At 41.3% G+C, this 144179-nt stretch overlaps 1 protein-coding gene and 1 pseudogene across 4 annotated transcripts; both read right to left on the reverse strand.

Moving 5' to 3' along the window:
• Positions 1-13445: 13445 nt before the first annotated feature.
• On the reverse strand, positions 13446-104278 carry ELAVL4 (ELAV like RNA binding protein 4). Of its 4 annotated transcripts, none has more exons than XM_029947514.1 (7): positions 104256-104278; positions 62841-63081; positions 36481-36584; positions 21264-21417; positions 19135-19360; positions 17455-17493; positions 13446-14239 (listed from the first exon to the last, which is right to left on the reverse strand). In XM_029947514.1, the coding sequence occupies exons 2-7, from the start codon at positions 63067-63069 to the stop codon at positions 13870-13872; spliced, it is 1122 nt and encodes a 373-aa protein (XP_029803374.1). In that variant the 5' UTR covers positions 63070-63081; positions 104256-104278; the 3' UTR covers positions 13446-13869. The 4 variants fall into 4 exon arrangements, with proteins under 4 accessions (XP_029803374.1, XP_029803373.1, XP_029803375.1 ...); XM_029947513.1 differs by lacking the exon at positions 104256-104278 and adding an exon at positions 100970-101224; XM_029947515.1 differs by lacking the exon at positions 104256-104278 and adding an exon at positions 100179-100316 and having other exon boundaries at positions 13446-14197.
• On the reverse strand, positions 45159-45537 carry LOC115300119 (annotated as a pseudogene).
• Positions 104279-144179: the final 39901 nt, after the last annotated feature.

Consider the following 144179-nt stretch of genomic DNA (forward strand, 5'->3'; position numbering starts at 1 on the left):
ATATTGAAATCATTAAGGCTTATGATGGACTAGTTTTGGAGTCTTAGTGTGGTTTGGGGGAGTGTAGGAGATGAGATATGTGCCCAGCACACAGTGGGTTCTCAATCAATGTCATTTGGTCTTTTATTTGCTTAGTATTTGTTCAGGATGCTGAGGCTTCTCCCTCAGCTGCTTTCAAAGCAGAACTTCATGGAGGGTTGTGGCATTGCTTGGTGGGTGGGGTGGGGGTTGGGAGACACCCTCGGGGCTCGAGCTGACCCTAGGGAATGCACAGGTTCCCATGCTGAGGCTGCCCCACAGTCCAGGGTCCAGGCCTTCTGCTGGCTGCAGGCTGGACGCCCACCAGAGCCGCATGCCTTCAGCTCCGCGGCAGCAGCAGCAGATGGTGAGAAGTGGGTGGGCTGGGGGTATCTGCAACTGATCCCACAGTTGCTGGATTAATGAGGCCTCGTGCCCGCCTTCTTTTCTGCAGTGTGCCAGCCGACAGTAGCTTCCTTTGCTGGGGTGGGTTTGTTTGTGGGAAATTTTTTGGCAGTGAAAGCTCAGCACCTGATGAAAACTTCCTCTCCCCCTCAATTCTCCCCCTTCCCTTGCTCCTAGACTTGTTCTATGTATTCTGGGGCCTTGAGCCTTCCCCTGGGGTTCCTTCTAGGATCAGCACAGTGGAGCTGAGCTCACATAGACCTGCTTTTGCATTTACAGATAGGGACACTGAGGCCTAGAGAATTTAATCATTCATTTGGTAGCAGAAGAATCAGGACTCTACATATATTCCATGGCCTTGCAGTGTCTAGCTACATCCCCAAGTTGACATAGACTTCATCAATGAGAACTTGGATGGTTCTTATTTAAGGCTCAGACATATAGAAGCATAACTGATGGGCACTGAGGTCATGGGGATAGGGGCATTGGCAGCCATACTACAATAGGGACAACAGGGTCCCAAGAGAAGACATCACTGTAAGTGAGAAGGGAATCTGGCACAGAGGTCCCGGCTAGCAAACAGGCTTGAAGTGAAAGGGACTAGAGTAAAGGCACTTCTTAGCCCCCTCTGACCTACCTCCACCCCGACATATCCAAAAAACAATGTTACTAAGTCACTAGAGGCCTAAGCAACTCAATGGTAGGACTGTTCCTTCCCTAGTGAAGTCAGAAAAGAGAAAGGGAGGGTGCATCCCTAATGATCAGTGAGAAAATGAGAGAGAGAGAGAGAGAGAGAGAGAGAGAGAGAGAGAGAAATGAGCCCTGCAGATCTGGAGATGAGCAAAGACACTGAGATCTTCCAGTCAGTGGGGTGGCAGGAGTCGAGTCCCCAAGGAGCATCAGAGGTCAGAAGTAGGTCAGTGCTGCTGGATGGGGAGCCCTTAGATGCATGGCATCCTGATATAGGCCACAATAAAGCAATGATGATATGGGGCCCGGTGGGGATGGAACTCCTAGAAGTGGGGATAGCAGACATTTGCAGTGGCATTGGACATCTGGGGCGGGTCTGAAGACCAATATGGTCTCTTTAACGTGGTCAGACTGGGAGACACTGGCAATGGCCAAGTGGGACAGGGTAATAAACTTAAATCAGTGAGGCTAAGTTGTTTAACCTTTTTCACATAGTGTCATACATTCAATAATATTTGTTTGTCCCAATAGGGTAGAGGGACAAGCTGTTTGGGGCCTGAGATAAATGGCTTGGAGGCTCTAACAGCCCAGGCTTCACTCAGCTGCTCAGAATGTCTAGCAAATAGGATGAGAATATCAATAAGAATGCATTCACTGGATGGGAAACTCTGTAGTAAGGAATGTACTTTTTTTTCTCATGTAATGAGAAGCTCAGGGAAGACAACCCAGGGCTGCTGTAGTAGCTAAGAGATGCTACTGAGGACCGTGGTGCCTCATGTGTTTCAATTCTGTCATCCATGGTTATTGGCTCTTGCCTTCATATCTGCAATATTGCACCTGCATCTCCAGACATCACATCAGCCTTCCAGGAGAGAAGAAAGAAGAGGTGAGGAGGACAATGGCAAAGGGAAAATAGAATGTCAGCTGAGTATGCTCACTTTTAAAGAGCTTTCCTGGAAGCCTCACCAGGGACTTGTTACATCTTATTGACCAGAGTTGTGTGATATGGCCACCTCTAACTATAAGGAAAACTGAAAAATGTTTTGAAGCTAGGCATTTTGTTGCCCTAATAAAATCAAGGTTCTGTTAGAAGGGAGAAAGAGAATTAATAGAGGCAGTTTTGCATAGCTGGACCATAAACCCCAAGACAGGAAGAGGGGGATAGGCTAGTTAAGCAGTCAGAGCCTGGATGTGCAGGGCCTTGAAGTCATGCTGTCTGACTCCTCTCAGGGGGTTTAGGCGGGGAAGGCATTTGGTCAGATGGATATTTTATACGGCTCATTCTGACTGAGGGGATGGGAGGGGTACAGATGTTGAGGAAGAGAGATCTCCTGTGAGGTTAGTGCCAGAATCCATGTACTTAGAAGATGTCCAGTTGTCTCTGATGAGCAGGTGAGATTTAAACTAGGATAGCAGCCATGAGGAGAGGGAGGAAGGGATGGATTTGAGAAATTTTCAGGAAGTAAGATTCACAGGATTTGGTAATTGATTGGATGGTTGGGGGAAAGGAGTAGAGTTTAAGAATATTCCTCGGTTTCCCACCATTGATTGGGATGTGGAACACCGGAGAAAGAGCTTATCTGGAATATATAATTTGTTCAAAATCACAAAGAAATTGATGGTAGGACTGGGAATTGAACCAGGCATCCTGAGCCAGTGTTTCTTCCATTATTGCACTTGATACTCTAGCTTCTATCCTCTGGAGCCCGGAAAAACAGTCCATTCATGTCTTTGGTCACACTGATTTTTCTCCCCCTTCCTCTATCTACCAAGTCATGAGAGACCAGGGATGAAGTTAAAATGGTGGTGGCATCTGCTTCTGGAAGGCCCAGTTTGGTAAGGGTATGCCGACAGGTTGGGCAGAGGGGCACCGTAAACACCACCCCAGCTCTCACTGAGGTAATGGGGTCAGGGAGTGCCTGGTCTGGGCATTCGCCTCTCCCGCAGTTATTCTTTCTCTAACCCCTGCTTCGTGTTTGGCCAGCCCATCAATTTTCTGTTGCTGCTGTAGTAATTTACCACAAATTTAAATGACCTTAAAACAACCCCAATTTATTCTCTAACAGTTCTGGAGGTCCTTACCTTTTTGAGCTTGTAGAAACCACCTGCAATCCTTGGCTCATGGGCCCAACCTTTCCCTTCTGTCATCACATCTCCTTCTGCTGACTGATCTCCCTGCTGCTTCCTTGCTGCGCTTGTGGTTGTATTGGGCCCACCTAGATAATTCAGGATAATCTTCCCATCTCAGGATCCTTAACTTTTGCACACATTTGCAAAGTCACATTTATCACATAAGGCAACATATTCTCAGGGTCCAAAGATTAGGGCGTGAACATGTTGAGGAGTGTTCTTCAGCCTACCACAGTTGAGCACCTTCACTGACACTCTTTTTGTGCCCAATCTTGTGCTGACAAATAGGTCACAGTCCTTCCCCTTGATGAGCTTACAGTTTAGGGGTGAAGGCAGAGATGTAAACAGCGAATTACTCTGCAGGCAGAGAGAGGGAAGCCCAGGGACTCTGAGAGCCCAGGGGAGTGGTACATCATCTGATCTGGGAGGTCAGGGAAGGAGCCCCAGAAGAGATGGGGTCCATGCTGAATGTGTGAGAATTAGCCAGATGAATAACGATGAGATGATGATGATGATGATGATGATAGCAGCAAACATTTTTATTGTTATTACTATTTACCAGGTTTAAGCACTTAACACTTATTGATTCATTTGATTCTTCCAATACCATATAAAGTGGGTTCTTTATCATCCATATTTTATATGTGGGTAAACTGAGGCTGAGAGAAGATTCATCGACTGGAATGCAGGTCTTTCCCACGACTCCTACGGTAAAGACCGAAGTCCTCTCTGTGGCTTGCAGGGGTTATCAGGTTGCTGCTACCACTCCCCGCCCAGCCCCAGCCCTACCTCCACTGCTGAGTCACTGTGCTCCTTCCAGCTGAGCCTCCTCTCCACCTCTGGCTCTTTGTCCAGGATGGGGCAGGGCCACCTTGTCCTTCAGACCTCAGCTCAAATGCCACAGTAGCAGGGCATTTCTTGTCCTCTGGCGGGCAGCTCTCCTTGTTACCCTCAGAGCAGCCCGTACCTGACTTTAACATTAGCACTCATCCCCAGCTGTGAACGAGCATCTCTTCTGTCCCCTCATAGTGTCCTCAGTGCCATACAGTAAGTGGTTAACAAATATTTGCTGAATCAATGAAAATCATAAAGGAAAATGAAAATCTGGCAGAAAGCAGGTGCAAGACCATCAGAGGCCATTTAGTTCAACACCTTCGCTTAACTTCTGGGAAACTGAGGTCCAGTGAGGTCCAGTGACTTGCCTGATATCACACAGTAAGTCGGAGGAGGGCTGAGGATTCTGAGCCCTGGTCCTGGGCCACTTCCATGGTTCCCAGTGTGATGCCCTTGACCTTGTCCCAGTGCCTGACTGTCCAAGTCTGATTCATCCTTTAAGTAAAGCTGATTCCTACACAAGTGTAGGATGCCTTTCTTATTACACCTCAGTCTCACCCTTCTCTGCCAAAGTTACATTTGATTGTTTTTTTTTCCCCTGTGTTCCCCAAACAACCTCTAGCTTTGTTCTTGTTCTTCAATGCTCTGCATTTGAGCTCTTCCAAGGCAGGCACTGCATCTGATTCCTCCGTCCCCAAGGAGGCAGGCACACAGCAGGACAAAGGTGGTGTGTCAAGTGTGCTGGGAGACAGAAAAGGAGAGGGAAATGGGATTGTCCAGGAATCCCTAACTCAGCCTGAGGGGCAGGAAAAGCTTTCCGCTGAGAGGCACTGAATTATGAGCTGAACATGTAGGGTTATTCATGTGGATGACATGTGTTTGTGTGTGTGTGTTGAGTGAAATGGGGCCTGGTCCAGGGTGGGGCAGTGGTTCAGAAAGGGCATTCTAAGGCGAGAAATCCTAATGTTTGTAGGGTGAGATAAGGAGCTAGTCACCTAGGGTGGGATTGGGCCACCCAAAGCCCCCTTTTCTCCCAAGGATTCAAATGAGGCGATTGAACTGGCTTCCAAGGGCTTCCCATAGCTAACTAAGCAGGCAATGACGAGGCTGACTGTATGACAAGTGGGGGAGGGCTGCCCTTCACCAATAGTCTAATTGGATCTGTTTGTCATCTTGAGACAGAACATATGAGTCTTTCTTGTGCCTACAGCAGAGACAAGTAGGGCTTGGGGATACCAGTATTCCTCTGCTACCCTCCCACTGCTGCCTACCTGTGCTCCTCAGCGCCTGTCCCCAGCCCCTCGCCAATCCCAGGAAGGCCTGTCTCAGCTCCACCTTGCCCCGCCACTTCCCACTGGACTGCACAGGCTGTCCCAGCTGCCTGTCCTGCCCCAAGCCCCTGCTCAGGGCAACCCCCTCAAGCCATTCTTCGCTAGCGGGCCATGTTGTGGAGCACGTGACTTCAGCCCTGGCTTCAGCAGCAGGTTGGTATATGAGAAGGAGAATTAATGGTACCAGTAGCCTGTGAATGCCAACTAACCAAGGCATTCAGGCCCCTCTCTCGGGAGTTCGAACTATTTACGGAGAATGGGACCGCTGATAAAGGGAGCATCACTGAAGAGTCCCAGGGAAGAGGTGGAATGGCAGAGTCACTGTAGCGGTCAGACACCAGAGGAAGGACCAACAGGGTCTGTGGTTGCTGAGGGGCACTTAGAGCCCCTGATAGCACGTGGCTGGAGTTATTGTTGTATTTCAAAAGCAGCACAAATTCCACAAGGCTGAGTGAGGTTTCCAGGTGCTTATTCTCATATGCCCTCTGCTATTTCCTCTCTCCTTGAAGCTTTTTCTCTGTATTTTACATCCACAGGCACCCAGCAAACCCCCTTCCCCTGCCAAAGGGTCTGGCCCAAGCTCCTTTTCTCTGGGGATCTTTCTGGCTACTGTTTAATTCCTACTACTGTTGACCCTTGAACAACACAAGTTTGAACTGTGAGAATCCACTTATATATGGATTTATTTTTTACAGTACTATAGATGTATTTTCTCTTCCTTATAATTTTCTTAATGATATTTTCTTTTCTTGGGGCACCTGGGTGGCTCTGTCAGTTAAGCTGCTGACTTTGGCTCAGGCCATGATCTCATGGTTAGTGAGTTTGAGCCCCCATGTTGGGCTCTGTGCTGACAGCTCAGAGCCTGGAGCCTTCTTCAATTCTGTGTCTCCCTCTCTCTTTGCCCCTCCCCCACTCACACTCTGTCACTCTCAAAAATAAATTTAAAAAATTTTTAAATATTTTCTTAAGCTTATTTTATTGTATGAATAGTGTATATAACACATTTAATATACAAAATATGTGTTAACTCTGTGTTATCATTAAAGCTTCTGGTCAACAGCAGGCTATTAGTTAAAACTTTTAAGTTTTGGGGGAGTCAAAAGTTATATGGATTTTTGACTATGTGGGGGTCAGTGCTCCTAGGCCCGTTGTTGTTTAACAGTCGACTGTACTTTTCATCGATTCCCAGGAACTTGACACGTTTTATCTTTAATCTGTCCTTCTCTGTTCAGGACTCTCGGACATATTAAACAATTTGCCCAGGGATCCAAACCTAGAATGTTCTTTCAATAATGCTGTTGTTTCTAAGGCCATACTCTCTTTCCTCTCTGGGTTCCAAAATACTGTTTCACTCCCTACAGATTTTCAAAATTTCTTGTAATTCCCCTTCCAGCACAGAAGCTACCTGGCATGGCTAAATAATTGTTTCATATGTCTTTTCTTTATAACAAAAGTCTAAATTTCCTTTCTTTTCTTGTTTCCTGTCATAACTCATGGCACAGTGTGATGCACAAAACAGGTGGAAGAAGAAGAATGCTGAATATGATTGTTTATTGCTGTGTGCCCGACCTCAGTGCCTGGCATGTGGCAGATGTCCAGAGAAGGGGCTCTAATGTAGACACGGCTTAGGCTGATTCTCCTACCCCCAGCCTGCCACACATCACAGGCAGGTTGGGGTGCAGCAAGTGTGGTATCACACTGAAGGGCCCTCAGTGTGGGTTCGTGGAAAGATGTTGCTTTGGAGCCAGACAACGTGGGTGTAAATTCCAAATCTGCAGCATGCCATAAAACCTTGGGCAAGATGCATAACATCTCTGAGCCTGTTTGTCAGGTGTAAAGTAAGGATTATACTCTGTGCCTGCTATGAATGTTCTAAGCGTTCGGAGGCAATGCAGATAGCAAAAGGAGCCCTCATCATGGTGAATATTGTTCACATGATGCCTTCCTCTCTGAGGGAGACTTGGAGGGCCAGCTCCAAGGGCGGCTGAGTTGGCTTGTAAACATTTTTTACCCTATGGTCCTATCTGCAGCCCCTTTCCACTCCGTTGACTTTTGGTGGTTTAAATAGACTTGTCAAGGAAATTTTCATTTTTAAAAAAAATTTTTTTAAATGTTTTTATTTATTTTTGATACAGAGAGAGACAGAGCATGAGGGGGGGGGGCAGAGAGAGAAGGAGACACAGAACCAGAAGCAGGCTCCAGGCTCCGAGCTAGCTGGCAGCACAGAGCCTGACACGGGGCTCGAACCCACGAATGTGAGATGTGACCTGAGCCGAAGTCGGAGTCTTAACCAACTGAGCCACCCAGGCACCCCGGAAATTTTCATTTTTAAACACTGTTGCTCATCAGGATTTAAAAACTCTCAGTTTTAGTTTTTCCTTGTCAATTTGCTTGTAAATCAACGTTATTGGATCTGTTTTTTCATTAAAGAGTTGGGGATTAGCCCCAGGCACAACACATTAATGTTAATTCCCTTGTTCCTTACGTAACAGGGCTCATCACCACCTTTAATTGAAGTAAGGACCATTTGATAATTGTTTTGGCTCTGATTATGATAGAATTGGCTCATAGCCAGGGTGGTATAACTGAGGTCTTTGGGGTCAGGCAGGCCAGGGTGGTACAACTGGGGACTTTGAGGTCCGGAGGAGATAACAAATCTCTTCTGAATCTCTTTTTGCTCTGTGTAAAAGGAGGATGCTACCCCTCACTGAGGGGGCAGAAGAACCAAATGCTAAATGTATAGTGCCTGGCATATTGGAAACATAATAAACACTAGAGCTCTTTCTAGAAATAATCTCTTAAACCTCAAGCATCTTGGTGGAAACTGTTTAAAATAATTACATGATATCCTGGAGGGGCATGTGAGTCTACTTTGCATTTGAACCTCAAGTAGATTAAAGTGGACTTGCATAGAGAAACCTTCCTGTAATTAACCTGGGGTTGGGTGATTTTAAGCCAGTTTTCATTCTGCTGCAGAAACAAAAGAAAAAAAAGAAAAAGAGGAGACTGAAGAAATGCTATTCCTTTAATTGAAGGAACACTTTTATGTTCTCAGGTCTATTTTAATCTTAAGTGCCGATTACGCATCATTCTCTACTGTTAACAGACACTTCTGTAAGTGATCTGCACAGAAAGAAATATGATTCTTACATAAATACTGTACCATGAGAAATTATCTTATTACTTAATATGCCAAAAAGCTAATAAGATAAAGGAATGGTACGAGTCATTTTTGGACAATATTAAAACTTGATTTTAGCTCATGGAAATAAAATGTAATTTCCTTTTATTATTCTCTTTTCCAGGTAGAACAAAGGCAGTGAGGGGTGCAGGGATATTACACCGCTGTGCTCCATGAGCGCCTCTTAAGCGTGTGGAATGGATCCAGGCAGGATGGCCTCAAATTAAGATTTTAATGACTCTTCCACTTAGAAAACACACTCTTGCCGTTGATGCTGCCTTGTCAGGTATGATTTTTGAATTTGCAAGTGAAACTAAAACAACACATTTCCTGCTCAGTTGTACAAACGCTTGCCTCTGTGTATTTGCATGTATAAGTCTGTTAAAGAACAAATGCATAGTGCCTGCAGAAAGTAAGGGCAAAGCAATTGGAACAACCGAGAGTTTCCTGAATTACCTATGGTGAAAGGCAATGAGGTGCCAAATTTTGACAAGGTTAAGGTAGCCAGACATCAATACTGACTGCACAGGGGCCCTCTGAGACCTTGTGAGTTTTAAATGTACTTTTAAATGTTATTCTTTGGGATTTAAATGTTTCATTTATAAGTGAGCAAATAATGAATGATCTTAAAAGAAATTTAAACAGGACCCAAGTTGATAAACTCTTCCAGCTGTCACTAATGTTTGGTCACTCTGTGATCTTTGCGGTCGATGGAACTAGTTCTGATGCTGGTGGTGATGACGTAGGATGGTTACAGACACAAGCACATGGTTTTCTGCACTCTTCCTATCAGTCTGACAGAAATAACACGAAGTAAATGCCTTCAGCCTTCTCGGGCAAGCAGTTTTTCATCCAAGTAAAACAGAACGTACCTGGGACCTAAAAGAAATGTAATACTTTCTTGTGATTTGCTACAACTTTCCCACAAACACCTATAAGAAACTATGTAATGTTTGTCTGGAGATTTACGGTAACAGGCTTACACTCACAGCAAGATGAATTTTTTTTTATTAGATATTAGGCAGACATGTTAGCTGAGGCTGGGAAGTGTTACCAAGAGAGTGTATATAGAATGGCCTTCTATGGATATTTTAAAGACCTATTTAAACACCTACAGCTATTTGTGAAACTGTCAGGATAGGTCTGTTGGAGGCTGGGGAGTGAACTACACATGAACTGGTAAGATTCCACCACCTTCTAATCTTCCAAAATAATGTATCCATTTGTTTAAAGTGCACTAAAATGACACTTTTAAGAATCAGGGGTGTTGATGATTGGTAATAACTATCTTAGGTTTAGCAGTAACAGTTTTAGACCCTATACACACGTTTGTGAAGCTCTGTTACTCCTGGGGGCAGCTATTAGTTTGTCCATGTTTCTTCAGAAAAGAAACGTAGGGGCTTGTCTTTAAATAAAACTAAAATAAGAACCCTCAAGTTCAACTATGTGAAGTTCAGGCTGACTTTGTTTTAATATTTAGCTTGGTTAATTAAATCCCATTCTTTGCCCTGAATTTAATTATCCCAACTACTGTGGTAATTTAATATAATAATAAAAAAAGGGGGGGAGGGTAATGAGAAATGGAAGAGAACCTGACTATTTCTTCATCTGGCTCACTGGAGGCATTTCTTCTGCAAGTGTCAGTTTATGGATGGTGATGTTTTATGAGGTATTATGAATTTTCAATTAGTGAGAAAATGAAAATGGAAGACAGTAGATCACCAATGAGTGACTGTATTGGGAAATCACTAAAAGCTTATCTGTAAATTTAAGGGCATGTTTTAAAATGACTTCATGATACCTTACGCATTTTGTCCCCCCTTTAGGCTGAGCTTAAAATCCATGTTTTTTATACACTGTATAAGTAAGTCCTTGTTTAGGATTTCTATTCAAAGTAAGAAAGTCAAATATGTGCTGTGAAGCAAAAGTGAATGCTAAAATAAAAAGATAACCTTTCTCGTTTCGCTACCACTTCCTTAAGCCCGCTCCAGCTCTGCAGCCTCAAGGCTGAGCTGCTCTGCAGTAGAATCGGACTCCATTCCCAGCGGGAGACTTGCCAGCTGTCTCAAGTTACCTGATCTCATTAAGCCTCAGTCTTACCATCTGTGAAATGAGGACAGCGCTATCCATTTCTCTCAGATTGCTGGAGGACAAGGTGAGAAAACGTAGAGGACACCACACAGCCTTACAATAGATGCTCTGGAAACAGACTTCCTTTCTTCTGAACAAGTCACAAATACACGTATAAATGAGTAACAGACACTAATGTCTCATAATGCCAAACATAATGCCAAATGTGCCAGCTTGTTATCAATCAGTCAAGGGCAGTGTTCCTCACTTAAAGTACCAGTGATTCACCTGGGGATCTGGTTAAATATAGATTTGCATTCAGCCCGAGAGTCTGCATTTTAACAAGCCCCCAGATGATGCAGAGACTGCCAGCGAGAGCCCACACTTAGTCACACAGAACTCGGGCAGTGACTTCTGAATACCCCATTGACTTTGAGAGACTGGCCTAAATTGCAAAACACAATTTTACTCTACCATTTTTCTTTTTGCATTTGTTTAATGATAAAATTATTGGGGAAATCTGAAGATGCTACAAAAAAAAAGTTTGAACACATTTAAAAATCTGGGAAGCTCAAATCCATTCTACACACTTTCATTTATTGTCTGGACAGATAAAGTACAAATAATTCAAACACAACAAGAGTATGAAAAAAAAACATTTACAATACTTTCCCTCAGAAATCCTCTAAACTAGCAAGATTAACATGAAGTCATTCATTATAACTAAAGTATACAACTGCCTGGTCCTAAGATTTTTTTTCCTTTTTTTTTTCCCCCGAAAGTGAACACATTATAGAGAAGAGATTTTGGCACGCCTTTCCCACTAATGCTTAGCAAATGCATCAAACCTTTGCCAGCAAACTGCGTTCATTCATAGCAGGTGATGTGAAAAGTTTTCCCTGAATGTTGAACGAGTGTTCTCTGAACTGAAATCTGGTGGGTTTTTTTTTTTAACCAAAAAGAGGAAAAAAAAAACAGAAAAAAAATTTAAAGGAGGAGTCTATGATGCAGCCTTGGTTTTCGTTACCTGTCTACCACGACGACCACTACTACAAAGTTTGCCTCTTCAGTGTGAAAACAACAGTTCTGTCTACATGCACTTAGTGGGCTCAGCATGGGAAAAAACGCACAAAATAAGCACAAGTTATAAATAACCATAACGTTTTATTACCATTAAGACTAAACTTGTATTGAAAAGATTTTATATAACAAGACAAGAAAAGCAATAGCAAATTTAACTATCAACTAGATTATGCATAGCGAGTAACTGTTTCTATTACCCAGGGAAGAGCATGAACCCTTGTATTTTTTTGTTTTGTTTTTGTTTTAAATATATAACCGTACAAAGCACAAACATACTAAAATGACCAGTGCACTGGACGTGGGAGAATGCTCCCTCAGCCGTTCTGTTCCCTTAGCTCTGTTTTTCCCCAATCTGAATTACATTAAATAAAGACCCAGTTGTTTTTATTTTTCTACTGTGCAGTAAGGAAAAATATTCACAACAAACATGACAATATATCAAACAATAGTTCTACACAAGTTACCTTGATACCTCTTTAACTGCCACTTAAATATCATAAGAAAACATTTTGAGACATATACAAACAAAACTAGCCAAGTGTTACAACTTATAATAAATTAACCCAAAGAAAAAATAACTTTATATATATATATTTATATTGTATATACACATACACACACAACAGAATGACACAATAATATGCTTCTTCCCATAGTTTAAGTAAACAAATAAGTAGTCTAGCCAATCTAGCTATATTTGATCTCGGCCATAGGCATCATCACATCGGCGATTAAATAAATAAGTGTTTCAAGCAACATAAACAGTGTTTCAAATGTACCAACACAGCCCAGTTCTACCAGCATGGGCTACAAAGTGAATTTGAAAATTCCTTAATGAATTTAAAGCAAATGTATCTTTTGTTTTCCTCTCCTAAACACATTACATTTAACTATGATACTAAGATATGTAAATAATTTTGTAGCACCTACTGCTCAAACTAAGGAAGTTTTAGATCAAAGGAAAATTAATCTTTTTAATTTTTGTTCTGCTGACATCCCGTACTGATGACTTAAAGAAAAACTGTCTTTCAACTCATCTCCTTGCTTTTGGGTTTTGACTGTGGGGAACTGTGGTACCCTGGGTAGAACGAACACTCCTTTCCCCTAGTAATTAATAATTGTTATTTTTATTATTATTACATGCTATGAAAAGATATGAAGATCATCTGTTTATAGCCCATCCTTCAAAAAACAGTCTACGAATCCAGTTTAAAACACACATCTTGATCTCTAAAAAGTTACCAGTGCAGTATGAACGCGACAAAGTTGTCAATTTCCCCTAAATTAGCCAGTCAAAATATTTTTTTCTCAAATCCAGATTCTCTTGTAAAAATTCTTTATATTTTATAAAAATAGATTTTTCTTGAAACCCATTTTCAGCAAAGAGACCACCTCTTTGGCAACAATGTTAATGTTATTAAATTGTTAATGTCATCAGGTATCCCCCTCGCCCCCATCCCCTAACAGAAGACTGTTTTTAGTTCACATGATATAAAAGAAAAAAGGAAAAATAAAAAAATTTGCAAAAGTTTGTTTATTTTTGCAATTTTTATTATTCCTCTTTAATTTGTGTGGGGTTTTTTTTTTTTTTTTTTTACCAATCTGATTGGATCAACTTTTTGACAAAAAAGAAAAATCTTTTTTTTCTTTCTTTGAATACCATTACTTTGTAAAAATTGTTTTGTTTTTATTATTTTTTTTTGTTTTTTGTTTTTCTTCTTCAAATGAGCGAATGGTCATCTTAAAAAGATCCACCTTCAAGGAAGGTAGTAAAGTTAGCTGGCTGGGTTAAAATCCCTGCACATCGCTATCTATGTATATTATATTCAACAACGACAGCTATGAAAGAACATTCAATGCATCAAAGGTATTTTTTTTTTGTTTTTTTTTTCTTTTTTTCTAAGCATTATAAAATCCTTTCCTGGTACACCTCAGGATAATCCAATGTTTTAATACTTAGGCAACACTGGCTTATAAAGTCCATGGTTGAATATAAGCCTCAAAAAGTTTGTTTCTCTCTCTTTTGTGTGTGTGCGTGTGTGTATGTGTGTGTGTGTGTGTGTGCGCGCACATGTGTTTTGTTCGTATATATTTATATATATATTTTAATAAGTAAGGATGGTAAATTCAGGACTTGTGAGCTTTGTTGGTTTTAAAGGAAACTTGCAACACTCGGTCTCCTAGGCGGTACCCGTTGAGGCTGGCAATGGCCATGGCTGCCTCGTCATAGTTGGTCATGGTGACAAAGCCGAATCCCTTGCACTTGTTGGTGTTGAAGTCGCGGATGACCTTGACGTTGTTCACTGCGCCAAAGGGGCCGAAGAGCTGCCAGAGGACACTCTCGTCGGAATCAGGGGACAGATTGTAGACAAAGATGCACCAGCCTGTTCCTGTGTGACCAGGGATGTTCATTCCCACAAGGCTTGTCATCCCATCAATGGTAATTGGGGAGAACCTGGGGGGACAGGCAGAAGGGGGGACTGGTCCAGACATCAGTCTGACCACGGATAACACACAGATGCACAGACACAGACATGGGGCAGAGGGCTGAGTGAGTGTTTGCAGGAGAGTCTTCAAGGTTTAAAAACCAAAATGCAACAACTAATGTCTGAGGCATTTCTTCTGAACGGAATGGCTAAACTGGCTGAGGGATATAAATGCCAAGAGAAAGGCAAGGTCAATTCCTCATAAGCATAAGAAACTCCTAGAGCAAGGCTCTCCCGTAGTTCTACCACAGTACATGGTCCTAGGGGGTCCCACCCTGACCCTTCTCCTCCCTCCCACAATAGAGAGCTCTTGGGACAGGGGCACTATTTTATTCATCCTGTCGCTCTACTTATTTGTTCAGTGAGGCACATGTGGGACTATCATAGACATAGTGACACATGGACAACAATAAATACTTATTGCATAAGTGAATCACACTGGTGGAATCAATGTTGGGGAATTTTGTTTTTAATGCAGATTAGGGGATGGCCTGAGGAGCTCCAAGTCTACCTTGTTTGTAGTCTCCTGACTTATGGCTGTCTAAGAGCTCTTGATATTTTGGGAACAGAGATATGTAAGAAATGACAGACATGCCTTATTATAAATCACATGGGTGGCTCATGTTTCATTTAGCATTTATTTAAAAGAGCTCCCCCCTGCAAAAAATCCCAAGCAATAGTATTAAAGACGGATCACACCTTGATGCTGTATTATCTGGAATTAATTTCTAAGCATCACAGGAGCAAGATTTCAAGTGGTTTGTAAGTTTATATAACTTGAATTAGAAAAGCAGAAAACTGTTACTTGCCCTATAATAACTTCTTTTGTATTAGCCTTTGAAGTCTCAATTTTCATGTTTTCATGAAAAGAAAAACAACCCTTCAGATTTTATTCACTGTCTGATAAAATATATCCTGTGTGATTCATAGTGGATGCATCAGATTATGTGATCAGTGCCTCTAGCAAAAAAAAAATTTGTTAACTTTTTGTTTTATACCAAACATATATAGGAATTTTGTCCATATCCATTGACTAGTGTCTTGGTTCTCATGTGGTTGGGGTTTGTTTTTGTTTTTGTTCTTGTTTTCTAAAAAGGGAGATAGGAGGAGAGGAAGCAAAACCTGGGGACGAGAATGGGGTGAAGTGTTACCTACGATGTTTTAAAAATAAGATTTGAAAGTCCTATGGAAGAACAGTTCTGCATCTAACTAGAATTTAGATAATCAAATGGCTGTTGCAGACATGCTAACCATAACAATTCAATACGTATTAATTTTGGCATTATTCACTAAGTCAATCTTCCCTCTTGCTTAAAAACAAATAATAAGGGGCACCTGGGTGGCTCAGTCAGTTAAGCCTCCAACTCTTGATTTTGGCTCAGGTCATGATCTCACAGTTTGTGAGTTCGAGCCCTACATCAGGCTCTGTGCTGGCAGCATGGAGTCTGCTTGGGATTCTCTGTCTCCTCCTCTCTCTTCCCCTCCCCTGTGTTCTCTCTCTCTCTCTCTCTCTCTCTCTCTCTCTCTCTCTCTCTCTCTCTCAAAATAAACAAATAGACATTAGAACAACACAAATAACAAGACGAAACCAAAAAACATCATGGTAAGGATCCTTAGAAGGGCAAATGCCTGTCTATTATTTATTATTTCTGGAGACTGTCTTCTCAACCTTCTCTCCTCCAACTGAGTGAACTGACTGCTCTCAGTTTAAAGGTAGAGAAAAGCTATAAGTAATTATTTTAAGGGCAAAATCAGGAGCCAGTAAAGAGGTTTCAAGAGGAGTCTCGACTCTAGCTGGGAAATGGCTACCTGGAGCACTTTGGTAGGAAGGAGCCTGAATCCAAATCTGGGCTTTACTGGAAAGGAGAATGCTCTTATCCACTAGTGATGTGTGCTCTGAGTGCGGAAGCTGAGGAGGTGGTGGCATACATCCTGCAACTGGGTGCCTTCCCTGGCCTCGTCCGTGCATGAGCATTACTCTCTCCATAACCGCTGCCGCCTCACTCACGTTAGAGGGGAGCAAAGGGCAGAGTGGGGAAAAATGCAGAAGTGGGAGTGGGAACAGGCAAGCAGTGTGCCAGACACGTGGCAGTAATTCACAGGTATCCTCACTGGTGCCAGGGCTGAGATTCGAGAGACTGGTGCTCTCAAAGTGAAATCTGCAGTCAAGTTATTCCCTTTACTGTGTGCAGTTTCCAGAGTCAGGGTACTTACCACGCATGGCCAAGTGGTGAAAGAGCTGCCTCATACAGGGGATGTGACTGGGACTACTAAAGACCACATCTCTTTCCCTGACTGTAGGAAGGGGAATTAAAGTGTGCAGCTCTACTGAGCAGGATGATGAAGATGCTATGTCCCCAGCAGCTCAGTGGAGCTTATCAAAAGCACATATGGGAATCTCTTGGACACAGTGACATAACACACTCAACTTCCCAAGACTCATCTTTCAGACTAGGTCTGGATCACTCTTGTGACTGCATTCAGACAGCCCTCGCAAACCTTGATTCCTTTTGAGCCCCCAACCCCACAGAAAGGCTTTAAATGAAAGAAACTGCAAGTATAAAACATACATACACGTATAATCAAGGGAGGATTTATAGTAACTGTTAAAACCTGTAACAAAAGAAACCCCTGGTTGAGGTGCACACAGATACGCTTCATTCTCAGGCTGTGCCCTGAAATGTACACTGAACTGGAGGTGGAAGTCAGCAGGTCATCCACACGTTTATTCATGCTTTGGCCAGGACCGGTAGTCCAAAATCTGATTTTTCCACTGACAATCATAAGATTGTCAACTGTGATTAGCAAAATGTTCTAATTTTGATTTGCTGAAATCTGCCCTCTTAACTGAATCTTGGCATTGCTAATGCAAAACAGTTGCTCTGCAAGTTTGCAAAGTCAGCTGGCAAAGAGGAGGCGCCTTCTCCCTTAGGGGAGCCGTCCCGAGAACCGGATTACCAAGGGCTTGGTAGCTGTGGCACCTGAACCATAGGAGAAGCCCACCTGCAAATAAAAGAAAAAGTGAAACACACAAACACGCTTTGTGTGCCCTAAAAGAAATAAAACCAACTGAGGTCTGAAATTAAAATTAAGAATTTGACATGCTGGTGGAGGAAAAAGGAAGAATTAAAAAAAAAAAAAGTAAAGTTAGTGAATTAAAAAAAAAAATTTCTAGCCCCAGTCTGTGCCAACACGGACATCTGGCAATCTGTGGAGTTTTAATTACCTCTTTACGCCATAGGCCATATTAAGCAAATTGTCCAGCCTGCAAAGAGAAGGAGGGTCTCTGGGTTAATGCCTCACAGATGGCAAGATCGCTCAATGGAACTATTAATAAGAATGCTCCATTTTCAAAGAAGAAAAGCTCGACAACTTTCCCCAGTGCTTAGAAGCCTACCCACTGGCCGTTTCCCCCTTTTCTGCCTCCAACTATGAGTAATCCGTGTTCAGGTCAATGCTGGAGTTTAAAGCAAGTGTCTAATGAAGCTCCCTTTCTTTCAAGGTCTGAATTAATCCCCCTCCCCCTCCTCTCAGAACATTTGTATGGATTTCATTTTATATTGTGTGTGAGACCGTTAAAAGGGGGCAGCTTCTTAAGGTGTTCACCTTTTATTACAATTCACCTTTTATTGCAATTAAACTTGTGAATAAAAGGAACACACGTGCATGCACAATGCGTTATCAGAACGGATCTTTTCTCTTAGTCTAGCTACATTAACTAAATCTTCTTACCACACACATTTTTTGTGGGGGAAGGAGGAGTTTGGGGGTTAAGACTTTTTACAATGAGCTTACTATTTACAACCTGAAAGCTCCTCCCAACAAACCGCCATTATGTTCTAATCTCCCTCATGGTCAGTATTTGACTTGGGGACAAGCTATTCACACCATGGGGCAGGGGTAACCATAGTTTCCACCATTAGGAGCCTGCTGGAAAGGCTTTTTACATAAATACTGCATGTGCTCTCACACAAAATAAAAATTAGATGACTTGGACTCCTCATGAAATCATTAACCATTTCGAATTCCCAGAGAATGGGAGGAGACTACTAAGGCTGATTTTCCTCCTCCTCATGACCAGATGGGAGGCCTACTACCTTCCCATGTGATGTGTGAGAAGGAGAAAAACCCTTTCATTAAAGGGAAGTTGGGGACATGGGTGGAATAAAATCATTATTTAGAATTCTTACGGGTAGATCAAGAACATTCTTAACTCTTGTACAATAAAGGCAGTTGAGGTCAGACTTCCTTCACAGAGTGAAACCCGCCTTTCAGAAATGTCCCTGGAGAAGGGGAGTGGCCCACTGCACTGAAAGGGTCTGATACCTGAAGGAAACACTAATATGGCTCACACAAAATCATCCTTGTTGTCCCAGAATCACTGACTTAACAGTTAGAGTGAAGTTAACACAAAACGGAGTACCTGTCCCTTCCTTAACCCAACAGAGTCACCTGCAGAAGAAAAACGGGACTGGCCGCCCCCCCCCCCCCCCCCCCCCCCCCCCGCAAGGATCTGTCTCCTGGCCTACACTTTGCTTTGATTTTGTTAAAAGCCACTTCCTCAGCCTTCAGTCTAAGCTGCTGCATTTAGTCACTTTTTTCTGATTTAACGCTTGTTGAAACAGAACCTTCTTGTTTGGTGAAATGTAGACGTTTTGTTTTAATCCAAGAATCTGAAGTTTAACCACAGCCATGGTGGTAAATTGAAAGGGGGCTTGGAAGAGCATCTGGTTGGACTATCCCATTTAACAGTAGTGAAGCCTGAGGTTCAGTAGGGAGTTTCACACAGTGGCTCCTGGGGGCAGAGGGTCTTAGACTTGCCCCATCTTTCCTGGATATGGGTTTCCCTGGCCCCTCCCCAGTCTGTACTCGTGAAGCAGGGCTCTTTCCCCCATGGTGTGCCTACCTGAACCTCTGGGCCTGGTGGTGAAGCGGGCCAGGGTAGCGCCGGTTGGGGGACTGGTAGAGCTGGGAGAGCAGGGCCTGGCTGGACTTCTGGCTGGGGTTGTTGGCAAACTTCACAGTAATCGGTTCCGTAGCACCGCTGGGCTTCTGGCCATTCAGCCCTTTGATGGCTTCTTCTGCCTCGATTCTCTTATCAAACCGAATGAATCCCACCCCTCTGGACACTCCTGGGGAAAGAAAAAGAGGCTTCATAAAGAGTGAACAAAGCACACTGGTCAATCTCTCTGGGAAGAGATGGGCCGGACACCATGGACCTTCTATGGGGAGTCGGCCCACTTGTGGGGCCAGGGCTGAGAATCCTAGAATCTCTCTCACCCATCAAAATGCATCTGCCTGCATTTCTGAAATCATGGTTCTGGACAGGTGCCTCCCACCCACGGAACACAGGCACCTCTCACAGCTGTCCATTCCAGCCTCTACCACTGGACGGCTCAGTTCTCCTCTCCTTCTAGTGGCTGTAACCCATCACCCACTGTCCAGTTTCTAGTCCTGCAATGTGCCCTCTGCAGCTAGCAACCATGTAATCTGTCTGACAAGCAAACTCTGACCATAATACCCCTTTAAAAGTATCTTTTAGGGGCGCCTGGGTGGCTCAGTTGATTGAGCATCCAGCATTGGCTCAGGTCATGATCGCATGGTTTGTGGGTTCGAGTCTCGTGTCAGGCTTGGTGCTGATAGCTAGCACAGAGCCTGGAGCCTGTATTCAGATTCTGTGTGTCTCCCACTCTCTCTGACCCTCCCCTGCTCACATTCTCTCTCTCTCTCTCTCTCTCTCTCTCAAAAATAAACATTAAAAAATTAAAAAAATAAAAATAAAAGTATCTTTTATACATTTTTTGGTAACTTTTCAAGATTTTACCTCGTGCCTGGTACCTGCTTCTCATTGCCTCCCACTCCACATACAGAATAACAAACAAAACCCACAAAAAATCCTCCCATGGCTCCATGTTGCATACAGATGAAGTTAGACTTTCTTAGCATGGCACTTAGTGCCCCTGATGATGTGGTCCCAAATCTCCTGTTGAGCCTCATGCCAGCCATACTGAACCACCACATATTTCTTGACTCCATGCCCTATGATGTGTCCTATCCACCTATTCTATAGGATACATCATACTCACCTAGAATTCTCTATCCCTCTTTGTGCCAGATAACTTCAAGTCATCCTCCCAAACCCTGCTCAAACATCACCTCCTTGTTTGATGGTCCCTTCCCAGCAATCCCCCCCAGGCATAGCACATCTTCTCCTGAGCTCCCATGGTACACTGGGCAGCCGCTAGCACATGCTCATCATAATGGAGTCCTGCAAGAGCAGGACTGCGCCTCCTTTATCCCAGGTCCCCAGTGTCCCTCCGCACCGTGTCTGGGGGCAGAGCTGGCTTCCGTAAGGGTCTATCGCATGAGTCAAATGATAAACACATGCTGACCTGCTCTCAGGGGGTGTTTTAAAATGGGATCAAATAGAGTAGGTGAAAACATTTTGTCATTAAAAATGCAACCCAGGGTACCTTACATTTCTTACTGAGAGGTGGCAGATGCCTTTATTATGGACAAAGTACCACAGTACCAGGCCCTGGGTTCATGTCCTTGCACTGCCACTAACTAGCTGGGCAGAAGTCAGATCTCCCACTTAGGACCTCTCTTTTTTCACATGTGAAATGAGGCAGCATGAGGTTCCCTCTAGCTCTATAATGCTATCATTGGAGCCGGAGCTCTAACACAGGTTCTTTTCACACACAAAAGTAATGTTACTTGGTTAAGGGTTGAAAGAGACTTTGAAGGTCATTCAGTCCCACTCACAACCTGATGCCCGCATCCTCTGTACAGCCCTGCAAGTAGTTTAGCTGCTGCTGGAACAGTTCCCATGATGGGAGATCTACCTCCTAAGATGGCCCATTTTAAATATGGGCATTTGACTGATAAGAAGTCTTTCTCTTATGTCAAAAATCTGTCTGTGCATGACCCATATCCTTTACCCTAAGTAACCATTATCTCTCTGCTCCTATGGGTCACAGGGCGCTGGCTGTGGCACTGAGACACAAGGAAAGAAATGACAAAGAAACACTTAACCTGTGACTTGATCAACCAGGATTCGAGAGGTGATGATACGGCCATATTGCGAGAAAAGCTGCTCCAGTTCCTTCTGGGTCATGGTTTTGGGAAGGCCGCTAACGTAGAGGTTAGCATCCCTGATTGAGGCAGAGCTTGGACGGGCATATGAGACCTAGGAAAAGGCAAGAGGAGCTAAATCCATTATAGGCAACACCCTCCGAGTGGAGATGGAGTCAACACCTGAGATGACGCCCCCTCGTCTATCACTGGAACTCATGGTGTCAGTTTAAATAGCTCAGTAGTTCAGATTCTTCGCTACTCTTGTAATCGTAATATGAATCGGGAGAACTGCAACAGAGGGACAAAAGGAGAGTTGACGATAACTTAAAACAAATGCACAGATAAGGGTCTCTAAGTGCAGAACAAAATAGCTACTGTATGGCAGCTGTTAAATGCAGAACGACCCACGCACGGAACTCTGAAGATTTACCTCCTGGATGTGGGTGTATAGATGATTTACTGTATCCAACACGTAATAATCTTTGAATAAACCAAAAAAAAAAAGCTCCATGAAATTCTGCTCTGCAGATTTTTCTCCTTGCCATCCTCCCCACCCTCAAGTCCTCTGTCTTCAACATATTAAAGTGATCAGGTTCTCTGCAAGATTTTTTATGTCCCATCCTTTGTGTGTGTTGTTCCCAGAAGGTCTGCTCTCGCTGAATGACAAAGCGCTGTGAAATGGGGCTTCATGAACATCTGCTTGTGAAACTGGATACGTGACCTTGTCATAACATCTGCAAGAGCTGGGTGCCTTCTAATGCTGAGGGGGAGCAGATAAAACCACAATCAAGGAAAGGGGGGCAGAGGGGAAAGGAGGGAGGGAGAGGGCAGTGGAAGAAGGAAGCGAGCCTCGCGGATGGTTATAATAAGTTTGACTTTGTAAATTTGTCCTCCCAGATCTCTCAACTGTTTTTTTTTCCCCAAAAAGCTAACACAGAAGTGTAAACAGATCTGAAATTCCATCTGCAAGAAGCCAAATCTGTAGCAGTACACATAAGCAAAGCAAACCCCAGCAGTCATTAATTTTAGACTTTCATTTACTTATTTATTTATTTTTTAAGAAAACAACATCAGACATTTGAAATATAATTTACAGCTAGTCTAACAAAAGCACTTTCCTGCTAAAGCTATTTCTGGGGCGGTTATGGCTCAGAATAGATGATGAAAACAGTCATTTCAGAGCACATCTGACAATGTTGGACAGGAAGGGACCTATATGCCTTAGCATTTTTCAGCTGGGAGTCTTATTTAATCCATATAACCAATTTGCAGGATCTACTAAGACTCTGGGGGTGAGTGTGCATGTGCATGCATGTGTGTGTGTGTGTGTGTGTGTGTGTGTGCACGTGCAGTGCAAACACAAAAGCATGTGTACAAAAGAAATTGTACATGTTAAACTGGACCCTTGGCATCAAGAACTAAACCTCCAGCAGTGAGGGAGACCTTGCATCTGAGAAAGGGTCTGGCAGTGGACTGGGAGAAGAGGAATGAAGGATAAGCAGACCCCCTCACCCTTGGCACTCCCCCTTTCAATGACAGAGATGCCGGGTCCCTTTATTGGTTCCATGCCTAAAAATAGATGTTGACTCAACAGATAAAATGATGTGAGTGACTAATCTGCCTCTCTGGTCTCTTCCTGCTGATGGAGCAAGGCAGCCTGTCTGCAGCATCCTTCTAGAAACTCAGGGGTAGCCTTTGTAGGCTCTTTTCCAGCACAGGGCTGACAGGCAAAGGGACCTTTACGTGGAGTCCCTGGGGAGTGGGGCTGAAGGACCAAGAATCTCATGGGACTGCTTGGACAGAGCATCACTCCACCCAGGGCTCTCCTATCCCCATCCTTTACAGAACAGTCTTACAGATTATAATCTAGCAGAACTATTTTTGTAGACATGAGGGGGGAGCAGTAGGGACAAGGAAATAAAAACATTGTAGTGATATATTCATGGAAATGAGAGTTATCCGTCTCACCCCTGCCAATTATTGACAAATTAACTACCTGAATGACATTTGTGCTCCCCCAAAACATACCCTCCTACTTCTATGTCTTGTGGGGAAAATTTTCCCACCTACTTTGTCAGGCCCTAATCCTATTTTTCTTTAAGGCCCAGATCTAATGCCATCTTCTCTAGACAGCTTTCTCCCATCTTACCTCCCCCTAAAAAGCCCCCTAGCAGTGCTCTTCAATGAACTGTACCCACGGTACTTAACCCATTCGGACCTTGATTCACCATCTCTCTGTCAAGTCTGCTGGTCTCCTTAAGGTCATAGGTTGTGTGTGTGTGTGTGTGTGTGTGTGTGTGTGTGTGTGTGTGTATGATTCACGTTAGTGGCTCTAGCTCCCAGTATAGAGCCTGATACCTGCAGAATGCTCAACATCTAGTGAAAGAATAAGTGATCATACTCAAAGAACACACTGAATGATGTGGGTGTTAATGCCTCTAGGGTTAACTGCAGCTTGGACTCCTCTACTCAGGGGGATCACCGAGAGTTAAGCATCCAGAAGCATAGCTGTGTTTCCCTACTAAGCTAAGAGCTAAGGGGAAGGTTTCCTATTTCCCAGTGTCTGGGTTTGGAAGGTCTGAAAGAAGACTGTTCTAGGACTAGACATCACCTAGAGGCTTTCTCTTGGCAAACATTTCCTGAGGATCTACTATTAACCAGGCACAGTGCTGCATGCTGGGGATGCACAACAAGAAAGAACATGGAGTGGTCTCTTGCCCTAAAGGACTTCCAAGTCCAATGGGGACAAGAGACAACACACAGGAGCACCCAATAAACATGAATTGAATGGAAGAATGGTTCACATATGGACCAGTTATCACAATGCCCTATGATATGTGCTATTCCAGAGCTATATATATAGCTGGGACTGGAACACAGTGAAGGGGAGACTAATTTCCCTTTCAGTTAAGGGTTTTAAGGGCCAGGGAGAAGATAGAGCTGAGATGATGTGTAGTGGGGCCGGGGAATGGTGGCCTAATGATAGCCCTCTTCTGGTGTGAGAACAAATAAGATGATGAAGGTCAAGGGCTTAGTGTAGTGCCTGCTTGACACTCAATAAATACACAATGGATAATAATGACCTTGATACCCAATGGTCTGGGCAGCCAGAGCTGGGATAGAGAGGGGAGCAGGCTTAGGGCAGACCTGCTGGGGAAAAGAGGTAGACATTGTAAAGTCAATGACAGAACCACAACCATTTCCTCAAAAGAAGATTCTGACAGAGACAGAATCTTATCCAGGGAGAATTACTGCCACAGAGCAGTAACAAGTCCCAAAGGTGAACAGCAGCACCTTGATAATTCACCAAACCTAACCCTTCCTTAGTTTTTCTCCTCTATTTGGACACTTAAGTCTCTTGTTCTCTTAGTCTTCTGTTTAGGAAATCTGTAGAAGTAGGTGTGGGCAAAAATGACAGAAAAAAGGATCTCCCTACGTTTAATATCCAAATGCTCATCCTGGTATTTGTACTTTTCAAGTGTCTTCATACATTTATAAAATCCTAAGTGAGTGACTATAGGTATCAGGTCCTTTGTTAGGCTGAAACATTTCTCAAAAACTATCCACTTCTAGCCCCTGCAGCCAGCCAGCCATTGCTGGTTTGTTAACCCCACTAAACTAGTGGCCTAGAACCCAGGGCTTCCAATGCTAAAGGCAGCGCCCTGATGAATCCCATGTCTCAGCCCCTCAGCATCCTGCTCACTTCATTCATCCGGCATCTCTGAAGATAAGACTGGTATTTCTAGGCTGGCAGTGATCTTGCTCTGGAACTCAGAAAAAGCTGGGAATATGGAAGCTGCTCTTCTCTCTGGGTTAGGGTGGCCTGGAGGCAGGTGACTTTACAAATGACCTTGATAAAAGATTTGCAGTCCCTCCAAACTCCCCATCCCTGCAGCCTCATGGTAACCCCAACCCTCTGCAAGACAGTAAGTACAGCGTGGAGTTTATGAGCCCTGACTGTGGGCAGCCGCCGGCACTCACTGGCTATGTGACCTTGGGCAAGTAATTTGATCTTGATAAATCTCAGTTCCTCTACTGGTATAAAGGGGGACAATTCTCCTTTGATGGGCTACTGTAAAAAACTAAGATAATAGATTTAATATGGGTAGGACATTCCTACAATTTTGTAGACATTTAGTAAATATTATTATATTATTATTACACAATGAGTACTACAGGCTTTTGTGGGCAGTGTGGGACTCTAGCACCCACTGGGACATACCTTTCAATTTTGCCACAAACAAACATCTGGGATACCACCAGTGAGTGCCTATAGAGGCGCCACTTTCCTCCTCTGTCAGCCTGGTAGGGTCTGGGTGATCCTTTACCACTGCACTGCCATGAATTTCCTCTAGCACACGTACTTTCCATATCCACAGAGTAAAGTACTTCTCATTTTCCAATGTGACTTCACACGTCTGTTGTCAGTGATTCTCACGAGGTGGTGCAGCAAGCATTGTCATTCATCACAGGTGGGGCAGCGGGACCCCAGCTGGGGGCTGCCCCTCCCACACAGCACTCTCCCAGGTCCCTTCACCCGTTCACAGCCATAGGGGTTGGCCTGGGCAGGGCAGAGGCAACAGCATAGCCTGGGGGAAAGTGTCTCCTCAATCCTCTGGTGATCTCTTGCCCCTTGTCTAACCTGCCGTGGTACAGAAAAGGGAGAGGACTTGGAAAGCATGATAAAGGGTTTGGGGTGCTGGGAGGCTGGTAAGGTAAGAAAAGGCATCCTTTTCTGCTTTCGAAAGGTGCTCCTTTAATAAATACTGGCATTGGAAGATGCGAGTTCATTCATTCCTCTTCTTTTGAACACTTCCTGTCTGCTGGCCCGTGCTGGGTGCTTCAAGGACTCCATGGTCCAGTGAGGAAGGGGGAACTAAATAAGGTATGCAGTTCAGAGGGCTGTTCCTGGCAAGGGGTTACTCACATCCCACTTCCGGTGTTAGCTTCCATGTGCAGGGAGCCCCTTGGGGAGGCAGTCTAGGCCTCTTGGTACCCCTCACCTCCTCCTCTCCAGAGGAAGTACAGTGACCACTCTGAACAGGCTTCAGTACTGGCAACGGGCACAGGAGCCTCAGCCACTGCCCTCTTCCTCCCTTCTGGCAGCCAGATGCCAGATGGAAGTGCACTTTCTGTTCCAGGCTCTGTTCCATGGGAGCAGGCTCTGCTCTCATATGGGGAGGCCTGTGGGGTCACAGCACCTGTAATATAGTATGTCAATCTGTCAAAGTGTGGGGTTCTGTGTTAGGAGCCCACTGTGTTCAGAAAATCCATCCAGGACATAATTTGTATTAAAGGTGACCTTAGTATTCAATATGCTTTTCTCTTTTGTCTTATCTCTCAACTGGTTTACAGTGGTTTTACAGAATGTGGAAAACAAGGGCATCACTTGTTAGGTCCCTTCAAATCATAATAAGGATCTCTATCACTGAACTGGGTGCTTTCATGAGCTAGGCATTCTATTCACAAAACTGCTAATCTCTACAACTGTGGTTCATGGTACCTGGAAATAAAGGTGCCAGGTGCCATTGGTGACCCCAGCAGAAAGCACTGTCCTTGAAATCTGCTTCACAGAAGCCTGGTGCTGGAAGTGGCCTCAAAAGTTCTGGGCGAGATCCCAAATAGCTGGCCACGCACCTTACTTACACATAACATAGGAAGCTCACACTTCATGAGGTGTTCTACCCCATCACTGTCTATTGGCAAGTTCATGTTTCAACTGAGTTTAAACCTGTCTCTTCTATAGCTTCCATCCATCTCTTATTTCTATTCTAGCTCCAGACACTAGGAACATCCTTCCTGTTTTCATTACCCCTTCTCCTGTGAGTTTCTCTCATTGATAGGTGCAAGTTAGAGCATCAGGAAATGGTATTTTGAGACAGGCCATTCCAAGGAAGTTCTTGTTTATGCTACTTTAACATTGAGCATCTATTCTGGAATGGAAAACAGAAAAAGGTCAAAAGCAAGGGCTTTGGGGCTAGAAAGATATGGATTTAAATCCTGACCACTTATTAGCTGTGTAAGCTTGGGGCAAGTCACTTAACTTTTCTGAGCTGTATCACTGGAATAACCTAGTTTAGAAGCTTTCTAACAGAGCTCTTGGAGCATTAAGCAAGAGAATACACATAAGACTTCTAGGCACCATGCCTGACACATAGGCAGTGCTCAGTAAACACCGTAGCATAATTGCTATGGCCTTATGTGAAACACTGGTGGTACAGAGATGAAAACAGCCATCCCTGACATGTAGGACTATTAGTCTAGCAGAGGAGACACAGACAGAGACCAATCATTTCAAAAGATCAGGCTGCAGATTTTCCCCAATCTGTTGTAACACCCTACTCTGAGTGAGCACAAACTCCCCAGAGCATACAGATCCCTGGGGGATATTCATTCCAAAGAGACCAGGAAAATGGCAGCAGAGAACAGACTGGTGCTTCCAGGGCCTTCTAGGAGCAAACCCTTGCAGGTACCGCTGATTGCCACCTCCAGGAGCAGGTAGAGAAGAAAGAAGCCAGCTGCCTCCTAGAAACAACAGCTTTGATTGTGAGGATCGGCTTTCCCTGTGCCTGTGGCTGCAGCCCTGCCCACAGGCAGACCAGGTGTCTGCTTATGTGGCCCCACGCCTCATACTTCCCCCACCTGTCACCTGATACATGATTCTCTTTTATCAGGGGAAGACCTGATGGTAATGTTTCTAAAGAGCTCTGATCGTGCCACTTCTCCCTGTCCAAAGCCTTCAGTGGTTCTCCAACACCTTGTGATGGCTGTTCAAATCCCTCGTTTGAGCATTTGAGGCCCTCTGCGATCTGGGCCAGTTTCTCATCTCCTGCTAGCTGTCCATGTGCCCCATGCCTCAGTTCAATTTAAAAAGGTCAGTTTTCAGAATATGCACTTAAAGTTTCTACTTCCCTATCTTTATTCTTGCTATTTGTTCATCATCATGTCAAAATGAACTCCTGCTCATCCCTACAGACTCAGCCTGAATGCTGCCTCCTCTGAGAGGCCCAGATGCAAAGGACTGTTGTCTCAAACTTCACCGACGATATACATTTCCATGGCAGCAGCTATCATAGTGCCTCCCATTATGGAGTTTAAGAGTATCCAAGAATATCATGAGAGTATCTGGCCTACAGCAGGCAGGATAAATATTTCTATACAAAATGGTGTGGTGATGTATTAATATGCCTATGACTTTAACAAAGTCCATTCGATTCCAAGGGGGCTTACTTAGTACAAGGAAACTGCTGTCCATCTAGTGGTCTCCAGAAAGTAGAGATGTGCTAATGGTTTCATGGCCTGATTAGCGGAAAAGCTGGTCTCAGACTCAGATCTTGGGACACTCAGTCTTCTCACTAAACTGCAACTCCTGATCCTTGCTATATGAAAGACTGAGATGATTACGGTAGCCACCTGGGAGTACCATAATACTTCCTATGATACAAAGCCTCTATGTATGCTCCTGAGGCTTAGTAAGACTCAGACGCTTTCTTTACTTTTTTATGCATCTTTGAAGCATGTACATCTCTGAAACATGCAGATGGGAAAAAGTCTTCCCTTGTCATGTAATTTTCACCTTATGGACAACCCTATGCACTTTTGTCATCTTTCTGGGAAGCATTACTTGAGTACCCCACTATAAGCCATGATTCCCCATGAGATATTATTTGTTCCTTTTTCTAGATGACTAATTCCGGTTCAGTGAGATCAAGTACTTGTCCAAGGTCACATAGCTGAACTAAGACAAAGCTGGATATGACTCCAAGTTCTGGGATCTTTCCACTATGCCGAGCTAACGTGGACAGTGAAATAAAAGCTGTGTGCTTGGCACAAAATGCTACTTTCTCTGGAAAGTTATCAAGCTGACAAGATCACGCTACAATATTTTATTAGTTAGGTTGTTGCAGCTGGAAAGAACCATTCTGCAGATGAGGAAATGCATCCAGAGAAGTAAAGTAAGTTGCCCAAGGTCATTCTGGTAGTTTTTGACAGAGCTGGGACTTGACTGACTCTTCATCTTAACTCTTTTGAATGGACAACAAAAGGGAAGGGAAGAGGGATTGGCTCTATGATCTTTGACAGACAAACTGATTTGCCCTGGGGCTTCATGATAGCCACAGAGAAGAGACTCCTTATTCCCCATGGCCATGATGTTCTAGGCCAGCACCGTCCAATCAAACCTTCTGGGATCATGAAAATGTTCTAGATCTGTGGTGTTTGATATGGTGGCCACTAGCTACATGTGGCTACAGAGCACTTCAAAAATACCTGGCATGACTGAGGAACTAAACTCTTCTTTTGGCTTAATTTTAATTAAACTCCAATTTAAGCAACCGTATGTGGCTAGTGGCTACTATACTGGACAGAACAGTGGAAGCCCAGGAACCACCCAGAAATACAGAATCTCAGAGCTGAAAGGGACTCCAGTTTGGTATAGGAATCTCTGCTACATCACCTCTGATGACTCCGTTGAATGTCTCTAACAGAGACTCACTACTACCCAAGACAAATGCTCTACTCTGATGGCTGCATAGGGTCTCTTTCTAGATTCTTAAAATATAGATTTGAGCCTCAGAGTCACTGCAGACTTCTTTTCCCTTAGAGAACAAAATGCAACCATTGTGGGTAAATCTACGAGTACAGCATCATCTTTGCTGTCTTCCTCATTTGCCTCTGGACAACCCTTAGAATGTCAGGTCTCTTTAAAACGTGAGGCTGAAAATGGGACGCAGACACCAAGGACAGGTTGACCAGAGTGGACAAGAAAGCACCATTACTTCCTGTGATCTGGAATCTACAATTCTCCTAATGCAGCCAAGGTGCACTGGCTTTTTTAAAGCAGCTCACATCCTACTGTCACACTTGTAGACAACTAAAGCCCCCGTCCCATTCCACACATTTCTGAAAACCTATGTGTCCTCTTAACCTGCACCTGTCTGGTTTTCTTTTGTAATCCAGACCCAGGACACTGTGGACGACCTTCAAGAGATACTAGAATCATAACAGTCTCACTGGGCAGAGACAGCAGGGAAGCTCAAGTTCTCTCAAACTCCTACACCTGTATCTGAAATTATTCACTCAAAGGAAGTTAGCAGGGCACCGGGAAGCAGAGCAGGCAAATGGAAGCTCCCACCAGAGGGATAGAGCAGCCTGGTACACCTGGGGTAAACGAGTCTCCAGTTTCCACTGCTGTGGCTATGTGCCCTCTCTTGGGTCCTTGGGGATTCAGTGTTCCAGCCTCCCCTGCTGACCTTGGCGGGGAAGTGCTCCCACACTGCTCTGACTATAGCTGTAATGGGGGAGGAGAGAAAAATGCCTTTTTATTATTAATAAGACTGAGGGAGGCAGTCTATCATTTCTGGGTGGGGTGATACCCGTCAGCAAAAAATGATCTGCCAACTCGCTGGGAAGCATTAAGAGCAGTGATAGGAGAAATAATTGCTTATGCCGAGTGCAAAGAAAAGATGCTTCAGCGGAACAGAGGCCTTTAGCAAGGCAGGTGGATTGCGGGGCGAGGGAGGGAGGCTTAGTGCCCTAATGACCCCTGGCAAGAAGAAGAAGTGGGAGGGGCAAACTGGAACATACAAAACTCAACTGTGGAAAGATCCCCTGGAGGCACTGTTAGTGCTATTAGAAGAATAAAGTGAGAACAGAGAAATGGCTAAGCAGCATCACGGCACAGAGAGGCCGGAAGACAGGAGCTCAGTTTGTTTTCCTTCCCAGACAAGGGAAGTTTTTCCTTCTGAACAGCCCTCACTCGCACACACCTTCTCTTTCTCAGTCCTGCTCCCTCTGGAGCTGGGCTGCTGCCTTGTGATAAAGCTTCCCTCTGACTCTCACAGCCCTTCTCCTGACTGAATGCCAGCCCTCCTGGGTTCACTCCCAGGGGCAGAGGCAGCCTTTTGTCTCCTCCTCCCTGCTCCAGCCCTGGAACACTCACACCTCCAGCTTGCACAAGAGCTGTGCTCCGGGAATGTTTTTGTTAAAGTCATATTTTTATAATTTGAGTAATAGCTTAATGTAATTATTAGAAAAAGACAAGACATAAAATAATTTGTAAACCTGTAATGCAATGAGAAAAGGAAGGAAATATATAAAAACGTTAACAGTATTGAGTTGGGAATGGCTGATACTGCCTTCATTATACGATAATGTATTTTCCAAATTACTTATAAATAAGCATGCCTTGCTTTTAAAATGAGTAAAAAAAAGCTCCTAAAGAGCTAACAAAAATCAGTGTCTCAGGCTGACAGAAATCTACCACCGTAGCCTGCAAGCCGCTAGTTTCATCTGTCCGACACCCCAGGTGACACACCGTTGCCAGATGAGCCTTCTTGGAACTTTGCTTTGACCAAGTCCCTCTCCTGCTCAAACCCTGCACAGCTTTGGGCTCCCCACTCCTCCACCCCAAAGCACCTGGCAGGCCTGCAGCCCCACGAGCACCCTATCCCACTGCATTAGAGAAGATCCTCGGCATGTCTGTGCCCCCCACGAGACAGGAGCTTCTGGAGGCAGAGCAGTGAACACTTCTTTACTCCTCTGCTCCGAACTCAGGTTAAAAATCCAAACTGGTGCCCCACTACTCTGGAAGGTTTACCGGGCATGACCCCAAATCCTCAAATTCCACTCTGGATCACTTTTTACTGAAGGTTCTCAGTGTAACTTGAATATCAATCCAAATATTTTGTAAAGGTATCTCTTTTGAAGGTAGACACTACAGATATCTAATTTTCTTTGTTATAACTAATGTGACAAATCGCTGGACCACTACAGCTGGATTCGGTGGAGTGCTTCCTAGAAAGAGGCTGAAGTTACAGTGTGAATTCAGCAGCTGCTGTTTTAGAACCCACGGAGAGTGGAGAGGGCCCAGGACTGGGAAAGGCATCCACTGTGGGGTCAAGAAGCACCGCAAATCATTTCCCAGAACACACAGCCATTTCATTCAATGCATCCCAGAGTCTAACATGATCTTTGTTGGAGACAAGTGAGGAAAAAAGCTCAACAAAGAGCACTCCCAAAACTCTCAATAGGGCAAATCATCTCCACTGTGCTCAGAGTTGATAGCCTGAGAAAAGACCCAGTTTCCCAAGTGAAGTGCCAGGCTGGTCTGGCAGGCTCGACATGTAAGCCCATGGTCATGCCCATGCCTCTCTAACACACATGGTGGGAGAAACCTCAGGGCACTGCCATCTCCAGGTCACCTAAATCCCAGGACCTAGCACAGAGCCTGGAAAGCAGGGGTTCAAGAAGAAATGACTTGAGGTCAGGTCTGTCCCCAGGTTGATGGCAGAAGCCCCAGACCACAAGTCTGTTTACTGAAGAACTTGGAAGAACCACACAGTTTGTTTGCTTTTTATATCTCCTTCCCATGCCAGGGAGTATAATATGTGCATGCAGAGCCAAATACAGGCCCAAACAATCTCATAGAACACATGTGCTGCTGAGCAAACAGGCAGTGTGACCTTCCAACATTTATGACCTACTGCTAGAGTTATTTTCATAATACCTTTCTTTACTCCAAATCTCACATACCAACTGTGTGGTCCTGGGGAAGTCTCCTACCCTCTTTGGGCCTCAGTTTCCTCAACTGTACAAAGGAGTGAATAGTACCTTCCTATAGGGCTATCTTAAGAAGTAGAGTTAATAGGTAGACAGCATCTAGCCCTAGGGATGTTGCAAGGATTAAATCCTCTCAAGCATGTCAAAGGGTTAGAATACTGTTGGACACAGTAAATACTAAATATAAGGTAGCATTATATAACATCGTAATGTTATATTTTATATAATGCTACATAGTACTACACATTACTACATGCTACAGACTACTATAATTACCTCAGTATTGGCACACAGTCACATTATATCCACCTTACTAAAGGGACAATGAATAGTTGTTAATAGGAACCATCATTTGTGGGCACCTTCCACTAGGAGCCCAGTAATGAATCATTCACATCCAATAGGTGAAACAGTGCTTATGTATTCAAATTTGACTTTAGAAGCCACAAACTGCTTGCCCACAGGTCAACTATTAAGTTTTGTTTGACCTGACTGCTTATGCTTTAAAAATTTTAAGTTGGTTTCCAACCTTTACAAATTGAGAGGTTTGGCATAAAAAAAATCTAGATTTTGGTTTTTATTGAATAATTGGGAAATCTGGCAATGATCTTGGCTGAAACAATCAGCAGTAGCCCAAGAGTACCTGCGCTTTTGATTGCTCTCCACCTCATTATAGTCTCCACCCTTCCCTGAGGGCTTTCCAGAACAATCCGGAATCTAGCTGCTAATCATTAAAATTTAGGAATTAAAAAACAACAACAATTTAGGAATTAACTCTTGGTTTGCTTGTAGCTATGTTATTCATTACTTTTGAAGTAGGGCGCTTTGGGGCACCTGGGTGGCTCAGTCAGGTAAACATCTGGCTCTTGATTTTGGCTCAGGTCATGATCTCACAGTTTGTGAGTTTGAGTTCCCAAGAGGGCTCTGTGCTCACAATGCAGAGCCCGCTTGGGGTTCTTTCTCTCGTTCTCTCCCTGCTCTCTCTCTCTCTCTCTCTCTCTCTCAAAATAAATAAATAACCTTAAGCAAAAATTAAAAAAAAAAAAGTAGAGTGTTTTGCACAAAGCACTTCAGAAATGCTTCAGAAATGTGAGAACGAGGGACAAATTTGACCACATCTTGCAAACATGTACTAGATAGTTCTGGGGAGATCTCTGTAAAGCATGCTTCCAGGAAGATACTTGTTTTTTCCAGATACACAAGTTATCTATTCCTTCTTGGGAGTCAGAGCAAAGAGATAAATCTCATGTCACATATCAAAGCAGACTGAAGCAGAAGTAAACAGTGGCCTGAAAGGCAGAAAAGCAATTTAAAAAAATTAATAAATGATGAGACTATTAACAGCACATGAAAAGGGTTTGCTTTTTTCCCCCTCCGCTTTAATATGATTTTTACCTTAAACATTGTGTCCCTTTAGGAAAGGGACGAGAAGTTAATAAAGGAACCTATCACTCAAACTTAATTTTTAGTATAGCAAATAAACTGCTTTGATGAAAGGGATGAAATCCCTAGGTTTGCACATTAAATTTTCATTCGTAGTAGAGGATGGAAATTATTGATTCAGCCGGGGCATCATGCATTTTGAATCCGACAATGCCTCGGAAAACCACGATACTGCTGGGCGCAAATGTCTTGGCAGCGTTTTGATGCAGGGTAAGCTCAGGGTGGGGGAGGGGGTGGGGCAGTGGATACAGAGACAGGAGAAGGCAGACTGCTTTCCCGCAGAAAGAAAATAATCAATGTTCCTTGTCTGTAAGATCCACTTAGACAAAGCACTGCTTCTGATGGCATGATGGATCAGGGGGTGCATTCTGAGAGCAGAAAAGCCGGGTCCAATCAGTCTTTCAAGAAATACAACAGCTTTATGGAATATTAAAAAAAAAAAAGAGGTAAAATGGATGGCCAGTGATTTGATCCTAAACTCTTGGGAAGGTTTGGTTTCAAGAAAACTGTAGAGGAAAAAAAAGTACCTTTCTCAGTTCAAGGTCAGGGTGTCCATCAAGGGAAGAGTATAAGTCTGATATTCTAATGCTGAACTGGATAGCACAGAAAAAAATCAATCAAACCCACAAATACAGCTCTCAACCTGGTTGTGGCCTCATCAAACAGTCAGGGACATGAGCATCCCATCTTCGCATAAAGCGTAAAAATAGATAGGTATGTTTTTCCTTTGAAAGAAATATATCCTCCTGCCTCTCAGAGGACTACCCCATAATTAAACAACTCTTAATTATCTCTCCATTAGATAATTCATAGGAATTGATTATAAGATGAGACTGAGGCAGCCTGAATCAGGCCCGTTTGGGGGTCTTTGTGTACCACAGACTGTATGAGATCAAGCAAGCAATCACCTTTGGAAATAAACTCAACTCAACGGCAAAAGTAGAGCTGCTTAAAATGAAGGAAAGAAGGAAGGAAGGAAGGAAGACAACCAGATAATATATTCCAAAAAAAGGTTTTTGGTTTTGTTTTGTTTTGATTACTTCCTAGCTGAGATTATCTTATACCAATAGTCTGGCCCTGTCAGTCTTGATGTTGGGAGAGTAGATCTGTTGAACTAAAAAGTTCTGCTTTTGTGTTTTCATACGCTGAGAGCTGGTGCCATCTATAGATTTCCATTCTGGGAGAGGTTCTCTTTTGTCCTACTTTGCGTCAGACCTGCTGTCGTGAGGATAAGAGCGCCCAGGAGACACCTCCCTGTGGTTTAATAGGTTATGAAGGATGGGACTCATTAAGGGGCTGGCAGCTGCCCCCAAGCAGGACACTGCCTGGAGGTGGGGGAAGAAGCAGAAGGGAGGCTGAGAAGGAGGAGGCTCCATCCAGGAGACCACCGCTGGCTGTCACAGGCCCTCAAAGCGAACAGCACCACCCCCTGAAGGACCCCCACGAGGTGAAATCTGAACGGAGAGAGTGACAACAGAGTCATGGGAACCTCCGTCTGGAGGAGCAGGCTCTGGGTAACCGTCTCTTTTTTGACTTAAAACAACCCCACCTGAGATATTATCTATAGCTCTGATTATTTTCCAATTGCTCCAATGTTACTTTTTTGTCATTCCTTTAATATGTTCCTAACAATATGATAGTCCCCATCCCTATTATTCTAGTGTTTATTTATAACCTATTTTTTTCTTTTCTAGTCTCAGTTAGGAGGGTCCTGTCCCCCATTAGGTAAAGCCAAATGGCTTCACCCTGCCACACGAGGCCTCGGCCTACCTCCCATCCCTATTAGGCTATGCTATCCTATATGCTGTTCCCCATTCATAATGTTTATGTTCACTTTCCCAGCTTCCCATGTGCTCTTCCCTCTGTGTGGAACAGCGTCTCTGGCTCAGCTTCCTCCCATGGCTCAGTGCTGGCCATCTTTGCAGACTTGGGCTCACAGGCCTTCTTGGTGGGCCCTGACACCCCACCTGCCCTCTCGTCCCTTCCCTCTATGCAGCCTGCATCTCATTCTTTGTGGTGATCTGCACCCTCCGCTTAGCACTGTGGATGATAAATGTCCTTTGCATAAATAAAGAACACCACTTCCAGCTCCCTCATAGCCTGAATTTGTGAGATCAAAGGAACGAAATTTAACCAAAGCCTCCCAATCAGGAGCCAGCATATCACTTCTTACCTTTATGGTTTTGGTCTGGAGTCTCAGTCCATTTAAAGTATTGATGGCTTTCTCTGCATCCTTTGGATCAATGTAGTTAACAAATCCATACCCTAAACTCTGTCCTGTGAAAACAATGAAAAAAAAGAGAGAGAGAGCTCAGTATCTTTATAGCAGTAATACTTCCCATTGCAGTGAGTCAAAATCCTCCTCTAGTATACAGTTTCTTTGACACCAGGGTTTACCCCAGGTGAACTTTGCAATTCTTCCTTCTCTCATTTTGGTCAGCCTATAAGCTCACAGCAGCTGCCCACGTTGGGAATGGGTAAGTGCCCCTGCACATCCACGTACATACACAAGTGTCCATTTAATTGGAAAGAGGTGAGAAGGTAGTGGAATGAGAGCAGGTGCGCTTTGTTAGATCTGAACTGGAGTCATGGGCTTTTCCTATCAGCTGTGTGACTGTGGAGAGATGTCACCAGATGTCCCGTCCCCCTCCTCCCCGCCCCTGTGTCTTCTCTGGAGAGAACAGCACTTGCCAGAGACAAGTTTGGAAGGGTTAATGAGATACTGTGTATAAAATGCCTACCAAGTACATTGCCTGGAATATAGTAGCTGCTCAACGAAAGACAGCTCTGCAATGCTCAGTCCTGCAAAACTGGGGCGAGCGCTGAATGCGGTAGCTGTGTCTGCTGCCTCAGTCATGCCAGCCACGCCCACACTCAGAGGGATGTAGCAGGATCCGAGCAGCAAAGACTGAGACATTTATAGTGAAGGCATGACCAGAATTTAAAGCAGTTGCTACAAATCATTGGTTGCCCTCATCATCCTCCCCGCCCCACCCCCTGCCCAGCCTGAGAACAATTTGAAAAAGGGAAGGTTCTATTAGAAAGAACTGGGGAGCTCCTAACACAAAGGGGAGAGTGCAAACACACTCTGCAAAGAGGATTTAGCTCCTTTAGGTGGAGATGGCATCAACTTGTCTGCAAAGAGAGGTAGCAAGTGACAGGGCTCCCCCCTAAGTGAAACAAAAATAATGTGCTTGCGATCGTGCCACTGATTATAAATAGTCCATCAGCTCTGCCATGTGTCATCAGCCAGAAATATCATTAGGAAACTTTACATTTTTTGACATACCCTTTAAGAAACACAGAGCTTAGGGTGGCTGCAAAACCAGCTTGAACTTCCCAGGCAATGTTATTGATTTGTGGGTGGTAGCAGAGCCGAAGGGGAGGAAAATGACAGGACGTCACATGTCAGGAAAGACTGATTACATAAAGCTCTTTTTGGAGTACCCGGGCCAGGGCTGGGAGACAATACAGCAAAAAGCCTGCCATGTCCTGGTGACAGGAGCCCATTTCAGCAGCCAAAAAATCTTTCCAACAGCTTCTGTTTTGCTGGTAAATGTCTGTGTTTGTGTTGGTTGTAGGAGGGAACCTGGGAAAACAAGTTGGGTTCTGGATCAGAAAATGGGTGACTTTGTTATCCTTTATAGGACACAAGCAAAGAGAATCATGAGGAATGGCTCAGTGCCCATTTTTGTCCCCAAAATGAAAAACTCAAAATGACAGTACTTTCCATTAGAATATTCCTCTGTGTTTTGGAATAACAGGGTCAGAACAGGAAAGACAGGCGCAAACTTGGCGAGATATACCCTTTATAGGCAGGGTTAGTGACTGAAGGAAGAAGAGAGATGCTGAATGCACTCCAGCTGCCAGGCCCCTTCTGCGTGTGTGTGTGTGTGTGTGTGTGTGTGTGTGTGTGTGTGTGTGTGCGTGCACACGCGCAGGAGAGTACAAGTGAGAAAGAGAGGTGTGTGTGAATTACAGACCCTGCCACATGTTCTGAGAAACTTTTGCAAATCCTAAAATACAAGAGACATTAGTTTAAAAATATCATTATCCTAAATTTGGCTCTACCTCATCAAGCCCAACTAAATTCACCTAATTAAATCCATTTTCATCATTCAAATTTATCAGTTCTATTTTCCTTGTAAATAAGAGAAGCCCTAAAAACTGCAGCACTAAAATATTCTTACAATTATTTATTTTAAACAGTCATGCACCAAGTTGAGATGCTTTGAAGGACATTTTTAAAGCAATAATCTCAAGGATAAACCTTAGCTATGAGTTCTAGGAAACAAGTCAGATAGTCAATCTATCCAGCTAAACTGAATTTGTGTAAAATTAAAATGAAATATGAAAAAATATAGACAAAACACTCACCACTTAACTGCGAACATTGGACCTAAACCCAAATAGTTCATGATGCTTCATGTGGATGGATGTGAAGAGACTTACCAGGCCTACCAGTGGTACACATTCCCTGATAGACTACATCCTTCTTCCTAATTATCATATAGTTATAGAATTGTAGAACAAATATAGTGGCTATGATTTTTACATTCTGTATTTTATCTTTGGTTTAGAACCTTGCTTCAGGTCCTAGGAAGGTTCTGAAGGTCAAGTGAAGGAAAGAACTATTGCCCAGCAAGCTGTGTCATCCGTCCCCACCCGCCTGTCCAGCCCCAAGCCCCCATCACTTCAGGTTGACTGCAATCAGCACAACTGTGCTCTCATTACCTGCTCTAGGTTTAGAGAGAGACTGCACTTAGCATCAGGAATGAAGGTGCTTTGGGGAAAAACTAAAAACCGGATGAACATCGTTTCCAAAAGGAGAGAGGAGATTCTCCTTGATTTGAGAGAACGAGGTGCAAACTCGGAAACAGAACACTGCACTGAAGCAGAGGGGTGAAGGTGGAGAGCGCTGCCTGTGAAGGAAAGACAGGAGATAAGCCGGCAGCACAAACTACTTGTGCTGAGCCTCGGTCACAAACAGCTTCCTCACGTGCTTCTGGCCAACGCAGGAGGCAAGTCTGATAAGAAATACTTGATGGAACTAAACAGTCTCTTTTTTAAAAAATGTTTATTTTAAGAAAGAGAGAAAGTGAGCAAGTCAGGGGAGGGGCAGAGGGAGAAAAGAGAGAGAATTCCAAGCAGGTTCCCTGCTGACAGCACAGAGCCTGATGTGGGGCATGATCTCATGAACCCTGAGATCCAAGCCCTGAGATCATGACCTGAGCTGAAATCAAGAGTTGGACGCTTAACTGATGGAGCCACGCAGGTGCCCCTAAGTAGACTAAGCAGTCTCTTTAAAAACACTCTAAAGAGGATTAAATCCCAAGGTAGAAAATATAAAAACCCAAAATTTCTTTCAAAAATTATTGGTAGGGGGGAGGGGAGAGTAAAATGAGGAAGAATTCTATGTTTTAACCTGTATGGTGGGCATACATTGGTGATGAGTTTTGGGCTAGCTGCTCTATATTTAAATGCACATGGAAAAATGTAGATGAAACACATTCATAAAAAATACCAACACTATTTCCATGGGGATGAAGAGAGCCACCATGCTGGCAAGGCCCAGGGGACAGAGTCGGGAGCCCAGAGCGAAGTGTATGCATTATCTGCATCCTGGAAATAGATAAGGTCCTCTTATTATTTCTTTTTCCCCAAATAACTACATCTTCCTTTATCAGCAGCAGTTAAGATTTGACCATATAGGTATAGCAAAAATATTTTCAGAACAGAAATTTTTTAAACTTTTTGTTCTTAATTTATGATAAAGTTTATTTTGATAGCAAGTTGGTCAAATAAAACAAATCATTGAAGTTATGTTTATTGAATCATCAATAAAAAATAAAATCAATGAAGAACAGATGATCTTACGAAGACTGACTCCAAAATTTATAAACTGCAGTAAGTACCTGGCTCCTTTTTGCTCAGGTGATCAACCGCCCGACATGTGTTACCAGCCCTTAAGAGTCCTGTCCAGCAGGCACGGGTGACGGGTCCCCAGTGACCAAGCACGGGCGGAAAATGCTTTCTTGGTAGTTTCAGATGGAAACTTAAAATTAGAATGTAGTTTCCAAGAGGAAACAGTTATACATAATGGCTACATTTTAAGGCACTTCAGTGTATTTTAGATTACAGAGGTTCACGTTTTTAACACGCTTTCCTTAAATCTGAACCTGAATATTTGTTTTTATAAATTGCACATATGCACATGCACATGCACACACGTGATGGGTCCTCCTACTCTGACATGGCAACATCTCTATTCTGTTGTGATCATTTGTATACCAACTTCTCCCCTTGGAAACCAAACACTTCTCCCCACAAGAACTAGCTTATAAAAGTTTGCTTCCTTGAATACAGTAGGTGCCCAGCAAATATTTGATAGACAAAAGAGTACATACATATGTTGGTACCAATCCTCCGTTTCTAAGAAGAATGATTTATGTTTTGGCGGGGGAGGAGGGGTACCTGGGGATTTCTTTTTCCATTTGTGAGAAAGGGGGAGCATGACAAGTGGACACCAAGGCTTGGAAAAGAAAGCACAAAGGGTGTCTGGGTAAGCTCTCCTGCAGCACAGATCAGTGCTCTGCCTCCCATTCTGTTGCATTTGACTCTCACAACAACCCTGCGGGAGAAATAATCATCATTTTATAGATGTGGAAACTGCAGATCGGAGAAAACGGTGATTTGCCCTATATTATAGAGCTGGATCTTAGTCTAGAACAGGGATTGGCAAACTTTTGTTGTACAGGGTGAGATGGTAGGTAGCTTAGGATTGGTGGTCATGACAAGCTCGCCATTGTGGCATGAAAGCAGCCACAGACGATATGTGTTTCAATAAAGCACGTTTAGGAAAACAGGCAGTGGGCTCAGTTTGGCCTTTTGGCCATATTTTGCTGACTCCTGGTTTAGATCTTTTGACTCAAATTCCAGTGCCCTTTGCCATACTCACAGTTAACTCCACTTCAACTAAAATGTCACTGACAACTATTCCAAAGCCCTGAAATACCTCTGAGGCTTTTTTGAATCATCTAAGAAAAACAAAATTATCTTTAATAGTTTGTGCTAAGCATTTTTATTGTATTCAAACTCTAGGAATCACCCTCTTAGCTGATTATAGCCCCATTTTCCCAGTCTTTCTGAGTAGAAGTTGTTTTCCTTTGCCTTTGGGGTCCTGAGGGTTATGCCAACAGGATCCCAAAATGTGACATCCTCAAGGCTGACGGCAGCAAGAGAAGTCATCCCTTTGCAAGGCTGGCTGGAAGGAGCCTCAGCATTTTGCACTGCCAACTTGCACACTTTGCTCTTTCTTTCTTCAAAAATCATCATTCTCCAAAAACCTAACAGTTAGTCCCCTCATCTGCAAAGTCCCCGAGGGGGCAGCCAGATGGGTAGCTGCTGTTGATAAAAACTTCTGAGTTGAGTAAGGATTTTTGTGAATGTTAGAACCCCAAGCTCAGGCTGAAATTCTGTTCTCCAAGCACATGATAAAATCCCCAGTCCCCTTAAGATCACCTGCATGGCAGTAATCCACATGCGGGGTTAACTGCAGCCAACTCTAAATCCCAAGACTCCCTCCTTGCCTGTCCTAAGATGCCAGATGCCTCAAAATCTACCTGAACACAACCTAAAGAGGGTCAGAGAGACCTGCAACTATTATTACACACACACACACACACACACACACACACACACACACACACTATATCTGTGTGTGTGTGTGTGTCAAAACTATATTTACTGTACAACTTTGGTTAAGCCATATACGCTTCATCAGAATATTCCTTTATCTGGAAAACCAGAGATAATCCCTTATCCTCACAATCAAAGAATCACTGTGAGGGTTAACTATGCTAACACATAGTCTAACAGCAGTTACCATTTATTTAGGGTCTACCTTGTGCCAGGCACTGGACTAAGTGGCCGGCCTACGAATGTTACCTAATTTAATCCTGTGTGAAATGGGTACCAACAGGTCCATTGTGCTGATAAGAAAAATAGACTAAGACAGAGTAAGTAACCTGCCCAAAGGCAACTAGCAAGTAGGGTCCGTGGTTAGGATCTGAATAAGCCCAGGTCTGTGTGACTTCTGAGCTCATGCTTTTCTCTCTGCAGGGCCTGGCTTCTGTGAAAAGGCAGAGTGTCCAGCATTAAGTAAGTACTCAAGGGAAGGTGTACAATCTGCATTGGGGTCTCTTCCCTTTCTTCACACTGACGGGGGATGCTCTGAGATCCTGGAGCATCGATGACTCTTTTCCCACCCATCCCACCTCTGTGGGTTTTACACGGTGCTGGGCAGTCTGGGCCTTGGCTTTTCTTCTGCAGACTCGGGGTTAGTAGAGCCACTGGTCATGGAATTTTTCTTTTCATAGTTCACACAATTGCTTCAAAGTAAGTAGTGCTTTGTGCTCTACATGTGCTCCCTGTACCAGCATTGTTGGCATCATCTGGAAACTTGATACAAAAATGTAATGATGTAAGAAATGCAGCTTCAGCTAATTGCTGAGTGGCCTTAGCTAACCAAGTTCAAGTCATGTCTCTAGACGTTGGTTCCTGAGAAAACTATATATCTAATCCTTAGTAACAGGGAAGGAACTTCAGATGGGAATGTCCTCAGAATTTCTTTGTATACACTATTTCTTTTCATCTCCCAATTCTCCATTCCCACGTTGTTCCTTTCTGCTGCAGTAATTGCACCTGTAAAATGTACTTAAGATTAGTTTTTCGTGGAATTATTAGGAAGATTAAAAGTGATAATGCATGCAAAGTCCCTGGCATATAACAGATGCTCAGTGGATGCTGGTTCCTTGTCTTTCTTCTCTCATGCCTCAATAAATACTGCCTTCTCCTATTGTGTATGAGAATGCTATCTTGCCAGTGAGGTCCCAACCTTCTTAAAGGGAGAGAATGTTTTGATGATTTTTTTTATATATTGGAGCACATAATATGCAATAGGCATACAGACTTCCTGTGTAACAGGCACCTACAACATGCTGGATACTATGAGTGGGCCCCCAAATTACCAAGAAATTGTACCTGACATCAGGGGACTTAATATGTAGAAGGGAAAGATGGATCTAAGAATTAATTATAGCTTAGTAAAAATAATAAATATATCAGAGCTATTTCTTTTAAAACTTAAGAACAACAACAACAACAAAATTATACACAGGAACGAAGAAGAAATGGAGACTGATTCTGACTGAGCAAAGTATAGAAGGCTTCCTGGAGGTGAAGGTATATGAGCTTGGCTTTGAAGAAACAGTAAAATTTTGATAGGATTTTCCTACCAAGGGATGAGCTTCCAACCTGAAGGCTGAATCCAGGCGCTGCATGAATTTACCCCACAGGTATTTACTGAACACTTGTCATGTGCCAGACATAGTTCCATTTAACTGAGACTATCGTAGAGAACAAAAATACTTGGTTTTTGCCATCACTGAATCTATATTCTGATTGGGGGTGATGGAGCAAGATAAGATACATAAATAAAATATAAAGCTTTTAGATGATGGTGAGTGCTGAGGAGAAATGACGCAGAGGAGGAGAGAGTGTAGGGGACAGGGTTGCAATATTTTAATAGAATGGTCAAGTGAGGCCTTGCTGCTAAAGTGACATGGAGCAGAGACCCGAGGGAAAGGCAGCCAGTCCCCTCTCTCTGGGGGAAGGGCATCCCAGACAGAAGAAATCTTTTTTAAAATCTTTATTTATTTATTTTGAGAGAGAGAGAGAGAAGAGAGAGCAAGCATACAAGTGGGCGAGGCAGGAAGGAAGAGAAAGAATCCCAAGCAGGCTCTGCACTGTCAGCACAGAGCCTGATATGGGGTTCGATCCTACAAACCACAAGATCATGATCCAAGCCAAATTCAAGAGCTGGGTGCTCCACAGACTGTGCCACCCAAGTGCCCCTACGCAGAGGAAATCTTATGTGCTGCAAAGACCCTGAGGCAGGAGCATGCTTGGAATGTTGGAGCAATGACACAGTGAATGTGAGGGCAGCACACCACTGTACTTGTTAGGTGACTAAACAGAGCAAAGGCACATCCCTGGCTTCTTCAAACTGATTCTAAGATGCTGCGGAATAAAACATGTATGTATGTAAACCATGCCAACCCCCTCCACTAAGCCCTGCAGATCAGGGGAACACTCTCATCAATACAACCTTTCAAAACCATCTCTTAATGTGTTTCTGTTCCTCACTTGATGGGGAGCAACTTGAGGCCAAGATGCTATTTTATTCATCTCTGTACCCCCAGGACTTACCAAAGGGTCCATGACATTGTTGAATATACAGTAAATACCTGTTGGGTGAAGAGATGAATATGATCTATTCACATGCATATTTACATCCTCTTAACCCACTCAATTTTCCATATACCACACAGTAAGGGACCAGGAGGAGCTGCAAACTTTTTTATCAGGACCTTACCCATGTCTCAGTCCCATGAGACACATCTGAAAGACCTGCCGTCTTTAGTCTGAAGGAGAGAAGACTCTAGAGGTGCTCAGAGCCAATTCTAGTATTTGAAAGGCTGTCATGGGAAAGCAGGGGTAGGCTTGCCATGTGGTGCCCCAAGGAAGAGAATAAAGATCTGGAAGAAGAAAGTGAGGGAGTAGAGTTCTGCCTTGGTAAGAGGAAGAAGTTTCTAATAATGACTGATGAGAGTGTGGCTGCCCCGTGAGGTGCTAAGGGTGTCCTGAAGCATGCAGAGACCAATGTTTGTTGTCAGGGAATAGGACAGCAGTCAGCAAGATCGACTGATCCCTTGTAATGCCAAGATGAAAGGTTCTAAATTATATATTTTTTAATTTACTTGAGGAACAAAAGCTAAGTTTTTTATTTGTTCATTTCTTGCATTTGCAGTATTCCTTGGTGGCATCCTTGGCCTGAGGCTCTTTGCCATAGTCCGGAACGCCACACAACAGCAACCAATTGTTTAGTGGGGTTTTCCCTCTCTGTCAGCTTTACAGAGGCCTACCCATTTCCCTAGTTTCTTGTCATCAACCTTAATTTGGTTTATTTGGTGTTCAGCACAAAGGGCCTCTGCCAGCTTGACATACATAGGCTCATCCAGTCGGACGTGAGCACACAAAGGTAGGCTTGGTGCTTGTCTAAGGCTTTGGCAGCTTTGTGAATTCCATGTGCTTGGCCATTGCGGATGAGGGTGGTCTTCAACACCTCTGGTAAAGCAGTATTAAAGTCCATTATACTTCCAACAACAATGCCTTCCCTGGCCGGGGGGAGCCAAATCTTGAGTGTACCCTAGCCTTCCCCCCTGCACTGCTGGGTGGCAGCAGGGAAAGAGCTAAATTTTATTTCTTTTAGATCCAGTGCTCCCAACTTATTCCAGTTTATCCTGATTTCTAACTCAGGAAATAAAAAAAATAGAGAATAATTACTAAGCACCTACTATGAGCTAAACACTTTACATATATCATTATTTAAATCTTTACAACTTCTGAAGCAGGCATTTCTCTTTGTTTAATGTAAGTACTATTTTTTTTAAATTTTAAATTCAAGTTAGCTTTAAAAATTTTTTTAAGTTTATTTTATTTTGGCAGAGAGAGGGAGTGGGCAGGGGGAGGTGCAGAAAGATAGGGAGAGAGAGAATCCTAAGTGGGCCCTGTGCTGTTAATGCAGAGCCTGCTATATGAGATGAACCCTTGAAATCACGACTTGAGCCGAAACCAAGAGTTGGCCACTCAACCAACTGAGTCACCCAGGCGCTCCAAGTTAGTTTTTTTTTCTTAATGTTTATTTACTTTTGAGAGAGAGAGAGAGACTCTGAAAGGGCACTCGTGGGGGAGGAGCAGAGACAGAAGGGGACAGAGAAAGAGGGAGAAGACAGAGGATCTGAAAGCAGGCTCTGTACTGACAGCAGTGAGCCCAAGGTGGGGCTTGAACTCACCAAGTATGGGATCATGACCTGAGCTGAAGTTCGAGGCTTAACCAACTGAGCCACCCAGGCACCCCTTAAATTCTAGTTAACATAGAGTGTAGAACTGTTTTCAGGAGTAGAACCCAGTGATTCATCACTTTGAGGCAGGCATTTCTATCCCTGTTTATAGTAGGGGATCTGAGTCCCAGGTTGTAGATGTAACATACCCAAGGTTATTTGGCTACAGAATAGCAGTAGCCAGACTCCTCTGATTCCAGAGCCTGTGTACCTTTTTTTTTTCTTTGCTGTGCCCTGGTTTCTTGACTATGTGCTCATTTGTATGCTAAACACCTGCTGGCCATGGCATAGTGCGCCTGAGACTTTGAGAGAGCCTGGGTTTTCTAGTACTATCTCTGAGTCCTCATTCTTTCCATCTAATTTTAATATATAACCCCTCAAGTATCCCATTCCCACCCTCTCACTTGGTTGTGCCTGCCAAACTGCATCTGGTACATTACAGAATGACAGTCTTGGAAAGTACTTTAGTATCAATCATCTTTAAGTATGTTCTACAGATCCTGAAACTGAGGACCAAGGAAGAGGCAAGAAGTTCATGGTCTAGTAGAAAGTCAGACCTATGAATCAATAATGATAGTAGAGTAAGATTCAGTGTTATGACAGAAGGAGAGAGGAATTTCTGAGACTAATTCAAAAAGATTGATAGGAGAGAGCCAGGCAATAGACCAAGAAGGGCATTCCAGCAGGAGGGGGCAGCACGAGCATCTATCCCTTGAGGAGAGAGACCTGCCATTTGGTTTACAGCCATTACTTCCAGGAGGCCGCTGATTGTTGGTATCAACCTGAACTGTCAATACTGCCTCCAAGTTGCATCTGGGCTCAGATATATATATGACATCTCCCTGTACCTCTGGCACAAATTTAGGAATCATTTAGGCATCTGAAATTTTGAGTGTGTTTGCTTTCTGCCAACAACAAACACTACTGAAAAAGACAGGACCCGGTCTCCCTTATTTTGAATTCCTGAAGTATTTAAAATCACATGGAACCAGTACTAGGTTATTTCCAGAGGCTACATTCTGGCTTCCTATGTAGATATAATTTCCCTAGAAGCTGAGAACTCATAATGTGGCATCAAGATGGCAATGAGCAAAACACTTGACCCACAGTGGGTATTCAGTATAAGCCTGATAAACTAAACGTATTTCTTAATGGACCCAAAATTCCTCAAGGACAGGGACATGGATCTTATTAATCTTGGTATGACCAATGTCTGGCACATAGTAGGCTTTCAATAAATCTATGTTGAATGAATGAATGAGTGAATGAATTCAGTAAGTGAAGAAATAGGAACAAAAATAGTTATTTTTTGAGTGCTTACCATGTGCCAGTCACTGTACTGAGTGCTTTATTTTTTTTCCAGCTTTACTGAGATATAGTCAACAAGTAAGATTTTAAGATATTTAAAGTGTACATCGTGATGATTTGATATGATTTGATATGATGTGCAATGATAAAATACATTTATTTATTTACTTACTTATATTTTTGGTGAGAACATTTAAGTTCTAGCTGAGTGCTTTATTTCTACCATCTCATCTGCTCTCTGAAACAATCCTACAAGGTAGGCATTATCACTGCCATTTACAATCAAGAAGACTGATGTCCAGAGGCCTCAGATACCAAGACACAAATCCATCTAGCTCCACAGTCCGAAAAAGCTTTTAATAGAGTTTCCTGATTCCAGAGGTGTTACTGTTCAAGTAAATGTGAAACAAAGCCTGTGTTACTGGGGTAAGGTTCATGGAAATGCAGGGTATATAAAACGATTTCCCCAGAGCAGAAAGGACTGGTTACAAAACTACAGTATGCCAAAAAGAAAGTCAACCAACAAATTCCCAAAGGAGGGTTTTTTTTTTAAACCTCTTTTGGTTTGTCCTATAAAATAAGTTGCTCCAAATGATAGATCTTCAAATATATATATTTCAATAATATGCCTCAACAAATGACAAGACGAAACTAATCTGAACCCTATTTTTCTTCTGTCTGTTCAGGGAAGAAAGGCGATTCATAAGATAAAAAGCTAGTATCAAGTACTTAGTTTAAAAAAAGCTGAAAGGGAAAAATAGGTAATGTACCAGGGATAATAGAAACCTCAGCAACAACCACCTTACCCTTCAGCATTTATCACATAAAAACACGTGTTCAGACTGATGACCCTGGGGCAATGAAAGATTCTTAATCGAAGCAACACTCAATTAAATTATGTTCAGAATACTCTTACAGACAGGAAAGAATAGTCAAACATTTAAACATTTTTAACAAGGGTTGAAACAAAAAGAGGAGGATTTTTGCAAACTCCCAGCTAGCCAGAGAAATGAACCAGAATTCTTAATTCTTGGTCGGCTTACTCTCACATACAACAAAAGGTCTGAATGTCAGACAGACAAGATTTCCACCTAGAATGCATGCAAAACCAACAGGTGATTCCAGAAATGCACCTGATGTTAGACAATGGTTTAACAACAACAAAGGAAGAAGAGGTAGAAAAAGTAATCAGGTTAGTAGTAATTGCATACACTGTAATTAGCCTTTGGGCAAAATGAGACTCTGTGGGTGAAATGTCTGTGGGTGAAAGGAAATGCTGTGTGTAACACTAAGAAAACAGCTTCCAAAACTCCCATCAGACACTGTGTAGAGGCGTGTGTAGAGGCTCCTGATATCATGTTGGGATTTAGATTAAATAAGTTATGTGAGAGGGCTTGGCACAAGGTAGATGCTTCATAAATATTAACTGAATATAAATCTATTAAAATTGGCTTTATCCAAAAGTAAAAGAAAATTCATGGCTCTCAATGAAGGAGGTGAGAAAAATAACTTGTTTGTGCAGAGCTGGAGAAGGATTTTGTCTGAGAATCTTTGTCAGTGTGTCATTTCTGAAGTCAGGGCTTGGGGATCTCTGGCCTTAGACTCACCACTAACAGCTGCGTGAAATGCAGAGATGAGTACCCCATCCCTATCATCCAGAAGTTCACTGAGAGTGAAGTACCAGACAGGAATCTCATAATCATGTTCAGTTCTGAAAAATGTTAAAAACGATATTCCCCAGATCCATTAAGAAAAAAAAAAGAAAAAAAAAAAGAAACAAGAATCAAAGTACAGTTTTCCTTTTCATCACCAGTCAGTTTGCAGATAAGAAATAAGACAAAATCAAAAATAAAAACCCAAGAACAAAAGGACTTATGCAGAAATGGGTCTGTAGTGTAGAAATCAAGGAGGGAAGTCATCTTCTTTGATTTTTTTTTTTTAAGCTAAGGGCTTCTTGGGGAATGGCTATTCTGTGCAAGTGTGACCAGCATCATTACACTGAGTCAAGTACCTGGGAGAGGTGAAAATGAAGAAATGTCCAGGAATGTGTGAGAATCACAATACAAGAACAACTTCTATGGCTCAGCTCTTTTGGGCAATGGAAAATGAAATGTCACCCTGACAATCAGAAAACCAAATGCACTCATGATTTAAATCATGCCCAGAACATGCTCAGTACTCAGTTATTTTCAACAAAAATGCCTAATGTGTGATGGGGCCGTGCTGGTGCCGAAGGGACGGGTCCATCTGGTACCATATTTGGCTTCTCTTGGGAGCCAGTAAGACCTTTGTAGGATGCCAAGGCTTCCGCTTGCCCACTCATGTAAGAGAGGACCCCAGCTCTTTCTTAACCAAAAACATGAGGTCATCAGGTAGGAACTATCCCAAACTGCCTCCTTCCCTTCTACTGCAAACTTCTCTCTAATGGAGCTCCATTCCTCCCTCCTGGCTTAGAACGACAGTCCATAAAATGCTGGAGAAAAAAAAGTTCCTAGGGTAATACTATTCCTTATAAGATTTATAACATACATTAGCACAGACTCAAAGAAGCAGTGATAAAAAGAAACCCCTTTTTAACTTGGTTCACTTCAGTTTCCCAGACTCATTTGGTCACAGAACCTCTTCTAAAAAAACACATTACCTATTAAACACCTTTGGGGAAGACTTTTAGAGGAGATTCCCAAATGAACACTATTTTTGAAACAGGACAGAATACCGCCTCAGGATATAATTGCCCTAGCCTGGGGGTGTGGGCCCCAGCTCTGAGCTGTAGTTCCGGAGATACCAGAGGGGCCCACCGGAAGAAGGAAACTGAGCCAGAGAACAGTTCTAAGGTCTCTTTTTACTGTAACGGTCTGCTTCTGTTTCTCAGAGGACATCGCGTAGACTTGCTTCTGGGATAATCCAGACACAGGACAGAGATGCATAGTGGGGAGGGAGTCACATGTCTGAAGACGTATTTTCATGTTGGTATGAGTTGTACATATCCGGTTCTAGCTCACTGTGTATCAGCATGCAATCCCTCAAGGAGTCTCACTCAGAGAGCCAAAGACCCAAAGAAAACAAAACATAATTGGGTGTGGCTGTATGAATGCCAAAGCAGGAGCACACACAGAGGTGCACACTTGCACATTATCTATGCTTAAGTAACGAGGCACAGTACCCTGGGGGCCAGAACAGTGTTGCAGATAAAAACAGAGTCAACCAGGGGCGCCTGGGTGGCTCAGTCGGTATTGTCTGACCTGATTTCGGCTCAGGTTAGGATCCTTGGGTTGTGGGACTGAGCCCCGTGCTAGGCTCCACGCTGGATGTGGTGCCTGCTTGGGACTGTCTCCCTTTACCCCTCTCCCCTGCTTGTGCTCTCTCTCTCTCTCTCTAAAATAAATAAAAAAAAATAGAGTCAAACAAACATGGGTTCAATTTTGTTCTCACACTTAGAAGTTGTGTGACCTTGGACAAGCTACTTAACTTTTCTGAGTCTGTTTCCTTACCTGTAAAATAAGGTTGATAATACCCATATCTCACAGAATTGTTATAAGAATTATATACTATTTACCAGATACTATTCTGAGTGTTTTGTATGTTGATGCTCATAATAATCCTATCAATATCCCTATTTTACAAACAAGAAAACCGAGGCACAGAGAGGGTGAAAATTTGCCTGTTATACAGCTAGTAACTAGTGAGACTGGGATGCTCACACAAGCAGTCTAGGTCTTACCCAGCAGGCTGCTGTGCCCAGCTAGCACGGTTCCAGATGATAGCAGGTCCACGATATTCCCTGGGAAAACACACACACACACACACACACACACACACACACACACACACACAACTACACAAATACTCTACACCTCCTTTTCCTCCCTGGGATTTAAAATGTGCTGTTTTTATCATTAGTTTATTACACGGGCAGTTCAAGTGGGCAGCCTGCAGACACCAGCTTCCCAAACACAAGGATCCTATGTGGCTGCTCAAGGAATAGAAGAACAATTCAACATTCTAAATGATGACTCACAACCACTATTTTCACAAACAGCCTGCTAATTAAACTTTCTTATGAACCTTGCTAACCAATTTTTCCAATGCATGGAGGAAAAATCATTCATTATAGACCGGAATCCAAAATCTAATATTAACAGCACAAGTAGGATCTGTGGCATTGTAATTTGATCAGCTTGAGCATTAATAACAGTTAGACACTGATGTCTGAGACAGTTAATCAGCTTTTGTTGAGATGTACATAGATAACTGAACAAAACATCTGGAAGGTAGACTAGAAAGTAAAACTAGCTTATCACAAAGGGTTTAGTATTTGCTTTATCCTTATAAATCCCCTCCTCACAATGTCCTCTCTCCTAGGTGACCACAGTAATATCCTGAATTGATATTGCATTTGAAAGACTTACCAGCACATTAGTAGCTCATCTCCGGTCAACACACAGTAAGGTCGAAAGAACCAGTGTCATTATTCCCATTGTACGTACAATAATCTGAGGCACAGAATGGTTTGGTCCACTGAAAGTTCCATAGCTAGAGTGAGAACTTGGTGGAACCTTCTTTTTTATCATGTTTACCACTCATAAAGGTGGCCTAGTTTTAAAAACAATCTCGGAAATCATCTTGGCATTTTCAAATACTGAACTGAAGGCTTTCATTTACAATCTTCCAGAACCACTAAAACTGCTATTCATTATTACCGTAGCTATTTCTGAGGTTTACTGGAATACAGCCTACACAGCCACATGCAAGATTCAGGATGAAACAGCAAGAATGTGAGGAGCCCTCTCTTGTGAAAGTCTCTTATTCCAACTGGCAGCAGCATGTGGTCAGACAGACATGGGTCCACAGACAGCTCGGCCAGTCACTTCAAACAACGTGAGCTTTGGTTTCCTCATCTAAAGAATTGGGGCTGCTATAATCTCTTGGGGGTTGTGGTCAGGATTAAATGAGATAACAAATATAAAGCAACTGGCATCCAGCGGTGCTTAATAAATGTTAAGGGTCCATTCCACTCTCTTGCCTTCTCATATGGCATTTCCTACTTCCTACTTGGAATTATAGAACTGAGGACTGAACCAGGAACAGATAGATATCTACTTTTCCTTTCCTCTCTCTTTATCCATCTGCTGGCCCAGTGATAGGACACTTGGTGAGGGAAGCAGTTAAGAGACAGAAGGGGCCTCTCCCATTCATAGGTTGCTTCAGTTTACAAGTGCCTCCACATGTGTCAGCTGGCTTGCATTCCAAGTACCATGCAAAGGGAAGGCAGGGTAAGGATCTATCTTCTCATTGTATGTTGAGAAAATGGAGGTCCACAAGGAAAAGTGACTTACCCAAGGCCAGGCACATACCTATTATGTGTGTGTGTGAGAGGGGCTGGGAGATGGCACAAGATTTCATTGATATTTGTCTCACTTCTTTTTTTTTTTTTAAAGGTAACTGGCCTTTTCCACTTTTTTTTTAATGTCTTATTTAGTTTTGAGAGAGAGACAGAGCACAAGCAGGAGAGAGGCAGAGAAAGAGGGAGACACAGAATCTGAAGCAGACTCCAGACTCTGAGCTGTCAGCACAGAGCCTGATGCGGGACTTGAACCTATGAACCGTGAGATCACGGCCTGAGCTGAAGTCAGACGCTTAACTGACCAAGCCACCCAGGCACCCCAATATCTATCTCACTTCTGGTTTGAGTTCACTGCACTGTATCTGGTACTTCTGAGAAGGAAGCTTTCGGGGTGTGTGTGTGTGTGTGTGTGTGTGTGTATGTGTTGGGAATGGTAGAGCGCACTGGGGTAGTGCTCTATTTCTTTTGTACTTAGAGGGTGGGACTGCCTCATCGGAAGGGCTCCACTTACTGGCAAGGGGCATTGGGGAAGGGAAAGGGTGGCTGAAGGCTGGTTCCAGTTTCCAGGGCCAGGACCAGAAAGTGAAAGTAACATTTGATTTTCCTGTTCGCTGTCCAGCTCAGAGTCCTGGGCAATGTAGAACCTGCCAGAACTCACTGCAGGAACCCTTACCAGGAAGATGCAAGTCGAGGACTGAAGTGCCTGTGGGACCAGCCTCAAGGTTTGAGGGGAGAGGGGAAGGCTGAAGAGACCTGGAGGCCAGTAATACCTCCGTTGGTGGCAGCAAGCAAGGAAGCTCACTTTAGAACACGTCCTTTGGCACACTGTTTACAAAAACAGGGAAAACAGGGACTCTAGTCAGGCAGCTTCTCTCTGTCACTGACTTCCCTGGCCAGAAAAAAAACATGTCCATCAATCCAATATGGGTTCAAGCAAGAAAGATGAGGAAAGGAAAACTCTATGTATGTGATTTCAGGCTTCATATCCCATCCTGTATTATAGCCGGCAAGTGTCTCCACAGAGGTCTGTGGGCTACTGTGAGTATGGGAGGATCATGGGGGGGTGGGGGGCTGGGATACTGCTTATCACTTGAGATCAGGGTTGTCACCTCCATTTTTCCTTGATGTAAAGAAAACTTAGGCTATGTGGTTGGTTACTTCTCAGACAAGTCACCTAGCCACATTTAATTTAATTTTCCTTCTGGTTCTCCTTTTATCATTCATTTTACACCCATCTTGCTCTACCTTGCTTTTTAAAAAACCCATGGCTATTTTAATTCTAGCTCTCTTCCATATTATCTTACAAAGCCAATTCAAATCTCTTTTAATCAGATGACACATAAGTAAATAAAAAGGCAAAAAGTGGAGGCAGGACAGACAGTAAGCAAAGAAAAGAAAAAAGAGAATAAGAAAGAGGAAGGGAAATAAGCCAAGTGCTCTTGACTCAAGTCTTCTTTGGGGGTCATTGGCCTCAATATGTTGGCTATTTTGATAGGGTCAGAGGAAGTACTGAATGTCAAAATCTTTGAAAACAGACACAAAGGGAAATTTGGGGGATTATTAAGTATATGTTTTATGCTCATGCCACCACTAAAATAATTAAATCTGAGCCAAGATGTTTGTGGTGAGAAATTCCATTAGCAGACATAAGAATTGGAGTAATTAACTGAAATAGCTGTATCCACTTAATGGTAATGGGACCTCACATATCACCAGACACCCAACTACCAAATAAGGGCCAAGCAGAAAACCAAACTTCTAAGTCAGCAAGAAACTAAAGCAGGTACCAGGAGAGTCACTAAGAGAACGTGTGCCTGACCTCAGCAAGATAAACAATGATCCTCAAATCACAGACGCCATGGGGAGTCTGCAAATTGTTCACCTCCTTCCGTGTTAGGTCGGGTTATTTATTAGCAAAGTAGAAAAAACACAGACTTTGGAGTCTGACAAACTTGGGTTCAATTCTCAGTCCTAGCACTTATTAGCTGTGACCTTGGATAAATTACTTAACCTTTCTGAGCTTCAGTTATTTTATCAACACAAAGGGGGCACTAATAACACTTACCCACAGAATAGTCCTGACTTTTCCATTCACTATCCTTGAAGATGTCTCTGAAGCTTGGCTCAGCTGCTTCCCTCTTCATGGACTGGTCTCCCACAACCTGCTCTCTACCAAGATCAAGGTTCATTTGACACTTGTTCTGAGAACCCCAGCCTAGTGTCATCTTTTTCTTCTTTGACCACCCATAGCTGATGTCTTCATATTCATTTAGCCCAGGCAGAGTGATAAAGTAACAGAAAGATCACAGACTTTGCAGTCAGACAGATCTAACCCCACTCTCTAGCTAACTCTTTCTAAGTCTTGGCTTCCTTATCTATAAAATGGGGATTATACCACTGGTCATACCTTTCTGACATAAAGCTTCAATGAGATAACATATATAATATGTAGCTGACACACAGCAGTCATTCCATCAACTTCACTGTATTGTTATGAGTCCTTCTGTGTTACTGAAATTACTAGCCAGGGCTAGGAAGGGTAGACCTTGGTGAAAAACAAAACAAACACCACCACCACCACCACCACCACCATCCCCCTCTCCCCCCAAACACACACAAACAAAACAGCAAAGGTGGATGTGTAGTGATAGGCGTTCCGACCCCTTCCAGACTTGCAGGCTGCTGCATGAACTATGTCTTATCCTCTCTGGCTTCCTCACTGACCCTGATACAGAATTTAAGAGAAGAGAAGGAAAGGGAATAACATTTATTTGGTCTGAGAGAGCAGACACTAAATAAATACTGTTGGCTGAATGAAAATGTTTTACAAATATAAAAGCCTTATCCAAATATATGGTCTCTATCTGAATTTTATCTTCTCTCCAAACTAGAAATATCTTCTCCCATCAAAGCTCAATTTGGGGACTGTAGAAAAAATAAAAAGGCAACTTAAGGATCTTTAGTTCTTACAAGGAATAAAGATAGATACAGAGTTCATCAGTTAAGAGCAGTAAGAGAGATGTGGAATGGGGTGGTTGTGGGGTGGGGGAGGCAGACTGAAAAGAGAAATCACCCTGCCACACCTCCCAGAAGACAAGAAAAAAATGAATTTCCCATTAACACATTTCAGAAAGCACTTTCCTCCTACCCCGAAGCTGATGAATTACATTTTTAGATAATGTGTGGAAATTTCAGTTTGACATTACCTTCCTGCTTCGTTCTTAGTCTCAATCAACCAGGTCATTCTACAAAGAAGGGAGTAGTGAGGGAAAGAGTGTGTGTGGGGGTGTGTGTGTATGTACTGGGGGAAGGAGGGGAGGCTGGGTGAACAGGGAATTGGTCCTATGAACCAAACAGTCAGCGAAAGCACAGAAATAGAAAATCCTTAAAATACCCAGGCCTGATTCACATCCCAGGTAAAAATCCTTTGAGACATTTCTCTTGGGACATGAGAATACTTTCCTACGGTTATCTGAGTTTGGAAGCAGGGCAGAGCCATCTGATAGGGAAGGGGAGATGAAGGGAGATAGCCGAGGGGCAAAAGGAAACCATGCCTGGTCTGTAATCCTGACTCCTATATCATGGGAAAAGAAATATATCACAAGAAGCAGAATGTACCTGTATAAATTCTAATCCTCACAGCTCCACTTAGTTGCCAACCGATCCTAATTAGAAAGTATGGGAGGTCTCTGCCCCATGGGTGTGTAAGAGGCACAATAATTACACGGCTTACTGTTTTCACTTAGCATTCTGACACCTCCAAGTTCCCCTTAATAAGGGAGACCCCTATTCTTCCATTATGTAACCCCACTAGGCTGCCAAATCTTCTCCATAACTGAATATTTTTCCATTCACTCCCAACAATAATCAATTTCCCTCCCCAAGTTCACAAACCAAAATTCTTTCATTCTTCTTTGTGGAATACATGTAAGATGACTGCAGGCGGATAAGAAAGAAAATGACAGATGCAAATCTGCCTGATTTTCCTTTGAATTCAAGAAACACGTTGTACTGTACCAAACACATTTTCAAAGTCAGCAGCAAAATATGCTGATAAATGCTACTACTTCCTCTACCCTTCCCATCACTGACCCTCTGATGTGCATGTAGAAAAGTTCATTTAGCTAATCAATATCTTGGGATTTTCTTGGATTATGCATAATTGAGACTGGGTTTTAACTATGCTTAAATTTAAGGTAGCATCCATTTTAATACAGCGGTTGGAAAATCAAGAAAAAGAAAACATAGTGAAGAGTAGTTTGTGAAGAGACAAAACCTGAAGTTAAAAAATCATTCTGTTCTTTCTTGTTCAGGTAAATGGTGACCTGCTTAATTAAAAAACTATCAGTACTTATTATTATTTTTTTAAATGTGTAGTATGCCTTTTTCCAAAACAAATGATTTTTGAACTCTAGTTGTGTTTTCCCTGAACTAAGTTTTCATTCCCTAGGTAATATAAGCTGCGTTCGTTTGTAAAAGGGAGAAGTCAACTGAGTTTTTTTTAGAGAAACTGCCAAAGATAAACTGTAAATTGGACAACTCACAATTAGTCAGACAGTCCTGGATTCAAGTTCTAGATTCTCCACTTGGAAGTTAAGTCACCTTGGGTTAATTATTCAATTGTTCCTAAGTCCAAGTTTCTTCATCTGTAAAATAACTATCTTGAGGATTACATGAAATTCCATCTATTCATCTCAGCACAGTGCTTAGCATATATATAGTGCGCAATAAACACTGGCTATTATTATGAGTCTCCAAGAAATCCCAATTTACTATTTAAATGAGCTACTGTATTTAAAGCATTGGATACCATGCCCAAAACACACATAAGGCACACAGAAACATACAAAAACTGCTGCTATTATTTTTATTTGGCTGGGTGTTGTAAGAAAGTATGCCAATAAACTCACCTTAGGGCTGAATTCACATTTTAGGAATGAATTAAAAGCACTTTCATATTTTATGATTTTTCAGAGTCTTTTTTTGTTTATAAGGTTATCTCAGAAGTAAAACTCAATCAAATTCCCATAGTGCCCTAGAAGTCAAGTTTCTTGAAAGTATACGAGGTAACATAAGGCAGTCCACAGCCCTCACTTTCCTTTCTCTTTTTAACCCAAGAGACCATATTCCATGCAATGCCTCCTGACCTTAGAGCCCTGACAATCCCCTCACCCCCTGCTGCTGCACCCACATGTCACCTACTGAGAGGGTCACACAGGATTAATAGCATTTTCACAAATCTGAGAAAGAAAAGAAGTTACCCAGCATCACCAAATCAAAACTGAGTTGGTTCCTTTAACTGGAGATGTGATTCTAGATACAAAGGTGGTGGTAAAGCATTCACCCTGATGTCCACAGCAGTGAAGGGTCTTTCTGCCTTGTTCTGCCTTTTCCACTGAATGATAACATTAAGCCGAAGACATGTGTTATAAAGAAAAAAATGAAAAGAAATGGGTTAGAGTTGAGGTTTAGGAAATGCTGTCTTTGTCTGTCAGGGCGCAACTTTAACCAGCTTCATTTGTTGGTATGCTTAACTCCATCTGGCAATGCTGCCTCATATTAGATAACTGTTTCCAAAGAGGCATGTTCCAGCTCTACTTCCTGTGTCCAAAACACAAAGGAATAAAAAAGGCTTTTGTTCTTAGACGGGAATTTCAGCTCTATACCTTTGCTTTTCTTCCCTCTGCCTAGCCTCATCTTTCAAACCTCTCCCAGCAGCTCCAGCTAACATAGACCTCACGCTTTCTCAACCATCTAAAGTTCTTACAGTCTGTTCCATGCCCTGGTCACTCCACACATTCAGCTTTATAATGGATAATGTTCAGTTTGTCCTCAAACCCTCCCTTCAGAGCTCTTACTTGCCTGAACTGGGATCAAAAAAAACCAAAAAACTACACTGTATGGGCACATGAAGAATAACATCAAGTAAAAATATAATTCTTTTTGATCACTGTAATGCAAAAAATTACACAATCTAGACAGGTAGATCAAAACTGTTTGTTGTACACGATTCATTTCTGGGGAATTTTTTCCCTCCTTTATTCCTTTTGGAGAGCGGTGATAATGAGATAGACAATTATTAAAATGTAATTTAACATTCCAGTTCTGCTGTCTTTAAGACATACCCTGAGCCACCTAACTGTATCCTGTCTAAGCCATCTTTCCTCCACTAAAATACTGAGCATCTCTAATGCAATCTCAAAGCTTGAAAAAAACAAAAGGACAACAAAATTAAAAATGAGAAACTAATACAATTCTTTGCAGTTCATGGGAATTATATAATTACTACCAGGGGTTTGATGCTTTTTTGCCTGAGTTCCAAGGTTGCACAAAAGCTGGCGGGCCACACACCACATCCCTTTCTCTCCAGCAGCAGAGTCTGCAGGTGGATAAAGGAGAAAAATGAAGAACATGGCTTCCTTTGCCATCACGTGTACAAGGCTGCACACAAAAGCACTTGGGAGACATGTTTTCTCTCCCTGGGTACCTAGATTATCCTGATAAGTGTCCTTTCCCAATTGGAAAGAGAAAATCTAATATCTTTGAGAAGATAAGTAACAGAGATGTCCAAAAGCACTGTAACAAAATCTTAAACCTGCACTTTCAGTAAATTTGGTTCTACTCTGAAGGATGAGTTGTATCCCCAGAGGATGATAAATATTGTTATCTTTGCCTCCTGTTATACACAGAAGTCTAGTTTAAAGCCATGGTGCATTAGGTAGAATCTCCAGAGGGTGGCCAGCAACTGCTGCTCAGAGGATCAAAATGTTTCACTGGGTTATGGGGCCAGGGTTAGGCGGGGATCTTTGTTTAACACAGGCAGAGGCACCCTGCACATATTTCCCCATAAAATCAGGCTTTTGGAATCTAGGGGTGAACCCTGGCTCCACCACCCGGTAATAACTGGGTTGCGGGGGGATATTACTTGACCTCACAAGATTTCAGTGTTCTCATCTAAGAAAATGGAGGTTATTCTCAGGGTTAAATCAAATAAGGTCTGTCTAGTGCTTAGCAAGTGCCTAGCATAGAGTAAGTACCTGAAGATGATAGCAATTATGTCCTCAGCACCATACACTTACGTCCATGCCCAAATTTCCTCTATGTGTTCTCAAACGGAGAATTCATTCACAAACCCACAGCCAGGAACCCACCTAGCCTACTACCTACAAGGCCATCAACAATGAGTCTCTCTCCCTTTCTCTTCCTCTGAATGTCTCTCTTTCTCTTAATTTGATAAGCTGGAACCTTCTAAAGGAATCCATTCTCTTAGGGATTGGTTTGGGCTGGAAAATCTTAATCTTGAATTCTTATCTCTTTGCCACTTCCCACCCCCCAATCCTCCCACTAGATATTTAGAACTCCTTGTAAACTTCACAGGATCGGTAAGTATTGAGATCTGTAGGAGGTGTTGGAGGAAAAGGGGGGACTGGGATGTTAAAAATCAGGGCAACAAAAATACCTATGATCTCATTTACTCTGACTTCTGAACCACCAGCAGCAGCCTTTCAACTTGCCTGAAGTCCCACCTCGCCTCCCCCAGCCTGTGTTAGCACCTCACACCGAATGTAGGCCTCAGAGGGTCTTCTATTAGAGCGCTTCTCACTCCTTCCCCACCTCCCCACAGCCCTATCTCTCCCTCCTTCTCTGACTTTTAGCGTAGTCAATTAAACCTGAACAACTGGTGGATGGAGGAAATATGCTGCATCTATGGAATGGTACAGCAGGGACCAGTTTCACTGTTAATTTAAAATGCTAGAATTAATTAGGTAGTGTAAATGAAGAATTTAATAAGCACTCTTTACAACCACAAGTTCTACTTTTATTAAACACTGCTACCAAATGAGGGCAAATATCTCTGGTCTCTTCTATATTTCCTTGTCTCATTCCCGTAAGTTCCCTGCAAATAAAAAAATTTTTTTTGCCTGAAATTTGAAAAGTGCATAATTATAAATTTAGGCCTGAATTATATTTCTGCTTTCAACCCATAAGCTTCTTCTTTAAGCTCAGATGCTACTGTCTCTGCTTGTGCTGGAGAGGGTGCTAAACAAACCAAAGTTGACAATTTTGGTTTTGTATACCAAATTAAAGGCTGTCTTCGAAGCTGTCACTCCTATTCAAATCTACTCGGTGAACTACCAAATTAGCATTCTTTCAGTAAAGGAATCTGCTTGTTTAAACATGTGTCTTTAGAAAACAAGGAACAACACCATGAATCAGTACTTTTCAAAAATCTCACTACAGTTCTAAGGGAATTCTTTTGAAAAGGTGATTAATAATATTCACTAAGATAGCTGGCAGAGTCCCTATTTAGAAGGTAAGGCTACGCCAAAAATACATTTTCCATACAAGAGTGGGAGGAAGAATCATATGGTTAACTGGTTTTAATTTTGTTTGAATTATCATCCTATTATATAAAGATTATTCAGGAATCTAAACACTGGCTGTCTGAGAGGACACGCAATTCTCTTAAAGGATGGATGGTACAGTGCACTCAGGTAAGACCATCAGAGCTCTGGCCCTATTTGAGACCTTGAAAAATTTTTCTGTTCAGCCACTCTCCTTGTAACATCCTACCTGCCTCTGTAATAACAACATCTCCCGTTTACTGAGCGACCACGATGCAATAGGCATAATACTACCCAGTCTCTCATTTAATCCTCAAAATAAGCCCTTTGAGATAAATATTATTTTCCAATTTTATAGATAAGGAAATTATGTTTGGAGGGTTATGTGACTTTTATTTTCAAAGTTATTTTAGTTTTATGATCCTGCAAGGTAGTTAATTTATATGGGAGGCAAATTTACAAGTGAATTAGAAGAACTGGAGAACACAGAGCTACATGCACACGTATACCCTGGATTCTCGGACTTAAAACCAAGATGATGTAACTTCCTTGTTTCATGACAGAGTTTCCTTTTTCTTATGTGGGCCAGTTGCTTGTCAATTAAACTGTCCAGTGAAAAGGAAACAAAAGTCCACACTCGAAAATGACAAATACTTGGGTGGATGGAATGATTTTAGGAACAAAGCATCAGAGATGAGCAGCTGCGCTCCGTCATGATGTAGCCCAGTAGATTTCTAAAGAAATATTCTCACTTCCAAAAAGAGACAGGGAATTCACCCTGAAGAAATACAGTTATCAGTGTCCGGCAAACATTAAGCCTTCAGCAAAAGGTTGTTGATTAGGAAAACATCCGAAGCTAAAATTTTCAAGTATCGAAGTTGTATTGGTATTGTGTTACTATTAAGTAAAAAAAAGTCTCTGACTTCTCAACTTCTCAAAAAGTATCCTCAAAACAAAACAAAACACCTCAAATGTAGATCTTCATTAAGCTTCTCCCTCCTATTGTGAAGTAGTTTTTTTCCAGAATAATCTGCCATCCTTAGAGCCTATTTCTCCCCAGGGACAATTGGTAGTTGTGATCTCCTTCTGAAGTCCACAATAGCCCCCCATTAAAACACTGTCTCAGACACACAGAAGAACACTGGACACACACAAACCAAATGCTTGAAAGGAAAGGAATAGATAAAAACTGGTGTGGAGTACAGGGAGGCAGAGGGCAGAACTGAGAACTGTAGAACAAAGGGAAAGGGTGGCTGATTGAGAATAAAAGGGGATCAAGCCAAAGGTTATTTCACAAAAAGTAAAGCTTGAGGAAGCTCCAAAATCTCATCTGCTTCCCAGTCCTACCAATCTGCCAATGGTTTTATGTAAAGCCAATGGTTTTATGCAGTGTACACACATGCGTGAGCTTATGACTGTGTTCCCACGCCATCTTTGAAGGCAGGATACACACTGCAGACACTCAGGTGCATTAGCCATTCACCTTGTGTGTGTGCACACCTGCCAAGGTCTGCACGTTCAACGGAACAAAGAGCTGCTGATCCTGAGCCTAGAACATTGAAGAAGACCATACCTGTAATTTTGTCTCTCACGAGTTTGCAGGATTCTATTTCACCAATGCTCCCAAAGAGACTCCTGAATTCCTCCTGGGTCATGTTCTGGGGTAAATAGTTGACTATGAGGTTGGTTTTGCTGTCATCTGTGGCTGCTCCTGTCTGCATAGGAGAAGGACAGTTTCTATTGTTGCTGGAGGGTCCATTGCTCGTATTGGATGTCGGGCCATTTGACACCTGTGGCTCCATGGTGCTAATTATCTAAATAAAAATAAAAATAAAATAAAAATAAACCTGAAATCTCAAAGACACAAGCCTCTTTCAAGATTTTATTTTATTTTATTCTGTATTTTGAAAAGAAAGGAAACAAGGTAAAGCAAGATGGAGCAAAAGAGACGGGTTGTGAACACATCCAATGTAGAAGCATGTTTTTAACCAAAATGTTAAACTCCCTTCGCTATTTTTAGGCCAGCCCATAAATTTTGAACACAGACTAGAATGCAGTGGGAACTCTCCCATTATTTTGTTAATGAAAAGCTAATTCCTGTTTTCATTACACAATCACTCTCAGAAATGTATACTTAAGCCACACCAAATTATAATTAAAATGTAAAGTAATAATCATGATTAAAATTATAGTTCCATTAAAGCTGAAAAACTAAATATAGAGGTCTATGCTCACAAGATCAAATACAGTACCTGTTTATTAACTATCTCATAAAGTAAAATGGCATTAAATTAAGTGGGGCTGTTCCATATGGGAAGGGCTTAGATTTTCACTGCTGCTTAAGCACACATCAAACTTCAGATTTCATAAACACATGCCAAGAGCTACAAACTCATCCAATCATTCTTCTCCCTAGCCACTCCACTACTGTTTCTCCTGGACCTCTAATAAAATAAAGCCCATTAAAGGAAAAGGTCTCTCTAGGTCCCTACCTTAGGTCCAGCACAGCCTGAGGCCATCCTCTCACACTTTACTCAAAAATGACTGTCTGTGGATTTAAATACTTAATTAAACAAAAATTTCCACAAATCTGTGAACTGTTCCAGGCAGCATGCATGGCAAAAAAGATAAATAAATCTTAGTCTCTAGGCTCAAGGAGTTTACTTACAGTGTATTGAGGACACAGACAGGCAAATGGCTCACAGTAGGACAATTGGCATGCAGTAGGGGAACAGTCAGCACTGCTTTATAGGGTGGGATTGAGGGGTAGTACTGAGAAGATGAAGCAGGAATAAAGTTCTATGTGGAAAATGGACTTGAGCTCAGGGAGCCTGGTTGTATAGAGGCCCGTATGGCATGACAAACATGAAGAATCATAAAACTGCAGAGCCAGAAGGCACTTAAGGAAATAAAATCTAGTTCAAAACTCTCATGTTTGAGATGAATTCCAGAGACATCCAGTGAATTCTGTCATCACAAGAAACTGGGGCAGAGCTTGGGCCTGCAGTTTTCTGGCCCTGAATGCAGCCCAGAAGTCCCCCTGTTCCATTCTATCCAATCACCGTCCCCTACTAGTCCTTCATGATAGGACTTCCATTGCCTCTGACATTGATCAATTCTATGGAAATGGAATTAAGCTCTACTACTCACTAGCTGTGTGACTTTGGGTAAGAGACTTCAACGCTAGGCACTGTAGTTTTCCTCACTTGTAGAATGAGAACATTTCACCTGCCTTGCAAGGTGGTGACATGATGTATAGAAACCACCTGAAGAGAAGTTGGAATGTAATTCGCCATCACTGAAATTTATCTTTATTTTTTAAAAAGATTTTATTTTTAAGTAATCTCCATGCTCAATATGGGGCTCAAACTTACAACCCTGAAATCAGGAGTCACATGCTCTACTGACTGAGCCAGCCAGATACCCCCATCACTGATACTTATTAAAGTCAGTCTACCAATCATCTGATGTGACTTGTCTCACTTACTTCTCACAAGAAGGCAATGAGTCACATTCTCATATTCTCTACATCTTGTAGACTAGGAAAGCAAGGCTCAGCAGACATCTGATAACTAGCAACTTCCATTATATATCACAATTTTCTACTGAGAGAATTTCTGGGGGATAAGCACTTTCATATCATACACAGGTAGTAAAGTGTGCAAATCTTAAGGGTACAACTCAAAGAATGTTTGCAAAGAGAACACAATTCATACCTGAGTGGTCACCTTTCAGATAATGCTATAGAACATGACTAGCATCCCAGAAGCCTTTCTTGTGTCCCCACCTCCATCATTCACACCACCTCCCACAGGTAACCGACTTCTAATCCTGAGATTTGTTTTATCTGTTTTTGAACTTTAAATACGTGGAGTCATGTATTTATGTCTTCTCACAAATTGTGTCTGGGTGTCATCCATGTCCTTAGAGATAGTGGTAGGTTTTTTCTTCTGCACTGCTACAGAGAATTCTTCTGCATAAAAATATTGGGGGCAACTGGGTGGCTTAGTCAGTTAAGCATCCCACTTTGGTTCAAGTTGTGATCTCATGGTTTATGGGTTCAAGCCCTACATAGGGCTCTGTGATGACAGTGCAGAGCCTGCTTGGGATCCTCTGATTGCCCTCTCTCATTGCCTCTCTCTCTCTCCAAACTAAATAAGCATTTTTAAAAAAATTAGGGGCATCTCGGTGGTTCAGTCTGTTAAGTGTCTGACTTTGGCTGAGGTCGTCACCTTACAGCTTGTGAGTTCAAGCCCCATGTCAGTCTCTGTGATAACAGCTCAGAGTCTGGAACCTATTTCAGATTCTGTGTCTCTGAATCTCTCTGACCCTCCCCCATTCTCTCTCTCTCAGAAATAAATAAACATTAAAACAATTTTTTAAAATCACATTTTGGGGCACCTGGGTGGCTCAGTCAGTTAGGTGTCAGACATTGGCTCAGGTCATGATCTCATGGTTCGTGGTTTTGAGCCCCGTGTCAGGCTCTGTGCTGCCAGCTGAGAGCCCGGAGCCTGCTCTGGATTCTGTGTCTTCCTCTCTCTCTGCCTCTCCCTGACTCACACTCTGCCTCTCTCTCTCGAAAATAAACATTGAAAAAAATTTTTAAGTCACATTTTATTTATCTCTTCTACTGTAATAAACATTTGGGTTGTTTCTAGTTTTTAACTATTTTGATAATGCTGTTATGAGCATTATGTACTTGTCTTGTGGTTTACACTCACACACATTTCTGTTGAGAATATTCCTTGGAGTTTATTTTTGGGTCATAGAGTATATGCATGTTCTGCTGTAGTAGACACTGTCAGTATCTTTTTTAAATGGTTGCACCACTTTACACTCCCACCAGCAGAGTATGAAAGTTCCAGTTGCTGCACATCCTTATCAACACTTGAGACTTTCTTGGTTTGGTTTTATTTTTGCTTATTTTCTCATTGAAGCAGAGTGATAAAGTAAAAAAGGAATAAATTTTTAGTCAAGGCAACAGCTGATTTAAATTGTAGTTCCACCACTTGTTAGCTATGGGATCTCAGGCAGGTTACGTCAATACTCTGAGCCTCAGTTTCCTCTTTGTAAATTGGAATAAAGCCTCTTGTGTAAGTTTACCTTCAGAAAGAATGCCTGGTGGGGCATCTGAGTAGCTCAGTCAGTTAAGCATCCGGCTTCAGCTCAGGTCATGATCTCATGGTTCGAGCCCCGCATCAGGCTCTGGGCTGACAGCTAGCTCAGAGCCTGGAGCCTGCTTCAGATTCTGTGTCTCCTTCTCTCTCTGACCCTCCCCTGCTCATGCACGCTCTCTCTTTCTCTCTCTCTCTCTCTCTCTCTCTCTCAAAAATAAATAAAAACATTAAAAAAAAGAATGCCTGGAGGCATCATGACTATTATTCCTCATAATGCCCTAAATAGGTGTTACTTTAATTGTTTCCTCTTTGGAATGATCATAAATGTATAAATGAAACCAAAAGAAAAAAAAAAGAAGTCTCAAGAGGAGTCCGAGAAATAAGGCAGATTGAGGAAGGTGAGGAGCTTCTAAGAATCTTTACCATCGTAAGTAACTTAAGTGGCTCCACTAATCACATCATCAGAAATTTTTTTCTTGGATCCAGGTCAACTGTGGGATTCTGGAAGGCTGGTCAAGGCAGCAAGGAGAAAATAAAGAGTTTCTGAGAAGAAGCTTATTATTTTAAATGTTTATTTATTTGAGAGAGAATAAGGGCAGGCCACAGAGAGAGGAGGACAGAGGATCCAAAGCAGGCTCCATGCAACAGAGAGCCTGATACAGGGTTTGAACTCATGAACCACAATATCATGACCTGAGCCAAATTCAAGAGTCAGGACGCTTAATGGACTAAGGCACCCAGGGGTCCCTCGGAAGAATATTAAATAAAGCTCTTCTCAGCACTGATAGAAACTGCACCAACACAGCCTCGTCAGCTGCTCTGTCCAGGAAAAAATGAGGGAGATGTGCCCAAGGGAGGCACATGCTATTGGAGATGATGTCGTAGAGCATCATCACAACTGCTGGCTGGGAGGCAGGTTTCTGCTCTGCCAAACTGTTGGGCCTCCTGGGCCTGAGCCGTGTCTCCATTTGCTGTGTCGTCTCACTACCTCACTAAGTGTCCAGGCAACAAACACAAGGAGCACTGCCAACTTGATAAGGAACTTAAAAGCAGAATTTATCTGGTTCAGAAGGCTGGGCTGGCAGAACCACAGAGCTACCCAGCGGCTACAGTTTGACTTAATGGCAAAAGTGCCAGTCCCACAATCTATAGAACACTTTCCTTGCTCTCCATATTTGTCAGGTTACTCTTCTCTTTTTACATTTTTTTAATGTCTATTTATTTTTGAGAGAGAGAGAGAGAGAGAGAGAGAGAGAGAGAGAGAGAGAGAGAGACTGGGGGAGGGGCAGCGATAGAGGAAGACACAGAATCTGAGGCAGGCTCCAGGCTCCAAGCTGTCAGCACAGAGCCTGATGTGAGGCCTGAATTCATGAACCGTGAGATCATGACCTGAGCTGTCGTCAGATGCCTAACCGACTGAGCCACCCAGGAGCCCCCCTTTTTCTGAAAGAGAGATAGAATACGAGTCGGGGAGGGACAGAGAGCGAGGGAGACACAGAATCCGAAGCAGGCTCCAGGCTCTGAGCTGTTAGCACAGAGTCCGTCGCGGGGCTCCAACCCGTGAGCCATGAGATCATGACCTGAGCTGAAGTCAGATATTCAACCGACTGAACCACCCAGGAGCCCCTGTCAGGTTACACATGACTCTCCCACAAACACCTAGAAAATATCTTGCACTAAGGCAGCTTTATTAACATTAATGATGGAGTATGAAGAAGAATGTAAATCATACCTAGCATGCTGAGATTCTATGGGACCAAGACTGTTTAAGGTCACCTGACAGCCAGGTTCATCTTTTGTTCACTGGATGCTGACCTCACAGACATGTGTGGTGAAAGCCAGCACTGTCCTTGTGAACGTCTCACAGGTCTCCCTGCTCCAGAGAAGCCTAGGAAGTATTGAGTCTGAACTAAAGTCATGTCAATTCCCCAACCATCTTTCTGATCCCCCCACATCTTGTGTGCATTTCCTAAATTATGCTGATTCCTGGACTGGAGTCCCACCTGTAGATGAGACAACCCTAATTGGGCCCAAACTTTTGAAAAGGATCCATGAGATGCAATATTCGGTATTGAGCTATTTCAACCAACCAAATCTCTAAATTAGGTCAAGTCATTCTTGGGTTATGGAGATGGAGCTCTCTTTGCTCTGCACACACACTACACAATTATCCTTTTGTGTATTCAGAAGGAACTGATGAAAATACACACACACACAGATCTTGCTCAATAAAAAAAGTATGGTGCTAAAGCTAAGAAACACTTGCAAATGTTTAGCACACATCACATAATAAGACCCCTCACTCATCTTAATGATGTATCCCAAGATACAGGACAGGCTTAAAAAAAGGAATCACAAATGTAAAATGTCAGAATCAAATCCAGCACACAAGTGAAGCAAGAGGATTTTAAAAACATTACTTGGAAAATAAGAGAAATTGCCGTGGTCTAAAGATATGGAAACCCAGAATATTAAACTGTAATATTTTAAGGTTATATGACATATTTATTTATTTTTAAACCTTTTTATTTTTTTATGTCTTCATTTTATTTTGAGAGACAGCGAGTGAGTGAGGCAGGGGCAGAGAGAGAGGGAGACACAAAATCTGAAGCAGGCTCCAGGCTCTGAGCTGTCAGCACAGAGCCCGACGCGGGGCTCTAACCCATGGACTGTGAGGTCATGAACTGAGCCGAAGTCGAACGCTTAACTGACTGAGCCACCCAGGCGCCCCTATATGACCTATTTAAAGAGAAGACACCTGTAATCTCAACTTGGGAAACAGACCAGATGAACGTGTGTAAGCAGGAAGTATATCCTCCAATAAGTACAGAAGCTGGCTTCACAAGATCAGAACACTTCCTTCCCCAGGCTAAAGCCTTTGATATTCTAACAGCACAATTTTCATTGCAAATAAATATATCAGTTACTCAAGTGTGACTATGTATTTTTATGAAACAGTCTGTGTGGGTCTCATGGCCAACTTTGCAGCTGACCAGGTTCCAAAACTGACTTGCCCTCCTTCCCTCTTCTGAATGGCAATTAAGAATAGAATTCCAGTGAGCATCCAGAATAGAGCAGTGAGGAGGTTCAGTTGCCTTTAACTCTAATGGTTGTACAAAGCACCGCATTAAATCCTTTATGTTCCTGTGATATATTTTAAGAAACATTATACAGGCAGAAAATTTCAGTGATAAACAGAGCAGTGCACAATAACATAGGCACTCAAATCCTGTCATTGTAAATGTCAATGATTTGAATGACTAATTATTCACACTCAACGCATTAACCTCACCCCTCTCACCGTTTTTTCCCCCAGAAAAATACACAACAAAAGCAAGAGGGAAGGCCTTAGACATGCAGCTGCTGGATTACCACTCAGGGACATTTATCTCTGCGGAGGGAGGTAAGAAGCAGAGACCAGGCTCTCAGTCTTGTTCTTAAAGTGCATTGTAGTGTCTCCTTTGCCACAATCCTGGGTCCTTCCTCATAGCCTTTTACCTGCTTGATCCCATCTTTTATTATTGTCCCTCCCACACACAAAGTATCTGCTACACTGTTTCCTGGACTTGTCAGGTCAGATGCGCATAAAAAATAGGATTGATCTCCACTATGGATAGACGTGAGAATGCTAGGTGAACAGAGATGGAGCCCCAGAGTGCCAGGCACTCTGCTGGGCCTGGGGGATACAAAGACAACAAAGACAAAGAGCTGGCCCTCACTGAGTTCACAATGGGGATCCAAGACAGATATCAAAGAACATTAGGGACTGACCACAGAGCCCAACCCCGTAATTTTAACAATGAGCAAACTGAGGACCAGAAAGCAGAAATGACTTGCCCTGGGTGACAGTGCTAGTTAGAGCAGGAAATGGGACTTAAGCCACGGTCTACAGACTACCTCACTTGAGTACTCTTGTGACAATGCAGACAATGGACATTTAGATGACGGTTTACTTCTTTCCTGGGAGGAGGCAGTGAGGTGGCCATATCATAAAAATGCCCTTGAACAGAGGTGTGGAGACATATCTACCTCAATACTTTATTGAGTATAGCACTCTACAGTTCACAAAGAACGGTGACCTGAAATCTGAGCTCCATAGCACAGAGACCACATCTGTTTTGTTTATTATGGCATCTCCTGCATGTAGAATAGGGCCTGATGATTGTAAGTTCTGGATAAAGGACTATTGAGTGAATGAAAGTCCATACATGTTCAGTAGTTCACTAGATCCCTCAAACGACCCTGTAAAGTACAAGCCAAAAAGGTATTAATGTCATCCCAATCTTACATATAACAAAAGAGGGCAGGACACTTACTGAGTACCCATTACAGGCCACGCATACGTTTAGATATTATTTCAAATACAGATTATAAGAGTCATTTGTTCAAGCAGGAGGGCTGAATCTTTGGCTGACATGAGCCCCCTTGAGAACCTGTTGAATGCCTTTGCCCATTCTCCCCAGAAAAACGTACACACACACACACACACACACACACACACACACACACCATTTTATGTATACTAAAGGCAATCATTTGTCTCCAGATTGAAATACTCTAGTTGATTCTAAGAGTAGCAATACAATCAAAGTGCAAAAACTTTCCATCTATCCCAAATCATTCTTTTTCATATAATTTCCTGTTCTAAAAGTCATTTATTCATTAACCAAACAAATATTTGTTGCTGAAGGGTCTGCATGTCAGAAGAGAGCAAGCATGTCTTATGGCCAGAACGTCCTTTAAGTATATTAAACAAGACTATTGTAAAATTTTAAAAATGTATTTCAAGTCTCCTTTAATATTTCTCCCATCAGTTCATGAACTCTTCATAGCTCCCTCTGTCCTTCACTCTTCACAAGGCTTTCATCTGTTCAAATTTGGGGAAAGTCAGGCTAGAGTTATAGGGCCGGTCCTCCTCTTCACATCTAGGGACAGTTACTGTCCCAGGCACTAGAGAGCCACCTTGGAGGCCCTACTGCAGCCCCCTCACCAATATTGCCCACTAGTCCCATGATAAACTGTATGGTCTTACATTTACATATCTTAACCTACTTTACACTCTCAGGGCTTACTTCATGAGACACATAAAGGGCTACAACTTTATGTTACAGGAACCTGCACTCTTGTAAAACTCAAGACTGACACTTGTCATCCAAGAGCCCAGGGCAGGGCCCTTGTACTCCTATCATGGCAGTTCTCAACTTCCGGTTTTCCGGTGGAGGGATGGCCTTGAGGCTCAATTTGGGCAAAAGGATCAAGAGAAAAGAAGCTAAGGAGGTCACAGGAATATGATGCTTCTTTTCCAAATACTTTCCCCTCTACTTTCAGTGCCTTCTAAATGTCAGCATTCCCAGAAACTAGAAAGATGGAGTGTACTGATTGCAAACATGTCTCAGGTGTGTACATCTGAGACACACGCTCACATGTATTTCATTCAATATTTTAATGAGTATTTAAAGGTGTTTTCTTTTACCATGTTGGAAGGACTTTTGAAAATTTATATATAAAGGCTAACCCTTATGTAATAGAACAAGCGCTCCCGAGAGCATGAAGAATAATGTTTACCAAGGGCAGTCACTGAATCGAACCATTAAAGAAATAGATTTAAATTATTCATGAGAACAAAAATAAAAGTCCTAATTCTCTTTGTAGGCATTTCCCACTTAACCCTTATAAAATCCTGACATGAAGTATGTTAGACGCTGGTGGTGCAGCCCAGACTACTGCATCTCACCCGCCTTTCAAAAGCCTGAAAAACAAATCCCCAAAGTTAGAAAATTACACAGCAGGCTCCGTGTTCCTGAAGACAGATATTATTTTTAGGAATAATTCCTCACTTCTCTTCTTGCTCCTTTAAAGATACTAAAAATGTCCTTACAACCCCCCAATTTCAGATTTTTTAAAGGTTTGGTCCATCAGATCATAAAATCCATACTATTCCCTCTTTCTCTTCAAGAGGCTTTAATTCGCTCAAGTCCCTTCAGATTAATATTTTTTTCTAAATGCAATGCTTTCCTGGTTATGATTCAACTGGGAAGGAGACACATGTTATTAATGGGGCCCACGAGCAGGGGTTGAGATTGATGATCTGATCACTCTAAGAAAAGGGAAGTTGGGAATACACTCACCCTGCACTGCCCTCACCCCACCAAATTATAAGTGAGGACTCACAAAAACCCCTGGGGCAGAAGAACCTGGCTGAAGACTGAACGCATGTCCCTCAAAACCATTTGCACCAAGTTTCCCTAATTCTGCTGGAAGGTAACTAGAAAACTCTAGAAAAAAATATTTAATTCCAACTGGGGAAAACAAGTTGACAGCTTAATAGTACCTTTGGGTAGATGCACAAATAACCTGCAAGACCTATTGACTCTAGGAAGTTATGTGGTAATAAATTCTCGGCATATCCTTAAAACAAGTGTGTTCAATTCAACACAAGTTTATTGAATGCTATTATAGACCAAGGCATTGTCCTAGGCATCTGGAAAACAAAACTAACTTGGTCTCTGCCTTTAGAGGGTTCAAGTTAGGAGGATGGAAAAGGGAGGACAAATAAACAAATAATTAACTAAAATCAATTGTATATACCCCTTTCTTTAAGCAATTACCTCCAGAGTTTCTCTAATGACTCCCTCTCTTTCCCAAAAAAGCACATAGGTGAGATACACAAGGACAAGTCCTGATACTGAACTGACAGCAGTGTCCCCGGTCTGACTGCTTATGTCTTAAACAAATGACTATTTGTAACAAGGAGGTAAGCTTGAGACATTACTCCTTTAAACAGCATCTTCTTCACTGGAGAGGAATAGCAGGCATGCCAAAAGTATTCTCAGTGGGGGTAGTCACGGTTTTTAAAGACTCAGCAGTCGCTGGAGAGAACAAGAGGCATTAATACTTAAAATAGCAGGGCCAGCATAGATATGAAAAGCATAATCAAAATTTAATTTCTCTTAGGCATTATTCTCAAATTCACAGAAATCCAAGGTTTTTTTTTTTTAATGTTTTATTTATTTTTAATACAGAGAGAGACAGAGCATGAGAGGGGAGGGGCAGAGAGAGAGGGAGACACAGAACCGGAAGCAGGCTCCAGGCTCTGAGCTAGCTGTCAGCACAGAGCCTGACGCGGGGCTCGAACCCACAAACGTGAGATCTGACCTGAGCTGAAGCCGGAGGCTTAACCGACTGAGCCACCCAGGCGCCACCAAGTTTTTAATCTTCCTCCCCAGATACATCACATACATTTCTCCTCTTAAATAAATACTGGCCTCCTTCATATCTTAACAGTATTTCTTTAGGGCTTCAATTTGGGCCTAAAATGATTTCCTGGTGTGCCCATCCTGGGGCAGTCCTAGCAAAACCCCTGGGTACTTGGTTTTAACAGACTTTTACAGCACACTTTCCAGAGCCAAGGGATGACTTGACCATCCAGTTCATTATAGAGATGAGGAAACCTTTCTTTCACCACCCTTCGTACCCCCAATTCAGCGCTCTTTTCCAAAAGAAAGATCTCAAACTTTTGATAAGCCTTCTTTCTTAAAGACGTATTTGAAAAGCTGAAATGTTTTCATTTCAATATAAATACAATTTTGTGTCCAAGCTCTCAGGCTTTCTGCAAAAATATTAGATCTAATAAAAAATCAATTGGAGGGTGCCGGGGTGGCTCAGTCGATTAAGCAGCCGATTTCAGCTCACGCTATGATCTCATGGTTTGTGAGTTAGAGTCCTGCGTTGGACGCTGTGCTGACAGCTCTGAACCTGGAGCCTGCTTCAGATCCTGTGTCTCCCTCTCTCTCTCTGCCCCTCCCCTTCTCACTCTCTCTCTCTTAAAAATAAACATTAAAAAAACTTTTTAAAAAACTTAAAAAAAATCAATTAGAAAACAATTCCTTTCCTATCCAACCCCCTAAGCTTCCAAATTCTGGATGTTTAATGTGGACAAAATAACCAAAATGTCTCATAATGAGCTATGGGTACCTGATGGGGCAGGAACCAGCTATGATGATAGATTCGTCAACTTCACACAAAGAACATTAATGAATAATTTGTAAAACTGTTCCCAGAATGATCAAGTTGAGCTTATCTTCTTTTTTTTTTAATTTGTTTATTTATTTTGAGAGAGACAAAGAGAGTGTGAGTGTGCATGGGAGAGGAAGAGAGACAGAATCCCAAGCAGGCTCCACACTGTCCGCTGGAGCCCAATGTGGCGCTTGAACTCACAAACCAACAGTGAGATCATCACCTGAGCCCACAAAGAGTCAGACTCTTAACTGACTGAGCCACCCAGGCACTCCAAGTTGAGCTTATCTTCTGATTAAATGCATAATCAATAGCCAATGGCACAATTCACATAAACATAAATATTGTAAAATGCCTGGCTGGTGGCTCAGAGTGTGAGCAAACTCACCAAGATTCAGCTGAACAAAGCAATGTGTTATTCTGCATCTGTATCATGATCTGCAGCATGGTGTCACACTTCTGAATTTGTGTTAATGCACACTCAGGTTAAATTCTTCAGAAATACAAATAAAATATTTTTTTTTAATTGTGAAAATTTATATTTGTTTTTTTAAACAAAGCTGGGTAGGGATGGGAAGGATAAAGACGGGGAGTAGAGGGAGTTAGTATACAGAAAAATCTATCCAGGGCAACCTTCTCTTTGTTAAGAATTGTATAATGCCAATGGTTCTTCTAATTGTGCAATTCAAAGGAGATAAGATTATTTGGGGGCATCCTGAAGCTAAAGATATTAAGTGAAATAAATGGTGAAGCACCTCAATGTATGAGACCATGGTAAATTAGACCTGTGGACAATTCATACAGCATAATGTTATATCTACATGTTCATTAGTGAAAAAATCTTGAATGTCATTTTGATAGGGAAGTTTTAAATTTGAAAATTATCACATTTGAAATTTTATTTTTAATTTCCTCCTCTTCTGAATTTCTTTCTTCCCTTCCTTCTCTCTTTTCCTTTTTCTTCTTCTTCTTCTTTTTTTTTAATAAGAAGGACATATTAGAAAGAAGGACTTTTTGACCTGATAGAGGAACTTTTCCCCTCACACTACCTCCGAAAGCTATTTGGGCTACCGTTCATACTGTATACCCCCCGGGAAGGCAGATGGATGTGAGTAAAACTGGACTCTAGCATAACGGTGTTCCTGAGAATGCAGACCTATGCTGGGGGAAGTGTGTCTTTGAATTATTTGTGGACAGCTTGTTCACAGAAACATAGAAATTCAAGGTTTGCCACTGTCACGCTTTAAGGGGCAGTGAAATAGTCTCTCATTCACATTGCTGGAAATATAAATTGGCACAATCTTTCTGAACCTTATGTTCATATTCTTGGACCCAAGGATCCACTCTAAAGCTCAGAAAAGCATCCAAAATTCTAAAGACTGGGGCACCTGGGTGGCTCAGTTGGTTAAGCGGCCGACTTCGGCTCAAGTCATGATCTCACGGTTCATGAGTTCGAGCCCCGTGTCAGGCTCTGTGCTGAGAGCTCAGAGCCTGGAGCCTGCTTCAGGTTCCGTGTCTCCTTCTCTCTCTGCCAAAAAATTCTAAAGACCAAAAGTATGCACCATAAAGTATATTATGAAAACTCTATCTTAGAAGAGTGAAAAAATAGAAACAACTTAAGGGCCCAACAAAGGGGTATGATTAAGTAAGTTATTGTATACTTTTACGACACAGTATTCTGCAGCTGTTAAACTTATGTTTATAATGGGCTTTATAACAAGAATATATGTATGATAAAAGTAGAAAAAAGTGAAACAAAAATTGATTAATTTGATTATATAAACATGCATGGTGGAGGAGGGAAAAGGAAAAATGCTAACACTAAAGGCTGGGATTATAGGTGATTGTTATACTCGTCTCTACCTTTATTTTCCAAGGCTTTGTTTTACAATGAAAATACAGCACTTTTATAATCTGAAAAGAAGTTATTTTTAAAAATGAAAGAAAATGTCAAATCCTTCAAACTAGTTTGGGGTCACAGTATTAAAAATTATTCCATCTTCCCAGAGCTATCCTGCGGGATCTCTCCTTGGCCACACTCTGCTCCTACATTAGAGGACACATAGGATCCCAGATGAATAAAAAATTGCATTTTTTTGCAACGGCCTGTGATTCAGTCTCTCCTTCACCGAAATCACTGTGTACTAGCAAGGTTACAATCTAAGTCTGCCTTATCGCCTGGCAGCAACCTTCAGGAGGACAGCAAGGAGAGAAGATGATTTATAAGAAAACGGTTCCCTGGATCAGGGAGTGAAAAGTACTGATCCGTTCTAAAAGCTCCTGCTGACAAACTCTGATATTATGAACATTCTGCACTTGGACAAAAAGCTCCCACTTTTCTTAATTACATGGTCTGAGCAGGAGCCTGCTTTTAGGATCTGCCCAATCACATAACAGCCATTTATTTTCCCAACCGCAGCTGCCAAAATTTCCCTGATCTCTGTTCTGTGCTCCATCTTCAAGGACATCTTGTGAATGTATGACACTGTCAAGCAGCATTCCATGCCATGCTTTTTAAGCTTCTTTCTCTCTTTTTCCTGCATATGGAGATCTTCCTAATACATATTTATTAAGAATCTCATGAACAAGAAGCAAATTGCAGAGGCAACCCCCCCAAATACCACATATCAGAATATTTGTCTACTTTAAGACAAATACTTTATTATGACAATGAACCACTAACACTCTTTGTCCTCTGCATGATTGGTTTGCTTTAGTTTTATGGACTCTGCATCTTGTAATTCATTGCGTCCACTCTTTGTAATATTGCTAGGAAAATGAGTGGCAAATCCGTAGCCATCTGTATTTAAACAAAGAGCACAAAATCTCACTGCAAACTTTTGGATTTTTAAATGTTTATTTTATTTTTGAGAGAGAGAGAGAGTGCAAGAGGGGCATAAAGAGAGGGAGACAGAGGATCTGAAGTGGACTCCATGCTGACAGCAGAGACCCCAATGCGGAGCTTGAACTCATGACTCATGAGATCATGACCTGAGCCGAAGTTGGCCACTTAACTGACTGAGCCACTCAGGTGCCCCTTGATTCTTTTTCAACACAAACTTAACCTCTGAATTTATCTTATATTTTTATTCTCTTAATTTTACTTCACCTCAATTTCCTCATTGTTCTACTTTTTAAAAAATAAAAGTAGATGTATTTTTACATATTTTTATGATGTGCCTTATAACAACAGAGAATTTTGGATTAGAATATAGAACAAGTGGGGCGCCTGGGTGGCTCAGTTGGTTAAGCGTCTGGCTTCAGCTCAGGTCATGATCTCATGGTTCGTGGGTTCTAGCCCCACATCAGACTCTGGGCTGACAGCTAGCTCAGAGCCTGGAGCTTGCTTTGGATTCTGTGTGTGTGTGTGTGTGTGTGTGTGTGTCTCTCTCTCTCTGACCCTCCCCTGCTCGCGCTGTCTCTCTCTGTCTCTCAAAAATAAATAAAAAACATAAAAAAATAGAATAAAGAATAAGTTAATGTCTATGTCTTCAAAAATCATCTTTTGTTTTTTGAAATAGGCTTCTGAAATCTCTCTAATTCATATAATTGGGCAAGAGTCAACCTGGCATTTTAAAAATTCAGAAATGGTAAGATTTTTTAAAACACAGGATAAAGTTTCAAAATTGTTACCTTTATACTAAAATTTAAACTGCACTGTATATAATTCTCAGATAAGACCCTTTTAAGACTAATTTAATAAGTCCCTAAAAATAATCTGGATATGATACATGTATGTACACTAAAGTATTGAAAAGAATTTACTTCTTTGAGTCAGGTAACCACGTCCTTTGAAATCACAGATACAAAGTAAATATGCTTGGCAAACTGCTCCAATTCTTGATATATTCTTTTTATCCTGGAATTTTATCTTTAAAAAAAATAAAAGGCCAACATATATTCAGAGTCAGCTGTTGTCAAATTAGGGCAAACTAAATATTTTTTTAGTTACAAGCATATTTTAAAGCAAGTCACAATTTTTAAAAATATTTTTTAATGTTTACTTATTTTTGAGAGAGAAAGAGACAGAGTGCGAGTCGGGGAGGGCAGAGAAAGAGCAAGACACAGAATCTGACGCAGGCTCCAAGCTCTGAGCTGTCAGCACACAGAGCCCGACATGGGGCTTGAACTCACAAACAGTGAGATCATGACCTGAGCTGAACTCGGACGCTTAACTGACTGGCTCCCCCAGCAAGTCACAATTTAATAATGACAATATTGTGCTTCATTTGAACAGCTCTTCCCCAAAACTGAAGTTAGTTCTTTAAAGAGGAAAGGCAGTACAAAGGAACAAAAGTCAAGCTAACTTCCTTAACATTAATGAGTTCCTTCAATGGGCCAGAAGTCATTATGATAAATGCCTGAGATACAGGAGAGAAAGGGGTTTCCTGCCTGCAAGGAAAAAATTAAATCAGTAAATATGCAATCACTCTGATGTTATAACTGTTGTAATGGAGAAGTATATACAAAGTGCCCAGCAAAGTTCCTGCCTGGAACATAGTAAAGGCCCAATAAATGGAGATCCTGTGATAACACTGATTAAAAAGTGCTTTGGGTTACACAGGAAAATGTTTAGGCAAGCAATTGCCATTAACTCCTTCCAATACTACCAACAGTTCACGCATAATAAACGGTGATAGATGTTGTCAGGTACATTACTTCGCTTAATTCTCCCACAACTGTGCAAAATAGGTAACTGTCATTCCCTCTACTTACAGTTGGGGAAACCAAGGCTTGAAGAAGTGAAGTCACTGTACATACAATGAAGGTGAAGTGAGACCTGAGGCCATATCTGCTTCAGGTAAAGCCAGAACCACAACTTGAACTCAAGTGTGAAACCAAACTCTGCTCTTTCTGAAACCTCCAAGTCAGAGGAAAGAGCTCCTGAATCACCGTAAAATGCAACCCAATGGTCTTGGAGAAAGTAAACAATCGAATCCAATTAAAACCCTACTGGGCTATGTACCTGCTATTAGTCACTATAACTGTCAAATAAACGGATGTTAGAGGAAAATCTTTTTTTTTTAAAGGAAAATCTTAATTCAAAATTCTACAAGGTATAATGGCAAGAGCATGAATTTAGGAGTTTGTTTGTATTTGAAAACTGGCTCCAGCCTTGACCTTGGTTTAGACATTTAAGACTGAATTGCAGTTTAAATTTACTCATCTTAAAAATACGCATAATTCTCTCTGCCTTGCACGGTGGTTGTGAAGATGACAAATAACAAATTTAAGGCATCTGCTCAGAGCTTGGCACACGGTAAGTATTCAATACATGTTCATTCTTCTTGTCAAAATTGTAACATTGTGAAAGCATATCCCCATTAAAATGAGGAGGCAAAGTTGACTAAGAGCTGGTAACATTTATCCTTGGAATTTAATTTCTGAAATGGAAAAGAACACTTAAAAATGTTACTACTCATCACCTATGTCAATAGCTATTTCCTTCATCTTCAAAATGTTTCACAAACATTAACTAATAAGTTCTCACAATAATATCAGTCAGGAAAATACAGAGCAAAGGGGTAGGGATTAAGTGAACTTTAAAGAGTGAATAATGAAAGCACCATTTTTAACACTTACAAACATAATTTCTGGTACATTTTGCCTTTAAAAAAAACCCTCTACTGTGAATGGCTTAAAGTTAGATACTTCAAATGTAATAAGTGCAATCATTCAGGTTGCTCATTTCCCAAGAGGAAAACTCTCTTTGTTTTCATGGGAAAAATTTCAGGAAATTGCCGGTGCTCTCTGTGGAAGGATAGCAGAGAGCATTTTTGACTTTCCACATGGAGCTGCTCAGGGTGCTAGAAAAGGGGTTGTCTGTCCTTGGTGCACCCTCCACCTGGATAGCTCCTTTCTTCCTGTGGACCCCAAGGAGCAGCTACGTTGACCAAATGCACTTCAGGAGGATGGTCCAAGGCACCATAGGAAAGGTGTGGTGGGAAGTGCAGAGAAAACACAGAAAGTGTTATTTTCCTGCAGAAATTGGATGAACCCTTACAAAGTCACTGGAAAGAATGCTTTGAATCACATGCTAGAACTCAGGGGATTTTATAAGCACAATCACACCCAGCACCTCATTTCATCTTCATGAAGACCCTGAGGGACAAGTGGGCTTTGCCCCTCTCCCCTATCATTTGCATTTTATTTTATGGTGAGCAAACCCGGTATTAAGTGGCAAACAGAAGCAGAGTGACCAGCCTTGGTTCACAAGGTGCAGAGCTGGGATCTGAACAGGGGTCTTCCTGTAAGTGACTCTTATCTTCCTCCTTTACCCACCACAACCTCCATAAACCCTGGAAATCACCCTCCTGGCAACATCTTTCTGCAGCCAGCAGGGACAAACTAGAACACACTGTGGTCTGGCCCATGCCATACTCCGCGTAGGCACTCCCATTGTCCTGGAAAACTATCCTCTCCTACCACCAGGCCTAACAGCCCTTCCCCAATACCCCATCTTTCCCCAGCTCCCACCACTATCCTCTGCACATGCTTCCCTCATGGACATCTACCACATAGCCTGAGACTCTCCATCTTCCTGTCTCTATCACTGGGCTGTGAGCTCCTTAAGGACAGAGGCTTTGTTTGATTCATTTGTAACCCCAGGGGCCAGCGCAGAGCTCCAGGTTTTTTTTGGCAGAATAAGTGAATAAACGGGTGGCTCTCTGGGTGCTCACCTGCTCTCCATAACTAAGTCTGCGTTCCTTGTTCTGTTCCCCACCGTTCCTCTCTCATCACAAAGCTTTCTCATATCTTTCTCAGCTCTTCAAAATCAATTCAAAAATAAGAGCACTTTTGGGGTACCTGAGTGGCTAAGTCGATTGAGCATCCGACTTTGGCTCAGGTCATGATTTCATGGTTCGTGAGTTCAAGCCCCAGATCGGGCTCGCTGCTGTCAGCCCAGAGTCCTCTTCAGATCCTCTGTCCCCCTCTCTCTGCTCCTCCCCATCTTGTGCTCTCTCAAAAAAAAAAAATAAATAAAAACATTAAAAAAATAAGAGCACCTTACCAGTCTTGTGTTCCTCAACTTCTTTCAAACTGTCTCCAAAGACTGTATTTTTAAGGCCATTTTCTGGGTAAGGCCATCTTCATAGCCTCTTTTCCTTGACCCTTATTCATTCCAACTCAGATTGCCTCTGTTTCAGGTCTACACTCATATTTCATTTTCACTTGGGTCTGAATCTGGCTAAAGTCTAGAGGTTATGAGTCCCACAGAACATTTCCACCTATGAGATTCTTATAAGTCACATAAGTAAAAGTCAAAGCTAATAGGGACTCAAATGCTTTGCCAACACAACTATCAAAGCTAGGAATGACTCGTGTGTTATTAAAAAAAACAAACGAATGAATAAACTATCATATAATTACCTCTACTTCCATTCAATTCAAATCAATTTAAACACTTAGCCAATATCTATTGTATAGTATAATGGTTAAAAACACAGGCACCAGAGCCTAAGTGCCTAGGTTCAGCTGTGTGATTTTGGGCATGTTACTTAACAATTCTGTGTCTAAGTTTTCTCGGTGTTGACAGTGTTCATAGGAATGTGACGAAGATTAACTGTATTATAGATTAGATGACTGAGGGCCATGGCATTTGATCCCTGTCATTAAGGAATTTAGTCTTGGAAGGGTGGGGGATGGCAGTGGTTAGTGGACAGATCTACAAACAGACAAAATTCCAAAATGCAACAAGGCAGGTGCCATAGTCTGAAAGTCCTCTGTGGTATGTATGTCTCTTCCATGTCTTTACACGGGTGCTTCCTCTTCTCCCACTAAAAATGCTTTTCCCACCACCATCTAAATAACTGTGCCATGTTGCAAAGTTCACTTGTGGTCTGCCCCTCTGACCCACATGGCCTCGGCCCCTCCTCTCTCTACTTCGCCGTGGCACTCAACCCTCCACATCCAGTCACAGTCTACCTGCCTGTGTCTCCGCTGACTGGGAGCTCCTTCAGAACAGGGTCTGAATTTTGGTTGACTTCTTGCTCCAGAAATGGAATGGGGAAGAATCTGACCAAAGCCCGCTGAATGAATCAGTGATCAGAGGCAGGTGCAGGGTGCTAGGAGAGTTTAGAGGGAGAACACGGGAACATTGCATGAGACTTCCTTTTTTCCCAACCCAGGAGGCTCTGCAGCATGCTGAGGAAAACCATAAGAGAAACCTGTGGTTTTATATTTTTAAATCCTTTTCTTCATTCTTCCTGTGCTGTTCATTTTAGATGAGTACGGGCATGAAGATCAAAACAAATGTGAACTAGTGGCTAAGGAAGGAAGGGCAAATAAGTTTTGGGAGAATCAAAATCTTAACATTCCACTAAACGCAAGAAGAGGAAAATATTTAGGGCTTCACCCAGAGCTCTGCACAAAAGGTGCACTGCCAAATGTTCAGTTATTCTTCTACTCTTAAAAGTGTTTGTTGCAGAATTTTGCTTTTTTTTTTAAAGTAATTTAAATCTACACATTGCAAATGAAAACAAAAGAGCTTTGGCAAGAGAATAAACTGTATCTCTTTTTTTAATCTTAAGATCTTAATCTAATTTTATGCAATAGTATACACAACAGAGGAGATAAAAATACATAAAATATACATATCTGTATTTTAAAACTAATGCTTTCTAGTTGCTTTCATCATGTCAGGTTTACTTAAAATTCCAGTTAATACAGGCGGCTTGGCCTGGAAACTTTTGACCTATGAAAATACATATTCAAAAGTAAGCACTTCAACTTAAAAATTCAACAGTAGCAGACTCAAGAACTGAACTCGGGATCTCACACTCCAGAGCTCTTTTACCAAGCTCTTTTTATCTTCGGCTGGCATCCACGGTCCTTTCTGGGATGATATCTCCTCAGTTTTGAGGTTATCTGTTCTCTTTGAAGGTTATGCAATGGGAAGTAACTTGCATATTTTAGTCTAAATCTTTTCCGGTGAGCCCTGCAAAAAATGGCCAATATCTAAAACACATACCCTAGCACCCTAGGGGGATTGAGCCATTTAAAAAAATGTTTCTTTATTAAATGCTTACTGTGTGCCAGGCCCTGAACCAGGCTTTACATGCTAGTAATCAATCCTTTGAACAAGTCTTTGAGGGGCTTGATCTCACATATTGTGAGATAGAGCTTCGAGTCAGGTTCTGCACTGACAGGACAGAATCTGCTTGGGATTTTCTCTCTTCCTCTCTCTGTTCGCCCACTAGCATGCACTCACTCTCTCGCTCTTAAAATAAGTAATTAAGCTTTAAAAATAAAAAATAATCCAGCCTTTGAAGTAGGTATTATTAACTGTATTTTATAGACAATGAAACTGAGCCTAGAACAAATCAGTGACCTTATCAAGATCCCACCACAGGTAAGTGGAAAAGGGAAAAAAATCCTCAATTTCTCCAACTCCAAAGCCCATCCTCTTAACTACTAGAATACTTTTGTGGAAGTGAAGAATCTTATGATAATGCCAATGACTACTGAATTTTTTTGAATGATTGGCCTAACCTTCCTTCTGATCTTCTTGGAATTCTTATCCCATTTCACAGTCTCAACTATAGGGAAATAGAGTGGAGCCTCTCTCCCTCATAGACTGGAGACTCCTGGACTTTTTATGAGTTCTCTATTCTGGGTTTTCCTGAGGCCCAGACACCTCAAACCAACCTTTTAATTTCCTGCTACTCCAGAGATGACCACCCCAAACTGAATGCAGGCAGGGCATGCCTATCACCCCAAGAGTCAGCAGCTAGACATATAAAGCCCAGCCTTTCAGAACATGGCAATGACCGCTCCAGCTTACCAAGTAGAAGCAGGAACTGTTATGGCCTCTTTACATGTTCACACCAAATACTCATTAGTGTGGCTCTCCAACCCAATATCTCACTGTATTTTTTAACTTCTTATTTTAGAGAGAGAGTGCATGCACAGTAGGGGAGAGGGGCAGAGAGTGCGAGAGAGAGAGAGAGAGAGAGAGAGAGAGAGAATTTTAAGCAGGCTCCATGCTTACAACAAAGTGTGATGTGGGTCCAATCCCATGACCCTGGGATCATGACCTAAGCTGAATTCAAGAGTTGGATGCTCAAGAGACTAAGCCAGCCAGGTGCCCCTCATTGTATTTTTTAAATAGCATTTCATCATGTGAAATTATAAAACATCACACAACCTATCTATTAATTCTACATATTTATTGACTCTATTGTCTGTCTTCCCCCTTTAAAATGAAAGCCCCATGAGGCCAAGGACTTGTCTTAGTCATTGTGGTATCTCTAGTTCTTAGAACAGTGTCCAGCATATAGTAGGCATCCAACAAATATTTGAAGAATAGGACACAAATTAATTTCATATGATAATAAAAATGATGCTGATCAATAGCACTTTATCCGCCAAGCACTGTTTTACGCTCTTTATTTTTATTGTTTTAAGTTCCTAATGTACATTGGTCCATCAAGTCCTCACAACAAACCTAGTTTACAGATAAAGAAACTTAAGCATTGGGGGATTAGTGATTTGCCCAAAATCACAATTGGTAAAGCCAGGATATGAACTCTGGCAATCTTCACTGAAAATGTCTATTAATAACCACTAGGCTAACTGTCTGTCATTAGTCCCTTCCTTTTAAGAAGTGAATAATGCAAAATAAGAAACAGAACATGCGCTCTGGACAAACAGACTAGGCTTGTAATTCCCAGTCTGACACTTCCTAGACATGTGACCTTGTAGAAGTTATATAAACTACATGGTGCTCTTTCTTTAAAAATGGGAATAAAAATACCTGCTTCAGGGGCACCTGGATGGCTTAGTCAGGTGAGTGATGGACTCTTGATTTCAGCTCAGGTCATGATCCCAGGCTTGTGGGATTGAACCCTGCTCGAGATTCTCTCTCTCTCTCTCTCTCTCTCTCTCTCTCTCTCTCTCTCTCTCTCTCTCTCTTTCTCTCTCTCTCTCTCTGCTCCTCTCCCCAGCTTGCACTCTCTCTCTCTAAAATAAAATAATGAAAAAAAATTTTTAAGAAAAAAAAATGCTTCCTAGAGCTACGAGATTCAAGATATAACCTAAATTTGTTCTTTTTGTAAAGCCTGACACATACACTATAAAGGGTCACAATTACTGTGATATATCATTGTTAACCATGTGGTAGAGAACAAGGGACATAACAGAAGTCTGAAAGAAAGAATTACTGAGGAAGTGCAAGGTGAGTCATGGTAGTCAGGGAAAGTTTCATGTAAATAAGATGTACTCAAGATCTTCAATCCAAAGTTACAGAACTACAGTTGGTGAACAACAGCAGTATCAAAACCAGGCTTCATGATGGAGGGCTTTGGGTCCAGCTTCCTTCTCACAGGCTAGAGGATAACAGCACACCTGATGGCAACCACTTTATGAATAATCTAACCAACATCCAACTCTATCATTCAGTTAACAATTCATTACTGAGCACCCACCTACTAGGGAAGAGGCACAGAGATAAACCCAGACCTGATTGTTGAGGTGGTGGTGAAGCAGGAAAATCAACAACTGATAGGGCACTGGGGAAGATCAATGACAGAAGGACGTTGGCAGTGCTCATGAGTCCCAGCATGAGTCACCTTTCCTATGTGAGAAGTCACCTCGTATTTGTCTCTTAAAGCCAGGTGAAGAAAAGTAGAAGGATGTTTGACACCAACAGACCTCTCTGAGCATAGGTACAGAAGAGCATGGTGAAATTCCACAGCGGAGAATGAATGGAGGGCAGAGAGCTGTAGGATGGGAGTCTGGAAAGGAGGGTGGGGACAGGCTAGGGAGGGTCACCTGGGCCTTGTGCAGGTGGCTGGGCTTGATGCTGAGCCACAAATTTCTTAATTAGCTGTCTGTGAGGTCACATCTCACCTGTGTACCTGTAGCAAATACACTGGTCCCCCCTCAAAATACAAACAAAGCAGGGGTGCCTGGTGGCTCACTCAACTGAGCATCTGACTTTGGTTCTCAAGTCACGATCTCAGAGTTGTTGGATTCAAGCCCTGCGTCAGGCTCTGTGCTGACAGCACAGAGCCTAGAGACTGCTTCGGATTCTGTGTCTCCCTCTCACTGCCCCTCCCCAGCTTGTGTTCTGTCTCTCAAAAATAAATAAAAATGTTAAAAAAATTAAAAAAACACAACCAAAACAGCACTAAGAAAAAGAATAAATACATTATTTTTTTAGGTTCACTGCCACATGAATAGATCATGAGCATTTTTAGCACTAGGGGAATTTATCACCACCTCACGATACTGTTCCCCTTTTATACTCTAAGGTCATTTTAAATTCAACTCTGTTCAGAAAATGTTATTCTCCTTTCCCATCACAGCATCTTGAACAACTTGGTAAATATTTGCTGAACTAGACTAGATTCATTGAGTGATAACTGTATAAAGTAACCCTGTACCAATGGGTAACCAGGGGCCCGTGGTAGTAGAAGACAAAAAGATAAGTATCATAGCAACCTTACCCTCAATGAACTTGAACTTCCAATGATACAAATAAGACACATATAATATACACACCCCAAAGCAGAATGCAAGGTGTGAATTCTTTTAGCAGTGGGCTTTGCAGGTGGTGAGGCTGAATCCCACTCTCACTGCACTTTTGCCAAATACTCAGCTCCCTGAGGGCAGGGGGCTATGTCTCCTTTATGCTAAATCCTCAGAGACAACTAAATAGTAAGTACTTAGCAAGGTTTTATCAAATGGATCTATTTAATCCTCACAACCTCAAGAAGTATAGATTATTTTACAAATGTGGAAACTAAGGCACACAGAGGTAATGTGACTTGCTGAAGGATATAAGGTTAGTATATAAAGAAGAGCAATAATGACAATAATAATTATTGATTTTCATTCTAAGGAACCCGGTCTTCTATCTTCATTCTCTAAATGTTTTTGCTACTAGATTCTCTTTTCATACTAAGAAAAAGTTCTCTCTGTCTGAATGAAACTTGAAGTTCATAATTTCAATACTTTTTCTAAAAATGTTTATTTATTTTTTTTTGAGAGAGAAAGGGACAGAGAGAGAGAGAGAGAGAGAGAGACAGAGACAGAGAGAGAATCCCCAGCAGGCTCAGTGTTGTCAGCACAGAGCCTGACACGGGGCTCAATCCCACAACCATGAGATCATGACCTGAGCTGAAATCAATAGTGGGATGCTTAATGACCTAAGCCACCCAGGCACCCCCATAATTTGAATTCTTGAACTCTGGTTGGCTTTTCCCTGTTGCCAGTTTCAGGAGTCCCAAAGGGCACAGAAAGTTTTAGGGCATATGGATCTGCTGCTTTCCAGGCAAGAATCGTCTTCAGCACAAAGGTTCTCCAATGATATCCCACTCCCTTCCCAATCACCAGGTAAGAATTAATCCAATTTCAATTCAATTCAATAAATCCTGAATACTCACTATGTGGCAGGCACTTTTCTCTCAGTACTTACAAAATTAAATACTTGGTATGGAAATCTTAGTGGCTGTCCTCTTGTGATTAAATCACATCTCACCCACTTTCATGCACAGTAAAGCCTCAAGAGCAGAGTCCAACTCGGGTGCCTGGGTGGCTCAGTCAGTTAAGCGGCTGACTTTGGCTCAGGTCATGAACTCGTTTGTGGGTTTGAGCCCTGTGTAGGACTCTGTGCTGACAGCTCAGAGCCCGGAGCCTGCTTCAGATTCTGTGTCTCTTTCTCTCTCTGCCCCTCCCCTGCTTGTGCGCACTCTCTCTCTCTCAAAAATAAACATTAAAAAAAAAAAAAAGAGCAGAGACCAACTGACCCAACAATCTTTGTAAAGAAGTACAGTGCTACCACAGAGTAGGTATCTTAATACATTTTCATGGAACTGAATAAAACGTTTAAATTTTGCTCTAGAATTAGACACACCTGAGTTCAAATCAAATCTGGCCCAATCAATCATTGGCTGTGTAACCTTAATTTACCTTTCAAAATCTCTGAGAATTCATCCATAAAATAGGTAAGTTAACATTTACCTTTTAAGGTTGCTCTAAGGATTAAAAGGGATGGTATTTAAGGCACAGTGCCTGACTCCTAGTAAGAGCTCAAGAAATGAAATCTAATCTCATTATTTCTCTAGTCTCATTTTAGATCACCTCCACTACTTACTACTATCATTATTATTACCCTGAAGGTTCAGCTACATGGCATAACCAAGGAATAGGATTTGCTAGTTAAGAAATACTTAGGTTAAGAGACAGCCTCAGCATATGCCATTCAGATATCATGGATTTTTGAAGACTTGAGATGCAGTTTCCAAATTAAATCTAAAATAATCAGATGCCACCCTTCCTTTAATAATTTGGAATACACTAGAGATCTTGTATTGCATAGCTCTGAGAAATAAAAAAGGTGGATTTTGTTTGTTTGGAGAATGCAGGGCTCACAATCATCTAAAACAGTGTTTTTCAAAATTTACGCGGCTGAATCCAACAAAGCAAAAATAGTAAGAAACATACTAATCTACTGAACACATAACTTCACATCACAACTCAAAATATAGGTAACTGAAACAAAAGTTTCATGAAATAATACTTACCCTTCTTAAGCACTAGCTACTGATGTTTTCTTTTTTATTTCATTTATTATTTTATTTAAAAAGGATTCTGGTCAAGACCCAGTAAAATAATTGGAGGCAAAACTAGAACCTAGTAATTTACTAATACTGCTATTCTGTCTGTGAGGGTGTATCAAGGATACGGTTTAACTGATCCTCTCATCAAGATATAAATTCTAATTTACATATTAAGAAACTGAAGCTCAGCAAGATGAAGTGACTTGGACTAAGGTAGACTAAATAACAGACCCAAGACTCACAAGTCTTCCAACTCTGTAGTTCAGGCTCTTTTAAAAAAGTATGACTCAATTCAGTAAACATGTAAATTGAGTATTTCCTGTGTGCCCAACATTGAAATAAGAGCATTTGACATGATCTGTGCCCTCCAGGGCTCGCAGACTACCAGGGAAGACAAGCATGCCTTGGTACATGCACTTGGAAGTCTGAAGTGAGTATATTCTATTCTGGAGGAAATAAGCTTATTCCCAAACTACCACCATCCTCTCTCTGGCCACACATTTCCCCATGATATGAGCACTGGTACCTGCTGGTGAGAGAATGCAGTGTGCTCATCTAATGGCACATTTCTTTACACACTGAAATAAAGTTGGTATTTTTCCTCCTAGTGTTTTCTGGCACTGTAAGCCTAAAAGCAAGCCACGATGTGACTTCACCGGTGAGCATCATCATCATCGTCATCATCATCATTGTATCACACTCTGACCAGAAGAGTGCTTTAATGTCAATTCTCTCTAAACAACCAATATCTAATTCAGAAGCATATTTAGGGTGACTTCAATTTTTGAGAAATCATGACCCAATAAAGGTAAGTCTTCCCTAAAAAACAATAAGGAAACTAATAATCCTAAGATCCAAGCTATTCCGAAGCTACTCTTTCAAATAAAGTTAAAACCACATCAAAAGACCTTAACCTTCCTAAATGATAGCTTTTAACTATTTCTCTAACTTCACCTTTACACATCCTATGCTGCATTTACACCACACTACTTACGCCTTAAGCAAGTGCCCATCTCCGTGCCTTTACTTATATCCTTCCACACAGAATTCCCCTTTCCCTAACTTCTCTGCCTACCTATCTTTCCTGGTTCCACCCAAATGACATTTCCTCCGTGAAGCCTGCCTCCTTCTTCCATCAACAACGAATGACTCCTCTTCTGTATATTTTACCTCCTCTGCTGAGACACTCTTCACATTCTGCCTGTCACTGTCCTTACTCACTAGATTAGAATACATTTTAATACTATGACATTCCAGGAGGCACCTAGAATGTGATTTATATGCACAGACATGCAGTTGTATTTGCTAACTGCACCCTGAAGAACTTGATCTAGAAAAGGAATCGCTTTTCTTGTTTTGTTTTTGATATCCCCTAGACAAGTAAACTTTGGCTAAGCTGGATGTATTCCTAAACACTCTGGAGCTAAGACTTCTGATATTCTTAAGCATGCATCGCAAGGCAGGCGGCTAAGCTCTATTTTCTATAAAAAGGGGTTAATAACACCTGCCCCAACTACATTAAGGAGATCAACCTGACACCATAGAGCAAAAATTATACAATGTTAAGTGAATATGGGAAATGATCTCCCTAGTCACAGATCCATTATAGCAGAACTGTGCTGGGAATAGCTCAAGTTCTAGAAATACAAACTTCCTCCTCTGTTCTTGGAAAATTAACTCAATGATAGTTCAGGAAGAGTATTATGATTATAGCAACTAGAAGCCATGTCTCCAAAATTCACCAACTAGAGACCTGTTTAAGAGTTTTTATTAAAGCTCTTCTAAGCTAAAAATCTTTTCTTCCTGCAGATAACCTTAAGCCAGCAGTATAAAGCAAGAAGGGATTGAGACTCAGTACCAGCTTAAGTCAGGGTCAATTTTTAAATAATACAAACATTTAGATAGCCAGGAGATCCCAAGAATATCCACCTGCCCCTTCCCTGTCTAGTCACCTGCTCAAATCATTCACCTGATCATCTCTTTTCGGTCCTTCATTAATAGGTGTGAGATTTTTTTTCTAGGCTAAACTATACAGAAACATCTTCTACTCTTCTCCATATTCAAGCCCCTTTCTTCCACTGGCATATTTCTGCCCAAACACACACATTGTAAAAATCTACTAAATTCTTCCAGAAAGCTTGCATACCATATACAAGGCTGCTTATAAAATCCTTAGGAGAACTTTGGTGTAGCCTTGAAATAGATACACATGGGAAGAGAAAAATTCTATTGTCTGTTTCACAGTAAAGGGTCTTTCTTTTTTTTTTAAATAAAAGCATAGGTCCTGCAAAATAGTACTTAGAGGATATGATCAATTTATAATCCTTCCCCTATTTTAAAGATTAAATTGAAGGAAAGAAAATGACTCCCTTTCATATCCTTCCCATGCCCATATAAAGTAGAATCCAAAATCCATGACAGTAAAATAGTATTCTAAAGGTTATGTTTTCAGTTTAAGTCTCAAATACCTTCAGGTACTACTTGTATTATTTCTTTGTCCTCACTGGAGACAGCAACAGGTTCCAATTTAAAACAACTTGTCAATTTTATTAAATATGCCTGTTTATTCCCCTTTTCAGACTCTTCGGAAAAAGGCAAAAAATTAGGCTCGGCCTAACACCAGTCCTGACACCACTACCCTTCCCAAGTGTGTGTGACCAACAGTTATGTCAAGGCCTTTATGGTGACTTTTCTCTCTCTCTTTCTTTCCTACAAATGGGAGGGTAATAAATTGAGGGCCAGCATTCTGCTCACATCTCTCACACCTCTTCAGTCAATGCAATCGCTTCTAGAACTGTTTGCACTGCCAAAGCCATCCATCATCCTGCCTCACTAAGCAGGAGAAAGAAAACTGATGGTGAGTTAGAAAAATCTCATTAAGCCACTTTTTGCCTCAACCTCTTCACCACTCCTTGAAAAACAGAACTTCAAAATTCAGTCTGTTGCAGAAATGAGAAGGACAGAAAGAAATAGCTGATGTGGTGAAGAGGGAAAACATAGCTCCAAAATAAGTTGGTTTGGGGCCAAAGTCAAATAACTCACAGGTTATAATATATTTTAGACAGCAAAGGTGATATTGCATTAATGAGCTTAACCCATTTATTTTTTGTTTTTTACCAGCTGACTTCTGAATTTCCTAACAGACGCATGATATCGTTATAAAAAAAGGAACAGCACCAAGTACAATTAAGTTTATGTTCAACTTTTTTCTCTTTTAACAACCAAATCCCAAGTTAATTCTAATTCCAAAGGAGACCATGAATGTACCTTACAAAACCCTAGGAAATGCAAAAACTTAATAAAGCCACATAATTCCAGGGAAGAACTGAGGTCGTATCTGTGTTTAAAAATTACTGTCACTACCCCAGCCTCCTTCCTTCAGTTCTGGGAAGACGATGGAGACTATGAGGGCAGCGTTCAACGTCACTTCTCCCCAGGACATGTGGCACAGGCAGACTGCAGGAGACCCAAAGTCCTCTAAGCACTTTTAATATTCAGGTGTATGACTGGTGCCTTCACATGACCATAAAACTCACAAAAACCCTGTGAGTCAGGCATTATCATCTGCATCTTAAAGATGAGGAAACTGAAGCTCAAAAGCTGAAGGACTTCATCCAAGATCACCCTTTTCTAATAGAGAAAGTCAGGATTCTAATCCAAATCCACCTGGCTTGGCAGTCCTGCCCTTCCCAGTTTCTTAAGACAAAGAGCAATCTTTCCAGATAGTTGCGTGTACGGGCCCACCATGAAAGGTCCTGTAAATCCACAGGAACACTTGTGGTTCGTGGCTTCTGAGCTCGCCCTGCAGATAAAGACACGGGGATAGTGGTATCTAGAAATAAATCTAATTTTTCTACATGTGTACAAATCGATGTGATGTGTTTTTAGCCCCATCTGCACAGTGGCCCTCTGGGTCCTAATCACAATAACCAGGTTGATTTCAGGATTGGAACCTTTTCTACTACAGAGGCGATTAAAACATAATCAAGCTAGAAAGTTATCCTCCCCTAAAGCCACCTAAAACAGAACAACTCCAAAATAAAACCAATTTACATATTTTAGCCCAAATTAAAACGTAAAAGCTAAGGATTCCCTTTTAATATCCTGAATAATAAATGCACATTTATGTAAAGCTTCCTTTGGGGAATGGTTACTATGAGGACAACTTTCCCAATATTATTCACAAATATCACTTTTGTTTTGGTGTTACAGTAAGGATCTGGACTTGCGGGAATTGTACTGTCTGTACCCAGTGCATCAACAGAGATAATTAATATTGAAGACAAGTACAATATCTAGAATTTTAGATGTGTGATTGGCTGCATTACAAAAAGTAACATAAGAAAGGATGAGTCAAATCTGGTCAAAATCACACATTACAGGGACTTAATCGTTTACTCCATTTTAAGTGAGCACTCTCCTAATAAAAGTTTCATTAGTAAAGATTGCAAGTTCTCAGGCTTTCCACGACAGACTTTTAAATAGCACTTAGAGCTAAAGTTTATCATTAAAGCTGTATTTACTACTGCTGCATCTTCAAAGGGGGCGCTTGAAAAAAAAGTTCAATTTAGTCTGTTATTTTTCATGTACAAATTAGAAAGGAAAACTCTAAAGGTTTAGACTGGCAGCCTAGGAAAACACAGGCTACTTCAGAAGCTATTATTGGCACATCCCAGAGCACACTGGGGGTCATGGCTGTCTGTCTATACAAACCCCGCCATACACACAGACACAGACACACACAGACACAGACACACACAGACACACACACAAAGACACAGACACAGACACACACACACACTGCATGCAGTATCTAGTGTGTGTCACAAAGTTATTCTATGATTTCTGCTCTATGTGCAGACTTACAGTTTGCACAGGGACATGCCAAGGGGGCCACTATCTTCTCAGGTCCTCCCTGGCAGGTGACATGGGGAAAGGTACTCAAAGAGTCATCTCTGTTGGAAGAAAGGCAGTCATATTTCTGTAAAATTAACAGGCTCTAGCCAAGCTCCACAGTGGTCGACAAAAAGACAAGTTCCTCCCAATTGTCTAAATTTTACTTTTCCTGAATGTAAACATCTGCATACATGAAACCTTATAGACAAAAATGTCCAGAAGATCCATTATTTCTATCCTTTAGAGTCATCCCGAGGCTCTTGCAAATACAAGAAGAAAATCATTTGTGTACCTGAATGTTTGAACAGATCTCCTTTCATAACTTGTCACAAACCTCATTAGGTAACATCCAACTTTAAAATTCCTCACCCCAACTTTAGCCCCAATCACAGGGACTTAGCCTCTTAGAAGTTTTTTGATCAGTGTCAAAAGAAAAGAAAACGATGAGGCTGAATTCCAGCTTCCAAAGAAATATACATAGTAAGTCCTCAACAAACACATCTTCATCCGACAACAAATCATAGGTAGCCTCTACTATGAACACAGTTGGCAAAACAACTTCAAGGGCTAGTTGCTACAAAACAGTAGACGACAGAAGGTAACTGATTCGTAGAATGAGCAGAAGTGGATTCGATGCCACAAAGTGCAGAAAACCTCCACGCTGTAGTGTGCTTTTCAGAATTCGCCATCTTGGCTAGGATGGTTTCTCTGCTCCCTCGTATCCTGAAAATAGAAACTAAACTTCTTATAGAAAAATATTTATGAACTACATTTTATAGCTTTAACATGAATACTTTATAAATTCAACTTGAGTTTAAATGTTATTTTTCAAACCAAGAGTCCAAGGTAAGTTATTTATAAGAGAGACCTATGACTTATGATCTTTCCATTTTTAAAAAATCACATATGCTAGTTTTGCACTTTACTTTTTTTGGTTAAAAATAAGACTTTCCAAAAACAACAACAACACAAAACAAAACCCAAGCACAACAATTACATTGACCTTATTTCTTCGATATTTTCACTGCTTCCTCAACAAAAATTATTTAAGGATTCCTTTATGGTGTTCAGCATTTCACGATCCTTATAAAGAAAGATCTATATTGAGGGGAAATATCTCTGGTATTAAATACAATGAGGAACTGAATAACGATTTTCCCCAAAGTAAAAATGGTCAGTCCTAAAACGGTCAAGTAAAAGGCAAAAACTTGGGGGTGGAGCATGGGGACAGAGAAAAAAAAGAGATAGAGAGTGACGGGGGGTAGAGGAGACACCAGCATATTAGGACTCTGACACTGCATAATTTATTTCTTAATGAATGTACAAGGAACAGCATAAATATTACCATTAAGCGGAGTGAACATCCAAAGCAAGCTAGCTGGCTGATTGCTTTCTTATTTTTTATTCTTTTGTAACAATTCCATTTCCAAAGTGCTTGATTCCTAACACTGATGCTCCAAAGCTATTGTGAGCACACTGCCTGAATACTTAATGAAGTAAACAACAAACAAAATGGCTCATCTTTGGTGCCCTTAGCTAGCATCCCAAACTGGATATAATTAAAGGTGTGAACAAGCAAGCAAGGAAGTAATGAACCTGCAAAGTCAAGGTTCTGAGAAATTATCGGGCACCCCGCACTGCACCAGTTCAAATTTATCACTCATTATCTCTTACATCGGCAAGTGCGGACCCACATGTTGGTACCCCTCTCCACTCTTGTCCTCCAGCCTTTTTTCCCCCCTTTTCATTTCTAGATGAGTAATTATGACAATTACTGCTTGTGACAATTCCCACCTACCCACAGGTCACCTTTCTTTTTACCTTTAAAAAGCCACCGACCTATAATGGCCCTCTATGCTTAAAATACACTGAGATTTAAAACATAAAAGGATGTTTCTAAAGCACACACATAACACACACAAACTCACAAAACAATGCACAAACTGCTAACACAGCCACCCTACCTCCTACTTGTTTTTACCAATGGTTAAAGATTAGGTTCAAATGTTCCCAAAGAAAAAATACAACTCTCCTTCCACAAACAGACATTTTAATCTGAACCCAAACCCTTGATTGAAAGAGCAGCTTCCATCTCACAAATACTGTTAGGGATCTGCACATTTATAATTTCTCAAGTGGCAACTAATTTTGGTTTGGTTTGGTTACTAATGGAAGTCTGCAGGGTCTGGATATATCTTTTTTGACTGAGTTTTGTATTTTTTCTAATAAGAAAACTCTTCTTGGAGTCTGTGAGGAGGAGAAGCCACTGCCTACGGGAAGCCAGCCCAGTTTGGTTTTCTTTCCATTTTTAGATGCACATATACTTGCAAGTATGTATACACATTTGGATAATACCAAATAAGGAAAACCTAAGACAGGTGCAGGATTCCAGAAACACACATGCTTACACAGATACACACACACACACACACACACACACACACACAAGTCTCCCTCTGTCACATACACATAATTTCCACATATCTATCAAAGCATGGAACAACTGAACAGTGGGCAATAAAAGATTGACTTCACTTTCAAAAGGAGAATTGGCCAATTGTGTGCAACATGATCCATCTACTGGAAGGTAGTAAGATAAAAGCTTGAGAATGTTTATGTCCTTTCATACCCCCCAAAATCCCAGTGACATTGGGAAAAAACACTGCAATGCAGCATTTGCCAGCGCACACTCATATGTCTAGCATCCGCTGGCCAGCTCACCAACAAATGTACATCTGAAGTATCCAGGCATACAAATTAAGTGCCTGGTGGCCACAGATCATTGGAACTGATGAGGAAATTTCTCAAGGCCAAAGTACTTCTGTTCACCTCTATCAAGACTGCCATTCCTTATTTGCGGTACACACAATTTGTTTCGTTTTCTTTTTTCTTTTTTAAATTAAAATAAGGCATTAAGATGCCAAGGGCTAATTGAAGCAGTGTATATCTTCATGGAAGGAATAGTATTGGATCTACATATAGGAAAATATTCCACCCATAATAAGGAAATAAGTGCAAAGGGAAGAAATCAAACCAAAGAAAGGACTTGCCCTGAGGAAACCCTTTCATTGTTCATGGTAATTTTTGAGAAAAACACCTTGATTCACCCACAAATTCTTTTAGAGATCCTGAACACACACACAAAGCACTATTCAGGCAATGATTTCTAGATTTGAAATGTCAAATAGATTATCCTCAACAGAAATGCTAAGTTTAGAATACCTGAAGTCTACTACATCTCAGACCCTTTTTGAAGACTGAGTTAAGAACTAAAATGCAAACACATAGCTCATTTTCTTTCTCTTTCTTTAAAAAAATATTCTATTGTTATTAGCTCATAACAATCTGGCCTTCCTCTCAAAACGAAATCCTTGAATGTTCAAAGGACCAAGGAAGCGCTATCAGGAGAGAAAAAAAGTTTTAAGCCTTTGAAAAACTATCAAACATAAGCAAGCTCATCTATATCCGGCCAGGAGGATGACTTGCATGAATGGCAGTTAGAAATGAATGGGACCGAGATTACAAAAATGAGTGCCTAAGTTGTTTGGTAGGCTTTTTCTTTCCTGAGATATTAAAATTATCTTATAAGTCAATGATTCTCAAAGCAATTTCTCAGTTATTTCCCTATCTATGTTCATTTTATCCTTTTAAAAATTTAAATATTAAATGATTTGGCCACTATGTTACAATGAGATATACGGACATTCTGACCATTAAAACTGGGATGTAGTCAGGTGTTTTTTGCAGAAATACTTCCGATCAGATTTTCATTTCTTAGCGCATCCTCAGCCTTGGGCTTCCATAAAGGCACACCTCCTCGTGCAGGTAGTAGGCGTTAATGTTTTTAAGACAAAGAAGCAAGAAAGGTCAGCAGTAGAACCACATGTCTTTTTTGCAACCCAAGACAAGGTGCTAGTTCTTATGGAAATGGTTTTGCCCTAACTAAAAAATGCTAGAAATGTCTTAGAAAAAATATGTTAAAGATAATAAAAAAAAAAACTATTCTAGTTTTTAAAAGAGACATATGTTTAGGTACTCAATATATGGGAGCAAAGGTTCAAGTATATGACATATGACAAAAAATAAGTTTATTTATTTTTACTTCAAGGGTCAAAACGAATTTTTAAAAATCCCCCAATAAGAAGACAACACAAAAAGAAGCCTCTTGCAAGGTAAAAAGAACAGGGAGGGTGTGAGTGCAGAGATTTGCAATGGAGAGAGTAAAAATTAAGAGCACTTTCAGTAAAGCCAATTATATTCCATACCTTTTAACACATTTCAGAATTTTTTAAATCTCTCTGTTTTTGGGCTCAATATTAGCTACCTGATCTTGTACCTAATTTGGAAGATACCAGAACAGATCATGGTTTTATGCAACTTCCTGTTTGCCTAAGCACTATACCTTTCAGTCCTTCTGGTAACCACCATCATGAGAAAAAGAGACTACTAGTAAAGCACACTCAGAGAAAAAGGGAGAGAAGCCTGTCACCCAACGCACGCACAGGTCCTAGATGCTCAGAGTCACTAAAAAAAAATTAGCTTTTCACTCAGCTTATGCCAAGACCAGACCCAGGACCAAATGCACTGCAGTGGCTGCAGGGGTACACCTGATGGACCTTGTGGCTGGAGGTATGGACAGGCAAATGAAGCAAGAGGCTAGAATGCAGCTTTACACTGATTATTTTTAAAAGTAATTTCTACTCGGGATATAAAATGAGAGATACAATGAACTCTCTGGAATTGTAGTATCAAGATCTGATTTAGTGAAAACACCAATATCGGCTAGCACAAAATCATTGCTTTAGGGTAAATCTATCCTACCTATATTTCTCCTATGGATATTTGCTGGAAATTTCTAAGAAATCATTTGCAGAACCTATCAGCTGTGGGAGTTCACTATTATGCTTCCGTCAACTTCATTCAATATAATTTACATTTTTTTCAAATGGCCTCACAGGATTCCTTGCGATTTTTCGCACGTACAATTTCACAGCAGGGTAAAGGGGGAAAGAGAGAGAGAGGAAGAAAAAAAAAAAAGCAAGATTCCCTTCCCTCCCTTCCCCCCTCTTCTTCTTCTTCTCTCTCACTCTCTCTCTCTGTTTTTTAAACCAAAAAAAAAAAAAAGAAAGAAAAGAAAAAAAAAACCAGGAGAGACAGAACAGATGCTTAAAAATAGATTTCTAAAAATCACTGTAAACCAGAGTTAGAAATGTAATTAACACCTATTTATAAAGAATAATTAAAGTTGGGCCGGCCACAAAGAACAGCAAAGATAATCGAGGTCCTGTCCCCCCCCCCTTTTTTACACTGTTTGCAGTGTGTTCTCATGATAGCCACCTGCTCCCTACTCGGCTTTTCCTCTGTTCGTTTCCCCGGCAACCTTTCACTGGGTTTTCCTCCCAGCTATCGCTTTCAGTTGGGCTGCTCGGTCTAATCTTATTTGTTTTACACCCATCAAAACAAGCAGCCAGACAAAGGCAATCCTCTAAGAATGGGAAAAAGACCACAGCTTTGTTATAACATCTATGCAGAGCGAAAAGTCCTCCCCAGGCTTCTCTAGCAAAAAATAAGTGAGATGGATATGAATTTACAGCCTCCCCACATACCCGGCTTTGAAACCCTGTGAAAGCTACTGCTGGTGAAATTCAAAGTCAAAGTGGGCACTCGTGGCATCTGATTGTGCCATTTTGTGCCATATCTTCAGGGTCAACATCAGGCGATAGGAGCGGCACTCAAGGAGTTTCCCTGCTTCTTTTTTTTTTTCCCGAAAAAGATGATGCTAAAAATAGATTTACTACTTTGGCAGAAAGGTTTTCCACTTCCCTTTCCACATCCAAAAGTCCTGCTTCACAATTGCATCTGCTGGTACTGAACCTCACCTCCTCCACCCCTCGTACCCAGCCTTCCCCATCACTCCTAGCAGGAGACTGAAAAAGAAATGTGCCTTTAACTTTAACAGTCATGTAATTCTGTTGAAAGCTCACAGAGGCGGTGGACACGCCAGCCAACAGCTACGGTGACATTGTGATTGTCAAAAAAGACACCAACCTCGCTTGGCTAAATGTGTGTTCGATGGAAGAGGCAGTGTGTGTGCCTTGTGTGCATGCAGTGCCATTACACTTGGAGATGGATTCTAGGTTTCAGAAAAGATAAATACTAATAAACACACACACACACACACACACACACACGATCTGCACAGTGATTTACGATGCACAGTCCATCATCCTTACACACACACACACACACACACACACACACACACACACACACACAGGCTGTAATCTCCAAGCTGCCTTCCTCTGAATTTTCACTTACCATCTTCAAGCCATTCCACTCCATCTGTGATCAGAAGAAGATGGACCCTCACACAGTGTGTCAAAAGCGGAAAGGAACGTTATGTAAAAGCTGACATTCCTTCTTACAGAGCTGCTGCCCAGAGAAGGAAGCAACAACTCAACACGCCAGGCACCGCTACACATACAAGCCGCCTCCTCTTTTTTATGAGGTCATGACAGGAAACTCTTTGAAATACAAGATGCAGCATTTACTGAAGCCCAAATAAATCACTCTCTTTGCCGTTTTGACTGCGCAGTCCCCCAAAACACAACTGCCCATCTCAACGTTCAGTATCCAGGAACTGCCTCTTGAGCTTTAAATTTCCAGCACGGAAATGGAGATTCCTAACCCGGCTGCATCCACCTCCAGCCCCACAAAACCCAGGCACATAGACAAACCCCCTCACGCTTACAAAAAACAAAACAAAACAAAACAAAACCCCAAAACCCTTTTTTGCCAATATGGTCTCATGTAATATAACCTCTTTCAAAAAACCAGCAATTATTTCAGCCCACCTCCCTTCTACATCACCCTCATCCTTTATGTTGAGGGAAAACTGACAATGACCTGTTAAAAATGACAATCTATTCCCCACTGCTTTTCAATAAAAGGACCTACCGGCACTCTCTACACAAAAGAGATAGTAAATGTAGGAACCCAACAGCAGCAGAGAACTAAACTCTTGTGCAAGCATAAGACTGGTCAAGGTGTAGATGCTTTTCTTCCCTCCAGCAACACAAACAACAGATTATAAATCTAGTCATACCTACCATAACCATTCTTATTGGCAAATATTGGGTCTCGCTGAGCTTCGACTCTTCTCTTAAAATTTGCAAAGGTTTCAGAATTTATTTTTTAAATGACTACTATTGTTATATATATTTAAAGATCCACAAAACACAGTGTGGATGATTGTAAAGTAAATCAATTATTTGGGGGGAGGGGACGGGGGAGAGAAAGGAAAAAAAAGAAAGAAAAGGAGCAGTGAGCTGAAACCCCCGATTCTAGGATGTAGATAAGAACAACTGAACAGAGCCTTGCTGAAATTGGCTCGAAGCTTCCCCTTTTTACATCCATTTATGGGACCATCTGTCAGCTGAAGCCAGGATCTGATTGGCTGGGGAAAGGAAGGGAGGCGTTGCAACATCAGGTGCTATTTAAATTAGCTACTGCCAGATTGACGATGTTAATGATTTGGTGACCTCTACAACAACAGAGACCAGATTTCTGAACTGCTTCTTGTGTCTGGTAATTAAGGCCAGGCAGAAGCAACAACAGCCATACTTGTATTTTTACCTTTTCCCTCCTCCCAGCTCAAAAGTACTGTAACAACTGCAGGTCACCGGCTGATTGCAAACCTTAACAGTGGGAGTGTCCTCCCTTTCCCCTATCCTGAGGGCTGCACCACCAACCCCCCTGACAGAGGGCTTTTCCAGTACGGAATATTTTCAACCACCTTATCTTTCTGGACAGTTGCTTTCTAGCGAAATGCATATTTAACGATCTGCCTCTAGGCTTAAAGATACAACAAAAGCACTTTAATGTGCTAATACATCCACGTTTTGGCTTTATTATTTCCTAATATTGCTGATTTTCAATAAGTAAAGCTCCTTCTGCAGCTAACATGGCCAGTGTTTCAAGAGAAGGCAAGTTTGAGACGGTGCTTGTTCCGTGAACTGGATTCATACAAGTTTGCTTCAGAAAACTACTTTCTAATAAACAAACAAACAAACAAAAAGCTTGGTGGGGGGGAGGGGCAGCTGTCAGCTTCTACCTTTCTGCTTTCTGAGCTTTTCAAAACAGAGAATGATGAATGATTTATTTAAATGAATTTATTTCTCAACTTAGATAGGGGCATGATCTGAATTTTTAAAAATCCACTAAAATACATCCTGCTTTCCCTACTGCTATAGAGAATGGTAAAGCATGCTTTTGACAACAGCATCATTTCATAACCGGTGCAGAGGGCTCATCTAGCTTAACAGAACATGTGATTTTGCTTCTCTCCTTCAAAAGACGTCTTTTTTCTTTTGCCTCTTAAAAGACTTGCAAAGAAATATTTAGCAAGTGTGTGGTGATGTATACAGTTTGTCTGCCTATGTTACACATGTCACAGCCTCTGTGACACCAGTCTTCAATAGGATAGTCATTTGTTCTGGTTGGGGTTTTAAAGTGGCTCACCTGAGGAGTTTCTGCTTTACTTCTATCCAAAAGGCTAACATACTGCTATTTATTTAATTCACAATTTAGTCAGTTTGTTCCTCAATGAATACATGGAGGTAACGAGTATTACTAATGAAATAATTCAACATAATTTTAAATCTTGGGCTGTAGTTGACAGTGATATGGGACTACGCAGGATAGAAATATAGGCCGAAAATCATGCTACACTCTGGGCTTCAAAGTCCAAGAACAGACGGGCCCATGAAAAATTGTTAGAAAAGAAAATGACCTTTACACTAAAAAGTTAAAACCATTCTCTCCCAGTTACTATTTCATGAACACACACACACACACACACACACACACACACACACATAAATATATATATTGATACTTTAAAAAGTACAGATACACCATAAAACAATATGTGTTGGGTACACTCTATGATACATTCAGCTATCTGAAATAAAAATACATGAAAAAGAAAAGTAGAAATGTTAACACTGTAACAATAATTATAGTGAAACAATACTGGGTTAAGTAAACTTTTAAAATAATTTCTCTAGCAAATATATAGTCCTTCGAGTCACAATAGTACTACAGTATCTGTTGAACTGTGTTCTAAGGATGAATTCATAGGTTAAGTGTTCTAACGAGCTCAATGTTCAAACACAGGGCAGGTACAGGTCCCCCGAATCAACAACAGAAACTCTGAGTGCAATCCTACCAATATCAAAATATTGTGAAAAGAAAACTGTGAACACAATGCTGACAAACACACAAATGAAAACACCTCGCTCCAGAACAAAATATTTACTTTTGATCTCTGGAGGTTATAAAAGTCAGAATGTCTTAAAACCATTCTCTCCCTTCCAGCACACTTAGTGAGCCATCAATCAACAGTAGGTATATCAAAAGATGTTCTGGCCACTTTTCTGAAACAGGAACTGTATATTACAGTATAAATAATTAGCTGGTTTTGCTAGGCTAAAAAATCCATGTACTTTGTATATTGATTACTTCTCCAAAAAAAACCTCTACTTTAAAGTCTTTCAACGGAATCCTCAAACAAATGCACAAATGTCCTCAGAGGCCTTTTCTCTAAAGACAAAGGCAGAATCCTATTGTTGGGAAAAGTCAACCTTATTATTGCATTTCCAATAGTACCATTCATCTTTCAGAGTGAGGGGCTGACCGCTCCATCAGTGCTGTGACATTTGTAAAGCAACAGATTCTCAATATATTATCTCAAGAATCAGGCAGGCGAGTCTCCCAGTCATGCATGATTTTTTTTTTTCTGCCACAATCCTCCACCACCACAGAAAGAAACTTGTCTCACTCAGGCAGCTAAGGCAACCTAAAAATGATATCCCAGAGCTGTGGGGCTGCCGGCGCCGCTGTAGCCCTCTTACCATAAATGAGCAGTTTCTTGACTCATTAATAACAATTTCCCTTAAAAGAAGTAATCTCATATCAGACAGCCCCTTGCCACCATGCACACATCCCAAAGGTTGCAGATATGTCAGCATCAGTCGCCGGCAGCCAGCTTTCCCACACAGAGTCCAGATGGACTGTACCAGAAGCCAATTCAGCGTTAATAACTACCTACTCCGCGCAGTGGAGAAGCCTTACGTGGCACAATGGGCTAGGAAACAGCAGCCGGCTGAAACTGCAAATAAAAAAGACAAACCAAATTCTCCAAAAGCACCAAAAGGAAGGAACAGAAAGGGAAGGGTGAATTGTATTCCTTGACTTCCATGAGAAGAACAAAAAGAGAAAAAAGAAAAAAGAGAAATAAAAAAGAATCCTTCATAAACATGGGGGGGGGGGGAGGATGAAGAGGGGTGGGGGGGAAAACAGATGCTGCCCAGAAAAAAAGTGACAAAATATTACCTCATTATTTAACAAAGCAGCATTAAGCGTCCTGCTGATTTCAAACATCTTGCCACAGATTTTGTTTTAAGAGAAACAGATAGAATCCTTTGCAAAGCACTCCGTCTGCAAAGGGTTCTTCAATTTTCTTGCGCGCCACGGAACAGTCAATATATTATTTCCCTAGAGTTCGCACATTAAAACCTCTAGTCAGTGAGCTGAATTTTCCCCTTATCTCACACACAGTAGACTCCTGTTATATGTACTGCTCTCTTTGCAAGAGCAGCCTGCCCCAAACATGGCTGGTGTTTAAACTACTCTTTAAAGTAACAGTTCACTATATAACCACCAGGTGGGTAGAGTGCACACATTCAAATGAACCATCTTAAAGGATTGTGGTGTTTTCCTTCCTCCTTTTAGGTGCACAATGTGACATGATAGGCATTGTGTCTTGTATCTCTCTGTATCTTGTCAAAATAAATAAATAAAATTCCTTCTCCTGACTTATAGGGAGGAAACAAAATAAAACACCATCACCAATTCTAATAAGAACTGTGAAGAATGAAACACAAACATGCTTTGTTTCATTCAGCAAAGGATGAACAAGGAAAATCCAATCAGCACAGAGCAGGGCGGTGGGGGAGGGACCAAAAACTCCATGGAAATATTTTCCTTCAGAAAAAGAGAAAAATACTGACTCACATGATAAAACCCCAATTCAAAAGTGAGCGTATGGATGAAGCACATACAAGATGGAGGCTAGAGTGTAAGGGTACAAATTTTCTTCCGAGTAAAGCATGAGGTTATTTGATAGGGTCTTTCATGATAGGAAATAACCAAAAGCTTAAACATATCCAAACTAAAAAAAAAAACAAAAACCCAAAAACAAAATCTTTAGCATTTCTTTCAGAAATACAATTATGCCAATAGCTATAAACGACCACAAGAGCAAAGGAATCGTCTCTCTCCTCAGTCCTGTTCTTTTTGCCTAAGATGTACCTCAGTGTGGAATGTGTCTGTCTTACCTTGGGTGTATAGCTAACTTGGTGTCTCCTTTGTACAATTTTATTCCAATTAATTTGCTCCTCTGCCAGGAATAAATAGAATGTCCCAAGCTGAAAGGAGGGTGGATGTTCAAAGAAAAAGAGCCACCTGGACAAAAATAAATCTCATCTCTTATACTGTTATATGGCCCGATTTTAAGGAGGATACTATTACAGAGCGTGCATGCACTATTTTATGTTCTCTCGTATCTAAAAGAGAAACCAACACACACGGATATCTGGAATTTTGTTTTCTTGGCTGGACAAAATTAATGCCCTGGAACTTCCATATCATCTCTTGCAAACACAGATGTTGACACTAGTGTTTTCCCAGCCCATCCAGGCAATAGTTAGCCACACACAACGTGACTGTCTCCTTCAGCTGTAAGTCTAGGCTGCCTCACTTAATACCATTTAACCTCCTCGCATATATTAAGTTTCAAGTGACAGTTTTTAACTGGGGAATGAGAAGGAGTTGCTCTCATCAAATTCTGGTTGTATGAAATAAGCTAATTTGTACACTCACCATATGTCTTAAACACTAATTAAAAAATGTCACTTTCTTCAAACATTAAAATGTAATCAGCCTAGTAAATAAAATATTCCCGAGCTTTCTTGCCTTGGTGATAATTTAAAGAGTGTTTATCTCAGGGTAACCTCTCTATTTTGATTACCAAGAAAGGCTTTTGATTTGAAAAGGGAAAAAGGGAGATATTGGGGGCTTGAGGAGTGAGAAGAGAAAACCACAACTGTACGGAGCTGCACAAAGGAAAATAAGATGAAGCAGGGTTTTAAGGACCATAGTCTTGTTACCCTAAGGCAAATCCAGCCAATCAATACCACCCATTGACGGTCTACCATCTGCCATGCTACCCAGCGATGTGGCTAAACAGACCTGCTCCATATGACCGTAGCCGGCTCATTTTCAGTCGATTACGGCAGTTCCAGAGCATTCACGTGCAATAGCACAAAACTCCCAAGTCTGACTGAGCCTCTCTCTTCACACCAGTTCCTCCCAACACAGCTGCAGACCTTTTCCTCCTGTCCTGGGTGTCTGGATTATCTCTCCTTGCCCCTCAATCGAATTAGCAAAATAGGGTGGGAAGGTAGAACAAACAGACACACACACACACACACACACACACACACACACAGATAATTGCTGGCCCTTCTTCACTGTCATGCAGAAATCAGGAATTCCATGTGCTCTGCCCTAATATGATTATGGCACACCATTTAAATAGCGTCATCAGTGACTATGACCTGACATTTTCCTGTAGTGCTATTTCTTATTATCTTCTCCCTCTTCCCTTGAAAAATAAACTTCAAACTGCTTGCCTTTCTTCCTTTAGAGAAAATACAGTCAGTATGCCCAGACAATGGTATACTATGTTTAAAGGCTTTTGATAAAATTTAAAGCCTAAGTTTCCTTTGATGAATTGTGGTAATGGTTTTGTCTTTCTTTTTCCTGTTAAAAACATTAAATCAAATTTTATAGGAAAATGGAAACATACCATAGAGGGAAGAAAAAGGCACCAGACTGATTCAGAATCCTGGAATTCACTGTCGATGTTCTCTTAGAGATCTACGACCTGACCATATGATGCTTTTCTCTTTCCTAAGTAGTTCTGTCTACTATGGATTGTGGGAAAGAGCTACAACAATGCTCCTGGGTGAGAAAATGTGACAAATGGATGTCTAGTCTACTTAAATTGCCAAAAGTTCACTGTGCAGGCAAACTAACGTCTGGGTTGATTCACACTAGATCTTCCCATTTTCTTTCCGTATTCCTAGGCCTTATACTAGCATAGCAGCTGAAAAGCAGAAGTTTTCTTTCCAGAATCAAGGTATACTTTTTCAAAAGTGCCTTTGACCCTTCCCTTAAAGCACTAGGATGTCTTTCTGGGAAAGAAAATTTAAAGGACAAGGAAACTGCTTTACTTGCAAATTCTGAAAAAGGTAAATACACATTTATAAAAAAAAAATCTAATTTAGTTGGAGTCCCTGTCTGAACTTTTCACTGTCATATTCTTCATTACAGCCTAAGAAGACTCAACAGGGTCAATGTGCAAACACACAGAGATTTCTGAAGATCCCTGCATTAAGGGATTTGAGGCCTTTCCATTTCAGCTCAGATGATCTTCACTAAAAATAATAAAAAAGAAACAAACAAAACACCCTTGTATAAATATAAATCTTTACAAATCAAAGGCCACTGAGCAGATAAATATGGAATAGCCATACCATCAAAGGATTCACTGTTTAGCCAGATTAATACAGTTTTGAAAATAATTCAATACAGAGGTTTAAAAAAAACACCCTGGGCCCATAATTCTGTAACTATAAATAAAGAAAAAATGTAAAGTATTATAAAAAGCAAGGAAGGTAATTTGTAGAAGAAGGAGGAGAAGGAAGGAAAGATAAGGAGAGGGGAAGAGAGGGAGGAGAAGAAGAAATAAAATAATAGGACTTATAAAGTACAAACAAAAACTGCTGCTTTTTACCAGGAGTCTATTGCATACCGAACACTACACTAGGCACTTGATATGCACAGTGTCACACAACATCATAGGAGTCACCATGGTTATATCTAAGTATTCATCTAGAAAGGTTATCTAAAAGTAAAATCTCCCCTCCATCACTTGGTAGAAGAATATGCTTAGTAAATATTTGTTGAATGAATGAGGAAGATGAATACAGACTAGAAGAGAAAGAAAAAGATGTAATTGTTTTCTCATCTAAAAGTGACCAAGCGATTTCTTTGTGAAGTGCTTCTAACTGAACATGTCCTCAAAATGTATCTCATTTAAGCTGTCATTATAACTAGGCTATAAATTTGAAGTGAGTCAGACAAAAGATTAAAGCTGGAAAGCAAAACATTTTAGCAGGTAGGATGAGTACCTGATTCAGAGCGCATTCTTTACTTCTTCCAAATACGGCAATATTCCTTACACAGAGCAGCTGCTTGGCAAACACTGGTTAGATGAACTCCGAGGTCTTGAGCCCCTTACAGGACAGAGCCAGACTCCAGGTAACACTCAATTATGAGGAGGGAATAAAGATCAACAATTCCATTCAACATCATCTCAAAAACAATCCCAAGGCCTATTTCATGTGTTTCAACCAGGGGGCACTGAACACCACCTTTGGGAAAAAGATATGCTAAGCACCCTAAGCCTCAGTTTCCTCGTTTGTAAAATGGGCCCAATAATACTTCCCTTAGGGTTTGTTGCCAGGACTAAAAGAGATAGCACTCTATATGGCACCTGCTATCAATATGGAGAATAGGGAAAACTGTATGAATCAGTTCCTAGCTAGAAGATAATTCATTTTGTTGAGGAAGATACAATTCAAAGACTCTCAAAAACATTTAGAAAATAATAATACAATAATAACTAAGATAGGCTGAATGGTCTGTTCCAGTTCTAACCAAATGCTGTAGATTATGACTTAGTCCAATAGGTAAAGTTTAGCGCTACATTCTGAGTGTGAAGAATAAAAAGAAATACAAGTCATAGTTTCTACCTTCAAGAAGCTTACAGTCTGGCTGGGAAAGAAACATTCATGTTTATGCGTGAATCTTGATAGTGTAAGGAATATAAAAAGAATAGTATCAAAATAAAATACTGAAGGATAGTTGATGGTGAGGATGCCTTCTACAATGATGAGGAAAGCCTTCTCGGGAGAAGTTGGAATTAATACTAGGCTTAAAGAATGATAGGATTTGTATAGGAAAATCCCGGATATTTTATATAATAAAAAAGGTGTAAGAGGAAGGAAGGGGATATTGGCAGGCAGCTCATTCTAGCTAGACCCCTCTGAGGTTTCCTCTAAATCTATTTCAATCTCCTTCATTTTTTAAAGTTATACGTAAAAGAATATTATGATATGACTGTGGTAGAATAGACCTCTTATTCAATAAGTACTTTCATAAAAGGAATAGGAATTGATATTTACTGCACATCTACCCTGTGTCAAACATTATACTAGGCACTGTGCCTAAAATTCTCATTTAATCTCATAACTCTGAGATTTCCAATAGGGAAGCTAAAGATTAGGGAATTTAAATGACTTGCTCAAGATCACACAGCTAGTAAGAGGCATATTTATACATATCCAATCTCAGTCCACACTCTTTACTATGAATACTACCTTATACAGAAGAGTGAAGATCTAGAGAAATTTAAGTCTTATTCTCTATGTTATTCTATATTCAGAAAGTAACATTCAAAGTGATATCATTGATATCTGCTGACATTATTAACAATAACAGTGAAATTCAAAACCAAATTCATGGGGCGCCTGGATGGCTCAATCAGTTAAGCAACCGACTTCAGTTCAGGTCATGATCTCACAGTTTGTGGGTTCGAGCCCCACATTGGGCTCTGTGCTGACAGCTCAGAGCCTGGAGCCTGCTTTGGATTCTGTGTCTCCCTCTCTCTCTGCCATTCCCCCACTCATGCTCTGTTTCTCCCTGTCTCAATAATAAATAAATATAAAAAAAAAAAAACCCCAAGAACAGAAAACCTAACCTATGCTAGCAAATTCAGTATTCTGCCACCAGGTGACAATAGAATCCTGGTCCTATAGAATTACCAAGGTCATGTTTTTGCTGGCTATAATTTTGTGTGTGTGCTATTCCTTCCTCCATTTCTGGAAGTGAAGGAAAGAGTGCCTGATCCTCACGTGGACTTGTCTACTAAAGCCCCAAACATTAATCTTTCCAAATATTTTCTAAATCTTATCAAAAATTAAACTCTGAGCATAATTCTAAATGTCAACAATTTTCAAACAATTTTATTACAGATTGTATTCAATGAGTTATAGTCCATTTTTATTTTCACACTCTACTGTGAGCTTGCAGGGTAGAAATTGTATGTTATTTGCCTCATCATCCCAGCACGAGGAATGTTGGTACGTAGAACATAGTGGGCCCTCAGTATAAAAACGGAAATAACTGATTTCCAAATATTTTAGAAAAACTTTTGAACCAAATGCTTAGGGCACAACTGTTTTGTGCTTTATTCATTAATAAACAACTTTCCCTTTCAATTCACCTTTAATGCAGGATTATTATAAAAAGCCCTTTCTTGAGGTTGGTGGTCGTCTGCGGCTGTATTTCTCTCAGTGGTCAGGTACTTCCTTCTGCCTTAGCCAGGAACAGTCTACATTCATTATAAGCCCTGCCCTGCACAGCAGTCTAGTTTACCTTTTCACCTTTTTTATGCTCAGAAAGGTTGGTTCCCTCCTCTGTGGGAGATGAAGAAAAACCACGAAAAACAAGAGAGGCATGCCATATACCTGTCAGAAAGAGGCAACTCTCCACTTGACCCTTTTTAGTTCTCTTCTCTGACTCTGAAGCTGGGGGAATGATTTAACTACTTTTAAGCAGAAGAGTAAAGTTGCACATTAGTGCTGAGTAGCTCATTTCCCTTAGCAACCCCTTAGCAACGGCAGCTTCAAGTTCAAAATACCTCCTTGAAAAGGATCACATCTTTAATGAAGATGAGTATTTTTTTTAATGTAAGGTTTTTGAACAGATGTTTTAACATTACCACCCCCAAAGCCTTGTAGGCTACAAATAATCTATTTCATGCTAACTTTCCTTTATGATATTATGAGGTAAACATAATGATGCTGGGCTCTTGTGAAATTTCAGTCCCTAGAAAAGCCCTGGTCCTACTCTGAAATTATTCACAAATACATAACTTTTATTTTATCAAGTCACCATTTACCTAGGTTATTATAGAAACTACACTTAAGTTCTTTAAAAAGAGTGACTGATATTGACCTCGCTATTCAATTTGGTCCCTTACTGAGAAGAGTGAATAACTAAAATCACATATTAAAACATATATAAGGGTTTTACAAACTATATTTATTACATGTAACCTAAGGTTCTATGGACAGTTTAAAGAAAAATATAAAAAGAAAATTCCAACTTTACCCCAAACTGGTACTTATTGATTTTATTATTCAATACTTACTTTGTTCACTTCATTATCTATAAACTGGATCATGGGATATAAAATAATTATCACATTTAATTAATTGTTTTTACATTGTCAGTAAAATGAGAAGGCTTACAAAAGGTTTTGCTAGCTGTCAAAAACCGTTAGGCATGTAAAATGTTCATGTCATATATGTTATGCCTATTATTAAAACTTTTATCTTGTTCAAAACTTTTGAAGCTCTTTTGTCAACTTTAAATTTTCATATCTCAGGTAATATATAAACCTCTTCTTGAAATTTGTTCTTTATTGTCTATTAGCACATGGGTACCTTGGAGCACAAAATGCACAAGGGCTTAGAACAATGAACATCTTCACTGTTGATCTATGTGTGTCAATTCAATCGTGTGGACAGTGAGAAGACATATTTTCACTTGGGATCAGTAGATGGCTAAACCGTACCATTCACCTAACATGAAGTTTGATACGTTTCCATGTGTCAGGGTATTACTGGAGGACGTGCCTAGAGCAATGACCCTTATACACAGTAGGTGCTCGGTATGAGTTCCTGAAAGTAAGATCCATTTTAAATCACTAAGGAATACACAAGGAAGAGCCAGAAGACCTCAAGGCCAGTTCCATCTCTACCACTAATAACTCTATGACCTTGGGTGAATCACTCTCCTCTTTGGACCAGAATCTTCTTGATTAGATAAGAACTGAAACTAGGCAATTTCTGAACTCCCTGCCAGCTCTAATATGTCAGATTCTATAAATAAATAGTTTTTAATTAGCAAACAAAATTTTCAGTAAGGTTAACTCAGATTTTCAACTGACATTACAGAGTAACAATGCTGGCTAAAGGAAAGTCAAGCTTTTCAGGACTTTTAAACCTGTCTCAAATGAAGAGCCAGATTGGTATTCTGTTCCTACAATATTCAGTCTGGTGACCAAAATTATCTTAATAAAATACAGAACTAGAGACAGTTGGTTAAAATCATTAAAATCAAGGGCTCTGACCAGACATTGATCAAGTTTAAAGATTCTCTTTGAGTTTTAGTGTCATCACATTCAAAATGGGGACAATAATAATGCCTAACATGTGAGGCTTATATGAAAAAATACGTGCAAAGCACGTACTATAGGGTATAGGAAATGCTGTTACACACTCAAAGATGCGAAATATTTTTTTAATATTAGGTACAAACACATGAAATTGTTTTTATAGATTAAACAGAATTAAATACTGTCACTTCTGTTTGGTTCAAGCTATGTTTTTCCTCTCCTTCCTAAAATACCTTCCATGGTCCTCACTGCTTATTCAAGTCCAATTATTCAGTATGGCATTCAAGGCTCTTTGCAATCTGGTCTTCATTTAAGCTTCCTGAGTCCTTTGGGACATTTCCTTCCATACATACAGCTCTATACATGTCAATCTATTCTCCCAGGTTGCTTGGCCCTTCTATCTTATGCCTTTGTTCCTGCTATTTCTTCCATTTGAAATGTCTTTTCTCCCTGAAAATCATATTTATCCTTCAAGGTTTCAACCTCACGAAGCAAAATGAGCTGATTCATTATTTGTGCTTTTATAGCAGCTTATTCTTCCTCCCTCTACCACCACAGTTGTTTACAGTTCTGTCTCCCAGAGCTGCTCTCCAAGGCGGGGTGCCTGGGTGGTTCAGTTAGTTATATGTCTGATTCTTGATTTCAGCTCAGGTCGTGATCAGCTCAGTTCTCGGAATTGACCCCTGCGTAGGGCTCCGCACTGATAATGTGGAGCCTGTTTTTGGGATTCTCTCTTCCTCTCTGTCCCTCCCCTGAGTGCGCGCGCACACACACACACACACACACACACACACACGCATGCACATGGACACTCTGTCAAAATAAATAAACTAAAAAAAAAACCAAAAAACTCCAGGACCTCCAGGACAAGGGCTATTCTTATTGGTCTTTATTTCCCTCTAGTTGAGCACATTGGCTGTCTTGTGGTTGGTGCTTAGTAAATATTTTCTAAAGTAAAATGAACATATTCACATGCAGGTTAAAATATAGTTTCTCTTAGGGGCACCCGGGTAGCTCAGTTGGTTAAGGGTTGGACTTTGTCTCAGGTCATGATCTCATGAGTACATGAGTTCGAGCCTGGCACAGGGCCCTTTGCTGTCAGCACAGAGCTTGTTTTGGACCCTCTGTTCCCCTCTCTCTCTCTGCCCCTCCCCTGTTTGCACTCTCTTTCTCAAAAATAAACATTAAAAAAATCTATATGGCTTCTCTTAGAAATAAGTCAGTCAGAGAAAGATAAGTATCATATGAGCTCACTCATATGTGGAATTTAAGAAACAAAACAGATGAACATAGGGGAAGGGATGGAACAATTAGATAAAAACAGGGAGGGAGGCAAACCATAAGAGACTCTTAAATACAGCGAACAAATTAACACTTGCTGAAGGGGTGTTGGGTAGAGAGAAGGGCTAAGTGGGTGATGGGCATTAAGGAGGGCACTTGATAGGATGAGCACTGGGTGTTATATGTAAGTGATGAATCACCAAATTCTATTCCTGAAATCATTATTACACTATATGTTAACTAACTTGGATTTAAATAGAGTTAAAAAATGGGGACGCCTGGGTGGTTCAGTTTTTGAGTGTCCAACTTCAGCTCAGGTCATGATCTCATGGTTCATGGGTTCAAGCCCCACAGCGGGCTCTGTGCTGACAGCTTGGAACCTGGAGCCTGCTTCGGATTCTGTGTGTGTGTCTCTTTCTCTGCCCCTCCCCCACTCATGCTCTGTTTCTCTGTCTCAATAAATAACATAAAATTTTTTTTAAATAAATAGAATTTTAAAATGAAAAAAAAAATAGATGAGTATCGAAGATGATTCCAAAAAAAGCCTTAACTTTGGGAATCTACCCCTCCAGAGAACCATTTTTATCATATGAGAAATCTCTACCAAAGTAAGGTCTTTTTCCCTCTGGAAATCCTCAGATGACTAAAATCAGAAATGCTAAAGTAGAAGTTATTCTTCAGAACAAATCCATTGAGCTGAAGCCATGAGCTTTTAACAAAGACCATTGTCTTATTACTAGAGATGACAGTGCTCTGGCTACAACCTCATTTAATGGCTCTAATGTGAGAGCTTGCACACTGAATTTGTGTTTCCATAGCTGGAGAAGTACGAGTTGCAGAGAACTCCAATAAGTCCTGGATGATGTGGAAGGCATGGAAAAGAGGAGGATACTGCTGATGCTGTAGCCTGGAGTGTGAATTCATCATTTGCCCACATTCCCATGCTCTACGCAATTAGGACTCTGGAAGAATTCTAGGATGTGCAAGTGCTTGAGAGAATTAATAATGTATTCTGAATATTCTTTAATGTTACTGCATATATGAACAATAACAGTTAATATTTAATGTGTGTATGTGTATGTATGTGTGTATGAAGTTATATCATTGTATCATTATATATAATTAGTTTAAGAGGAGAGTCAATAGTTCTGCACTACAGGAGTAGCAGGCTTTTTAGCTGGTTTGTAACTCCAGAGGATTTACTTCCAAGATTTTCCCCCCAGTAAGTGCTTTTTATCTAAGTAAACGCATATTAGAACTCCTAATACATAAACAAAACAGTACCGCTCTCCTGGTTGGGAAAAGAGTGGGTCCCACTAAACCAATATAGTCTAGTCTAAATCTAGTCTAGTCTAGTCTAGTCTATAGTGCAGTGGGAAAAAAGTAAATTGGGAATCAAAAGACCTGGGTGCTAGCACCAATGAGACCACCCTTAGGCCTCTTCCTCTAGTACACCTAATTCAAAGCATTTGGTAATTGCTATCCAAGATTTTAAGTATAATGCCTCAGTTTCTGGGGTATCTCAAGTACACAGGATAAAAGTGCTTATTCCTCTCCTACTTTCTACCTACCTTAAATCTCCTCAATTAATCTACTTCTGGATCATTCTTCAGTTACACAAACATAAAGTTCAACAATAGGGATAGTGGGACACACAAGGTTAGCAACACAGGTTTCACAAGTACCCAGAGAGGGCTTAGAAAATGGACCTGGCGTCTTGCTGTTGTCCTTCTAGATATACCTCTTTCCAGTGAAGAAAAGTTATCTGTAAGCATCTCAAGAGTCCTGCCAACCACTTAGTTGTATAGATCTATCTCTAACTTTTCTTATATCCACTGCTTGATTCAAATCTCTGCATCTCCTGGATTTTTATCACCAACATATCCTTACCTCCAATTTTGACTGAACCCCATCAGCCAGGCACACTGACCTTTCTAAAACTTCAAGTTAACTGCATTGTTTCCTTGATTAATATTAATCAATGTCCATCCCTCTTCTGCTGAGATTTCCAATGAAAGGGTATCAGCAGACCTCTAACTGTACGCATTGATAGGACATTTCATGATACAAATGTATATAAGTTCATAGTCTTCTTTTACTTGTCTGTTTTTCCTACTAAGCTTGAACTCCTTAAAGGGCAGGGCAAATATATGATTTTTAATAAAGGATGCATGAGTAGATTAACAAATGAAACTCCTAAACAAAGCTTCCAAATAGTTGCTTTTCTCCTTTTTATGTAGCAGAGAGCTATAGGTAGCTTTCTTCCATTTGCAAAGTGGCTTCACATAACAACTGCTATCTAATGAGCATTTACTATGTCAGGAATTATTATTAGCTCCTTACATATATTAACTCACCTAATATGATATAAAATATGTACTATGATTGTTAGTCCTGCACTGACAGATAAAGACAGCTAATGAGGACAGAGAGAGGTTAAGTAATATACATTGACTCATTATAATTATTCAACAAACATTCACGGAGTGTTTCCCTTTTTAACAATCAACTATGAGCAAGAAAGGATATATACAATCATCACTTTAAATATAGGTTAAGGTGAAACCATGCTTTGTTCATCCTAAGGGGTCCCTAAGAGTATCCAGAATAGAATCACATTCAATGAATATCTGCTGAATAAGAACTGAATTAGTGCTCCTGAAATCTGGTGTGGGCCCTTCTACATCAACTACTTTCCTTGACTACTTGAGATAAAGAACCTCTCCTTCTTTTGGTCAAATCCAGACACTTTTTGAGAGTGCAAGGAGGATCTATTAATAATTACACAAGGACAACAGGCATAAACCAGCACTGTCCAAGGCAAACAAGAAATCCCATTGATAGCCATACTCTCCAAGAATTCCCTCTGGAATTCTATTTAGGGAAATAACTTAGATAAATAAAAATGTACACTTATGTATCTTTGTATGAGCTATTCTCTGTCTGGAACACAATATCTCCCTTCCTCTTCTGCTTAGTGAACCCCTACTCATCCTGCAAAATAGAGTTCAAGTATTAATTCCCAATGATTCATTCAGCAAATATTTACTAAGCACCTACTATGTACCAGACATTAAAGAATTAACATTAAACAAGGCACACAAACCCCTTGCCTTGAGAGTTTACACTGGGGGTGCCTGTGTGGCTCAGTCGGTTAGGCATCCGGCTACGGTTTAGGTCATGATCACACGGTTTGTGGGTTCGGGCCCCGCATCAGGCTCTGTGCTGACAGCTCAGAGCCTGAAGCCTGCCTCAGATTCTGTGTCTCCCTCTCTCTCTGACCTTCCCCTGCTCACACTATCTCTGTCTCTCAAAAAAAAAAAAAACCATAAAAAAATTAAAAAAAAAGAAAGAGTTTACACTGAACTGAGGGAAGACAATAAAGCTTCCCAAATTTCCTCAGAAAGAATTAGCAGTTTCTTTTTTGACTTCTCATAGAACTTGTTCTACAGTTTACTCCTTTCTCATGGAATTGCAATGGCTGCCTTCCATGTCTGCCTACCATTCAAGACTGTGAACTCTTGGGGAGCCTGGGCGGCTCAGTCGGTTACTAAGTGTCCAACTTTGGCTCAGGTCATGATCTTCCAGTTGGTAGGTTCGAGTACCTCATTGGGCTCCACGCTGACAGCTCAGAGCCTGGAGCCTGCTTCAGATCCTGGTTCTCCCTCTCTCTCTTCCCCTCTCCCACTCGTGCTCTGTCTCTTTCTCTCAAAAATGAATAAACGTTAAAAAATTAAAGAAAAAAAAGACTGAGCTCTTTGAGAAAGAATCCATCTTCATCTATGTGCCCCAGGACTGACACAGTGTTGGGTTACCCAATTGAATTGAAGTCCACATGCTTTCCTTCTCATGATGCTATAGCTACTAACATTCCCTTGAGCTCACTGCTTGATTTCTGGACATTTTAAAAACACCAAGCAATCTCTTGGAACCCACAATATACTGTTCTTAGCACTGGAATGGTGACGTGGCAAGAATGTGATATGGTTCAGGATCTTTGAGCATTTATAATCAGACTTAGGAGGCCAGGTTTATTGATGACAACAGGGACAGAACAAGATAAAAAGATACATAATCAAGGACTTCATTGTGTGGATCAGACTCAAAACATTCCCTAAGTTCTGAGAATTGAGATGTCAACAAGGGCCCCAGAAATGAGGGTGAACAGAAGTATTACAGAATACCATCCTTCACTTTAGCCCAGCAATGCTGCCAGGCTGCCCCCTGTGGTTCACCACTTTCCAAAACCATCCCCAAATGTGCCAGGATATCCTTACATGAGCCACACATGTTCTCTTAGGCTTCTATGCTTTTGCACAAGCTTGTGCCCTACCTAGGATGCCTCTATATCCCTTGTATACCTGATGATAATTAGGATTAAGCTCAAATGTGGCCCCCTTTGTGATACCATCCCTGAGCTCCCTAGGAAAAACTGATGATGATAACACTGTGTGTCTAACCCTGCTCCTTCCCCACACATATGACACATACTCTGTCTATACACTTAATTGTATCCATCACTTACTTATCTATAGGTCCATCTCCCTTACTAAGCCATGAATCTGTTGTATCTCAATCACAATGCCTGGTATGGAGTTTGTGGATGGACAGATGGGTGAATGGATCAACATACAGATGGACTCAGTTATGAGCTGCTGTGATGCCCCCTGCCCTGCAAAAACACATCTGCTGACAATAACCTCATGTGGTCTAGGGAAAGAGTTTGTAAGTGTAGGGATTTGGGTACCAATCCTAAAGTCCCTTAATCTTAAATGAAGTCACTTAATCTCTCTGGACCCCAATTAGTCTTATCTGTTAAACTGGGATAAAGCATGAAATCCCTACCTCACACAACAATGACTGGGAGTTTTACATGAGATGAAAGGAGTGAAAATGTTTAGAATAAAATGTTCCTTCAATAGAACATGGTTTTGGGCAGGGGGTGGGGAAGCATCGGCCACAGTAATATTATCTGGAGATATTTTTAATTTAAGCCATACTTCTTTCCTTCTAAACTGACACATGGCTGTCCTTTTTCTAGGTCTGCTAACAGAACACATAGGTGACAAACCTCTGTGCTAGGAGTCTCTGGGGTGAATTTCTTATTCTCTTGCTAGACAGGAAAATAAGAATTTGTCCTCTTTGTGGGTCTGGGGTTTCAACTCTCCAGGTCTAAACATTTTTGATGGCCTTGAACTAATTTCGGCCACCATCGACAGAATGGGAGTGGAAAAATCCCCACCACATCTGCCTTGTCAGGGGGTGGAGGAAAGAACTTTCTAAATAGCCTCATTATTGGTCCCAGCTGAATTCTGCTCCTGTTCCATGATGCCAGCAAAAGCATTTTAGTAAGATGCTGCCAGCATCAAAAGCAGATCCACTTACGGTTTCCTGTAAGCGTATCTGCAATGGCAGAAGGTGGCGGGTAGCCAGGTGTGAGTGTGCGTGCTAAAAATCTCCAATACGTCAAGCTGGAAGAACAATTTATGAAATGAAATTCAATGTTCTATTTCTACTCCAAGAACTCAGTTTAAGGCACCGGAAATTCGGCTGGGTAATTCGGCTCCAATTCTCTGCTGCTTTACTGAATCATAGAATCTCAGAGAGAGCAGAGAGAGAAATGTCCTCTGTATTCTTCTAGCTTGAACATGTCCCACCTCACCCCAGCAGGACACTCCAAAAAAGGGTTCATCAAACTGCTTACATAGCTTCAGTGAAAGAAAGCTCACTCGCTACTTTTCTGATAATTTGTCCAATTTGGGGTTAGGGAAGAGACCACCACCTATCCATCAAACCTTGTTTTGTTTTTTGCCTGGCCACCCAGCTAGACTACAGTGCAGCTGAGTAACTGAGTTCTGGCCATTGGAATGCGGGTGGAAGTGATGCACATCCTTCCAGGCCTGGTCCCCCAACAACTTATGTATAATGCTGCTTCTTCTGTTTCCTCCCTGGCCTACTGAGTAGATGCAGAGGGTACAATGCTGAACTCTGAGGCTGAAAGGAGAGCAGAGCCACTAGATGGAAGGGGCCCAGGGCCATGGATGAACATGTAGAGCATGGCCTCCTGCAGACCCATTTGATGTGAGATGAGTAAGAAGTACCTTAACTGCATGAAGTCACTGAGATTTGAAGGCTGTTTGCTACAATAATTCATAGTCTGACATAGAGACCTTTCATTCAGTTTTTTTAAGTGGCAATACCAGACTAAGTAAGTGTCTTAGTAGTTACTGTATCATCATCTCTCTTAGAAGCTGTAGGGGCATACTTTGTATAGAATATATGTACTATTAGCTATGTACTATTAGCTCTTGAAAAGTAAAAAGGAGTAGTGCAGGAAGACAAGGGAAAAGGGCATGGAAAGCAAGGAGAGGTGGGGAAGGCCACATTTTCTCAAGAACCAGTCTCCTTATGCATGTAAATTTCATTTATCTCTTACAATAACCTTATGAAATGGCATCACCACCATTTTAAACAGGTGGAAACAGATACTTGGGCAGGTTAATGTGTATAACCTGAGTATCCTTGGGCTCAGCCATCTCCCACTGATCTCAGCATCAGAACCTACTGGCTTCTGTGAACAGACCTTCTCACAACCTCCACCTGCCTCTCTGATGCTAAAACACCAACCTCAGAATCCCTGTGACTATGCTTTCCATGCTAGGACCACAAATGCCAGGTGTTTTCATGACTCTTAAAATAAAAAAATTGAGTCCCTTGGACATTGTGTTTCCCCATCTGGCTTTTCTTCTGCAGGTGGCCTTAGCAAACAGCTATGTTCTCCTACACCTGGCCTCATCCTTCCCATCGCTGGCGACATCTGCTGAGAAAATGTGCCCCTACAGCCATCCTGACTACAGGAAGGATGAAAAAGAAAGGTGTTTTTTAAAACCCAAAACCCATCAGGGAGCCTGGGTGGCTCTGTCGGTTAAGTATCTGACTCTTGATTTCAGCTCAGGTCATAATCTCATAGTTGTAAACTGAGCCCAGTGTCGGCCTCCATGCTGGTCATGGAACCTGCTTAAGATCCTCTCTCTTCCCTCTCCCCCTCAAAAGGGGAAAATACCCAACACCCAAACACCTGAAAGAATGTTGAAATTAAATCAAAGTTTCAAAAAGTTTGAAATTCTGATCCTCTCATCTTCTCTACTGCAGAGCTGGTGCCCTTGCGCTGATCAAGCTGATGTCAAAATTGGAAACAAATATTTAACAGCCCAACCCTGGACAACATCTGAGACCTAAAAATGTATGTGTGGCTCAGTCAGTTAAAGCATCTAACTCTTGATTTGGGCTCAGGTCATGATCTCATAATTTGTGGATTCAAGGTCCAGGTCGAGGTCTGCACTGACAGAGCCTGCTTGGGATTCTCTCTCTCTCTCTCTCTCTGCCTTTCCCCTGCTCATGCTCTGTCTCTTTCTTGCTAAATAAATAAGTAAGCATGAAAAAAATTTTTTAAATGTTAGGCCCTATGTGGCTAAAGTTCTTAAAATACAGCAAAGTCAATGTATATCAAAAGTCTGGTTTTTTTTAATGACATTAGAAACTATGGAGATGATTTTAGAATCTAAAGGAAAATCTTCTAAAGTAACAATACCTTATCATTTTAACTCAAGTTGACCACCTTTTAAGAATTTGCTTTAGGGGGCCTCATAGCCTCCTCTGCTTCCTTTCCAATACTGCAGTACTTTTCCCACCATTATGACCAGTTTATGGGTCTTTCTTTCCCATTACCTTAAGGGTTCTGCAAGGCCAGGCAGGAACCATGTCTGATTCTCTTTATTCCAGTGCCTGGCAGTGTGCCAACTAACTTTTGAGGCGCTGGTTAAGTTTCAGTGTGGTTCATAGTAAAGTGCTGCTCAATCCCTTTGTGGTGGAGCCCTCAAGTCTTGCTCTGGATCAGCATCATTAGCTGTGAAATGGGGCTCTCACTGCATCCAGCCTACTCTACAGAGTAACTGCCAACCCTGAGTCAGAACCAAACACAGTCATTCGAATGGATCTGAAGTATCACTGATGATCACCAAGGTTTAATTGATTATTCTACCCTCTAACATTTGGAGAACAGGGTCCGTGGGAGGATGTGAGAGGTACTGGTGGGTGTCCTTTCTTGTTTCCTGGTTTCTACTGCCCTGAGTGATCTAAGGAGCCTGACCATCCTGGCAGGTGCAGGACATTTGGTGGCCAACATTGTGGAAGCAGCATTACTATCCAGCTAAGACCTAAAGACCAGCAGGTGACTTTCTTTTATTTCAAGAACTTTATGAAGCATAAGGCCATGCATTTTCAGACCTCATACTTTGTCCAAGGTTGCATTTTTAAATATTTGCTTTCAGTTTTTAAATCAGCTGAATCTATCAATGCAAGGGCACCAACTCTGCAGTGGGGAAGATGAGAGGCTCAGAATTTTGTTAGAGATGCTTGTGGGAGAGTTGGTCTACAGAGAAAATGATGAGCTGGATGACTTCCTAAAAGAATTCTAGGTTTCAGATATTTTACACAAATGCTAATGAATAACTCAGCATGGCAGGGAAGACAAAACCAGTGTGGCAGTGCTGTTCAGGTATTATATGTGGTTGCCTTTAAGTGACTTCTGGAGCCAAGAACTGAGTTCCCAACCCAGCAAAGACCTCTGGTTGCAGTGACATCACAATGCTAATGCATCCTTTATTCCTGGTTCAGCAGAAGACAGGCCAACTTCCATCTACCAGTTCAATTTGTGAGCGAGGATATTTCTAGTCAACAATAAGCTATATCTTACAAGTAAAGCAAGCACTCTGAAGTGCTCATGACCAAAACACACAAAAGGTATCCAGAGTATCCTGGGTCTATTAGGTCTAGAAACCAGAATTTAATAAGGCAATAAAACTGTTGTATTATTCATCTTGTATTGCCACAACAAAATACCATGGACTTCATAGTTTAAACAACATAAATATTTTTCCTCACAGTTCTGGAGGCTCTAAGTCCAAGACTAGGCTGCCATAGGTTTTGAAGAGGTCACTTATAGATATGACTGCCTCATGTTGACTGTGTGCTCACATGGCAGAGAGAAAGATCTCTCTCAGAAGGCCATCAATCTGACTGGATAAAGATCTCACCCTTATGAGCTCATTTAACCTTAATTACTTCCTAAAAGCTCTATCTCCAAATAGAGTCACATTGGAGGGATAGAGCTTCAACATATAGATCATAGAGGGACATGATTCTGGCCATAGCAACTTTCATACAGAAAGCTCAGTATCTACTTCAGGTGGTTACAGTTTAAGTCATATTACTAAGGTGAAATTCACAAAAATAAAAATATATTTGTCCTCAATAGGTTATTTTTAAAAAATGTTTTTAATTAAGTAATCTCTATGACCAACATGAGGCTTGAACTCAGTACCCCAAGATCAAGTTGGTTGCTCTACCAACTGAGCCAGCTAGGTATTCCCTCGATGGATTATAGTTAAGATTTTTAAAAAATACAATCCAGGATATGTATGTTGTTTGCTATTCATAACCAAATTATAAAATATACTTCTCTTGAGATTGTAAGAAAAGAAATAATGGAAAGTACTGGAAGGGAAGGCATGAACATTAAACATCTTTATTCTGTAACTAACTAGCTGTGCCACCATGCCTAAGTCCCCAGCCCTCTCTGTGCCTCTGTTTCCTTATTACACCAAGCTGGTTTAAATAGTAAAACACATTGGGACATTTGGGTGGTTCAGTCGGTTAAGCATCGACTTCAGCTCAGGTCATGACCATGAGTTCGAGACCCATGTTGTGCTCTGTGCTGACAGCTCAGAGCCTGGAGACTGTTTGGGATTCTGTCTCCCTCTCTCTGCCTCTCCCCCACTCGTGTGTACACTCTTTTTCTCTCTCAAAAACAAACATTAAAAGATTTTTAAAAACCATTAATTTAAAATAAACCATGTTTCAGAATGCCATTTCTGGGTGGTTGTTTTGAGGATCTAAATCAGTATAATATTAGGAAAAGAATCTCCTGCTCCAAAGGGGTCTCCATAAGGCAAATAATCAGTGATAAAATAAATATCGTTCATCCATTTAGTTTTGTCATTTTATTTAGTTTTAAGCCCAAGAGATAACTGACTGCCCCTTTACACCCACCCTCCTCTTGATACTAACATTCTCCCTTTGGAAAAAAAAAAAGGTAAGAACAGTTAGTAGCATTTGGGAATCTCTCCTTTTAGCCGAAGAAAAGCCAAGGCCAAGAAGTGACTTGAGGGACGGGGAATGAAGGACTGGCCTTGGATCTGCAGAGCCCCTGAGACAATGCACTCACACTTCAGCAGCCCCCATTCCTTCGGGAATATAATACACAACGTCCCCTTTCTGAGCAGCAAACAACAAAGGAACACTGGCCTCAATCCAATTATGGGGGGGGATGCACCACTCCCAGGACAACCGGCAGGAGGGAGGGGTTGGGAAAGCTCATTGCAAGAAGAGCTCTGAAAATGTATCTCTTATAAAGAATGCAGGCTTCTGGCTTGAAAACATTAATTCCATTGCAGAGAGTCACCGAACAATTTCCCAAGGATTCCCAAGATCTCTTAAGCCGTACAAAGCATCCTTATTATATTAGTATGCTAAAGAGTTCCTCTGCGTACTATTCCAGGAGATAGAAGGGAGAGCAAGAAAAAAAAAAAGCTGAATGATTCCAAGGAACAAAACAAAGAAACATCTTTAAAACTTATATAGTTACACCTAATTTTGAAATCTATTTTTTCAAAGCCAAATTGGAAAAAAGTTCACACCAATTTTAGGGAGGGTACTACAGAACCAGTTATTTACAACCCAAACAACTTCAGTGTTCCTTTATACAGTTAAAAATCACCTTCAAACAAGACATGCTTACCAAACTGTAAAATAAGAAAAAATAACCATTTATCCAATCTAGACTTTTCTAAGCTTAAAAGTAATTAGCAAGGAAAAATATTGATAGGGTTGATTACATGTAAATTCAAAATGTCCATAAATCTAAAACAATAAAAACTGTAAAGAAGATGAGCTGAAAAAATATTTACCACAGGTATAAAAAAAGAACTACTGATTTTTAAAGCACTCACATAAATCACAAAAGGCATCAGTATAGACTCAGACAAAACACACGGACAGTTAGTTATGCAAAAGAGGACTTAAAACTGGTTAACAAATATGGAAAATATCTAATCTCACAACTAGATTTAAAAAATATTTATATTAAAACAACACTGATAAGGGGAAATCTCAGTATCTATCTCCCCCTTCACTGACTACCTAAGGAAGATGCCTGCAGGAGTAAATCCAGTCAGGTTCAAGAGCTTTTTATTGGATCACAATCTCAGAGGGTATAGTTTTAATCATGCCATGCATGAAACATTATCAATTTTAAAAGGCTTTGTTAGCTTGATATATTTGAATAAAAATAGTATCTCATCTGTCAAGGAAATGATAATTGAAAATGGCATGTGGACAGGTCTGTACCAGCAATGATAGGGCAAAGAGTCTTCCTTCGCTCCAAACAAGACTTTCCTCACCAGTCCAATGCAGATGGGGAAAAGGGATAAGGGGCAACCCCATTTTTTAGCCTCTGGCCACATCTAGGCCCTGCAAAACGGGTTCCTCATAAGGTTCAGCCCAGATTACAAGGACTGAAGACAGAGCTCATCTGTGCATCTCTGCACTTACATTTCTGTGTGACCTCACAGGGAAATGAGTCCCAAAAAGGTTTTGAGTGTTCTTGGAACTCGGGCTCAATGCAACCTTATATCATTCCCTTATCAAATAAGATTCCTCTATTCCTTCAACAAAAATGTCCTGGGCACCTAAAATGTCCAGGCATCATTTGAGCCACCTACCAAATTAGGTAAGGCTTTTTTTTTTTGTACTCTATTTTTCTTCATTTATTTATTTTTAAATCACGTTATGGAGGTGATGGTTTCACAGACATGTACTTAGATAAGACTTTTAAAACTGAACACACTGGCAAAGGCACAGTGAAAGCAGTACCCTCACAGAGAGTTTGTGGTTATTGTGGTTATTTTGAACTGCTAGGATGAAATTTTTGCAGTAACACAAAGCAAGAGCCTTAAAAATGTTTCTATAGTTTGACCTTGTAGGTGAACAACCACGAAACTATCATAATAATAAAGAAAGCATATTACATATGAAAATGTCCAGTATAGAATCCTGTGTAAATCCATGCTAGGCTAGACCAAAAAAGGTGGCATGAGGATACAGTAAAAAGGCAAACAAAATAAACTAATGGTAATATGTAATAAGTGCTATGAAAGAAATCCACAAGAAGTTAAGAAAGAGAACAGGACCTACTTGAGACAGACAATAAGGGAAAGCCTTTACATTGAAGTTGGGGCCTGAGGGATGAGAAAAAAACTAATCATATGAGAACTGAGACAAGAGAGGTTGATGGGGCGCCTGGGTGGCTCAGTCAGTTGAGCATCCAACTTCAGCTCAGGTCTTGATCTCACGGTTCATGGGTTCAAGCCCCTTGTCGGGCTCTGTGCTGCCAGCTGAGAGCCTGGAGCCAGCTTCGGATTCTGTGTCTCCTTCTGTCTTGCCCATTCCCCACCTGTGCTCTGTCTCTCTCTCTCAAAAATAAATAAATGTTAAAAATTAAAAAAAAGAGAGAGAGTGAGGTTGAGCCAGGCCAGCACAAAGTTCCCAAGCAAGAGCATTCTTGGCTGGTTCCAGGAACTGACAGAAGGCCAGTGTGACTGGAGTGTGACATGCAAGGTGGAAGGTGGTATGAGATGAAGTCAGACGCAAAGGCAGAGCCAGATCGTATAAGGAAAATGCTTATGCCATTATGTTAAGTGAAAACGGGAGGGTCGCAAATTATGTTCACAGTATGATCTCAGCCATGAAAAAATATGCATAAAAAAAGACTTGGAAGAAACATACTAGAATGTTAACAGTGGTTATGTGGGAGAGGCACAAAAAGCATACTGGCTTTGGAACTAGAAAAAGACCCGAATGTTATATCCAGGCTTCACTGCTTACCACTTAGGAGTATAGATATTTAACCTTTCTAAGCCTTCGCTACCAAATCTATAAAATTAGAATTAGGTCTCCTTATACCAGTGAGCTGACACATAGTAAGTACACCTTACATAAAAAGCATCTTTTACTATTATTCCCACTGCTCTTGGATAAGAAGGTTATGGGTGATATATCTTCTTTATACTGTTTTAGATTTTCCTAATTTTTAACATTCAAGTATGTTTCATAATCAGAAAATTACAAACTTTATTTTTTAAAATGTTCTGATAGCTAAAGGAAAATGAACTACACTGTGTTAAATCAAATAAATGCCTTTCCACTACAACGAATGCATTTTCACTGCATACAAGGCATTCAAGGCAGCCCCAAACATTGAGGGCAATGCAACATTTATAAGGAACCTTTAGCAATAAAGCCTCAGCTATGCAAACATGCAGAGACTCACAATTAACTCGAAATATCAAACAAGTTGTTATTGACCTTTTAGGAGTATCAACAATGCCGCAGGTTCTCTACAAAATACAAAATTAAGATACACGGACAAATGCCCAGTTTGATCCTAAAACAACCTTCAGAACCCTCTAAAAAATCACAGCAAACATTCTTTTTGCTTCAATCCCACTGATTTTGAAATTCTTGATTTGCTAACTTTCTTGAAAACAGAGTTTTCACCTAAAATTCTATATTTAATGAGAACAAAACTGACTGATGGATCTAGAAAAGGCTGATGAGCTCTTGTGCCCACCTGTGGGTAGCCAGAACTCTATGATCATCCAGAGAAAAGGAGCAGGGAGCTTTGGGATCAGACGCACTTGGACTCAAGTTATAGTTCAACCTCCAAGACTCTGGAAGACTTGAGTGGTTATATAATTTCTTTAAGTTACTGACTTTCTCACCTGTGAGCTACCTTTCTGGGTTAGGAATGATGTACCTAAAAAGACTTAGAATACCTGGTACCTTGTGGGCACTCAGGAAATGATAGTTGGTATATTCTAAGGGGAGGTTACTTCCCAGTCAGTACATCTCACCTTTCCCTATCAAAAATGCCAGAATCCTAGGGTAACCCCTGTCTCAAAAGGCTGGCTTCTCCTGTGGTTCATGTTGGTTTACCAAGCACAAAGCATAGAATGTAGGTTATTCCATAAATATGAGTGGGTAAGTACAAAGATACATAGGTAGACAGACAGATAGAAAGAGAGGGAGGTAGAAAAGGAGAAATTTTGTTCCATAGTTAGAGATCAAATGCTCACTCTAATTAGCAATCCCATGCACAGAAATGAAGACCATGTCTTGCAAGCCAAAAATCAGGGCAGGAGATCTAAAAAAGAATGCTCTCAAGGGACAATGTTTCAGAATATCTAAAACTGTGACTTCTAGAGAAAGTTACCTGGTCTTGGAAAAGCATGTAAATGACTCTATAAAGCCCATCCCCACTGCAGGATGTGTGTGGGTCAAATCCATTAGAATCACCCTAGGATGCTTATTAAAATGTATATTCCTAGGCTCTAGCCCAGACCCACTGAATCAGAATCTGGATGAGAGGCTCAAAAATCAGTATTTTAACATAGCCCATCAGGTGATTCTTGGGCATGGCAAGAGCCACTAATCCAAGGGAAATAGAACTGAAAGTGTTTTTATAGTGCTTTCTTCAGTCTGTGAAGGCATGCAGGTGAAAGCTCATGTGCATCTAGCACTTCATCAGCCAGAGACCTCTCAACCACACACGGCCTTTCTCTATGTGCTGTTCACAGCCTTCTCTTGGGATATTCTAACATTCTTAAAGAACCATCTGATTCATTAGAGGCAAACTGAATTCATTTTGGGGTATGACTTGCTATGCTCTAATTCTTTAAAAATATGTAATTATCTACATGCAGCAGCTTGATTAAACAGACAATGGACAATCCAGAATATACTACTCTCTCAACCTAGGAAACAAGGTTTACATTTTCATCCATCATCTCTGGGCTCTTTCAGCACCTCCACAAGAGGGCAGTCAGGGGAAAGTTTTACTTCTGTCAGAAAGCCTCCCTTAGAAGCTTTCCTAATCCTTGGGTCAGAAGGTGGTTCTTTGTTCTTCTTAAAACCAAAACCAAAATCAAGGATCAGATATATTAATTTACACTTTTAGAGATATAATTTAATATTGACTCTACAGGACATAAGTTTTTTTTTAATGTTTATTTATTTTGAGAGAGAGAGAGAGATCGAGAGATCAAGCATATGAGTGCAGGCAGAGAGTGAGGGTGGGGCAGGGAAAGGCAGAAAGGGGGAGAGAGAATTCCAAGCAGGCTCCACACTGTGCTGAGCCCAATTTGGGATCTCAAGAACCGTGAGATCATGCAAGAGTCAGATGCTTAACTGGCTGAGCCATCCAGGCGTCCCTCTACAGAACATAAGTTTTAAGTAAAAGAGTTTTGCGTATTTCTCCTCCCATTCTCTCTCCACCCTGACCCTGCCGCTCCTTCAACAGGTTCATGAATTTATTTCCCTCCCATCCAATGGCTCGGTGAGAAGAAAGCCAGTACAGAGCAGCAAGTGTCATTGTGACATTGTGGGGAAGCCAGAGAAGGCTTCCTGGTGGGGACAACATTTGAACTGAGACCTGAAGGATGCATACGCAATGAGAAGGCTTTCTGGGGGGAAGGGAAGGGCATGTACAAAGACACAGCAGCATACAAGACTCTGACATATTTGGGGACTAAAAGAGCTTTGCTAAGACTTTAGATTTTATGATGGAGATGTTGCATTTCAGCAGAGAAGTGACATGATGAAATCTGTGAGTTAGAAATATATACACACGTATGTTTGACAGAAATCAGATGATGGAATTCACAGTGTAACTGCTTGAGTACATCAGTGCTGTGTTTGTGCGTGTGTGTGCATGTGAGTGTTTGTGTATATGTGAAATGAACAATGTATTACATCTTTGAACTCCTATACATAGTTCTTTCTATAAGCAGCTGGTCCCTGGAATTGACCCAGAGTTGCTGAATATTCTTGATCTGTGGAACATTCATCTTTCATGTTGACGGCTTTTGCTGTGCTGTTCTCATGACTGAGCCTTACCGGCTGACAGAACTGACTCCAGGGTCAGTCCAGAGTTGGGAATGCTAGGGCTGGCCCTCAATTATGTTTAATTAACCTCACTGATAATAGGAATAGTTAATGTTAGCAATGTTTAAAAACTGCACTAGGACTTAGAATTTCTCTGAGCCTATGTGGAATATAAAGTGTAAAGATAGATAGCCAAGAAAGTGCTTCCAGCTGCTCTAACCACCCCGGATTAAGGTCAGAGTTCAGAACAGTCATTTTAGTGGAAAGGAAATCAAATCAAACCAATCCTAGAGGTTTTAAAATAGGATGGCATAAGCACTCTTAAGATGAGATTAATAATAAAAGAGAGAAGGGAAAGGGTGTCTTTGGGGAAGTGAGAGGAATAAAAACAAGGGTATATACCAATGTCATGATTCTTACTGAGATCCTATTCTAAAAAAAATAGACTCAGCTTGGTTTTAATTTTTCCTGATCCCCGAATATATTACTATTAATGTTAACAACGAAAATGATATGCTTGTTTAGCATTTCACTATATTCTTTTACATGCATCAACTTTCCAAACACTGTGTGAATTTGCGGCAGTAGAGGCTGGGGTGAGCTGTCTAGATCCTCCTACATGACGGAAGGACTTAGTCCCCCAGATAGTCCTCAGCTGACTGGAGAGAATTGTCTCTCCCAAAGTCATATCCCCTTCTTGGGGCACCCCACACCTAGTGACTGGCTGACATAGGGTATGAAGACCTAGCACCCTTGCCAGGACACTTTGGAAGGGCTATCTCAGCTTTCCATCTCCTTAAGGGGTTGCCTGAGGCCTTCACTGAAACTGTAGCCCAGCCCCACTGGTCCCTCTGCCCGATCCTGCTTCTTCCACTCCCCCCAAATTTCCTCCCCTTTCCTTCACTCCCTTCCCCCATCCTTTCTCTTTCCTTCCATGCTGATGATCCCCAAAGCACTCCCTAATAAGTCTCCTGCAGGCTAGTCCACATCTCAAAAGTCTGCTTCCCAAGGAATACAACCTGTGGGAGTTATTATCCCAATTTTGAAGATGGAGAAATTGGACATCTTAGACATTAAACTAATTTCCCAAGTCCATCACCTGATTAAAGATGAACAATGACCAGAACTTGGACCCAGCAGGTTTTACTTAATGGATACCTGTGGTAGGGAGGCAGAGGATAGAAAAATGAATAAGGCCCCAACCCTTCTGAGCTCACAAAGGAGTGAGTAACAAAAATGTAAACATAGCCATAACCCCCAAGGCCACCAAAAGAGGTTCTTGTGTTAGGCATGAGAATGGCTTAGAGAGAGTGATATCACCAAGGTATGGGATTTGCATAGGGAGGGCCCTTTGTTCCTGCTCAATTTCCTCAATTTCCTGGTACTTAACTACCTGGGGAGTGAGCTTTGCTTTTGATACCTCTAAAATGGACCACCTGCTAGCAGGATTGCTAACGGAACTCTGTGTAAAACACACATTATAGAGTCTTGGTATATGACAGATCAGGGTATGGGGGGGGGTCAAAAACTGAGAGTGGTCCTCACATGATTTGTAAATTCCCCAATGTTAGTTTCTTTAAGTGAAGAGGGCACTTTCTAGTTCTTCACTTGTCCTACCACTCCTTACTGACTTATTCTCCACTGTTTCACACACATTGACGTTACCTGACTGGCCAGGGAAGGCAAATGAGTTTATCTGTGTGTGATCACTGTCATCCCCACCATTGCAACACACATACATACACACACACAAACTACCTGTTCATACATCCATATATAGTATATATTTACATATTAAATGACAGGCTTTGTTCTAAGCACTTTACAATTATTATCTCATTTCATAGAAGAGGAAATTGAGGCACAGAGAAGTTAATAACTTGCCCCTAAGGCTGTGCGCCAGTGAAACAGCTGGCGTTCAAACCATGGCAGGCTGGCCCTAGAGCCCGAGGTCCTCCTTACCATGTCACAGGCAGTCTATATGCAGTAACAATTATAGACCTGGATCCCTCTGAGGGTACAAGGAGAGATAAGGTCATTTTAAGAATTAGATGAGATAAGGTAAGTAAAACAGGGCACTAAGTGGCATGTGGGAAGCACTAGGTAAACGTATGGTATTATCATTAAGGAATAAACACCTTTTCCTTTGAATACACCAGGTGACATTCTTATGTTTGTACAGTATTTTTTAACTCCCATAACATTTCTACAACAAGCATGGGAATTGTGATGGTTAATTTATATGTCAACTTGACTGGGCCACAGGGTGCCTGGATATTTGGTCAAATATTATTCTGGGGGTCTGTGAGGGTGTTTTGGATGAGACTAGCATTTGAATGAATGTACTGAGTAAAAGACTGCTCTCCCCACTGCGGGTGGGCTCATTTAATCAGTTGAAGGCCAGAACAGAACAAAAAGACTGACCCTCCTGTGAGTAAAAGGGAACTTCTCCTGCTTGACTGCACCGAGCTGGGGCATCAGTTCTTTGCTGCTGCCCAACTCTAACTGAAATATCATCTCTGTCTGGGTCTCAAGCTTGCAGGCATTCAGACTAGAACAGCACCATTATCTCTCCTGGCTCTTGGGCCTCTGGACCTGGAATAGAATGACACCATTGGCTCTCCTAGGTCTCTGGCTTGCTGACTGCAGCTCTTGGGACTTGTGAGCCTTCATAATCACATGAGCCAATTCCTTCCAATAAATCTTTCTATATGTACATATATCCTCTGAAAAATGCTTGACTAAGTAACCAGTACAGGAAGTATTCTCACCTTTCCCCTCTTACAGATGAAACTAGAGGTTGAATTCCTTAGCACAGATTACAGCTCATTTCCTTATCCTTCATCACCAGGACTCTTTGGGTCACGCTGATTGTACTTTCATTCATTTGGGGGAATATCAAACAACTCTTATGAGCCAGGCATTGTACCCCTAAATAATTTTTGAATCTACCTCATCCTTCTCTATTCCTAGTCCTGCTGGCTCTACACTGCACAGCATGCCTTACAGCCATTGGCTCATAGTCTTGTTCACTTGTCCACTGAAATGTCCAGAAGCCAATGGGAGGCACAGGAATCTTACATGGAAGTCCAGAGTCTGGACCCTTGTTAGATTTCTACTTTTCTAAACACTTATAAGGCCTTTGGTACTTGTGGCCTGCCCAGTTTAGTTACGGCTACCATCATATTTCAGGCAAGACTCTTGATATTTTCGTCATCTACAAAGCCACTTGATCTCAAACGCCAGCGGAAAACCAAAAGTTAACATTGCATGTTAATGTTTCATACATGTGTATGTATTCACTAAAAGGTAAGGAGTTGTTTTATCCTTAATTCATCTTTTCATAAAATTTTCATATATATTATTGATTTTGCATTGAAATAGTTTTGCAAAAGCATTTTAGCTAGAATCCTTATTTAGCATCTTGCAGACCACAACACCTAGTAATAATGATTTTTCACAAAAAGAGGGACATGGCTTTTTGTTACTTTGCTTTAAAAAAATCAATAGAGCATTTGTGCCTGTATTAGAGATTAAAATAGCTTTTACCACACAATTAAGGTAAGCTTTTTTAAAAATGATATAAGAAACTTTGTCAAATGTCCTTGCCCCCATCCAGAAAATTTCTAAGTCTCTTAGAAGTTTAAAGATACAGAGGAAGAGGAATGATAAAATATGGAATTAAGGACGCTGAGCTTTATCCCAACTTCAGTGCCTATGAAAAAGGATTGGGAGAATATTTTTCCCCTATAAAGATGGAGTAATAACCCCACCCTTTCCCCAGGTGCGCTATGAGGCTTCAGGAGATTGCCTGAGGAAAGGGCTAAGTAGAATGCAATGTGGGAAACAAAGGCAAAAGAAAAAAAAAGTAAGTTTCCTTACAACTTATAGCGCACTGACAAATCCTTAAAACAGGCAGAGTGATGTTCTTTCTGCCCTCAGGTCCTTCTCTGTGCTTTAATAAAACCACCTTTTTACACCAAAAATGTCTCAAGAATTCTTTCATTCAGCTCTGAACTCCAAATTACTACTTCAGAATGTACAGGTGTAGGCACTTTCTATCTTGAAGCTTGAGCTATAGACTAGCGCATCATCCACACAGAGGGTATTTAAAATCTTCATCTTAATAACCATTGACTGAGCTGGGCATTGAGATGAATGGGGATTAAGGTGATTAAGATCTATCTCTTCTCCCAAGGACTTCCCAGCCCATCAGAGATGACAGACCACCTTAATGAGTGGCAACCCAGCACAGGCTCCAGAGTCAGATAATTTTGATTGACCTCCCAACTCCTCCACTTGTAGCTGGGGTACTCTGGGAACGTTATTTCATCTCTTGAAACTTCAGTTTCCCCACCTGAAAAAAATGGGACAATAGTACCTACACCTTTTTTGTGGAAGGAATTAGGTAAAAGATTGAGTACAATGTCTGACATTGGCAAGTGCTCAATCTTTGTGTCACGATTATTATTTATGCCATTCCTGGAAGTTGCAAAGACCACAGATTTGAGGGACCTTCAAAGTTAAGTTGGAGTCCAATTACAAGGAAAAGGAGGATCTACGTACCCTGCCTTAGGTAAGCCAAAGGAAATGATGACTTTCTTTTCTGGGACTCTTGTCATTCACCAGTGACAGTGACAGTGAGTGGCTATTACTCAATGAGTCTTGGCATCTGTCTAATAACACAGTGGGAAGAACCAGTAAGGCTGTGTGGACCAACCATGCCACTGTCTCTGTGAGGAAAGAAATATAGGGTGGATCCCAATCATGCAGGGCTACAAAAGGCATCTGTGAATTATCTAGGCTACAGTTTATTTCTCTTTCTATTGCTTACAGTGCTTCTTTTACATGACAGACAACAATTTGAGGGGGAAAGAAAATTGAAACTTGCCTGGGCTAAGATTAGGCTTGGACACTAGTCCATTCGCCTATTCATTTATCCATTTGTTTCAAGATTTGCACTCATTTCTGTCTGATTCCAAAGTCCAGATTCTTGCTATGTTTAAGAGCCCTCTCATGCTTACTAAATACAAACAGGGAATAGAAGACAATGCAACAGGTTGTTTAAAGTTTGTTGAAATTCAAAAAAATCTAATCATTAACACCAAGACATCCAAATAATTACAAGTGTTTCAAAGAATTTTCAACTGTTCTGATCATTTTAATACAAATAATAGGTGCCATTTGTTGAGTACTTACTGGGTGCCAAGCACTTTATATGAATTTATGTCATCTTATGTGAGTGACATTTGATATAAACGATTACCACATACATTCTCTTAACAGTTTTACAATAACCCTTTTCAGGTAAGCAGTCCCTCCCCTCTCCCTTCTCCAGTTATGAGAGTCATTTTACAGATAAGGAATCTGAAATTCAGAGGAGGTCAAAGGACTTGATCAAAATCACACCATATGTAAGTAAAAGGCCTTTAGCAATCTTTGCCTGTCCAGTTTGGTTCCAGCCCCATCATGTCCACACAAAACTCTCTGGTGTTCTCTTCATCTACTCAAATCCACTACTTCCCAACCTACCTCGGCTGCCTCTCTAAAATTCATCTGCCAGTGGTAACCCTGACCTAACAATTCCTAGCCACCTAATCCTTAGGAAGCTGTATCTATAGTGGGCCTCATCCTAACCCTGACTCTCTTTAATCAAATTGTTCAATAAACTTCATTGGTTAAATTAGCAAAAATAGAAAATGCATAACCCAGGAAAAAAGTTGCTACAAAGCTGAAATTAAGAAGTCTATCCATGCCACAAGGAATGGATAGTATCAGGCACATTTATCCCTGACAAGAAATACTCTTTGAATACTTACCATGTGCCAGGCACCACTGAAGGCACTAAAGAGATAAGGAAACAAGACAGACAAATTCCCTGCCCTCGTGGAGCTTCCAATCAAGTGAGAGGAGAACAAGGAAGTAATAAAACACCAAATATTTTAAGATAGCAGTGAAAAGTATAAGGAAAATAATGCTGGATAAGGGGGATAGACAAAACAGGGAAGGAAGAAAAGCTGTTCTGGACTCTGAATAGGAAGGTCCTCTTAGGAGGGGTCATTTGAGCAGAGGCCTGGGCTAAGTGAGAGCGGCAGCCAGCCAGATGCCTCAGGGTCTAGAAGTGTGGGTAGAGCAGGAAGGCACTGAGGCAGAAGCCAGTGGGGCATCCTGGAACAAGACAAGTGGGCCAATGAGGCTGGAGTGGGGTGATCTGACAAGGTTGTGAGAGGTGGGCTGAAATCATACAATATTGGAGGTTGCAGGCCAGGGTTAAGAATTTGGATCTCATTTACTCTTTGGAGTACATGATATTTACAGAGGAAAACACTGAGTCCTAAAATGATTAGACAACTTGCTCTGCCACTATGAAATCTCACCACTTAGCTATGGAAGTTTCATATTCTATATTTTTGTTATCAAAAGAAAACACGGGTCAGTTAAGAGGAAAAAGAAAATGATGGGGAAAAGGAGCCCATAGAAGAGCCCACAATCCTCCCAGACTACCCTCCACCAGGAACCACTCTTCAATAGTGCTAAATGAGTAGAAATTTGAATGAAGACTCAGGAAAATAAATGCAGTGTTCAATTCTCTCTGGCCATTGCAGTTCTTCTGCACTCCCCAGAACTAGAAATACCACTCCCAAACCGCTATCCCCTCCATCCTAATGACCATTATTTATATCACAGATATCCTTCTGTGTCCAACCACATTAACAGTGCCAATAAAGCTTCAGAAAACAAGGAATCTTGTTGCTTGGCAAAGCAGATACATCAATTCCAGCTTAGTCTAGCTATTCCCTGTAATAATTCTGTACTTACACCAAATTCAGCTAAGAGCAAAAATAAACTACAGAATTTCATAGAAAATATTAATAACAGCCCTGACACTAAAATAAAAAGAACTTAGAAATGTTTAAACTAGTTAGGCAATGCCTTCAATTGGCCTTCTCCAGAAATTCATGATGCCCGATCCCCTGTGAGTTACTGAGCATTAAGAGGGGCTACAAAGGAAATATCGTACTAAGGTTAGGAGGTTGAGCTCTGAAGACTGCCTGGGTTCAGGGGGTGGCTGTAAGGGTTTAATAAGGTAAATAAGGTAATTCATGTAAAGTACTTAGTGTAATGCCAGAACATAAGAATAACTAAAAACCAAGATGTTATTCTTATTACCACTATTGCGCAGATAAACAAACCCCAGACCTTGCCTCAAGAATGGCAAAGTAAATAACATTACTAAGAAGAACACTGCTAAACAGAGATGCCAAGAACAAGGGTACAGGGGAACCAAGCCCACATATCCAAAACTTATTTACGGAGCATGTACTCTGGGCTCAATACTTGTGACTAGGAATATAAAGGAGGTGGACAACATGACCTATGCCCTGGAGGAATTCACTATAACTTTCCTTTCACTAATGAATGGTTCTGAATCAATTATGCATTTCCTAAGCACCCATGTCTAGTGTCACATGAAACACAAATGGAGTTTCTGCTTTAAAAGATAGCCACCCAACGTGGCTTAGTCAGTTAAGCATCTGACTTTGGCTCAGGTTATGATCTCAACAGTTCGTGAATTTGAGCCCCACATCAGGCTCTCTGCTGTCAGGGCGGAGCCTGATTGGGATCCTCTGTCTTCCTCTCTCTCTGCCCCTCCCCTGATCACATGTGCTCTCTCTCTCTCTCAAAAATAAATAAACATTTAGCTCTGGGGTTAGAACATACAACCCCTCTAGGGAGATAAGGCTCAACCAAAAGAAACAGTAGGAAAACAAGCTAAGCGTGAGAAGGTGTGAGGGCAGGGTAAAAATGTCACAGAAACCAGAGACAAGAGAGAATAATGGGGGCCAGAGAGATCCAGGAGGGTTTCATTTAATAGGGAACAGAGAGTGAGGTGTCCTTCTTAGCACAGTGATTAGGTTGCCATCCAGAGCAGGCATTCTTCTTAGCTGGTAAAATAATGCTGCTGTTAAAGAAATTGAAATATGACAGAGAAGTGCATAAACAGAACTTGCATGAAATGGAATCTGTTTCATATGAGACTGTAGGATGTAGTAGAAAGAGAATGGACTTAGAGCCACAAGGCCTCAGTGATTATTGTCTGTGAAATCCTCGGTAAATTATTCCTTCTGAAATATATAAATGTTTGTGAATAAGCAAAATAAATAGAAATTGAATTACTATACACTGTTTAAATCAGGTACAGCTCTATGGACAACAAAACCAATCTCTGATCCTAGAAGAGAAAATTTCTATGAAATGAAAAAAGGAATTACTTTTAATTCATTTCATCCAGGGAAGCCAAAACAGAATAGGCTATCCTTTTTGGGAAAACTTATCTGTAGACTTCTATTTAAATCCATAGCCATCGAAATTGAATACTTGCAAGAAGATCCATGGATTTCATACAACGATGTGTGTGATGTACAGAAACACAATTTGAAATTCAACTCTTGATCACCTACTATGTGTCAGACTCTGGGACAGGTAACAGGCATATAGAGATGAAAAAGACACCGTTCCTGTGTCTCTACAGACTTCACAGGCAGTTAACCTCACTGTTCTAACATGGTGCCAGAATGCCTTCTACTAACTACTACTAGACAGGATAGACTTTAATCCCTAAAACCTCTAGCCATTGGTTCCAGGTTAGTCTTGACTTCTCCCCCTTGATAGCTTTTCAAAATAAAAGATGGAGGTTCACCAACTCTCCTGAACCTGATTACCCCATCTCACCCACCCCAAAACCAGTCCAACTGGATTGCTTTTCCCCAAATACATTTCTTATTCTCCCATGTCTAGTTATGTCTAGTTTTTTTTTTTCCAAAAACACCTTCAGGGACACCTGGATGGCTCAGCTGGTTAAGCATCCAACTCTTTTTGTTTTGTTTTATTTATTATCAAGTTGGTTTCCATATAACACCCAGTGCTCATCCCTACAAGTGCCCTCCTCCACGTGCATCACTCCCCTTCCCCTCTCCCCTACCCCCATCAGACTTCAGTTTGTTCTCAGTATTCAAGAGTCTCTCACAGTTTGCCTATCTCCCTTTCCCCAACTATTTTCCCCCTTCCCCTCCCCCATGGTCCTCTGTTAGGTTTCTTCTGTTACACTTATGAGTAAAAACATGTGGTATCTGTCCTTCTCTGCCTGACTTATTTCACTTAGCATGACACCCTTGAGTTCCATCCATGTTGCTACAAATGGCCAGATTTCATTCTTTCTCATTGCCATGCAGTATTCCATTATATATATAAACCACATCTTCTTGATCCACTCATCAGGTGATGGACATTTAGGCTCTTTGCATGATTTGGCTATTGTTCAAAGTGCAAGCATCCAACTCTTGATCTCAGCTCAGGTCTTGATCACAGGGTCATGAGTTCAAGCCTCAAGTGGGCTCGGTGCTGGCCATGCAGCCTACTTTAAAAAAAAAGGGGGGGATCGGGGCACCTGGGTGGCTCAGTTGGTTAAGCCTCCGACCTTGGCTCAGGTCAGATCTCACGTTCGTGGGTTCAAGCCCCGCGTCGGGCTCTGTGCTGACAGCTAGCTCAGAGCCTGGAGCCTGCTTCCGGTTCTGTGTCTCCTTCTCTCTCTGCCCTTCCCCCTCTGATGCTCTGTCTCTCTCTGTATCAAAAATACATAAAACATTAAAAAAAAATAAAAAAGGGGGGACTTTCATTTCCCCACCCTCATCTCTACATAATCCTGACCACCTAAAACAACACCCTTAGATCTTTCCTCTCTAACCTGTATTATTTTATTTAATAGTTTATTAGCTTGTTATTTATATGCTTGCCCTGCTGGAAAATAAGCTGTGTCCCCAGCACCTACCACAGTGCCTGGATGCAGTAGGTACTCACAGAACATACAAATTCCATATCACTTGATACCTTTCTGACAATACCTGTGCTTTTTGACATGGTAATATTATATGTGTACTTATATGCATAAATATGTCTTCCCTACATGGTAGGAAATTCCTTGAGGAGTTTGTCTGTTTCATCTCTGTATCCTCTAATAATCATATAAAGTGTTTCCTTGATTAATGCTATATAATAAATAAATAATGTGGTCCCTTGCTTAAGATCTGTAGAATAAATAAATAATATGATCCCTTCCTCTTCAGGCTTCTTATTCTTGACTTTGTCAAACCTCTACCTCAATCCTCAGAAATATGAACTACTTGAATGGTAACATGGAAAAGTTAAGGACCTTTTAACCACATTTATTCTGCTTATTTTTAAGAACTATACTTTACCACTAAGTTTAAAGGTTATTTTTTCCCCATCTAGCAAACCTTTACTTGGTACAGCTTTTGCAAACAACTTCAATTTCTTGGGGGGTAAAAAAAGTGAATCAAACCTTTAAAAAGCATGCACTCTTCTAGAGTGCACCAATCTCTGCTTGCTGTGGGTATAGCTATTTTTATCAGGTGATACTGTGATATTCCTTTTCAACACATGATATTCACTCTTTCAAGCTGTTTGACACTGTTCTATTTGGTTTCATGTTACATCAATGAGGCAGTTTGAGGGAAAAGGAAAAATGGGACATGCTATATTTAGTAGCACCACTAAAACCCTAAATAAAAACTCCCCAATATACATTCAGGACCCTACCTTCCAACCCAAGATTAAGGCCAAATAGGAAATGTCTTTATCTAGAAGATATTTTTCCTAAGAATGTTAATTACAGAAAGCCATTTGCAGTATCTCTAAAACTTTAAGGAGTTAAAAGTCATACATAAAAGTCATAGAAAGGTCAAAATATTACTATATGTATTTGTATTTTCATACCATTTTTATTCAGGTAAGTATCAGCCTAATTATATTTTTAAATGATAACACATCTGGTTACACATCTGGACATGCTGAGTTTGAGGTGGTCATGTGACAACTATGAAACCCTGGTTGACAAGCACTAAGAAGAACAAAATTCAGGAAGGTTTAGGCTGGAGTAGCAGTGTCCCTACATAAAGGTAGAATTAAATCTCATGAAAGTAAATAAAATGAGTCTGGAAGAGCCAGGAGAGCAGTTGGCCGAGAAGGAAACCTTACTGCCTAAACATTAGCAACCAATGTATGCTGGAAGGGTAAGAAAAAGATTTCACTAGAAGTATGTGCCCAAGATAGTATCTAACACCTAGTAAAGTTCCAAAAATACCTACATCACAGTCTCATTATAAGACTCCGTACTTATAGGCAAAAGGTCTTTGTAATGTGCAAACCATGATACAAGTATTTGCTTTTATTATTTCTAGAAGGAATGTAAAGGTAGAACGGTAGAGCACCTGAAAAAACTGGCCACAATCTTCACCCCTCCTTTATCCATGCCCTTTGCAGTGTGATTTTGTAGATCTTACTATCAAGAGATGTAATCTATTTCCTCATGCCTGTATCTGGGCTGGTCTTGTGATTTGCTTTGGCCAATAGGATGCAACAGAAATCCCACCATGTCATTTCTTGCTTACTTTCACTCTCTCTTGGATTCATGTCTACCTGTCATGTGAAAAAGCCCTGACTATCCTTCCAAAGAAAGAAGACTACATGGGAAACAGCCCAGTGAGCCCTGTGCAGACCATCCTGGAACAGCTTTTAGCCCACTGACCCCACACATGTGAAAGAGCCCAACCAAGATCACAGAGTTACCTACCTGCCCTAGAGCTGACTGCAAACGTATGAATGAGCACAACTGACATAAAAAGAACTGGCCAGCTGATCTGTATACCCATGAGCAATTATAAACACAAAGTGTTTTAAACCGCTTAGTTTTAGGGGCACCTGGGTGGCTCAGTCAGTTAAGCATCCAACTTTAGCTCAGGTCATGATCTCACAGTTCGTGGGTTCGAGCCCTGCATCAGGCTCTGTGCTGATGGCTAGCTCAGAGCCTGGAGCCTGCTTCGGATTCTGTGTCTCCCTCTCTCTCTGTCCCTCCCCTGTTCATGCTCTATCTCTCAAAAATAAATAAATGCAAAAAAAAGAAACACTTAGTATTAGAGTGGTTAATTATATAGTAATAGGTAACTGATACAGCAGCAATAAATAAACCAGCCTATCAGGAGTCTTACTATGTGCCTGGCACTATGCTAATAAGCACCTTATAGGAATTGTTTCACTTCTTTCTTACAGCAACTTTATGTAGTAAATATTACTATCCCCATTTTACAGATGACAAAATTGTGGTCCAGAGACTTCAAGTTATCTTCCCCAATGTTTCATAGCTTGCAGAATATGAGGCCAAAATTCAAATCAGGCAGTCCAACTCTAGAGTAGCACTGAAACCCAAAAAAGAGGATCTTCTAGTTAATTCAACAAATAAGTAACTTTTTCCAGTCTTTTTTATAATAAATAATCTGCTCTAACCTTTCCCTGCCCTTCTGATTTTTCCAACATAAAGAGCCATTTCTATGAAGAATAACAATAACAGCAGTGATTTCATTTGCTGATGTATTATCTCATTTAATCCTTAAATAAGCCTGTGAAGTTTCTATCATCAACTTTGTTTTTAAAAGAAGAGGTAAAAAAGGTAGGGGGGAGGGGCTCAGAGAAAAAAAATCCACCTCCTTACGTCACGCAGCCTGTGAAGAGCCTAGCAGCTGAAACTCCAAGTCTGATAACTCCAGAGCCCAGGCCCATATTGCCTGGCTGCTCTTCTGAACCACCTCTGGGTTCTCCTAGCAATTCAGTCTTTCCTGCAGTTCATTTGCCTGTGGCCCAATTGTTTCATTTACCAAATATATATCAAGTACCTCCTATCTGCCCCAGCCACAAGAATGGCTCTTGAGGCTTCAAAGCAGTTAACTCCATGTTCTCCGCCCTCAAGGAACTCACAACTAGTTGGGGGATGCAAGACTGAAATACACAAAACGACTGAAATTTAAGAAGTATTAGCAACTGTCAAATGAATGGAATAACAAGTCAGATTCCAGAGTTCAAAGGAAAGTCAGAGAAACATAGACTGGCAAGGCTTCACATGGGAGGGATCATGACGGATGCACAGGATGGGAGTTTCCTGTGGGAGCAGAGTTTTCCCTCACTGTAGGTATATGATTTTTTCGTAGGGTTGTCATGGTGATTGCTTCTTCAAGATATCCATATGGTGACTATTCAAATCTGGTTGTTTTGGACAAGAGTAGTTACTTGTGGTGGGGCAACAAAGACTCATCTGAGGGGTGCCTGACTGACTCAGTCAGTAGCGGATGCGATTCCTGATCTCAGGATTATAAATTTAAGCCCCACATTGGGTGTAAAGATTACTTAAAAATAAAATCTTAAAAAAAAGACTCATATGAGAGTACTAGCATACCCAAAACTTGGAAGGGTTAATAACTGGATTCTGGAAGCTTGAAGCAACTACCAGGTCATGACAATCAACAGATTCAGAAAACAGACAATAAGTCTAGACAGTGTCTAGACCAGTCCCATTGGGTAGTAAAAAAAGTGGACAGAAGGATCAAGAAGAAATGCAAGCCATGCATAATGCATACAAAATGTCAGGAGCTTGTGTTTCAGCTTTTGAGAGTCAGGGAAAAATTAGCTATCGATAAAACACCTGCATTTGGGAAAACTCAACCTGATTAATTTCCAGATTATATTTTTCTGTTCTCAGTATCCTGAAGAGGCCCTTCTTGTTCTGACACAATTTAACTTCTCAGGATTACCTCTTGCCGTCTAAGCTCTTCCACTCTACAATGCACTGGCTACATTGTGATGCTTGTATTTTCTTAGCACTCCTTGCTCTATCACACACCCATCCTGTTCCTGGTCTCTGGGGCTTTGCACAGAGCCATTCCTTCTAATGGCTCTCTCATCTTCTTTATGCACCTTACCTAATCCTGCTTCCCTTCATCCACTAGCTAATCCATTTTTTCTTCATCCTGGGTTTAAACCTTCCAGGTTGAACAGAGGAAAAACAGAAAGCCCTGTGGGAACAAACCCACCATAAAGGAGGAAACAGGCTGGCACAGTAGGCCTAAAAGCTCGATGGGCTCAGTGGTTCTAGGTAAGTGGGAGGTTCTAACTGAAAGCCACATTTAACAGTGCAAGAAAAGGAAAGATGTGTGTTAATAAAATAACTCTCACCAGGAGCCCAAGCCACAATGTCATGGGATCCCCGCAAAAGCAGGTAGACATAAAAAGAGGAATATGCTTATGCTATCAACAATAACCAAAGTATGGAAAGAGCCCAAATGGCCACCAAGAGATGAATGGATAAAGAATATGTGGTATGTACATACAATGGAATATTACTCGGCGATCTAAGAGTAAGAAATCTTGCTATTTCCAACAATATGGATGGAACAAGAGGGTATTAAGTTAAGCAAAATTAGTCAGAAAAAACAAGTATCAAATGATTTCACTCATATGTTGAATTTAAAATACAAAACAGATGAACATAAGGGAAGGGAAGCAAAAATAAAAACAGGGAGGGGGACAAAACATAAGAGACTTTTAAATAGAACAAACTGAGGATTGCTGGTGGGGATATCAATGGGGGGATGGGCTAAATGGGTGACGGGCATTAAGGAGGACCCTTGTTGGGATGAGCA

Source organism: Suricata suricatta, chromosome 8 (assembly GCF_006229205.1).
Source record: "Suricata suricatta isolate VVHF042 chromosome 8, meerkat_22Aug2017_6uvM2_HiC, whole genome shotgun sequence".
NCBI classification, from domain to species: Eukaryota; Metazoa; Chordata; class Mammalia; order Carnivora; family Herpestidae; genus Suricata; species Suricata suricatta.

Bases quoted from the DNA above. Each gene is read 5' to 3' on its own strand.
- ELAVL4 (XM_029947512.1), bottom strand. From the start codon at position 100,202: ATGGAGTGGAATGGCTTGAAGATG. The intron at 17,494-19,134 runs GTAGGCACACCA...TTCTCTTTGCAG, and splicing joins CACCAGGCCCAGAGGTTCAG to GCTGGACAATTTGCTTAATA. The intron at 14,240-17,454 runs GTAATTAAAACT...ATCCGTGGTCAG, and splicing joins ATGGCCTATGGCGTAAAGAG to ACTGATGTCTGGACCAGTCC.